The 144,179-nt window shown below is 41.5% G+C and overlaps 1 long non-coding RNA gene across 2 annotated transcripts; it reads left to right on the forward strand.

Annotated features, from left to right (window-relative positions):
• Positions 1 to 9,709: 9,709 nt before the first annotated feature.
• Positions 9,710 to 118,613, forward strand: LOC133371484 (uncharacterized). Of its 2 annotated transcripts, XR_009759330.1 has the most exons (4): positions 9,710 to 9,792; positions 25,670 to 25,762; positions 26,019 to 26,140; positions 118,312 to 118,613. It is a non-coding gene; the product is annotated as an uncharacterized LOC133371484 (long non-coding RNA). The 2 variants fall into 2 exon arrangements; XR_009759329.1 differs by lacking the exon at positions 118,312 to 118,613 and having other exon boundaries at positions 26,019 to 26,248.
• Positions 118,614 to 144,179: the final 25,566 nt, after the last annotated feature.

Here is a 144,179-nt window from a genome sequence, read left to right on the forward strand (position 1 = left end):
GGATCCTTTGGGGGAAGCCATGACCATGATCATAGTGCTTGCAATGGATGTCCCTCATCCTGTTAAATTCCCCAACCTTCCTATCTAGCATAGTGTGAGACACCTAGACCTCCCCTTGCATCACAGAAAGCTCAGTGATGGGAGGTCTATCTCCCATCATACTAAGAATAAGAGGCCAACTGTGCTGCCTCCTCTCAGCATTCTCTGGCATACAGAAGACTTGGAAGGGTACAGAAGACAAGGGGTAGGGCTGTAGCTCAGAGCTTCAAGCATCTTCTTTGCATGTAAAAGGTCCCAGGTTTGATCCTTGGTGTCTCCTTGTAGAGCTAGAAGACATCCCATGTCTGAAACCCTGGAGAGCTGCCGCCAGTCAGTGTAGACAATACTGAGACAGATACACTGATTGTCTGACTTAGGAACATAGAAGTCTGTCAGCATCTTATCCATCATTTTGCAGTAGGCAATGTGGAAAAGATGAGAAGTAGCAAGAGAGACACTCTTCAAAAGCTGATTAAAGTGTGCGGTCCCTTCTCTGATTTCTTTTCTATATGTGCCAGAAGACTTGGCAGATGGAGGGAGGTCAGCAGTGACCTTCCAGCTACTATATGCAGCCAAAAACTGTGGAGCCTTGCCTTCTGCCAGAAGATCAAAACAATCTCCAAGAGATGAACTACAGTGGGGAGAAATGGTACAAAACAAAAAACAAAAAACAAAAAACAGAGAGTTAGGAAGATCATATTCCAAAATCAGCCCTTAACCTTTCAGGTTTTAACATGGCATCTAAGTACAGTCATAGTGAGCTCATTAAAATTCCAATTGGCAAATTAAGTAGCTTCCCATTTCAGCTGTTAATTGCAGACGACATTGCAGCCTCAAGCATTTTCTGACTGATAAAATTAGTCCAGCGCATAAGTTGGCTGCCAGCTAGTTCTTGGTAATTTGAAGGCCAGTTAATATTACCCTATTTTCGATTAATATGATGTATTTGCAGTGTTACAGGTAATAATAATGCTGGAAACACACATGCAACATTTTAGATGCTTATGTAGTTAGGTCCCACTGTTGCATGCATCTTAAGGACTGATGGCTTGAGTTGTATCCAAATGGCCATTTCTGAAGGGTTAAATACACATTGACTGTCAAGACCTATGTTAGCAAGGGATGTGCTAGAATTTCACCCAATTCAGATTTGGTACTGAATTTTCCATTCATTCACTTATTCTCTATTGTAGCAGATGGGATTTTTATGTAGTTTTTTTTTTGCAGCTATTTTCAAAAATGGATTTTTTTAAAAAAAATCCGCCTCTAAAATGTTGATATGAATAACTGTATAAATATTTCCTTTCATTTATCAATATTCATATCAATATTTTTTATGAGGAAAAGAAAAACAGATAGGAAAAACCAGTGGCTATTGGACAAAGAACAAACTCAAATCTGCCCAATTCGGATTTGGTACTGAATTTCCATTAATTCACTTACTCTCTATCATTGTGGATCCTATTTTTATGGAGTGTTTTTTCACATTTTTTCGCAGCTATTTTAAAAAATGTGTTTTAATAAAACAGCCTGTAAAATATTGATATGAAGAATGATAATTTTATTGATATTTCCTTTCATTTGTAGATATTTTCATTCATTTATCAATATTCATATCAATATCTTTCTATGAGGAAAAAAACAGATTGGTAAAAGCAGCAGCTAGCAGACACGAACAAACTCAAATCAATACTGGCCTGTTAGGTTGATGGAATGCTTTTGAACCAGCACCGGCCAACGAATCTCATCCCTAATGCCAACCATATATAACCATTAGCTATGCATATTTTCACATGTCATCCTCTTTCAGTCACTAGAACGAAATGTATATCCTTCAGGTTCATGAACAAGATTTTACTTCCAAGGCTCGGAAGTCACACAACTTTTGTCTTGCTTTTTATGTCTTCCTCATGAGTTGTTTGGCTCCCTACCAGACTTTCTGGTTATTTCCCCCCTTGTTTCCTTGCACTTGTATCCTGCCTTTCTTCCCAATGGGAGCACAGGCTGGCTGACAATACAATATCACACATAAAGCCATATACAACAGTATCATATTGTTAAAGTGTCACATCAAAACCAGATATTAAAAGAGAATAAAAACAGCACTAGTAGAGCCAGCAAAAAATAGTAGAGGTAGCAAAAAAAAGTCAGCTACACCCCAAAGATCTGTGCAAATAGGTGGGTTTTTTTAAACCTGCACCTATAGTGGCCAATATAGGGGACAAGCGAATGACGTTTGGGATGGAGTTCCAAAACTGAGGGGCTGCCACCGAGAATGCCTTGTCCTGTGTTGCTGCCTGTCCCACAGAAGCTAAAGCCAAGATACCAAGCAGTTTTCAGAGTTCCCTGGGAAGAGATATTGATTGTTAAGCTGTTCTGAGAATTGCAGTTCCATGAGGGGAGTAGGACTCTCCTAATGACTCTCAGCATCCTTCACAAACTATTGTATTAAACAATCCAGTGCTCCTGCCAGTGCACCTGTCCAACCCCAGCTTCCCAGATACCTCTGCCCTCTTCATCCCAATAAGTTGCAGCAATACTGCTGCCATTGTGGCTTCTCTCCTCTGGGCAAGCCGCATCTGTCTTGGGCCAGTCCTGGTAATGGGTTTTTAAATTTTTTTTTGAAAATTAGGCAGGGCATCAGTTTTCAACATAAACAACCCACACAATTACCAATTGTCGGAAAGGTGTCTTGCCTATCTCAGGCACTGACTGAGGTAGGTGAGTGTAGAGATGGAAGACCTGCATTCTTCCACACATTATTGTCATCATGTTGTTTTTTCTTAAAAAAAAACTAGGAACTTTTCTCAGTGCTTCTTATTAAAAATATTGTCATCCATCAAGGTCCATGGCATTGGCTCTATAGCCCAAGGGGAAATGCTGAGACACTGTGAGTGGATCAGGAGCAAAACAGAGTAACACAATGGGGGTGGGGGATGAAACCCTATACTTTCTTGGCAGAGAAATACAGTGCTTGGTGTAAGAAGGAACCGTAAAAAAAAAAAACCTGACTTAAATAACCTGAGGAAATGTATCTGAATCAGAGTTTACAGTTTTTGTTACACTGCCAATCGTATAAAGCTTTCAAGGAGGCATAACAGAAAGAAGTCACACCATGAAAATTGAGCACGCACATTTTAAGGCTTGAACATAAAGGGCATCAAAGCATTACAAAGACAAATGAGGACTACAAATTAAATCTGGTGAAGAGCAACAGAATGCCTATGCATGAGCTGGAGTTAATGCCTGCTCATAAACCAGTGAATAAAATGGGAGGCCAAGACAGCCTCCAAGTATATTCTGATCTGGAGGAATCAGCAAGTTGTTAGGAAAAGGACTTCCAACAAGTACAGTGAAAATGAGAGCCCTGATGCACAGCAGGGCTAGCTAATTTTGGGGATAGAAAAGACTTTTAGGAATGATCGGGAATCCATGGCCCTCCGGATGTTGTTGGACTACAGCTCCTATAATCCCTGGTCATTAACCTTGTTGGCTGTGGCTTCTGGGAGCTGAAGTCAAATGACAACTGGAGGGTCCAGGTTCTTTATCCCTGGGTGGTCCCTTGTTCCCCTATCACATTTTAATTGAGGAATGCTAAAATGTTTGCCTTCCGTTTTGAGCGAGAACTACTTGATGGTACTGAGCTATTCAACTGTGCAAAAGAGTGCCATGGAGAGTGGTGGGGTCTCATTCAATAGTGGTCTTTAAGCAGAGATGGCTACCTATCAGGGATCTTTTATTTTTATTAGCTTTCTGCATTGGCAGGGAGGTTGGACTAAATGTATGTTGGAGATCCCAAATATTCGACTTGTAGACTCATAATGAGATTTATTTTCAGTTTGGAAGAAAGAGAGTGATTCTATATTCCAAAAGTTATATCCCTCCTTTGGATTTTTTAACATGGAAAATATGTGTTTGTATATAGAGTTGTGACTATGGGCTTATCCAAACGGAGCTGGATAATCCACGGTTTCCATATTCGGTTTGTCATCTGATAGTCCTCGCTTTGCCTTTTAGTTTGCTCTTTCCCAATTAAAAAAAACACTTTTTTGCACCCGCACCTGCAGCGGTAAGACCCCTACATTCTTTTCACTTTTTCCAAGCTCCGCCTCTAAAACCTCCCCCTATCAACCAATTGGTCAGCAAAAAAATTATGTATGCTCCTCTCCCCCTTTGCAACGAAGCACAATATGGATGTAAAGGAGTTCTCGCCTTGGAAGGAAAGGCTGCTGGTCGGTTTCACGCCTGCCTTGTTTGTATTTGCGATATTATGCTTAAATTAATGTATTCTTTTCTGCCTTTATTGATATTTAAGGAGATACACACGCTGGCAATTGCACTTATTTCTCCAAAAAAGCAAGAAATGTGTCACCCCCCCTCCTTCTCCCTTTCCTTCCCACAAAGAATGAAATTGACAAAGCTTTCCCGAGCAGGTGTGAAACCGACCAGCAGCCCTTTTCTTGTTTGTATTTGCAATATTACACTTAAACAAATGTATGCTTTTCTGATTTGTAGCAAAACCCCCAGCAAGTAGAATGAAATTGACAAAGCTTTCTGGAGGCAGGCTGAAACCGACCATCCCCCCTTTCTCCCTTGCTGTGTATTGCAGATCTCACCCAGAGCGGCCACCCAGTTTGCAGGCTGGCAAAAAATAAAATGCATCTGCGCAGTAGTTGCAGACCACCCCAACACCCCACCATTGCGATGATTGCTTCAATTTTCCCGGGCTTATTCTTGCACATGCGCAAAAGAGCAGATACATGATTGGCTGGAATGAGGAGAAGGGGCAAGGGGAACTGCCCAAGAAACGCCCATCAGCTGTAAAGTCCACGGTATTGCATCCTAACTCCTGAAGGCACAGCGGATGATTTCCGATTTTAAACAGCAAATCGCATTTTTGCAGGTATTGCAAGGAGTGGATTTAACCCACGAAAATGCGTAACAGCGCGAGACATCATTTGGACGACTGAAAAATAATGAACACACATAGCAGGCATGTCACACATTTTGCAGTCGTCTGGATGAGCCCTATGAACATATGATACTTCCCTTCTGATGAATCAGACCATAGATCCACTGGGCTCAGTCATCTCTACTCTGATGGGCAAGAAGACTTCCCAAGCCTTTTCTAGCACTGCTCCCTGCAATCTTTTACCTTGGGTATTGGGAAACTGTGACTGTCTAGATGTTGTTGGACTCCACCTACCATCACTCTGCATGGCCAATGATTAGAGATTATGGGAGTTGTAATCCAACAATATCTGAAGTGCCACAGATTCTCTGTCCCTGTTTAAATTGATGGTAGGGCAAAGCTGTGCCATACGGCCTGCCTTAAGCCTAATTTTCTCTGGTGCAGTGGGAGACACTATCCTACCCACAGTGCTGAAATAAGATTCAGTTTCCAGCCTGGTCAGATTTTATACATGAAATGGGAGGGAGTGCCATCTTGACCTCTGCCTCAGGCAGCAAAATGTCTTGCTCGTGCCCTGCAGTGATTTTTGACAACATATGTTACAGATTCTTATCCTCATTGATTATGCATTTTGGACTGCAGCCTCTTCAGGGCAGAGATCTGCCATCTTATCATTGCTCAGTAAAATGCCATGCAAGCTGATAGTGCTATGTAAACAATAATCTCATACAGAGAAAATTAGAGTTAGAGTTAACATCAACAGCTGGCCAAACCATGATTTCATTAGATAATAGTATCTAATTATTTCTAGACATTGCGGGAACTGGAAGGAAAAATAGATAAAACCTGGGCCAGGCCAATGATGTGGTGGCCAATTGCAGGAAGGTCCCCAAAGGCTTTCCAAAAGAGAATTTTCTCTAAGGAGCAAACAACATTTCACAAGTGCTGTAGATTGGTTTGGATTGAAACAAGAATCTAAATGCATTTTGCATATCATAGCAGGGAGAAAAAAAGAAAGAAAAGAAAATGTATGCTTTCCTCATCTACAAGGCTTTCCTTAGTGAATTGCTTTCCTGGGGAAAGATTAGGATCAAATTACAAGAAATTGCAGAGGCAAGCAAAAGATGGTTCTGAATTTGAGGAGAGGATGCTTCAGTGAAATGAAGAGAGAAGGGGGGAATTATGCAGATCTCAAAATGCATCTGAGATCCATGTTCCTTATCAAGTTTTTGTTCCTGTGAAAATTGAGTCCAATCTAACTATGTCCCTGAGAGAATACAGAAAAATATGAAGTGAGTTGGTAGACGATTTGGAAGCTGGAAGAGTTTTTGCATGGCGGTTCTGATCTCCCATGGACAAAATGGACTGTGGAACACAAAGGCACAGAATAATAATATTGAGCATTTATATAGACCTCTTGTGTATTATTCTCATACATTATATAGGTGCTTGATTTGCTTGCTTTTCCACTCCCCATTCATTTTTCCTTTGCTATTGTACCTATTAGATTGTAAGCTTGCAGGAAAGGACTGTCTTACCTTTTGATCTCTGTGCAGCACTTAGAACATTCTAGGTACATTATAAGCAGTAATTATTATTATTATTATTATTATTATTATTATTATTAATAATAATAATAATAATAATAATAATAATAATGAATTGGCTTTTTTCACAAAAAGTGATCCAAAGCTACTTACAAAATAGCATAAGGATTAAAACTAGTATAGAATAATAATTAAAAAAATCTAAAAACACATCCATACATATAGAAATTGTAAGTTTGATACCATTCACTAAACAAATATCTAAAGTCCTCAAATTAAGGGCCAAAAGTCTGGGGAAAAGAAATATTTTTGCCTAGTTTATAGAAGTAGATAGTGATGATGCCAGGAATGTCTCCCTGGGGAGAGCATTCCATAAGCTGGGTGTGTGTGTCGCTGGAAAGGCCTATCATGTCACCACCCTCCACTACCTCCCATGGAGGTCCTCAGATGATGAGCACAGGGTCCAGTATCACCTTTGTAAAGGCCTCTAAGGATGCTCTTCCTGTTTTCCGCTTGCCTGTCTGGCTAGTGGGTTTCTAGGAGTGGTCCAAATAGGCAAATAATGGTAGATCCCATTTTCTCAAATGCTTTTATGGTTGCCTGGCTTTTCTCTGTTCTCCAACACTCACTTGCTATGGTAGCCCTGTCAGAAAGTCCACATAATTACTCCTTCTAATAGCAAACTCAGCTGGAAACTGCCAACGGAATTGTAGACAAAACACAGCCACTGAGAAACAAATGTGTTTGGAAATCCCCAAGGTTTGTAGAAGTACAACCCCCCCCCAGACTATTAAATCTTAGGGCCCATATGCACCATACATTTAAAGCACAGTGATTCCATTTTAAGCAGGAATGACTTCCCCCGAAAAATCCTGGGACCTAAAGCACCAAGAGTTTTTGAAGATCCCTATTACCTTCACAGAGCTCCAATTCCCAGAGTGGTGTAACAACCCATCTTCCTAGGGAACTCTAGGCACTGTAGCTGAGTAAGGGGAATAATGGTCTAACAACTCTCAGCACCCTGAACAAACTACAGTCCCCAGGATTCTTTGGGGGAAGCCATGCCTGTTTAAAGAGCTATCATTATGCTTTAAATAAATGGTGAAGAGGAGGCCTTAAAAACAAAACTAAAAAAAGAGAAAAGCCCAATAAGGATCGAGCATGCTCAGCAGCTACTGAATGCAGAACATGGGATGGAATGGAATTCCTTGCTAGAAGGTGTTGGCTGACTGGAACCCTCAACCCTTTCAGGAGGGAAGATATACTGCAACATCTGGTGGTGAATCTTATATGTTTAAGTGCTAAAAAACAACAACAGTCAAGTTTGGCTTTAGGATAATCCACAAAATATTCTTACTAGCCAGTTGTAACTATGGGAAGGACCATAGCTCAGTGGTAGAGCATCTGCTTTTCATACAAATGGTCACAGCTTCAATCTCCAGGTAGAGCTGAAACCCTGGAGAACTGCTACCAATCTGTGTAGACAATGTTGAACTAGATGGCCTGACTCAGTGCAAGACAGCTTCCTATGTTGTTGACAATATTTGACATTTATGGCACACTGGTGGCATGATTAAAAACAAACCAAATGTTAAAGCTCACCTCTATAGTTTCCTAAGAAATGGAGACTACTATGCATAGGCTTTTCATAAGCCCGTATCACTGATAGTTACGGCCATATTACTCTGAACCCGCCCAATCTCCTCTGATTTCAGAAGCTAAGCAGGGTCAGGCCTTGGATGGGAGACTGCCTGGGAATACCGGGTGCCATAGGCTTAGAGGAAGGCAATGGTAAACCACCCCTTACCATGAAAACCCTATAAATATAGCCAAAAGATGCATAGGGTCGCCATAAGTCGTAACGACTTGAAGGCATATAACAACAATAAATGCCATAAATAAATAAATAAATTTGAGATGTGCCAGAAATAGATTGATTTATCCATTTCTTCTGGAATGGGGAAGCTATGGTCCTCAGGACATTGCTGAACTCCAAATCCCATGTATAGCTTTGAGTGAGCAACTTGCTCTGACAAACGTTGTGAGCAGACTGAGGCCTTTTAAGCCTTTGTCTCCAGACTACCTCCTCCAGGCTTCACCCTTCTGTAGAGAACCTCAGACCCTTAAACGGCAAACCTTCTGGCCTCCTCCATTACATAGCCTCCCACCTGAGGTGCTCCCTGAGCTTCTGGATGGATGAAGTGAGGTGGGAAGCATCTGGTTCTTCAGAGTCAGGGGAAGGCTGGATCTGGGTTCTGGCCCTACAGGCCCTGGTGGTCTGGGATGTTCCTCTGGTGGCTCCTGTCTGACAGCCTCAAATACAGCAGTCTCCTGATCTTCAGCTGCTAGCTCAGGGCACTCAACTTGATCTGGCTCCTTAGCTGGTGCCTTGGCAGCCCCCAGATCTGTCTCTGGCTTGCTGCTGGATTCAGGATGGAAGTTAGCCCCCCTGGCTTCTTGGTACATCCTTCCTTAAGGTAGTTTTCTTTTTCTTGGGTAAAGTGAGAGTGGGCTACCAGAGAGGGATGGGTGATGGTCACAGGGTGCAGAGTTTATGAGCTGCATTCTGAGTTGGGCCCAGGCTGAACAAAAGTTTGAAACAAGCCAGACTTTTTGAGCTGTGCGAATTTGGATTTTTAACTCTCCCAGTGCAGCTGAACAAGCCCAGTTTCTACTTCGTTTCTGATTGCACTAACGCTTCAGAGTCAAAAACAGCCTCAAGAAACCAACTGTGTGTCCTTGATTGATAGTCCCCAAATTAGAATTTGTCCCCTTTTAAAAGTGCCCCCACCAATTTATCAGCTAAAGCTTTAGCTGATTGATTGATTTCACCCAAATTGTTTTGCTAACCTGATAGAAAGGCAGGAGAGAAATTAAGGAACAGGAAAACATACATACATACATATGCATATCTCCTAGAGGTTGCATCTCTAGGTAAAATCTGTGTAAATAAATACATTAAAATAATCTGTAGGAAGTGGCCAATTAGTATGTGTGCTTTCTTGTTTTTGCTACAGGCCATATATCCATACATCTCTTTAAATGTGTAGATTTTCTTAACTTTGGGCTCTCTTTCCTCTGCCCAAGCTGTGTGGCTTTTTTAAAAAAATATTAATTTGTGTTTCTTTCTTCCTGGTCTCCTAGTAGTGGCAGGATACAATCCAAGTTTTTACTTTGTCACTCCTCTGTTCCCTTGATTCTCCCCACATGCCCATTTGTCGTATTAGTTATAGAGTTCCTTCTGAGCTTAGGGTGATGAGCCTTCTTCGGTTGCCTTGGTCTGTATTCTCAAAGGTAAGATAATGAAAAGAGGGGATGTTTTGGGTTTGATAAACCAGTTCCTTTTGTTGTGAAATGTTTTCTGTGTCCTGGAGCTGAGTATATTGGGGTTGGGTTGAAAAAAAAAGCTTCTTGTATCAGCTCCCACTAAGTGTTTTGGTTGTTTGTCTTGAGAGAATTTCAGAGCAACATTCCAGAGGTATTTTTTTTTTTATTAAAGTAAATCAGAAACCACTCTTGCATTCACCTCACGGCTTAGTTTCTTTACATCCTAAATCTCGCTGAAGTCTCATCTTCCATGCTTGTTGCCTTAGGCTACAAGTAAGAAGTAGAACTTTTCTGGTTCAAGAAAGGTAGCTACAAATGAAGAGAAATTTAATAACTCCATTGGCTCCTTTGGGTTTGTCATCTAGCAAGGCCAAAATCACATAGTAAAGCTCTGTTACTAGGCTTCTTGTTGGTTTTGAGTTTGTATGTGCTGTTGATTATTATTAGAAAGCAAATGTCTGATGTACTGGTGATAGGCAGGGATGTCGAGACTGAGGAATACTGTATGCCTCCTGGAGTCACTGTTGATATCATGTCCAAATACTTCAGACAGTGATTCTACTGCAGGAGCAACTCTATGAAGGCAGACCAACTGAACAGAACCCTGCTGGATCAAACAAAAGGCTCCTCCAGTCTAACATCCTGTTCTCAAAGTGGCCAGCTAGATGCCTGATGGAAGCCCACCAGCAGGACCTCTCCACACTTGTGATTCCCAGTAACTGGCATTCATAGGCATATTGCCTCCAACACTGGAGGGAGCACATAGCCACCATAGATAGTAGTGACTGATAGCATTATACTCCATGAATTTGTCTAACTCCCTTTTAAAGCCATTGAAATAGTATGTTCTCAAGCTGACTTGAGGTGCAATCTGAAGGAGAGCAGTGCCATCCAGAGGAAGAGGGTGTATCACCTACCTGATCCACATGATGCTGGGACCAGAATCCACCAAAGGACCAGAATCCATAGCTCCATCTTGTTTTCAAGGAGTGAAGTCTCCCCTGTAAGCTCCAAGCACAGAAGGCATAACCTTGTGATACTACAGTGCAGTCTCCTAGCCCAACTGACTCCTCTTTATGTTCTTGCTAAGAAAATGGCTATAAAATAATCCTTTTTCACATATCTTGTGCTGGTTTAGTTTCTCCATAGGACAGAATGTCCACAATTCCCTCCTAACGGAGAAGTAAGCATTGCAATAGAGTGGGTACTGCACCTGGTGTGATGTAATCTTACAGTGATGTACTAACATGAAAGGTTGATGTGAACTATGTTGCCAGTGCAATATGAGTGAGCTGGGGAGGGAGAGCTGTGTTTTGGTTTGATGTGATTGCACAGACAATAGTCATGGTTGTCTATATGCCATGTTATGCATTTTAGTAAGTCTGCAGTTTCATGACAAGCTTCCTGATTTGCACTTTTCAAAACAATACTGGAACTGAGAAACAATTATCCTTTGAGATTCACTCAATTTATCCTTTTCTGAATTTTGCGCTGGAGTTCTCCAACAAAACAAAGTGCACAAAAATACATAGATTGGAAGAAAGTGTGCCACAAAATGCATACATTAATGAAAATGACATGCAAAAATACATTATGCTAAGGAAAGTTGCTTGCAGAAATGTACATATTAGTCAAAACTGCATACAAAATGTGTTTATTGGTAGAAACTAGGACTAAAATGCTGATAAATTTTCATGAGATTTTTTAAAAAAAAATAAATTGCTGCAGAAATGTGCCTCTGCAGAGGTGTATAGATGTGAGTGTGTAAAGGTGTATGTGTGTGGGAAGGTCTGTGTATGAGAGCTGCCATGTAGTTTCTGAACTATATTAAATGATACCATTATTTCCCCATATATGACTGTTAAATTATTTCAGGCTGGATATAGATTGACTGAATGCCCAACAATGTGATATTACACTAACCCTTAGATCAAGAAACATTTGTGAGAGGTAATGTTGATGAAGCACAACATATCCAACTGTAGATTCATCAGAATGAATGGGCCTTGGCCAAACAGCCTACTCCTTGCCACCACAATGGTGCTCCACATGCACGCTTGATGTATCCGTGATTCATATCTGAAAATGAGCTCCTGTTTGTGTATGTTATTTAGGGATGGGCAAATCAGTCAATTGTTGCTTCTCTCAGTGTAATTTTCCCAGTCTTAAGTTCGGTTCTCTGCATTTTTGCATCACTTGGCAATTTTTTAAAAAAATCCTCATTAGTGTGCATTTCTGCTAATATACAAATTTGTATTGTATAGATGTCTTTGCAAAGCAGTGTTCCCTAATCAGATGCATTTGTCGTGCTATTTTCACAAATATATGCATTTTTAGGCACATTTTGCCCTAGTGTAGGAATGGGAGTGAAATTCAATTTGGTTCACTTTGAAAGCCAAAATATATCAAGTTCACAGTTTCCAAAACAATTTGCAAACTGAAACACAGCCATCCTTCAAAATTCGCACTTATACAAATTTGTGATGTAGTTCTCCAACCATCCAATATTTACCAAAATTAATCTATTAGGGGAAAATATACATAAAATGAATATATATATAGGTGAAAATAACATACACAAATGCATTATATTTGCTTGCAAATTGCTTGCAAATGTGACCATTAGTGAGAAGAATGTTAATGAGGATTTTTTTTAAAAAAAATGCTAATTGCTGCAGAAATATGGGGAACTGAATTTAAGATTGGAAAAATGAGAAACTGAGAGAACTGAAAATGGCAGATCTTTCTATCCCTATTCCTAGTATATGCAGTATTGTACACATTATTAGGTTGGAGAACTGTATTACAAAATTCAGACAACTGCAAATTTTGAAGGATGGCTGTGTATCAATTCATGTATTGCAAAATCAAGAAAGTGCAGATTAGTTACATTTGCCTTTAAATGCAAACTGAATCAAATTCCCCCCGTGCTGCCTTGCCCGTCACTCTCAGATTCAGAGTCGGAGGCTCTGGAAGTCTTTTTCTTTAAAGCTTTATTGCACTGCTTAATAGGACTTTGAGGCATAGAACAAATTACAGAAAGAGGTCACAGCAGTTTGCAAAGACCTGAGCAAGTATGCCTACACAAGTTCAGGCATTGCTGCAACAGTTAGTCATGCCTCCAAGACTCTCTTAAATAGTATCTGGGAGGAAAGGCTACTTGTGCGGGTAGTGTTATTCAAACTGGGAATGAGCAAGCAAATTGACACTTCTATAGCAGGAGGTGTTGAATAGGGGGTTCCATCTCATCACACCTGTGCAATTTGCAATGCATCTTTGGTGATGGAGGTGGGGTGGCCCCTTCTCTTCTAAGCACTCTAGCTGTAGTCAGCACTTATACCATCCAAATGTAGGGGCAGGTAGGGCTGGCCTGGCAGGGATGGGGAGGCCTCCCCCTCCAAGCGATTTGGCTGCAACTGGCCCTCATCTTCCTTGGTGGAAGAAGCAGGCCAAGGCTGACTTGACAAGGATGGGGAGGAGTGAGTGGTGTCTCATTAACCCCTTCGGCCGGAGTCTGCTGCTTTGAACTCAAGCTGTCATCTCAGAACTTATGGCTCTCTCCATCCAGCCCCAACCCCCCATCTTACTATCCACTGGGGCTGTCCCCTGGATCCCAATCCTCCTCCTTCTCAGAAGTCACTTGCCAAGGGCTTGCTATGGGGCTCATGACACCCATCCCTAGTGCTGATACAGGTTCTTCTTCACCAGCCAAAATATATGTACATATTTCTCTCTATGTGGTTCAGCTTCCTGGAAACTTTACATACCATACAACTGATGCTATGACCTTCGTGATGGCCATTGCTTGCATGGTTTGCAAGCACATCTGGAGGACGACACATGGGAAGAATTCTTTGCATGTGCCCAAACTGCCAACGAAGCAACTGTGGGTTAAAAGAGATTTATGCAAATGAAACGGACAGAACTATTTCTCTAAAGAACAGAATAATTTTGCAGAATCTTGCAATATTTAAATGCTAACTTTCCTCCATGGTTTTAAGTAAAATGACAAAAGCAATTTACACTACAGCATTCCTATTTGTTTGGTTCTTTGTTTTGTCACTGACACTATCCTGTGTTTGTGGGTAAAAAGTAATAGAGGCTGGTCCATTAGGGCAAGTGGAGCACTGCCCCACCAAGCTCAGTCTGCCCTCAGTCAGCCTCTACCTGCCTACCTTCTTTCTTACAACCAGTTCAAGGGGTGGCCCTGGCTGCCAGCTTCCTCCTCCTTAGTTTCAGTGTTACTGTTGTAGAACTCAGCAGGGAGAAGGATGGGGACAAGACTAGAATGAGTTGGCTCTGCCTGTAATTGACTCTGGCTCCATCTACGGTTCGGGCTCCCTGTCTTCCGCCCCTCCAGTCCCAATGGGCACCTGCCGCTACTGGTAAAAAGGTTCCTGTAGCGTTATTGTGGTCCAAGAAACTGTCAAGAAACACCAGAAAGATTAGAGGGCATTAAAAAAAAATCTGATATGCAGTAACATTGTTCCGTTTTCCTTTAGGGAGCCATTGTGACATTTATCAGGAAACGTGTTCTGTTTGGCAGAGCTGTTAGTTATACTGAAGACTTTGAAAATCCATACAAAATCAATTGTGTTTTTGGTTGCATTTGAATTTATATGGGTCTTTTAATCCACTATGAGATAAAATGTTTCACACACACACCCCAGAAAGGGATGAATTATGTTGCTCTGTAGTGGTGGCTGGTGTGTATGTCGAGGTGGCAACTGTTACATTGTCAGTTGTGTTTCTCACATGTGGGTCTTGTAAGTTCATTTGACGGCTTCAGCAGTAAGGTATCATGGTGAATTAATTGGGAGAAAGGCTGCACATCAACACAGCAGGGTTTTTCCTCTGATCTTTGAATAGCACCATCTGATCTTTTCTCTCTCTTTCAGCATCTATCCAGTTAGATAAAAGGGGGCAGCATGTACCAGATAACTTTTTTGCTTGGGGAGTGGGCAGGGAAAGGAAGAACTTGCCAGCACTAATCCAACAGAGGCTAAGTAAATCCATCTTTTCTAAAGCCCATTTAGGAACATAGGAAGCTGCCTCATACTCAGGCCAATGGCCTATCTAACTCAGTATTGTTTACACTGACTGGCAACAGCTCTCCAAGGTGTCGGACAGGGGAGTCTCTCCCAGCCCTACCTGGAGATGCTGGGGATTGAACCTGGGATTTTCTGCATGCAAAACTGGCACTCTGCCACTGAGCTACCTCCCTTCCCCAGCCATTGCTTAATCTAGCTCAGAATTGTCTACTGGCAGTACTTCTTCCAAGGTTTCAGCCATGGAAACTCTCCCAGCCCTTCCTGGAGATGCTGGGGCCTGAACCTGGTACTTTCTACCACTGAGCTACAGACTTCTCAGTTCCCCAGTTCCTTAACATATGATAGGCATTTCTTAATTACAGTTCCAGAACAAAGTCCTATCTAGGGGCCCGGATAAACTGGTAGGATAGTATATTTACATATATTAATGAGTCCTCTGAGAGCTTTCATTACCTAAGTGTGAGTGGGAAATCTGAAGCCCATGGGTCACTTACAACCCTCAACCTAAATTAATGCAGTTATCAATTCAGGCTCTCTGTAAGGGCCTAAGTGGGTACAGAACTACCTGCAGACTCTACGGCTCTTGACTGGGTGGGTGGGATACCAAACAGCAGTCTAAGTGGTCTTTTCCCCCTGTGTATTTGGAAAGATGGCAAGGAAGTGGCTGTAGGCTAGCTGCACATTGATGTGCATCCAGTTCTTCTTTCTAGTTCTTCTCTGTTCCCTGCTTTTGTATTCCAGTCCCCTATGATTATCAGAACATCTTGTTTTGGCGTGTGATCAATTTCTTCCCGTACTTCTGCCTAAAATCTCTCCAATTCCTCTTCTTCTGTGTTTGCCGTTGGAACGTAGACTTGGATGATGGTTATGTTAATAGGTTTCCCATTAAATCTCCTTGATATCACTTGCTCAGACCTTGTGTTATAGCTCCTAATTGCTTTTGCTACATCACTTCTCACTATTAAAGCAACACAGTTTCTTCTTAATTTGTCATTTCCTGCATAAATGTATTTTGTAGTTGCCTGATTGAAAATGTCCCATTCCTGTCCATTTTATTTATTTTATGTATTATTTGATTTATATCCCGCCCTTCCTCCCAACAGGAGCCCATTTTAATTCACTCATGCCAAATATTGTAATGTTGATGTGTTCCATTTCTTTCTTGACAATTTCTAACTTTCCCTGGTTCATGTTTCTCAAATTCCATGTTCCTATTGTGTACGTCATTCAACTCTGAACTATCTTTCTGCATCTGTGCACATCAGCCTCTGGGATTCCATTCAACTTTGACCCAGTGGCGTCATTAGTCACAGCGCTACTCGTACTTGTCCGTTGTTCTTCCCCAATAGCTCGCTGAGTTCCATCTGACCCGGGAGTCTCATCTTCCAGCACTATCTTGTGTTGCATTTTGGATACTCTGTTCATAGGGTTCTCATGGTAAGAGGCATTCAGAGGTGGTTTACCATTGCCTTCTTCTGAGTCTGGATGCATCTTAGTCTGGTGTCTCACCTCTGACCATTCCGCCTTGGGTGCCCCTGCTAGGAGTCTAGCCTCTTGGTCTAGAATCATGACAGCATTGCTCTCAGCTTCTTCAGCACTCTCAAACCATGTTCAGGTGTGCATCCTAGAGGAGGAGGAAAAGGTTAGGGTTCCTTTTTTTACAGCCTGGGAAAGAGGGGGTCATTCCCTGCAGCCTGGTAAGAAAGGGGGTGAGCAAACAAATAATGGAATGCAGGCAGGGGACAATGGAGAAGCTCTAGAGGGCATCTTGCCCAGGCCTCCCTCAAACCTAGCAGCACCAGTGGAATTGCCAGTAGAGGCTTTGGCTGATGCCCGACAACACTGACCCCTGATACGAGCTGTGATAGCAAGCTGAGATTCATGATCTCTTTTATCCCTCTCAAAGTCTGAATTGATGACACAATTCAGAATACTTCATATACATGGCTGAATGCTTTGCTTGGGTGTCACAGGCAGGAGGTTGTCATGGCTCAGCTAAGGATTGAGACTATACTCAGCAGTATCTGATGCAGCATCTGATGAAGACCACATCCTTGTTTGTGTTTTGTGGTGGTCTCTCACTTTGTTTCTGGAGTGTTCCTGTTTTCTAAGCCAATTTTGTCTACAAAACCATCTATCTCCCCTGTGCTATTTGTTGAGTCATTTATGGCTTTGTTGTTATTGTTGTTATGTGCCTTCAAGTGAACTACGACTTATGGCAACCCTATGAATACGTGATCTCCAACAGCATCTGTCGTGTTCAGCTCTTGTAAGTTCAGGTCTGTGGTTTCCTTTATGGAATCAATTCATCTCTTGTTGGGCCTTCCTCTTTTTCTACTCCCTTCTGTTTTTCCCAGTATTATTATCTTTTCTAGAGAATCATGTCTTCTCATTACGTATCCAAAGTATGATAACCTCAGTTTCATCATTTTAGCTTCTAATGGTAGTTCTGGTTTAATTTGTTCTAACACCCAATTATTTGCCTTTTTTGCACTCCATGGTATGCGCAAAGCTCTCCTCCACCACCACATTTCAATTGAGTTGATTTTTTTCTGTTCTCTCTCTCTTTCTCTGTGCATGTGTATGTAACATGCTGGTTGTCCTCTTATTCAGATCTCCTTTTTTAAAGTCTTGGATCTACTTATTATTGGAAAATAAATATCAACAACAACAACATACAGATCACATAGCAAACATGCAAGCACCCAAATTAACAACAGGTTATTTCACAACATCATTCTGTTAGGTTATGATGATCCATTCCTGTTCCCTACAAAGGAGCCCATGCTACGAAAAGAAAAGTAAAATTATATTTTAGCCTGTCTTATCTCAAGCAAATACGTGTTGTCTTTCTTTGTAAATCTGCAATGGATTTGTTGTGTTTAACCATGCTGTCCTTGAGCATTCATTTATTGTTTTCTGTTTAGAAGACAAGATTCTTAAGTCTGACTTTTCTTAAAACCTTAGGAACTCATGAGGCTGAAAGGTTTTATGCATGACCTCAGTGGAAGCCTTGAAGTGGCTACCTGAATAGTTATCTCATGTATGTCACAATGCAACCTAGATGCTACGGCACCAAAAAACCTCTCCTCTACTTACCTACCCACAATTTCTCTTAAAGTAAGGGCTCAAGCATTTCCTTGGTTACAGATACTAGGCAAAAGCTTAGAGCTGAAGATCATAAAAAGTGAACTTTGGAGGCTTTATAGTATTTCTCTGTGACCTTGACGTCTTGCAGATATTGCTAGAATCTGCAAGCCCCAACCAGTTCTCTTTTAAGCAGAGACAATGCGGGTGAACCCAATACAAGCACATCATTATATAAGTAAGAAAGGGAAATTTACATGGTTCTTGAAGTGTCTTTTCATAAAAACTCTCTCTTTGCTAAACATATGAAAGATGTGGCAGGGCAGAGTGGAAATGGTCATCCAAATTTGCTGCTTCATTCCCAAACACAAATCAGGGAGCATTTCATTTTTCAAGAGGAAGGGAGAGCAAAAAGTTGTATGAGATTTGAGAGTGGCTTGCTGTTGGATGCAAAATTATGGGGTGTGTGTGTTAGTGTTTATTGTGGTACCAGATCCTTGAATACTTGCTGTTCCAATTCTAACTCCACAGACAGTGTCATTCTCAGAGAGGTTTTTTTTTGGGGGGGGGGAATGGCCACTATTCTCTCCCCCCAGAATTTTCTGGAACAATGCTAGGTCTGGGGCATTCTGGGAAATGAATGGCAACTCAGTAGCTGAGAAGTTATCCCCGGCAAAAGTACCACAAATGGTGACAAAAAAGTAAAAAAAGAAAGAAAAGGAAGTGAGACCTGTATCTGTGACTGCTGCTACGTAGGTTTTAGGCTTATGTCAATGACTACACATTTTGGAAGGATTTGAAAGAAGCGACAAAAGAATGCATGTATAAAAAGGTGTGTGTAGCAATGGAAGGATCTTTCCATTTAAGTTCTCACCATTTCCAATCTTAAATTTAGTTCTCCACATTTCTGCAGCAATTTGCGGATTTTTTTTAAAAAAAAATCTCATGAAATTTCATCAGCATTTGAGTGTGAATTTCTCCTAATAAACACATTTTTGTATACGTTTTTGAATAATGTCCACATCTGATGCAATCAATTTGCTGCTTCGTTCCATCTTTGTCTCTAGAGGCCCAGGTGACCTCAGTGGCTAGGAGTGCCTTTTACCAGGTTCGACTGGTAAGACAGCTGCTGCTATTTCTGGACCGGGAAAGTGTGACCATTGTTGTCCATGCACTGGTAACCTCTAGGCTTGATTACTCTAATGAGCTCTACGTTGGGCTGGGTTGGTTCGGAAGCTGCAGCTGGTGCAAAATGCAGCAGTGAGACTGCTCACTAGAGCAGGGCATCACCAACATGTCACCCTGCTGCTGAAAGAATTGCACTGGCTGCCCATTTGCTACCAGGCCAAGTTCAAGGTTCTAGTCTTGGTGTACAAAGCCCTATACAGCTTTGGACCAGGATACCTAAAAGACTGTCTTATCCCTTATATACCCAGTTGATCACTGCGCTCTGCAGGTGAGGGCCTCCTGCAGATACCATTTTATCAGGAGGTCCATTCCGTACAACATAGGAAACAGACATTTAGTGTGGCGGCACCTACCCTGTGGAATGCCCTCCTCTTAAATATAAGACAGGTGCCATCTCTGTTATATTTTTGATGCCTATTGAAAACCTTAAAATATCAATACAATTAATATCCAGAGTGTAAGAGGTCTAGCGACAGCTCTAGTTAATTTACTGGGGCCTGGTGCATCATTGTATCCCTTGTTTCCCTTGTTACTGTAAACCGCCCAGAGAGCTTCAGCTATGGGGCGGTATATAAATACAATAAACAAACAAATAAATCATTGTAATCAATGGCCACTTTGGGGGGAAAAGTGGGGTTTGACAGCCCAAGGCTGCATGAAATCCCTCAGTACTGCAATATCTGCTATGCAGGCAAATACTGTATTTAGCAGGGTGGAGGGGGAAATTCCATTGGAAAGAGAAACAACAGCGGAAATGGCCAATGTTGCCTTATTCGTCTCATGTCTGGAATAGAAATAAATCCAGTGAATGTGATTGGTATTCATCGTTGTTTCCAGTTTGCAAATGATCCATAACTGATCGTTGCCCCCATTTGCATTGCATTTCCTTTGCACCGAAGTGAATAATGTAATTATAACATAATTATGTCAAATTCCACCACAGAAGACAGCAAAGGAAGAATGTAGTTTTTGTCAGAAGCTGAACCGCAGCGGAATGGAAACTGCATTGCATGTGATAAACATGAGTCACAATGGAAACCAATGCCTTTTTATATCCCTAGTATGTAGGTCTGTTGGGTTTTTTTTAGTTTTTTTTTTAAAAAAAACCCTAAAACCAATAGCAGTCACTTTAGGTAGTATTCAACACTAGTCTGCCTCAGATGACCCATTAAAGTTAAACTATCTTAGGTTCATTAATTAATTAATTAATGGGTCTACTCTGAGTAGGGTTTAGTTGAATACAACCCATTGTTCCTTCATCCTAACTTAAGGCTGCTGCAACTTGCAATTGAGTGATGAGCAGACAGCAGCAGTAAAACAGACACACAAGCAACGTGAACTAGAAAACAGCAATTCTGAAGCTGAAGGAATGTAAGGTATTATATTTGGGTAGCAACAGAAAGATAATTTTATCTTCTTCTAAAACAGCAGTTAGGGATGCATATATACACTCTTTGGCTAAGTATTATAAATGGCCCGCTTAGCAAGTGGGAATACAACAAATCTTTCAAATTCCTTGTATTAGTTGGGTTGAAAGGTTTCTCTAATGGCATATCTGTTCTGTGGCTCAGCACAGTGACAGGTTTAAATCTAATTATTCCAAGCCAACCCATAATAGATAGCCTAGTTCTGCAATATTTTGAGGGAATTCATAAATCCCTGATACAGCTTGATCCATTACTCTGGTTTTTTTTCTTGTTACAAGACCAACTTTCCTAAGTAATTGGGCTCCTTTCCCTCCTGCCCCCCAATGCCATACCCGAACATGAGTTTCATGACTTCTTGGGGATTTGAACCCAGATCTCCCTGGTACATAGCAGTGGCTCTCACTGAGTTCAAGACACTCAGTGGTGAAGTTTGGTCTCCCATCCAGGTGCTGGGCATGGCTGAAATTGCTATGGGGTAGGCTGCAGCTCAGAGGCAGAGCATCTGCTTTGCATGCAGAAGCCCCCAAATTCAATTCCCAGCATCTCTGGGTAGGGCTGGGAAATACTCCCACCTGGAATCATGGAGAGCTGTTGCCAGTCATTGTGGACAATACTCAGCTAGATGTACTGTTGTCATCTCCGTATCTAAGGCGGCTTCCTATGTTCCTTAGCTTCTGACATGGAACTACATTACTATATAGAAAACTTTACAGGCATGGCTGTTTCATTAAAGTGGGGCAGCGCTTCTATACCGGAGGTATGGATATGGGTAATAAACACTAGGTTTTACATCTTGTAGGAACCAAATTTGATACTGTCAGATCTTGCTGGAGGAGAGGGAAAGCTAGCTGGCTTTTTTTAAAAAAAGATGTTTTCAAAGCTTTTTTTTTTTTTTTTTAAAGATGCTTTTAAAGATGTTTTGTTTTAATACATTTTAAGGGTGTTTTGTTTTAATATATTTTAAAGTCTTCTGTTTTATGTTTTTTATGTTTTTAGAGTGTTTTTAGTGCTTTTAGATACGCCCTGGGCTCCTGCTTGGAGGAAGGGTGGGATATAAATTTAATAAATAAATAAATAAAAATAATAGGAGCAAGAGGACCTTGAGCTGAGTCATGGCCTATTGGTGGAGGGAGCAAATATATAAAGGCTGTAATGCAGGACTATGGGGCCTGTCACTCTCTAGATGTTGCTGCGCTACAATTCCTATCATCCCTGACCATTGGCTGTGCTGTATGGGGATGGGAGTCTAACAACATCTGGAGGGTCACATGTTCTCCAGCCCTGCTATAGAGTCAGCTGGCTAAGGAAACTCCAGTGTAACAACAAGGCTGCAGCTACTAGTTCTGCAAAGACAAAGTGGGACAATTTCTGCTGGCTTTCACTGAGGAGGCAACAGGAGGAGGCGGAGGCAGCTACATAGCCTAAGATCTTGGCACTGTGGATGAAAGATTTCAGAATGTTGGCTAAAAACACATTTTTGAATGGCCTTCTATTTGACATTTACCAACCAAACAGCCTTCTGAAAAGCTGCTATTTTTAACACACACACACACACACACACACACACACACACACACACACACACTTCTCCCTGGTTTTCTTGGGTTCCTTAAAAAAAAACCTTACAGGGAGCATTAAAAAATGATTCATTTTTTAAAAAAGATATCTTCTACCACAATGGGGCACAAGCTACTCCAGCACTTCTGGACTTTGATTTTACCAGCCCTGTGTTTTCCTCAGTAGAGCTTAGGGTTGCCAAGTTCAGGGCCTGAGACTGATTGTGTATCTTTAGGAGAAGGAAAAGTCAGCCAAGTGTAGGTGTTCTTGCAACACTGTAATGGGAAAAACCACAAGGTGGAATTCTCCTTTGCCCCTGTGCAACTTTTAAAGATACAGAAGACCTCTTGGAGGCTGGGCCTGGCAACCCTACTAGAGCTAATAGTGTTTGAGTGGGGGGCAGATTTCACTTGAGGAAACAACGCAAGGGTAAATGGTTGCTCCCCCCCAGTATAGCTTCTCTGATCAAATTAGCATCTACCCACACACACATTGATTTGTTGATTTGTTTTTTGTTTGTAAACAAAGACTTGAGAGACAGCACACCAAAATTGATTTTTCTGTGACTTTCCAACTTGTCCTTTATCCTATGGTCTGTGTAGTAGTGGTTGAAGAAGGAGGGCAGCAGTGGGGAATGTCCAGACCATGGGCCTAACCTGCCAGGCCTCTAAATTTGGCCCATGAGGCCATTTTGAGCAAGCCACACCCACCTGCCAGCCACCCAACATCATGTGAAGTCTAGCACAAAGACCTGTTATCTCCGATCCAAGTACTCAGTTAAAAAAGCCCATAACGAAATCCACAACCCCACCCCTTTGGCTCGCCCCATTTATTTATAGTTGTTATTGCTGATTTATGTGATTTATATATCCTGCCCCTCGTCACATGTAATCCCCACATGGATCACTCTCAATGAACAAGGCAAGCAAATAAAAACAAATACAGTTTAAAATCAAAATGCTACAGTCTCTCAGTCTGAACAAAAGGAAGGAGAAAAAGCCAAAAAGACAGTTGGCAGAGGAAAATGTGGAGGTGGGGCCAACCAAGGAAAGTATCCCACAGCCAAGGGGCTACTAGGCCTCCTGGCAAGTAATTGATTTCCAGCCAGTGATGCAACCATCAGAAGAAGCTCCCTGGTTGACCTCACAGCCCAGGCAAGATAGTATGGGGAAAGGCATTCCTCCAGGAACCTGGCTCACAAGTTGTTTAATAAAACCTTGAATTGAGTCCAGTGACTATAAGACAGCCAATGCAGGTTTTTCTGAAGTGTTGTGCAGATGCGTCTCTGGATTATGCATTAGCTTAATGATGCCTCCCGTCCCAATGTAGTATTTTAAAAACAGTTGCCTAAGGAGGAGGAGTGCAAAAGGTAAGGTGCTCAAGCCATATCTGCCTTCTCCCTCCCTAACTGAGGGAGCAATTCACTTTGCTTTGGTGGAGAAGTACAAGACAGAGGGTGCTTAGTCACCCTCACGTAGGGATGGGGGAGAAATTTGATTCAGTTTGCGTTTAAAAGCAAACCCTACCAAATCCATATTTTATGAAAAACACAATATGAGAACTATCCTCTGAAATTTGCACTTCTCCCAGTTTCGCAGTGCAGCTCTCCAGTGGAGTAATGTGTGCAACCATGCATGTACTGGAGCAAAGTGTGCATAGCAATGCATAAATTAGTGAAAATAACATACAAGAATGTGCATACTAGGCAAAATGGCATATGAAAATGTGAATATTAGGAGAAATAATTCACACTAAAATGCTGATGAATTTCCCCAAGAACTTTTTATTGTTTAAAAAAAAATCACAAACTGATGCGAAAATGTGAAGAACTGAACTCAAGACTGGGGGGGGGAGAGAAAGGTTGAGAAATTGACGGATGTGCCCACTTGTACCCTTATGCAAATGCTATAAATCATACAGTGCACACAACAGGATAAAAACACATTAAGCCTCAGCTTTCCCAAGTGATTGCTGTTTGCAAGATGCCAGATCAACTTCAGGGTGTTATCCCACACTTAACTTGATGTGGCACCTGTGGTCTAATTAACGAAGGTACTCCATGAGTGTGGAACTCGGTCATTGTTTAATGCATGCTTTGGCAGGATATGCGCTGCTTATCACTATAAATCTTTCAGCTCTGGTGTCGGCTTCTGCCTCCCCCTCCTCAGCAGCTTGAGAGAAGATGAAGTGAGGCATATGCTTTTCGAATTAGCCAGCTTCATCCGTCATGGGACTCAGCCTTGGCAGGAAGATATGATGGGACACATAAATTAGGAAAGTAACTGGGATGTCTCCTGACTTCATATCTAGCATTGGGATGTCTCTGTGGTAATCTGGGATTTAATGCTCCATTGAACCCATTCCTTCTAGAAAAGTGAAAAAAATGACATACTCCATCAAGTTGGTTGTTTTTGAAATGAGCTTTTTCCTTTCTTCCCTTGGCCCTCTTCACCACCATATCTTCAAATAAACATTGCTACTTATGACCTGCTTTGTTTAGAGCAACATCCAGTAATCAGAGGAATAATTTGTATTAAAATGGCTTGGCTAAATCTGTTTGAAAGTGCCCAGGAAGATGGGGAGGGGAAATGCTTAGCATCAAACAGTGCCCCCTTTGGACACCTGATAAAAATTTAATGCAACTTCAGAAGTTTCTGCAGCAGACTCCAGCTGCCATCTTTTTAAGAATCTCTGTGGGTTTTTTTTTTTTTTTTTTAAACCCTCTCATTCCCTTCAGACTTGCTTCTTCAGGTAGAAGGCAATTGTGCCTATGCAGGAAAGATGAAAGAAATGTAGCAGTTTCAGAAACTGTTAGATAGTGAAAGCCTGCTTGATAGGTATGAAATTATATGCTTCTCTCCAGGCATAAAGTAGTTTAGGGCAGACACATTTCTAGATGGGGTGTCAGTTTGCAAAATTTGAAACATCTGGAAATAGAATTGCCAGGATGCAACCCAGAGAAGGGTGAATTTAAAGGTGTAGTGACAATGAAGCAAGGCACTCAGAAGACTCAACTTCTCTCAAACATCCTCCACATACATTATAGATGCTTATATACAGATAGTAAAAAATAACCACATTTTCTAATCTTACAGTCAGCACAGGAGAAGATGCTTAAGAGGCACCTGAGATAGACTTAAAGCTCTGCATTTATCCTTTGTGATCTTACAAATCTATACACACACATTTGGAGAAGAACCATTAATAAAATCACGTACAAAGCCAGGTGTTTTGATTTTTCCACAGCAGCTACTTGCATTACTTAAAAAAAACATGTTTAATTACTTTTGCAGTTTCATTAACACGAAAAAAAGGAAAGGGAAAAAGAGGGGGGAGACTCCATCAGCTCACAATGACACAATATTTAAACATCTGCACATTTTATTTTACACATATAGATCATTATATGCTATCAAAATGTCCAAATATGTATTTAGACAAAGTTGATGTTTATAGAAAGTGTGCTTAAATGTAGCAAGGGTGTTTAGGTCATCAAACCATTGCATAATATTTGGTGGATATTTGTCCTTCCAGGCTTGAAGTATAAGTCTCTTAGCGACCATTGGGGCATGTAAAATCCATTCAGCTACTTGCACTGCCAAAGAAACTAGCTACAACATTACAAAGGTAAGCTGAAATGTGGGCTTGCTTCATCAGCATGGGGTGAACACATTTTTGCTCCTCAGTATTTTCTGTTTTATTCTCTATGGTGACCATCCTAAAATGAGCATAAACCCATCCCCATATGGTTCCAAGTGCAATGTGATAGGGCAACTTACACAAGATTATTATGAGAGTAAGTAAGATGAATTTTACTTTAGTGACCAAGAGATAAATGTAAAAGTAAACCAATAATAAAAATCCATGTATTTTATCATTCCAGATCAGGAAGTTTAAAAACCAGTTTCATCTGTATAAAACATCTGCAGAGTCCAGAGAAATGGTGAGGGGGAAGAGGAGTCCCTCTGCAGATTGTGGGTCTGCACCAGTGGGAAAATACGTGGGGTAAGCCCCTGTCCCTCAATTTGTAACTTGATTGTGCTTGAAAAATAGAGAACAAAATTGAGCAAATTTGTTTTGTGGCCACCTGTAGCACCTTGAATATACAATGAACTCATTAAAAACAACAAGAAAGCAATTGGCTGCACTAAGTAAAGAGTGTAATTCACTTAATCACATTTTGGCAAGCTTTAGCTCAGCTCTTTACTTTGATATGCAAATAAACAATAATAATCACAAAATTCTAGGCACCTGGACTGCAGCAAATCCCTGCCCGGAGGGGGGGAGCAGAATCAACAAAAAAGACTCTGCTGCCAATGTTTGTAGTATTGGCAATGGTAGTTCTGACATGGCAGTCTAGTCCAACCAATAATATCTCTTTCCTCAGGGCTGATCTACACATGCAAATCAATCAGGTGGTAGGATTGCATTTATTTAGGCTGCAGTCGTGGGGGTTGGCCAAGGGATGGTATGTTGCCTCACGGTTTTGCAGTCATGGCAGCAAAGCTGCCTTATACAGAGTTAGACTGTTGGCGCTTCTAGCTTTGTATTGTTGACAGAAACTGACAGAGTGCTTTCCCAGTCCTACTTGGAGATGCTGTGGATTGAACCTGGAGACTTCTGCATGCAAAGCAGATGCTCTACCACTGAGTCTTTCTGAAGCAAAGTAGGTCTGGTCTGGTTAGTGCCTGGATGGGAGATCACTTGGGAGCCTTAACTATTCCACCTTGGGAGAAAAATGGGATATAAATATAATAAGGATAGGCCACTGTCAGCAAGATGCCTCTTGTGTATCATGCATTGGTCAGAACCAATCAACATAGGTGAAAGCCAATCAATCAAGATAGGCAGTATGCTTTCATGTTCAAGAGCCCTATCACTCCTTCTGATAGAGAACTCAGGTGTTGAGCAGTGAGCATTAGCAGAAATTGAGCCAAAAGAGACCATGAAGAAACAAGAGAGAACGCTCAGGTTTGCAAAACAAAACAAAACAAAAATGTAAGTTACATAAACCAAACCCACTTCAGTTTAATGACGTTTACTAAATTTATTGCAAAACTCTCTGAATGACACCTGAAAGTAATTCCCATAATTGCTGGGTGAACAGAATATGAATTATGTTTGTTTGGGGGGGGTAGAACTTTGAATGATTTCTAGTTCATTTTCAGGTTCATTCCCTTTTTAAAAGAAACTCTTTAGAGTTTTTGGTCTTTTAGCTTAAAGATCATAAAGGATGAACATGAACTGGAATTTTTTTTAATGCATTGAACTTAAACTAGAACTAGTTCCTTTTAAAAATGGACTTTCCAAACACCAGCCCCAGTGAGTGTGCTCAGTAGCCATGGCATATGGAATATCAAGAATAAAAGAGAAAAAAGAGAGAAAATTGGAGGAGGGGGAGTGGAATGTTTTAGCCCTTTACATTTAATAGTATCCTGGAGGAGGACATTGCTGGCTGGCAGGAACCCTGAAGAGAAGCATTCTTGCTAGGAGTTGAGCGTACGCTGCAACATGTTGTTGCTGCTCCCCCTTGCACATTTCAATACTGTTTACTGGAAGGAAAAAAAGGAAGAAGCCCTGTGGGCTTCACAGAAGATCTGACTGGCACTAGTGGTTTGACTTGATAGAAGGCAGCTTTCTGTGTTGTACCTGGACTAGGGATGGGTGAGGAATTTGATTCAGTTCACATTTCAAGCCAAAGATATCAAATCCGCACTTTCTGAAACAAGATGAGAACCAAAACACAGCTACATCCTTTTGAAATCTGCACTTATTTGGATTTTGCAATGCAGTTCGCCAACCAATCAAGGTTTACAAAAAAAATGCATACGTTAGGGGAAAGTTCGCATGAAAATGAATATATGAGTGAAAATGACATACAACAAGGCATTATATGACAAGAAGGTGCTTGTAAAAATGTGTACAATAGTCAAAACTGACTCTGAAATGTGTTTATTAGGACAAATTTGCACTAAAATGCTGGAGAACTTTCATGAGGATTTTTTTTTTTAAAAAAATACAAATTGCTGCAGAAATGTGGAGAATTGCATTTAAGATTGGAAAAATTAGAAACAGGCAGAACCGAAATTGACAGACCTTTCCATCCCTGACCTGGACCCACACAAATGTTGAGACAGACACAATAGCTTGGGTTTAAAATGGGCAACCATTTTATTAAATGTAATTAAAGATCTGTGGAGAGCAAAAGCTTAATTAAATTATCAGTGTGGGGCCCTATCAATCTGAGTGTTATGAAAATGACAACAACTTCTTAGATAATTTGAATGAGCTGCCTTGGCGCAATGCCCCACAGTTGTTGACTACCGACTCTTGGCCCTTCATTGCTGGCACATTAACTGTGCCTATGGAATGCTGTCCAGATCACCCTCTGCTCTAGCCTTGAGGCACTGAATCTACAGGTTGGGCAGTCCTCAAGGAGGGCTCCTGTCCCCATGATCTAGCCTTGAGGTATTTATGGGTAGGTCTGAGGATGTCTCCTTCATCCCTTAGAAGGTGCCTCAAGGTGCTCACCAGTTTCCAACTTAACCCCTTTCCCCCTGACCCCACACTGAATCTGCAGAAACAGCTGTGAACCTGTTTAACAAACTGTCCCATCCAAGTTTATTGTGATGCAAGTGAGCAAACCTCCCAGTAATGGCAAACGTCAATTAGGATACTGAAAGGAAAAAAAATCCTATGTGGTTCAAGAATTAGCGACTGACAGAGCCCATGTGGGAAAAAAATGGAGGGAGGGATGGTGTCATCAGAACCTGAATGAGAGGCAGGGGAAGGAGCTGGAGCCAGGTTAAAAAACTGGTCTACACACCTCCCCAGGCAGACTAATATCTGCATCTGGCCCCACGGGGTCATGCCCCATCAGCAATGGGCCAGGTGCAACAGACACTCCCACCTGCCCAACAGCTGAGGTGAGGGTGAGAAAAGGGGATCACAGTTCCTACAAGAGGGGGAAAAACCTCTGCCAGACTTTCCCAACCTGGTGCCCTCCAGATCTTTTGGACCACCTCTGCCATCAGCCTTAGTCATGGTCAATGGTGAAAGGTGATGGGAGATGTGGCCCCAGATATCTGGATGGTTCCAGTTTGGAGAAAGCTGATCTTCTCTTTCCAGAGTCTGCTATGGAGTGTGAGGCAATCATGTGGCATCCATGCAGTCATTTTTAAGTGTCTACTGTGAAGTTCCTTGTTTGTTTCCACTTGTTCAAAACACAGATATTGCAAGAAAAACAGTTCCATTTGTAAAATGGCTCTTTTAACATCTTTATGTTTGTTCTTCTGCAGCAAATGCTAAGGTGACTTTAACCTATATTTTGTAGGTGGTCACTCACTTCAAAATCTAATGGTTGCTTTTTAAGTCATTGTTGTGTGCTGTGTTAAGTTAGGCAGTTAGGAAAATTGTTTGTTTGAGCCTCATTGAGTTTGATTGTATGTTGGAGATGAAGAATTAATGGCAAATGTGAGTGAAATACAGATTCTTTCTCTCTCCCCCCCCCCATTAATATAGGTGTATTGCTTGAGATTTCAATGGAAACAAAGTCTGGGTTGACTTGAAATGCTTTTTTCTTTCTTTCTTGGATATAGTACTGATGCAGGTAATCAATAATGTAGTTTTAGAGGGGGCAAAAAATCCCCTTTGACAAAAGGTGTAAGATGGATTACCCAGATCAATACTATTTTTAGAACTAATTCATCAAAATTGTACTTAAACAGAGACCATGATGCATTTAACTGTTAATAATACAAATTCCTTTTTGTCCCTTGTGGATTATCTTTTATTTTGGAACACACAAACAGTAATTTTTCCCTCTTAAATTTTTTTTTGTTTTCCCCTTGACATAAAATCTGCTGGGTTAAGGAGGAGGTTACAACCAGGTTCTGTAAAAATGAAAATGGTCCCAACAACCCTCTTTTGAATCACGGTAAAGTCTTTCTGAGCTGTGGTGGGCAACCTTTTTTCTGTTAAGGATCACACTCCTTTGGGGGTAATTTGACAGGGGTCAACTGCAGGAAGGATCAAAGCAAAAAGTGGGCAGGCCACCCCTCTTCTGTCTCCGGCCCTTCTGCACTGTACATCTAATGCAGTGTCATACCGTTTTAAATAGTCATGGCTGGCACTGGGTGACCTTGGGCCAGACACCTCCTCTCAGCCTCAGAGGGAGGCAATGGTAAACCCCCTCTAAATACCGCTTACCATGAAAACCCTATTCATAGGGTCGCCATAAGTCGGAATTGACTTGAAGGCAGACCATTTCCATTTTCTGTCCCCAAAGAATCCTGGGAACTATAGTTTCTTAAGGATGCTGAAAGTGATTGAAAGACCCCAGTTTCACCCTCATAGACCTACAGTTCCCAGAGTGGTTTAACAATCAATTCCTCTTCCCAGGGAACTCTGGGAAATGTAGCTTTGTGAGGTGAATCCTTATCTCAACCTCTTAACCTGATCTTCTCGTTCCGGGGTGTGGTATGGAATGAGAAGCAATCATGTGGCATCCATACAGTGACTTTTAAGCATCTCCTGTGAAATTCTAATCCTCCTTTAAAGCTATCCAAGTTGGAGGCCATCACTGCCTCTTGTGGGAGCAAATTCCATACTTTCACTACAAGTGATGTGTGCAGAAGTACTTTCTTTCGTCTCTCCTGAATTTTCCAACAACATTGGTTGTCCTGGTCATAGTCTTGTGTTGGTTTTATGTGACAGTTGCCACCTTTTCATCAGAAGGCAAGGTAGAATATAAACCTCTTAATAAATATTAAGATTTAAATGGACTGCCTTCAAGTCGATTCCGACTTATGGCGACCCTATGAATAGGGTGTTCAGGGTAAGCGGTATTCAGAGGGGGTTTACCATTGCCTTCCTCTGAGGCTAAGAGGCAGTGACTGGCCCAAGGTCACCCAGTGAGCTTCATGGCTGTGTGGGGATTCGAACCCTGGTCTCCCAGGTCATAGTCCAACACTTTAAGCACTACACCACACTGGCTCTCCTTAATAAATATAGGTGTACATAAACATTTTAAAAGTGCAAGACACAAAGCAATTAGGATAACACAGGGACATAGGAAGCTCCCTTACACTGAATCAGACCATTGATCTATCTCGCTCACATACACTGACTGGCAGCAGCTGTCTAGGGTTTCAGACAGGGAGACTTCAGTCCTACCAGGAGATGCCAGGGATTGAACCTGCGACCTTCTGCATTCAAGACGGATGCCCTACCACTGAGCTATGGCCCTTCCCAAATGACCCTGCAATTACATTGGTGAACCAGCCCTAACCCTTGATTTCTTTTAATATACCTGAAATTCAGATAGCATACTTTATCCAGCTGTTTCCTAGCGTGCACCTGAGACAAACCAAAGGTTTAAGCATTAACCTGGCAAAGTGATACGTTGTGGATTTCAGAATTAAGATAGGATTATGTTGCAGAGCTTCCTCCTCCCCTTCTGGAATTATGAATCTAAAATACTAAAAAAAAAAAAAACCCTAATGTGAAATCCCATGCTGCAGAAAGCGAGGCTAGTTGGCGTTGATTGCTAGTCCCTGCACATCCTAGTCATCTTTCGAGCAATGAAGAAAAGCTTCTTTTTGTTGTTGCTCTGCTTGCCATACAAAGCAGAAGAAATGGAGCAATGGTGAGAAGGCCCCTTGTTTGTGTCAGTATATGTAATTTTATTTCAAACACATCACCAGCTGTGGGCTTTGCAGAAAGGAGCTTGCAGCAGCCAAAAGATTTGAAAGGAGAATGATAACAGGCTGCAATCTTATCACCATGGTCTTTAATGGAGACTAGAGCAGTTATTCCCACATGGCACTGTCGTTTTTAAAATGGATGTGCACCCAGAATGCCAAGCATCTCTTATTTTGTGCTCCTAGTGTTTCTACAATGAAGTTATTATTTTCCATGGTAGATGCAATGGCAAATGTCACAGATGGTGTGAATGGCACACTGCAAATTGTTCTGACAAGCTCTTTCAGCTATTCCATTAAACCAAGATTCCAGGATTAACAGCACAATCCTAACTACGTCTATTCAGAATGGGCCTGAAGCCCATTGCTCTACATTCACATTCACCTAAACCATGTTTTTGGTGAGAAATTGAACTGGGCCCATATCTTAAGTCCTATTAAATTCAGTGGGTCTTATTCCTGGTAAATGGGGTTAGGATTAGCATTAGCATTCACTAATAGGCAAAAAATAAATAAATAGAACCTCCTTGCAGTTTGAGAATATACCTATAGCCAACAGATAGTTCTATCAAACTTTAAAAAGCAGAGAAATTGGACAGCTATAGTGAATGCACCAGAGGAGCAGGAGACCTGACCTCCTCTCTGAGATATTGTACTGCTAAACAAATGTGTCAAAATGCAAACACAATTTGGCTTGATCTTTCACAGCCCAATCCACTTCCTGTGTAGCTTGGAAGAATTTGGTTAGAAAGGAGGAGGAGAGGGAAGGAGAGGATGGGAGGGGAAGGGAGGGGTGAAGGAAGGGGGAGGGAAGGTGCAAGAGGGAGGGGATAGGAGGGAGGAGGAGGGGAGGGCAGGTTTGATCATTTGCATGCTTTTTGAGTTCAGTGGGATTTACCCCTGTACAATGATGCTTAGGATAGGTGAAACTGACCGGGGGGGCCAGGGAGGGGAGGAAGAGGGAGGAAGGGGGAGGGAAGGGGACTGGGCAGAGCAGAATTCCCTTTCCTTTCCAAAAGGAAAACATTGTGAGCAGTATCATTCTTTTTCAGGGTTTCCCCCACCTTTGTATTCTACAGCAGGCACATGTAGCCTCCCACCCAGATTTAAACCAAAGCTGTCCATGGCCACATCCACACCAGAACTTTATTTCACTTTAGACAGTCATGGCTTCTCCCAAAGAATCCTGAGAAGTGTAGTTAGTGAAGGGTGCTGAGAGTTGCTAGGAGATGCCCTCACAGAGCTTCAGTCTGAGCGGCTGACGGTTAAACCACTCTGGCCACTGGAACTCTGTCAGGGGGACAGGAGTCTCCTCTCAGCACCCTTCACAAACTACACTTCCCAGGATTCTTTGGGGGAAGCCATGACTGTCTTATGTGAAATCAAAGTCTGGTGTGGGTGTGGCCCCCTGATTAGGCAAGCCAAGCAGCTGTGAGTCTGGCTTTTAGAACACTGACAGTTGGTTCTTATCGAGCATGCCCGACATTATCATTGAGTTCAATGCTAAATTTCTTAAATTAATTAAAAATCAGCCAGGCATTTTTTTTAACTTTTCAACTTTTAAACTGCAGATGATGAAGGTCAGAGTATGGGGAAAAGTCAGTAATAGGATTACAAATACTCTGTGAACATGTCTGATTTTTAATTGATTTCATCAAATTATGAGACCACTAACAGAAAAAAGTCCAGCAGGGGTCTGGATTTTTCCCCTCTTGTTTTATACTTTGAACTGTAGATTCTCTCTGAGTGTTTAATGTATCTTAGAGGTTTGTTAAGTAAGCATTTCTGAGTTTAGGACTATAAATTTGTAAGGTTTTATTTTGAAATGAGCTTATGGGAAGCAGCAGAATGGCATAGGGGTATCTTCAATTTAACATTGCGGAATGTGAAAAATCCATATATTCTCATGGTTTTATAATCTACTTTTTTAATGCAGATGGTGCAGGTAAGAGGAAGAATTTGGATGGGACCATAAAATTTAGAGTGTTGTATTGATATGGTGGTGTATGCAGTGGGGGACATAATTCAATTAGCTGTGGGTGCATAAGCTCCTGGCATTTCCAGTAAAAGAGCCTCAAGTTCCAGTTCTGACAATAGGTGAATACAGATGTGAGTCTTAAATTCACATATTTTGCATTCCATAACTCAGGTGGCTGATAGACAATGCTGGAGTATGCTTCACATGGGAGAATGAAAGCTTTCACTTTCACTTCAGAACAAATCTGAGTTCCACATTACATCCAAACTCAACCTATGGTTTGTTCTAACCACAGTTTGTTTAAACAAACCAGGGTGTCAAATCATGGTTTTATCCTAGTTTAGTTAAACTAGAGTTAGAATAAACCATATATCCTCAAGTTCATACATAGCAAAGAATTGCTTTCATACTCCTGCTCTGTGGAGGAGGAGTATAAGAGAAGAGGTGGACCACTTGAGCCTGAATCCCTTTGCTTCTCAGTTGCATTGACATAAACCATGTTTTTGGTGATAAATTGAACTGGGCCCACATCTTAAGGCTGAGAAAGATTTGTAACTGTAGGTCCTTGCTAGTTGGAGCAGATGAAGCAGTAGCCTAACTTACTGTGGAATGAACAAATGACCTAGCTCACTATAAGCATTTAGTTTCATGCTATGTTAACTCATTCATAAATGATTTGGAGTCAGGGGTTAGCCATAAGAAATACAAGTTTGCAAATGGCAGCAAATTATTAAAAATGGTGAAAACCCAAGCATACTGAAAAAAACTCCAAAAGGAATATCTCCTGGGAAGATAGGCAACAAAATATGAAATTACATTGAGTGTCAGGAAGTATAAGATTATTTATTATTTATTTTATTATTTTATTCAGCTTATATCCCGCCCGACTAGCAAACAGCTCTCTGGGCGGCAAACATAGAAACATATACAATAATAAAATTACAAGATCAATATAACAAATATAAAAGTACATCATCTAAAATACCAATTACAACATTTACATAAATAACTTAGATTAAAATGCCTCAGAGAAGAGAAAGGTTTTAACCTGGCGCCGAAAAGATAATAGTGTCGGCGCCAGGCGTACCTCCTCGGGGAGACTATTCCACAATTCGGGGGCCACCACTGAGAAGGCCCTAGATCTTGTTACTACCCTCCAGGCCTCCCTATGGGTCGGGACCCGGAGGAGGGCCTTCGTAGTAGACCGTAGTGTACGAGCCGGTTCATAATGGGAGAGGCGTTCCTGCAGGTATCGTGGTCCCGCGCCGTATAAGGCTTTATAGGTTAATACCAACACTTTGAATCTGGCCCGGTAGCATATTGGAAGCCAGTGCAGGCTTATGTACATTAGTGCAAAAAGTCTTAACCTCACATGCATTGATGGGGTCAAAATAAGAGATGAATAATCAGGAGGCAGATCTTGTGGTTATGGTGGATAGCTCAATGAAAATGTCAACTCATTGTAAGACAATGCCAGAAAAGGCCAATTCTATACTAGAAAATTATTAAGAGAGACTGAAAATAAACCATCCAGTATCATGAAGTCTTCATATACATCTATGGGCTGATTCCAGAATGGGTCTTCTCTACTTTAAGCCTGATTAATCTAGATCCAGTCCTATGGGTTCAGTTAAATCATAAATACTATAAGTTGTATTTAATTAAGTCCTACTCAGAATAGACCCATTGAAATTATAGAAATGAAGTTAGTCATGTCTATTAACTTCAGTGGGTCTACCCTGAGTAAGACTAGCACTGAATACCACCCTATGTACAGTTCAGAAAGGATATTACCAAGCTACAAAAGGTGCAGGAAAGGGCAACCAATGGGTTGCAATCAATCAGTTGTTGGAGCACCTTTCCAAGGAAGAAAGACTGGGCGGGGGGCTTTTTCCTTTTAGAAGAAAGATGACAAGGTTTTGGAGATCAAGGTTTATTAAAACCTTGCAGAGAAGGATGTGAATGAATTGGATAAAGCATGTTCTTAGTTTTTCATAATACTAGAACTTGGGCTCATCTACTGAAGCGGATTGACAGCTGATTCAGGACATCCAACTAATAACGAAGTTATGGAATTCACAGGGATAAGATGTGATGGTGGCCAGTGGTTTAGATGGCTTTTAAAAGGGGGAGGGGTGAAACAAATTTATGGATGATAGATCAAGAAATGTCTCTACTAGCCATGAAAGCAGGAAAAATATTTGTACAGGTACACCTTTAAAAAGCAACATATTTTTAAGACTCAAAGCCTCTTTATAATGTTACAAATATATATGCAAGCCCTTTGGGAACTGTGCTTGCAGAAATACTGTTTACCAGGGGTATTTACTTTTCATGCTAAGAAAACAGGAGCAAGTTGTAGAAAAATCAAGCATAGCTTTGAATTCTTCTTTTTTTACCTTTTAGTTCCAACAGCACAAATCCTGCTAAGCTTTAGGAGCTGTTGTTCTACCATACACAGGGTTCTCAAACATAACCTACCAACTCTAGAAATAATGAGACCTGTTGCTAAAGGTTAAGGCTTCCTTTCATTATTTTAATGAGCAAACAAAACATTTTTTTTAAAAAAAACCCACATGCACAGATTTGATTGCTCTTTGCAGAACCCTACGAGAATATCTAAGTTTGTTGTTTACTGCTCTTTCTCCCCTCTCTCCCTTATGGAATGGGCATGACTGGCAAAATAACCTTCTTACCTTTAGTAAAGTTTGTCAGAATGAAAGAGTATAGAAAACACAGTACAACAATAAATCTTTAAAAAGAATCCCCTTAAGTACAGGAACAAACGTCCTTCTGTTAATGCATAAAGGTATTGGAAGGAAAAGAAGACGAGACCAGAGTTATCATTGTTTTACAAGGCAAGGAGAAAACCAACAAAACTGACAGGTGGAAACACATACAACAATGAAAGCTGTTGAATCAGTATCTCAAAGATTAAGGGTGACTCCAGGAGAGGCGTCACAAGCTCTACCTACTTGGCTTGGTAGGTGAAAGGTAGCCCATTTCCAAAGGTGGCTGAGCTTATCTGAGGAAGTGTTATGTCGCTGGAGGCATAGCTGAAGGGCTTAGCTTTCAGAGTTCATGTTCTCCAGGCATGGAGAAGGGGGGCTTTTGATCTCACTTTAAAAGAAGAGAACTTTAGAACTTCTGGCAAAGGATGAAATTGTACAGTTCTGAAAGAGGGCATCAAAGCTAGCAGATACAGCTGGCAGGTTAGCCACAAGATGGATTCCATTTTCTGCTGTTGATGGTGTATCCCCATACTCACACCTATCCAAGAAAGACAACAGAGAGTTGTGAGATCTGTGTGCTGGTAATACTGAAGTTCTTCAGAAGGGCAGAATAAAGGGCAACTCAGAAAGGCAGTTTCTGTCAGATTGTATTGGAGATGAGCATTTCATAGTACAGTTTCTAGACATGCTGACTCAAAAGTAAATCCCATTGAGTGCAATGGGGGTCAGTGGGTGGCTGGTGCCCATTGAGGCAGGTAGGGCAGAAGACACAGAAGCCAACAGTAGGTGGAGCCAGAGCCAATGGCAGGCAGAGTCATTGTCCCCATCTCCTTCCCTGCTTTCTACAAGGGCACACTGAAAATAAAGAGGTGGAAGCTGACAGTTAGGGCCACCCCCTGGACTGGTAATAAGTAAGAAGGCAGGTGAGGGCTGGATCAGGGAAAACTGAGGTTGGAGGGACAGTGCCCCATTAGTCCCAATGGACCAGCCTCCACTGATGGGGGAGTGTCACTCATAGGAAATTGGGTTTAGACTTGCAGCCACAGGCTTTTTCTATATAAAGTAGTATTACAACCAGGGGCTCCAAGGCTTTTATCTGGAATCTTATGGACTGCCTGGATCTGAATGTGCTCAGGTTTCAGGGTGTGGAAAAGAATTATGGGTATACAATAGCCCTTGTGATTGTCAGGGAGTATTAAGACTCTGTGTTGGCCAGAGATACTTATATGAGGAGTTTAGCCTTCTGCCCTTGCCTAGTCAATGGAGAAGAACCTGTGGAGATCCTGGGGTTACAGGTATGTTTCAGGTAGGGATGGATGTGACAATGTTGACTTTGACTGATTCTCTGTACTTGACCTTGGTTTATTTGGACTGCACTGCATCTGCAACCTCATTGGTGAGTACTTTGGTGAAGTCTTATATCTTCTGCAATTGGGAACCTAGTTCCTGAGGGCATCCCCTGGAGCATGACAGTATGCAATTTTGCCTAGTATACACATTTTTGCAAGCAGTGTCCCCTGATATAATGCCATTTTGTATGCTATTTTCAGCATTTTTATGTACACTTTCTCCTAATATGCATCTATTGGTACACCTTTTTTAAAAAATTGGAAAACTGATTGCAGAATTCAGAGAATTCACATAGTACCTGTAAATATATATGCACATTTGAGTGAGCGGTTGCTTTGAAAGAAGGCTTTTGAGCCTTCCAAAATGGAATATTTTAATGCAAACTATTAAATATACAACTTGGATTCTCCACCATGCTGACAGCTGCCCTTCAGACCCTAGGCCCAGCCTCTAACTTTTGTGACTGATGTCAGGGACAATGGGTTGAGAGAACATGCCTTTGGTCGCCTTTGATGGCATGTGATAGCCATCACCAGTGGATCTAGCTTGGCCCTAGGGATGGGGGATAAATTAAGTTCATTCCACATTTAAAAGGAAACCTACCTAATCTGCAGTTTCTGAAACAATGTGTGAGTCAGAACACAGCCATCCTTCAAAATTCACAGTTTTCTGAATTTTGCAGTGCCGTTATCCAGCTATGTTATATGTACAAAAATGTATATACTAGCATAAAGTGAGCATAAAAAAGGAATATATTCATGAAAACAGCATACAAAATGCATTATGATTGCCTTTTATCAGCTGTGCCTGGTAAGGCAACTACAACCATTCCTGGACTGGAAGAGCTTGACTACAATAGTTCAGACATTGGTAACTTTGAGACTGGAGTACTGTTGACTTTGAGACTGGATTACCGACATACACTCTTTGTGGAGCTTCCCTTGTCCTTGACCTGGAAGCTGCAGTTAAGTGCAGAATACTGCAGCCAGATTGCTGACAGGAGTGAGACTCTGTCATCATATGATACCTCTGCTCAGCGATCTGCACTGGTTGCCAAATTATTACCAGGCCAAGTTCAAGGTGTTGCTATTTGTATATAAAAAGCTTTGGACCAGTTTACTTGTGGGACCACCTTACCCAATATGCACCCACTTGAGCACTTCAATGTGCAGACAAGGCATTGCTACAGCTGCTGCATAATACTTGTTTGGCACTTGTAAGAAATCGTTCATAGATGTGGCAGCACCTACTCTTTGGATCTCCCTGCCGATTAAGATCAGGCAGGTGTCTTCTCTGTATTCTTTTCAGCACCTGCTTAAAACTTTGTTGTTTAGGCAAGCCTATCCAAGCCCATAATGTTGATGTCTTTTAATCTTTTTAGTCTGTTGTTTTTCAAATTGTTTTAAAAATGTTTTATTTGTTTTTAACTGTTTTATTGATAATGTTAATGTTTCTTGCAAACTGCTTAGAGTTATTTTTTAAAATCAAGTAGTATATAAATGTTGTTAACTACATAAAATAAAATTATATTAGAGGAAACGGCTTGGCAAAAATGAGTATATTATGCAAAATTGCATACAGATATGTTTATATAACAAGAAATTCACACAAAAATGCTGATGAATTTCCTCATGATTTTTTGTAACCTAATTTACAAATTGATGTGGAGAAGAAAAATATGAGGTGGAAAAACTTAGTTATTTATTTTATTTATTAAATCTATCTCCTGCACTTCCTACCAGAAGGAGCCCAGGGTGGTAAACAAAAACGCTAAAAACACTCTAAAGCATCTTGAAAACAGAACACTTTAAGACATATTTAAACAAAATATCTTTAAAAACATGTTAAAACAGCTTTAAAAACTTTTTTTAAAAAAACAGCTTTAAAAACATCTTAAAAAGCAATTCCAACACAGACACAGACTCAGATAAATGAGAAACTGTGAGAAAGTGACAGATTCACCCATCTCTACTTGGTCCTGAAAGCACCCAGATAACCTCATCATAAAAAATAAACCAATAATTCACTTAGGCTGCAATGCCTACCTAGGAGCAGATATGGAAATATCTGTCAATATCAGGGTTTTTTTTCCAATCCTAAATTCAGTTCTCCACATTTCTGCAGCAATTTGTATTTACTTTATTATTTTTTAAAAAAACAAATCCTCATGAAAAATTTTCAGCATTTTAGTGTGAATTTGTCCTACTAAACACATTTGAATGCAAGTTTAAAGAATGTAAATAGTTTTGCAAGGAATTGTTTTGAAAGAGTGAGTTTGACAAATCCAGCTTTAAATGTAAACCAAATCCAATTTCTCCCCCATTTCTACCTGGGAGTAAGTCTTGTTGAAATCAACAGGATTTTTGACATGCATAGGCTTCTCTTAGATACTTAAATAAAGACCAAAATACCCCACAGCTTGAAAAAGTTTCTTTTTTGAACTACAACTCCCATCAGCCTCAGCCAGCATGGCCACTGGATTGGACTGATGGGAGTTGCAGTTCAAAAAAGTAACTTTTCCAAGCTCTGGGAACAACCTTCTAGCTGTATAGGAAACACATGGATCACTTGTTTAAAACACCACCACAAATGCATTTCTCATCCCTGTTACTCGAGTCCTGGTGTAACTGATTTTCAGTGAATAATTAACATATAGTGAACAACTTCTCATTGGTTGAGAGATGTTGCAACAAAGATGTGGCAATGACATTAATGCCAGTTGACTTGGGTTTAACACACTTTTCTAAAGATAAAGTGCAGATTTTTAAAATTATTTTGTTTTTAAAAAAGCAGCTTCCTGAGTTTTGCTCAGGAATTGCAGCTATGAAGTTACATGTGCTGTTAAGTGGGAGGCCTGTTGTTCAACTGAATTGCTTTTTCCTGAGCTATGACTTTGCAGATGCTTTTTATGAACAATTCTTCCATGAACCAGAGTTCCCCGCTCCTCCATGAACTCTTTCCCCTCTCCCTCCTTCCTTCCTCCTGCCCTCCCCTCTTCCTCTTTCCTCCTCCCCTGCCCACTCCAGGCTTCCCTCCCCATGGTCAGTTTGACCCATCCTAAGTATGATTGCTTAAATCCCACTGAACTCAATAAACATGCAAATGATCAAACCTGCCCTCCTGCTCCCCCTCCTGCCTGCTCCCATCCCCCTACTCCCATCCCCCTACTCCCATCCCCCTACTCCCATCCCCATCCCCTGTGGTCAGTTTAACCTATCCTAAGCATGATTTCAGGGGAGTAAATCCCATTGAACAAGCATGCGAATGATCAATCCATTCTCAGCAAACTTGCACAGGATCCCATTTCTTATCTCCTGGATTTAAAAGTCGAGGAATTCACTAATAGGCAAAATCTCTGTGGTTTAAGAATCCCTGTGGTTTAATTCACCAAATTCTTCCAAGCTACACAGGAAGTGGATTGGACTGTGCAAGACCAACCCAAATTCTGTTCGCATTTTGACAAATTTGTAGGGCAGTACAATATCTCAGAGAGGAGGTCAGGTCTCCTGCTTCCCTGGTGCATTCACTATAGCTGCCCAATTTCTCTGCTTTTTAAAGTTTTATAGAAATATCTGTTGGCAATAGGTACATTCTTAAACCACAAGGTTTTTTGACTATTAGAGAATCTATTGTACCAATAGTGATCAACCAGATGCTCTTGAGAAACTCAATAAATGAGCTAAGTAGTGATATGATGTATTCCCTTTTCTTAATCCCCCAGCAGCTGAAGGTCAAGATTCATTCATGGGAAGAAGAAAAATCACAGGGAGCCTTTACCTCTTGGCCACATCAACACACAGTTTGAGCATTTTAGCAGCCAGCACATCTGTCACTACAATGTAACTCTTGCAGGTGCTGAAAATGGTTTCAAAATGTAGAGTTGACAACCCTGGTGAAAGGGATAAGCTCATAGCTACAATGAATATGCCACATACAGGGCGTTTCAGTAACTTAAAGCACAATCCAAAACCACTAGGATGAGTGAATTTGGTCTCTCCTGGGGCTTTGCTGACATAAATCCTTTAAGCTGGATCAGCTAGGCATATGCTGGCTCAGCTGATGGAAAATAAAGTAGAGGAATTTACACTGGTATAAGTTCCTTGAAATGGGCATTCCAGAGATGCAACAGGATGATGCAAGGAGCGACGTGCACCCAGTAGTGTCGTGGCAAATTCAGAAGAGCAGGGTCCCTTCATGTCACAGCCACACCCCTCCCCCCTTTTTCCTACTGGGCTGAGGAGATCTTTGTTACTGTCTTCTCCCACAACAACAGACATCCCTAGGAGCTAATCAGCATGAAAGAGGGAGTCTTCTTGGTGGCTGATTCATCTCCTTTCACTCTGATTGGCTCCAGTCACTAGGAAAGAACAATGAAGCACGTTAGAAGACTCTTCTCAGTGTCTAACATGCTCCCCTTTCATGCTGATTGCCTCACAGGATGCTGGAGACATAGGGACAGTGCTGGGACCCCGCTCCCAAATATGTAAGACCCCCTGAAACCCTGGATAACTACATCTATTGGCTTACATCTATTCGAGACTTCTTTCAGTCATGTGAGCTGGGAACCCTGTGTAACTTACACCAGCAAAAAGGGTGATGCAAGTTAAATTCTGTTTTAAAGGCTTGATAAGCCAGCAATAGCTCCATTCATGAACAAAGTATGGAATAGGAGTAATTTATGCCGTCTTAATTCAAATCTGGGACCTTATGCGTCCAAATCAAACACTGCCTTTCTACCACTGAGCTAAGTTCTGAGTTCCTCTCAGAGCTTACTGCTTTTTTTATTGCCTTTGCTTATTGAAGACAGCTGGGGAAAAAAGGGTTCAGACAATCATACTTAGAGAACACCCATTGAAATCCATCCTTAATTTGTGGTTATTTCTAATAAGCAAGTAAGGGAGGGGGAAGAAGATTGTAAAGGTGAAAAGACAATATACTGAATATATTGAGACAGATGACTTTAACAATGAGTAAAATATTTAGGAAGGATACACCGAGTGCAGCATCTCCTAGACTCAATGGTGGTTCATCCGGTTGTTCAGGTAAGACTTTCCTGCTAATCTCTATATGCATTGAGACTGAGAGAAGGTCCAAACAGGACATTGCAGTTTTGGGCATTATCTCGTATGTGCTGTGAGGAAGGTGCCTTATACCTGATCAAATTATTTGATCATCTAGCTTTCAATCAGGGATGGGGAATCCTGTTTAGCCTGAAAATTCATTCCTCATTCCCTTGTGCACAATCTTCCAGGTATCACATATCAATGGTGGACAGGGCCATAGGCAAATGTAAGTGAAGCAATGAATGTGAATCCTACCTAAAGATGACTGGATCTGTCAGTTTTGGTTTCTAATTTTTCCAATCTTAAATTCAGTTCTCCAGGTTTCTGCAGAATTTTTTTTTAAATCATAAAAATTCTTCAGCATTTTAGTATGAATAAACTCATTTTTGTGTGCAGTTTTGACTAATATACACATTTTTGCAAGCAATCTCTCCTAACATAATGCATTTTGTATTTTATTTTTGCTCGTATATTAATTTTATGCACATTTTCCCATAATATATGTATTTATGTAAATGGTTGGTTGGAGAACTGCATTGCAAAAATTGGGTAAGTGCTAATTTCGAAGGATGACTGATTTCAGTTCTCATATTGTTTCAGAAAGTGTGGATCTGATAGATTTGGTTTCAAATGTGAACTGAATTCAATTTCTCCCCCATCCTTTACAGAAGAAAGTAAGTTTCTTCTGTATTGCCAGCTTCCATACTGTAACTGTCCATCCACCAGAGGTAAAGCCCCAAAACTTGAGCCACTTCTCTGGCCACTGCCATTTTCTTACATTTTTATCCCACCTTTCTTCTATAATGGAATCCAAGGTGGTATGTGTCATGAACCTGTATATGTTCATGAGTTATTAAAATCCATAAAGGGAATATCTTGGTTCAAGCAAAGAATTCTGGGAGTTTAAAAGTTAAGAAAGACAGGCCTCTGATAGAATCCCACTTAGGTTTCGGTTTCCAGCTGAGGACGGTCAAGAAGAAGCCTAAACAGAAACACCTGGCTATCTGTGCTGATTAACAAGTGCCTGGCACCCAAGGTCATTCTTGGCCTGTACAGTGAAACACCGGTTGGGAGGGGGGCCTGGAAGGCGCGAAAGAGTGAGAAACATCTAGAAGGGGTTACATCAGACATTTTCTGATTGGTTCCTGAATCCTGGACCGTTAGGATTCTTTCCCTTAAGTATAGGGCTGGGGACCCATAGCCTTTGTTCTCTGCTGCCTTGGTTCCAGAGTTCCATAGCTTTCTACCTTTTATGGTTCCATGGTGTTGCCTATGGGAGGTAACCTATGCCTGGTTCCATTGCTTTGTGGTTAACATCATTCTCTCTTAGGAGAGATGCCACTTCAACCATCTACCTCATATGTAAGTATTAGGTTAGAAAAGGTTGTTATTTTCCTGTTGTGTATATGAACTCTCTTGTATGTACCTAAACCCGTTTGGGTGTATGGTCTTAAAGGATTACTTGCTGCTATATTTTGATGTGCACTTATCTATTTTAATAAAGCTACTTCTATTTAACCTGGTGTGTTTATTGAGAGAAAGGGTGGTTCTGAATTCAGCACCTTGGCCATTCTCAGTCACATAACTACCAAAGAGGGAAAAAGAAGTTAAAAGCTTAATTCTATTTTGTGGGTTTTACCAGAGGTTTCCTGACAAGGAGTGTAAGTTTGGCTCTTGTCTTTTTGGACCTTGGTTTACCTAGTGTCTGGGCTCAGAGATCCCCTGACTCTGAATGGTACCAGTAAAAGGGGTGGTGGCAGCCTACTATTCTACCTTGCAGGGTTGGCATTGGACACACAGCCTTGGCAAGGGTGAATTGGTATATTTTGGTTCCAGATCAATTGCCCTAAGGGTGGAAATTGGGTCTGATGCATGATCCTAGTGCCTTGACGGCAGGGATTCATGACAGTATGTTGTTCCCAGGAAGTCATCCATGCAAGCACTGACCAGACTGAATGATGGTCCAATGCACCTTCAGACCAAACCCTTTGAATACTTTAAGCAGATTCATGGTATCAAGTAATCATGTAAACTGTAATAATGTAAACTGAAAGTACATGTATTTCCATATCTGATTGCAACAATCCCTACAATTATGACATAATGTTTAGAGCAACTGTGATGCAGAATTCCCTGTATTCAGAGGTTTTGGTGAACACATGTGCTTCCAGTTCATACCATGTGTTATCACATTATTATAGGTATATGTGACCCTGAGCACAGGTGTGCAAAGCGCTTAATTGATGGAGGAAATATCAGATTAGTGCTATATATGATAATTACTAAGATTTACTTTCTGCAACTCTGTTCCTCATTAAAAAAATTGAAACACCACAAACACCACAAAATTTGACAAAGGACAATAGGTTCTGCATTAGCATCTCTAAGGAGATCACAGAATGTTCAGAGCTTTCTCTTACTCCCATAGTAGTGTTGGTATGGTATCCCTATCAGTACAAATCTGAGTTGTTCTATGTAGCAATCTTGGTTAAACCTCAAAGCTGTGTTCCTCCTGGAGGTACAGAGAGAAAATTCCTAATTACATAGTTACTGTGAAAATAACACATCATTTCCCCAGGAAAGTGCATGGCAACGTGATTCAAGCAATGGTAATTACATGGTAACGTGTACCACAGATCCTGCATCTTGTCTTTGATAACAGTAAATAACATGTACTTTAACTATGTGGAAGGGTTTGAGATAAATGTCAGACACTATGATGAAGACAGGAGTCATTTATAGTGAAATAGAAGAGATAGTTTTGATGATGACTCTCAAAATATCAGCCACCAGGATTCATTTCTGGCTCACTTAAATGCCTTTGGTCCAAGGTTTTGTGCTGCCCTGTGTGCAGTGTGTTTCACAATATTCTACACTGGCAGTATTTTGTTATCAGTCAAGTGTCCTGCAGAAATTTGGTAATGAAGAGATTTGCTATTAAGTGGAATTGACCTTTCAGGGAAGGCAAGGTTTTAACCGCACAAGCTTGTATTATTAGCAGACCTGGGGATGATGTATCAGGCTTCTTCTCTGCATATTGCCCAATAGGCAATGACAGTGGGGTCAGAGGGAATGCAGCAGGAAGCGCTTCATTAGAAGCTTACTTCCTGTTGGGGGTGTGTGAGAGCTGTTTGGGAAAGACAGTAACATTATCTCCCATGGGTATTGGTACCCCTATTTTTCAGACAGCCTTCGGTCTGAGTTAATTAGAACTAGGGATGGGGGGAAATTTCAATTCAGTTCGCATTTCAAGCAGAATTTATCATATTCGCAATTTCTGAAACAATATGAGAACCAAAATACAGCCATCCTTCAAAATCCGCATTTATTAAAATTTTGGCAGTTCGCCAGCTGACCAACATTTACAAAAATGCATATATTAGGGGAAAGTATGCATAAATATGAATACATGAGCGAAAATAACACGCAAGAAGGCATGAAATAATGAGAAATGGCTTGCAACAATGTGTACCTTTGTCAACACTGCCTACAAAAATGTGTTTATTTGGAGAAATTCACACTAAAATGGTGGAGAATTTTCATGAGAATTTTTTTTTTTTAAAAAATTGCAGATTGCTGTAGAAATGTAGATAACTGAATTTAACATTAGAAACATGAGAAACTGAGAGAACCAAAACAGACAGATCTTTCCATCCCTAATCAGAACCACATAGGGCTTATGACAGCTTTCTCCCATAAAAGTTCCACCTACAAACCCCCTACCTCCAAAAGCTAAAGAGCCCTGGCATGAATGAATGGAAAGTCTTGGTGGGCCACAGTTCCTACAGGAGACATAGCTCGTGTGCTGTGTCCGTCACATGTTGCACTCAAACACCATCATCCTGACATTTGGCCTTGCTGCTTGAGACTAATGGGAAATGGAGTCCAGCAGCACCTGCAGGGCTCTACATTGGCTGCTCCTGTTCTAAAGTAACCTGTCTCTAGAACTTGTTTAGTATATTGAATAATCTAAATGTGAAGGTCATGTAAAAACCATGGGAGTTTTAAACCAAGTAAATATTAATATGTGTGTGTGTGTGTGTGTGTGTGTGTGTGTGTGTGTGTGAGAGAGAGAGAGAGAGAGAGAGAGAGAGAGAGAGAGAAATGTGAGCTGAGAAGACTCAATTTGGGTATAAGTCTACTTCTGTGAATACTGTCAATGCATCATTCTTTGTATTTGTTGTGGAAGCAGAAGTTATTTAAAGTCGATCTGGCAGTTTTGTGTATTTGTGAGCTATTGGATTTGAGTTTGCAGTGTTTGGTTTCTTTTTTTGTAAAAATCTTAATAAAGTCAAGGTTTAGAGGAGAGGAGGGAGAGGTACATATGCATGAGAGCTGTTTATCTGAGAAAAAAGAAATGGGAACTGCAGTTCTGTTTCATGAACAAAAGACTGAATCTGTATAGAACTCGTGCTAGGATCAGTGGGAAACCCAGCTTCTGATTATAAGAATGTCGAACTCTTATGTTGCTATGGAAACTCTATCTGCATTTCATAACTCCTGACTTCTTCTGCCTGGCCATAAGACTCTTATGTTCTGTTATGGCCTGAATGCTGCCTTGCAGTGGCCTTGAAACTTAGGTTAGGTCAAGACATTCTTTGAAAGGGTTTCAGGCTAACTCCAAACCAATCTGAAATGTGTGATCGGCAACTTTCAAAAATAAAAGAGCAAATATGGGCTCCAAAGGGTTTTCCCTTTTGAGTGTTGCAATCTCATATGTGTATTATCTTCTCCTTGGTTTCTCCTTCAAAATGCTCCCACGCCTTATTGGCTTTCTAGATCCTAGACTATAATTCTGTATTCCGAGACCGAATTTCTACATGCTATTCTTGCTACCAGAACACTTGTAAGACTTTCTGGATTTGTTGTTGTTGTTGCTGGAAATAAATATTACTTTGAAAACAAGAAATGCTATAAAATTTAGTAAAATAAATTGTGCTTTTAGTATTCTTTTCAATCTAGTTTTCAGTGCTATTAGAATTTTAATTTTCACATCTTTCTTTCATAATTTTTAAAACATATAACAAGGAAGAACTTCCTTTTTCCAGCAGGGATTTGAAGGTGGTGTTTGGTTTTATGATGATCGTATTGTTGTTTTTTTATGTATGGCTTTTTTCTATGTACACTGCTTCGAAATGCAAAAGATTAAGTGGTATATAAATGTTTTAAATAAAGGAGTTAGTGTTAATTGAAAGGTCTATCTACAATCAGTTATTATCTTGTACAATTTCTTCAGCCTCTATTTTTGTTCATACCAGGTTGGGGAAACTTGTGGCCCTCCAGATGTTGTTGGACTCCAACCCCCATCTTCCCTGACAATTGGCCATGCTGGCTGGAGCTGATGGATCCAGCAACATTTGGATGGCCATAGCTAAGCCATCCCTGATTTATACCTTGAAAGGATAGAGCAGACTAAATGGGAACGCTCTGTTTTAATGAACATAATGCTGAATTTGTGTTGAGGTCATCTACTTTCAAATCCTCCCTTAACTATTAAGCTTATTGGGTGACCATGGGCAAACACCAACTTGCCGCTTACGACACCTTCAGTGGGATACAAATTGTGCTGCTGCTGAGTTAAACATGATTATTGATTCAGAAACATAGAAAGCTGCCTTATACTGAGTCAGACACCAGTTTATCTAACTCACTATTGTTATATGCACCCCAGTCTCCAAGCAGTGAGACTTCAGGAATTCCAGTGTTTACTCAGGGATAGGTTTCCTTGGAATGAAGGTCATTGGAGACTGTGGTGTTTTTCAGATATATGGTTTATTTACACATTTATACAACCTGAGAGTAACATAGAAAGGGCTCACAGCATCAACAGTCCAACAGATCTTGCTTCTTTATTAGACTTCTAGGGGAGGCTTCCCAAAACCCTAGCTCTGGATTCAGTGCAGAGAGCAAGCCACTCTCTGTCTTTCCAGCTTCCAGCTCCAAATCAGTCTAACTCAAAATCTACCTCCTGGAAATGGCTCACAGTATGAACACTCAAACAGATCTCGCTCCCAGGTTTCATGGAAGGCTCTCCAAAGCCATAGCTTACGTCTCGGCCAGCCTCTTTTGTCTTCCCAGCTCCCAACTCCAGATCAAAATAAAAGGCTAGTTCCTTGGCTATTGTTCTCCTACCTACAAGATGACATGACCTCTAGCCAGGTGTGTGGGGGCACCCCCTCCAGAAAGAGTATCACCAGCCAGCTCTTCCTATGGCAACATGACCAACTCTTTAGTAGTGAAGATAGGATGCTTAATGGACTTGGCTGGTGCCATTATCTTAACAAAGGGTTTGGTTTCACCAGTTTAGTGGTTCCTTCTGCTACAGATTCCAAACTTTCATATACAGAATTACAGCAGCAACTCACAGACATCATCCAAACCAACTCCCCAATCCTATAACAGTATTGTGTACACTGACTGGCAGTGGGTCTCTGGGATTTCAAGTGGGAGATTCTCTCATCCTACATGGTGATGGCAGGGCTTGGACCTGGGACTCCCAGCATACAAAACAGATGCACTACCTCTAAGCTACAGCTCTTCTCCATTTGTCACTGATACTTTAGTAATCATGTAAACAATAGGATGAGTTACCTCTGGTGGATGAACTTTACAGTTCTGTAAAGAAATAAACTTTGGAGACAACTGCATGTTGATGCTTGGAGGGATAACAGACCCCTCATGGTGACAGGCTTGACCACAACTTCTACATCTGCATTAGGAACAGAAGAAGCTGCCTTGTGCAGAGTCAGACCATTGGTCCATCTTAGCTCAGTATTGTCTACAGTCACTGACAGCAGTTCTCCAGAGATATGAGCATAGATTTGATGTGCATGAAGTTGTACATACATAGAATCGCTCCATGTAATCTGGGACCCTGATTGCCATCGGCGGCACAAGGCTGCAGTAATCAATCAGTGACCCAAGGTACTCAGCATGGTGGGAACACTTGTCACAAGAGGGAGGAAGGGGTGTTGTCCTAAGATTTACAATCCTCTGACTTAATGTATGTACTTAGTTATCCATCAGATTTCTACACTGCCCTCTTTTAAAGCCATCCAAGTTGGTGGCTGCCACGGCCTCCTTTGGGAGTGAGTTCTATAGTTTAACTATGTGCTGGGTGAAGAGGTACATTCTTTTGTCTGTTCTGAATCTTCCAACATTCAGCTTCATTGGATGGCCCCATTGGGTTCTAGTATTATGAGAGGAGAAAAATTTCTCTCCATCCACTTTCTCCATGCCACACATAATTTTATACACTTCTAATGAGAATTTCCTCCCATCACCTATCAGACAGGTCTGTTGTCCTTCTGGCACCTATTGAAGATCTACATAAAAAGATCTTCTAGATCAGCCCAATGGTCTGTCTAATCCAGCATCATGTTCTCACAATGGCCCACTAGTTGGCCATAGGAAGCCCCCAAACAGGACCTGAGTGCAAGAGCACTCTCTCCTCCTGCAGGTTCCAACAACTGGTATTTGGAAGCATGTTGCCTCCAACTATGGAGACAGAACATAGCCATCATGGCTCGTAGCTATTGATAGCCTTAGCTTCTATGAATTTGTCTCATCCTCTTTTAAAGCCATCCAAGTTGGTGGCTGCCACTGCTTCCTGTGGGAGCGAGTTCTATAGTTTAACTATGTGCTGGGTGAAGAGGTACTTTCTTTTGTCTGTTCTGAATCTTCCAACATTTTTCAGGAAGCCTTGTCAGTGGAAATCTTTATCCCAGTCTGTCTAAATTCTTTTAAATTGTTGTTGATGTTTTACTGAGAAATTGGTTCAAGATATTTTATGGGAAGTGATTCATAAATGTAATGCAATGAATTAATTAAATCATGTTCCTTCTTACTTGCATTTTCCCTGAACTGACATCCCAAACGTTGTAACCTTTCATTGTAGGTAAGGATGTCAGAGAATTCTGTCATGGAAGCAGGAGCAGAAATTGCTGATATTCATGTATCTGTTTCAAGACCACAATGGAAATCAACCCAGCAAATACAATTGGTATTTGCTGCTGCTGTTGCTTTCAGTCCACAAATTATATGTAATTGATTACGTTTTGCATTGTGTTTCCTTTGCATTGAAATGAATTGGGTGGAATAACATAATGACAGTATAATTTACATATATTACATAATGAATTACATCAATCACATAATTTGCCACAGACAGACAGCAAGACAAATAACATAGTTTTTGGCAGAAAATGAACTGCAGTGGAATGGAAACAGTGCTGCATGTGACACATACAAGGTGGAATGAGAAATGATGCTTGTCTACATCCCTTACTATAGGGAATTTGCTTCAGTTCTGTGATCAATTTGCTTGCCTTTCTGAACCTTTTCATTTGACAATATCCTTTTTGAGGTGAGGTGACCAAAAATGTACTTTTGGCTTGATATAGAGAAAAATCCTGCAAATAATTGCCCCAGATGGTCAGATGGGCAAGTGTCTACCTTGTGTTCCTATAACTCTTTCCCTTCTGCAGATGTCTGTTGCTCGTGGCAGGGGGAAAAAACAGGTAGGAAATTGTTCTAACTGGGAGAGGGAGTCATTTTCTGTTATGCCTAGGGCAGCAGGCATTCTTCCCAAAGCGGGAGAGATGTTACGCTCTATTGCATCGTTGCATATCAGGGAAACGTAATTATGGTGGGTGTATTGATATTGACGGGATGGTAACAGCATGTTACAAACTGCTGGAGTCTATTAACTCAGCAGGGGGTTGGTGCTTGTTCAATGGGCATGCTGCATAATCTATGTATTTTCTTGTGAGTATGCTGTGTACACAAGACTAAAAGGGCCTTATGAGTAACACAATTACAATGCGTGCATGTATTTTATTAGGAGAGGTTATATTGTAGGAGTTTTTTTAAAAAAATATATCAGCCTTATAGTATGGATACATGCATGGTGTATTTTACTTTGCATATTGCATTTTCATCCTGTTCTTTCCTCACAGAGTTCACTCAGGTATATGTGGAATTATCCCTGTTAGGTAGGTTAGGCTGAGAGGTAGTTGTCCCTATGATGTACAATACCTAGAAGCTGCCAGTGAAGTTCACCCAAGCCGATAAGAACGCAAATAAGAGATGATGGTGAGGGTGATGATTTAATGTATATGCCACTTAATGCCAAAATAGGTTTTGAAGTGGTTGATGAGCTTTTGTAGCCCCAAATTCTTCTCTAGCTGCTACCATCCTTTCCCTGTTCCCCAAAGTTCTTGTTGCCAGTCTCTAGACCTCCAAAATGTGCCCCTCTTCCTTTCCTTTAACTCACAAGTTCCATCAGGAGCTACAGCATAGAGGTCAAGAAAGGAAAGAGGATTGTCACTCCCTTCCTTCTTCTTTCTTCAGCGGCACACTGAGGCAAAAAAGTCAAGGGGACCATGGAACATGTAGTGGTCCCAAGGAAGGGACTAAAAACCTGTGGTCCTCCAGGTGTTGTTGGATTACAGCTTCCACCATCCCCGGTCATTTGCCATGCTGGTTGTGGCTCATGGGAGTTAGGGCTCAAGAACATCTGAAGTTCCACATGTTTTCCCACACCTGTTCTAAAAGTTACTACAAATGCAGAGTCCTGGCCTGGATTCAAAGTTCTCTTGGTTTTTTTTGTTTTGTTTTAGAACTCAGATCATTTGCAAGTGGATCTGTTTCTAGATTGGGAGAGTTCTCCATCTCTGCTAATCATTGCCCATTTAACAGGTGCACAGAGTCCTGATCAAGAAGAGTGTAAGTCATACAGACACTTGTAGCACTACCGAGGTTGATCTGAAAAGAGGTTCCTATGTTGAAGCCTCTTTCCATTTATGGGTTTTGCCCTTGGTGGATTGGAATGTGTGAACTTCTGCCTTTCAGAAACAAATACAGTTCTGACATGAAAAATATGTGTCGTCATGAAACATACTGCTAAGTAAAAAATAATAATCATGGTTTAACAAGTTAAAAAAAAAGTTAGATGAAAACATGCAAGGTTTATGGATCATCGTGCAAAAAGTTAAACCTAAGGAAAGAGATGGTGAAAACTGATGGCAGTACACACACAATGGGCAATAAAAAAATGTAATGATAGTGAATGAGTCAAGTAGTTACTGCTTTCATTTTCAGGAGTAATGAATGGTAAAACGTTTCAGGCCTAAATACATTTTTTACTGCCTTATGATGGTACCATGTGTTAACACACAAAGCACAATAATGGTCACTGGTTTAACAGGGAATCAGCAAGCTAGATATATATCTATGGTTATTATAGTTCGCTGAGTTCTTGATTGCACCGCCAGCGTGCATCGGCAGCTTGAAGAAAATACCAGTTCATGCATTATGTATTTATAACTTTCACTTTATAAAATCTACATATGGTGTAATTAAGTGAGTTTTGATTTAAAAAAATAAAAAAAATAAAAGGAGGCTGGCATTACAAGCCAAGAAATACTAACCTAGAGGGCTATATATCTCACAACGCAGAAAAGGTTTAATTGCAAGTGGATTTTTCTCTGAGGAGTCATGGGCTGTGAGCTGATTTCTACTCTCTCTTTTTCTTTTTTTCCTTCTTGACCTCTAAAGAAAATTCTCTGCAGATAACACTTGGAATAGGAAATATCCTATCAAATCTTAAATTGGAAATTTAGGTGAAGTTCTTTTTTTAAGTTTCTGAACAGCTCTAAACGCATATTAAGGGCAAAGAAAGTTGCTGGCGCTTCCCTCCAGCTATATTCCATATGAACTCGCCATGTGCTCATGAGACATGAGAACAGCCCATCTGGTCCAGCATCCTGTTCTCAAAGTGGCCAGCCAAACATCTATGGGAAGCCTGCCAATAGGACCCAGCTGCAACAGTGTGGTCCCCTCTTGTCAAGAATGCTTCTCCATGATCTGCTCATTTTCAATCTGGGGAAGTTTTTTTTCCCTATGGGTGTGAATGCCCACTACATCAGAATCTGAAATCTCAGTCTGAAGCTAGTTTGCAAATCAGAGTCTATGCAAGTGATGGTTGAAGGCATGGGTGGGGAACTTTTTTCAGCTCAAGGGCCACATTCCCTTGTGGACAACCTTTCAGGGTTGCATGGTGCCAGGGCAGAGCAATAAATGTGACATAATTTTCCATTCTAGTCTTGCGAACTCAAGAGGTGTCTATACACATGCACGGATGCACACAACTCACATGCATTTCTTTCTCCTACATCCACAGAAGCAAGAGGCATTATCTTAGTTCAAGGACACATTACAGTCAGTAAGAAGACTCAAGGAAAGAGTGTGGCCGGAGTAGTGGGCATGGCCTTGAGAGAGTCCTGAAGGCCTAATGGAGAGGGCTGGAGGGCCTTAGTTGGCCCCTAAGCCAGAGGTTCTCCACCTAGGGACATATCTGAAGAAATAATAAGCTATGGTTTGAGAGCTTTCTCTTCCTCCTGAGGCTGTTGTGTGATATAACATCTGGAGATGCTCAGGAAAGATGTGGAGGGGAGAGCCAAAAACCACACAAATCATGGTTTGCCTACACAAGTCTGCAGGCAAATCATAGCTTGCAGTAGAATCTGTCACCACAAACTGTGTTTTGGCATTATGCCTTAACCAAGCTAGAGTATATATTGTTAGAAGATGCCAGTGATGATCCTGAACATGAACATTTCAGAACTGCGAAAGCAGATTGGATTTTTGAAGTGATGCTCTCCTTCCATATACTGTCTATGCTATTGTACATTTTGTGTGTGGGCATCTTGGAGTCTAAATATTTGCCATTTCATTTGTACAGAAGTGTGCAAACATGGAGCAAGACAATGAGGCAATATGCCTAAATGCCTGGAAATCCTCTATTCATGAAATCACAAGTAGTTTCATGATCGTAGTTTAAACTAGGTATTTTTTCTTGATTACATGTTTCTCTCTTTACCTTCACCCTTTCATGGCTTTATTGCATAATTGTTTTATTTTGAAGTTGTTACAGGCCATGATTTTATGGGAAGATAAACCAAATATTGCTCAGATATTGGATATCCTGAATTATGACTCGTGTTTGGCAGCTTGCCCCTTGCATATGCCTGTCCAATATGCATTTGATTGCAACCATGCAGCTGCAACAGGAAAGGGTTGCTGTTTATTGTGGTGGTTATTGGGGGAGTTTAATGAAAACAGGCTCCTCAAATGTTTGATTAGAGATTGTAAAGCAATTGTAGCTTTGTTTTCAAAATGATAACAATCTGTAAAAGAGAGGTGAAATGGAAGGAAGGCTTCAAAAGGTGGCACAGTGAAATGTAGCCAGAGCCAGACACAGATTTTTTCCATATGGGTTTGCTGTAACTGAGCACAGCAAACAAACCTGTGTCATTTATTTATCACATTTATATGCCACCCCATAACACAGGGGTTGACAATGCCCATGGGTGCAATGACATCTCTGAGGTTATTTCCCCAGTGCCCATGCAGCCCCTGAGCTCCCCCCCCTCCACTCATTACTCACCTTGGGCATATGGTGGTGAGGGTGGTTCATTTTTCTTCCTTGAAAAGTTCATGGAGCTAAATGAGGAAGTTGGAAGTTTGACAGTCTATCCTACTTCCTCTTTCAGCTCTATGTACTTTTCAAAATTCAGATTAATTCTGCTGGATTCAGCCTTTACCAGATCTGTTGGAAAAATAAAGTGTGCGCACACTCTGTCTCTCTTTCTTTTGAGATGGTTGCTTACTTATGTATTTTCTTACATTTATATCCCACCGTTCTTTTATCATGGAACCCAAGCCAGTGTATGCAGGCTTGCCAGGCAGTCATCAATCCAGGAACAGACCTGCTTAGCTCCAGTAAGGTGATGATCTTCGGTGACCATTGCATTTAGGTCTTGCAGTGTTCTTTGAATTGAGCCTAGAAACCATTAGCCAATGAAAATGGATTAACATACGAATAATGCAATCAAAATTGCTGGTCTAAGTTAATACTCTGTCGGCCACAACTGAAGTTTTGAAAGCTAACCTGTAATTGTCTAGGTGTTTCTGAACTTTAGCTCTCATCATCCCTGATAATTAGCTGTGCTGTCTGGGCCTGATGGAGGTTGCAGTCTAACAACATCTAAAGGACCACAAATTCTCCATACTAGAGCTATTTCTTAGAAAATTAACAAACTTGGACTGAAAACCTTTTGACCTGGCCCTGACTTGTTGACCTGCCATGGTACAAATTCTTCCAAGCTACACAGGAAGGGGATTGGACTGTGAAAGACCAAGCCAAATTGTGTTTGCATTTTGACAAATTTGTAGAGCAGTACAATATCTCAGAGAGGAGGTCAGGTCTCCTGCTCCCCTGGTGCATTCACTATAGCTGCCCAAATTCCTTGCTTTTTAAAGTTTGATAGAAATATCTGTGGGCTATAGGTACATTCTTAAACCACAAGGGTTTTTGCCTATTTTTGAATTTCTCTGCTTTTTAATCTGGGAGATAAGAAATGGGATCCTGTGCAAGTTTGCTGAGAATGGATTGATCATCTGCATGCTTATTGAGTTTACTCCTCTGAAATCATGCTTAGGATAGGTGAAACTGACCACAGGGGGAGCAGGAGGAGGAAGGAGGGGAGGAAGGGCAGAGGGGAGGAGGGGCATGGGAGCAGGCAGGAGGAGGAGGGGAGGAGAAGGGCACATTGGTTTTTTAAAAGTTTAAAAACATATTAAAAGCAATTCCAACACAGATACATACATAAACATATGATTAAATTAAACTGCCTTTGGCCAGGTAAAAATAAGAGAAATTATTCCTTTCTGGGCAAGGTTCTGAAACTTTTTTAGGAGAGATGTCCCTGAGTTAATGGAGTCAAAATATTCCTGGCATTTCTCTGTCAGCGTTTTGTTACTGCCTATTATTCCTTTCCAAATGCAGCAATAGCTTTCCTGTGAAATGAAGTTCTGGCTGTGTGTACGGTGTCACCACAGTAGTACACCTGTCACTCCATCGGAAATGCAAGCAGCGATTCTACATAACACCTGTTTCCTCACAAAGCCAGAGAAAAAGAATGCCTAGCCTGAGGGGTACTAGCGGTCATTTCAAGTCCTACTTGGCAAAGGGCAATTACCTGCTTTCCTAGAGCAGCTCTCCACCTTGATTTGGTTTTGGTGTAAGCCTTATTTTGGTGGCTGTCAACTTCTTTCTTGAATCTGCAATTATGTTGCAATGCACAGAGGTATTTGAATATCACAGGACTCCCTCGGAAAAGGTTACGCCACATACAGCAGGCTATGAAGTAAATGGTTGAGTTTTCCATGTGTATAGATAACCTGCTTACAGTCTAGTCCCATTCACCCCAAACATGAGGAGAAAAGTAGGGCCTTGCTTGCTTACTAGCTGCACCCCGCTGTGTGCTTGTCACTGGTGCTGGGGGGGCGGGCAGCGTAGCTCAGTGGTACAGCATCTGTTTTGGATGCAGAAGGTCCCAGGATCAATCCTCAACATATCCAGGTATGACTGAGAGAGACTCCTTCCTGAAACCCTGGAATGCTGCTTTCAGTCAGTGTAGATAATACTGAGCTAGATAGGCAAGTGATCTGTCTTGGTGTAAGGCAGCTTCCTGTCTTCCTGTGTTTTAGTGAAGGGGCATAAGTTAGAGGTAAAGCATTTGTTTTGTATGCAGATGGTTCAGTCCCTAGCATCTCTAAGTAGGACTGCTACGAATGTCTGCTGTCTAGGCTCTCCACTTGGGGGTGCAAACCTGCTCTTTCCCTCACATGATGGTAATTGCAAGGGGTGTGTGTGCAGTGCTTTTATTTATTTATTTATTTATTTATTGCACTTTTAAACCGCCCTTTAGCAACAGGCTCTCAGGGCGGTGTACAACAGAATAAAACCACATTTAAAAACCAACGAATGTGGATTACAATATATAGGTATAAAAACACATTAAAAACAGATTAAGATAAAATTAATAGAGATTACAATTAATAAACTATAAAAGTAAAATTAAAACTAATATTAAAATGCCTGGGCAAAGAGGTAGGTCATGCTACAAATTTGTCATGCTACAAATAATAACTCCCTTTTTTGTCCAGTGAAGACCACCATAGTTGTCTCCCGGGCCAGTGCATTCCTGTTGAATTTGCATCCTTGCAAATTTTTTCAATTAGGCTTTTGCTGTCAGTTGCTCTGTGGACCCGTGATGCTATAACGCAGCAGAAAGAGCACGGCTTCAATTCGAACTCCCAGGTTGAGATGTTAAAGCTGACTGGTAGAACAACTGTTTCTCAAGTTAAGCAAATGACTGGAAGTTGCTGAGAGTGTGAAAGTTTTGGTGTTTCTGCAGTTCTTTTCCTGGCTTTACAATTACACTTAACACAGCACAGCATTGCCAAAATCAACTTATTAGATACATAACAACAGATGCGAACACACAAGTTCCAAAGAATGAGAACTGTGTTAGGAGTGATTCAAGAACTGGGGTTGGGTGGGAGGGTGAAGAGAGAGAAAGAGAGAGGAGGTAATCCAGGTATAAAATCTGTTCTGCAAAGCTGGGAAGGACAGAGAAGATTTAAATGAAAACCCTGAGGATTTTCAGAAGTCAAAGGTGCTTATGGGCAGGAACTGTTAGATAATTTCACAAGGTGCAGGATGTGTAACCAACCATGACCATTGTCCTCAAGGAACTTACTTCAGAAGGGGCTACAGGTTTAAAGCTTGTAATATAATTCACTTGATGGGTGTCTCTTTCACTGCTAACCCAGAAGGAGAAAAGAGAGAGGTTAAAAAGAACCTCTCTGAAGCTTCCCAGATCTTGAAGGCAATTCATCCTTCATTTGGCACAGTTTCCTCAACTCTCAAAGTATTGTGGGACCGAATAGAATGAAAAGGACCTGTCTTGTGAGGCAAGAGTTAGAAAACTAGGACAAGCTGAGTAAGGAACAGACAAATTGCATTCCTTCATGAAAGCTGCTGTTGTAGGGGTTCATGAAACATGCATACAGTTCAGGGCTAGCCATTGTGATGATGCCCTCCAGATGTTTATTTATAAAAATATTTGTCTACTGCTCTTTCATTTAAAAAATCAAAGTGGTTTACAACACATTAACAACAGCAACAACAATTATAGAATAAAAAACATTAAAATGCAATAAAAACAAAGGTCAACTGCTGTGAAAAAAGCATCTTCTTAATTGCCTGCATAAGCCTGGCGGAACAGAAAAGTTTTAAGCAGGCGCTTAACAGTTAAAACAGAAGGCGCCTGCTCCATGTTCTTGGACTGCAATTCCAGTCATCCCCAGCCAGGATGGCTAATGGTCAGTGATGATGGAAATTGTAGTCTGGCAACATCTGGAGGGTACCACTTGGCTAGCCCTGAATAAATCATGATGGCAATGTATTTATTTAGACTATTTAGACTAGACTGTCTAATGTAACCCTTCATTAGGAAGCTGTAGATATTGTAATGTCTTTTAATTTATAATTGTTTCTTTATCTTTACGTGTTGGCAATATTTTTTTGCATTGTTTATTCCATATTCTGTTAAATAAAGTTTCTTTTTTGGGGGTGGGGGCCTCCTAAAGAAGATGTATACTTGGGATGCATTAGGAATATTATATTTAATTTCTCATTTTTAGGCATTTTATGCAATATATTTGTTTATTTATTTATCCAAATACTGGTATACCATAATTTCATTTTAAAAAACCAAAGTGGTTTACAACAATTGTATAAAACACATAAAGTTTTATAATTACAAGTTGCCAGCCGTTACAGAAAATGTAATTAAAATCATGCAACTGTGTGGCTCTCCACATTTTTCTTTTTTTCCCATAATTGTAATTCATAACGAGCATCGTGTCTGATTTGGCCACTTTCTCTTAAGCCCTTTTCAGGCATTATTGAGCTGAGGGTGCTGCAGTGATGCACTTTTAGCCCTTCCCAGTGTGTTTCTTTTCTTTTCTTTTTTTGGATTGGGTAAAAATGAGGCACACCTATGAACAGGTTGGAAAGCTGGCACTATTGTGAGCACCTGTGCATCTGCTGGAACATCCTTACTGATGGTGGCAGTGGCACTTCATCCAGATCCTCTTCTGACACTGCCTCTGGTTAAGCATCCAATTCCTCCTCCTCGGGAGAGGCTCAAGTGGCAGCTTGGGCTGAGAGGTGGGACGAGGACTGCCTTATTGTTAGGCAGTGCTTCTTCTGTTGAAACTAAGGGGGGGAGCTGTCACTGTGTAAACTGCTGAAGCCTTCTCCCGTTTCATCCACCTCCCTCTGCAGTCCACTGGGCCCCTCCCCAGGATCCCATTCTTCTTCCTCCTCCTGATCACTCCACCAGGAGGCCTCCACAGGGCCCATGACAGAATGAAAGAGAGCACTCTAGACAAGTAATTCCCAGCATCATGGAACATCTTTATCCTGACTTGATGCAACTCCGCACTAATTCTGCATCAACTTCCATCTTTCCCATTTGTTGTACCGCATAACGTTATTGGTCAGGACCACATCTGTTTATAGTGACACACTTCCCTACATTTGATGTGGTGTCCTAGGTCAGCAAGCCGCACAAAAATATGGGGCTTTTCACCTTACTTTCATGAGATGGTTATTGGCATGCTTTTTTGTGGTTGGTTACACCCTGTCATTGGACACTCATACACGCTTGATCCACATACACTCTTGATCCAGGCAAGCACAAGGCATTGTCATACTTCAAGGGTGCAATTCATCCAGGCAAAACACTCATGGGTGGCATAGCTGGTAAGGAGTGTGACCTTAGTCCTGAGAAGGGATGGACAGATCTGTCTATTTGCATTCTCTCAGTTTCTCATTTTTCCAATTTTAAATCCGGTTCTCTTTATTTTCATAGCAATTTCTGTTTTTTGTTTTTATCTTCATGAAATTTCATAGCATTTTAGTATAAATTTATCCTAGTAAACACATATTGGTATTCAATTTTAACTACATGTTTAATGTGTTTTCGTATGTTATTTTCACTTATTGTAAGCATTGGAGGTCACTGATTCATAGGGTCACCATAAGTCATAATCGACTTGAAGGCACATAACAACAATAATTGATATGCACATTTTCCCTGAACATATGCATTCTTGCAAGTGTTGTTTTGGTTGGAGAACTGCATTGCAAGATTTGGAGAAGGGTGAATTTCCAAGGATGGCTGTTTAAGTTCTTCTTTGTTTTGCAAAATGCAAATGAGGTAGTTTTGCCTTTCAATGTGAATGGAATATCCCTAATCCAGAAGGCCAGACAGAGATGTTTGAAGGGCTGCATTCAGCCCCCAGTCTGAGGTTCCCTGCCCCTGGGTTAAAAGCTCATTAAGCTTTTAAGAAAGCATGGTTGTTTTGGGATGGGCTATCAAAGCCATGTGGAATCTACCACCATATTATTTCATATATATATGCTGGACTACAATTCCCATCATTCCTGACCATTGGCCGTGCTGGCTGGGGCTGATAGGAGTTATAGTCCAGCAACATCTGGGGACCCAAAGATTAGGAAAGACTGCTTTAAGTTGTTAAGTTAGCAGCTGCTCTGGCATCTGTCTTCCTGATTTTCTTAATCTACATTATATCTGCTAAAGAACAAGGCTGAGTCAGCTCATTGTGTAATGAGATTGTTCTAATAAAAATGAATAACCTTTGTCTACTGAGCAAAATAACTTTAAAGGAACTTCTAAACTCTTCATTCCTCTGAGCCCTAACTTGAAAGTGAAGATTTTAGAAGTTTCTTTCATTTGGCTGTGGGAATGAGGATAATTACATTCTGGAGTGGTTGTGTTATTAGCAATCCCCAGAGAACTGCAAGGGCCAGCTTTAAGTCATTTAGAATCTCTGTAATGAGGAGAAGTGGTGCAGGCCTGTAAAATCAGTACCATTTATTAAAACAAAACAAAAACATGGCTTACAAACAAGGTTAATGAATAGAGATGTAAATCCTGCCCACACAAGGGGCAGGGAGTGCTGGAGTATTATAGATGCAGCTCAGCTTTGGTGCCATTTTAAATCTGTCCTGAGATAATCCGATTCCCCAAGTGCAATCTGTTTTAAAAACAGCAACAACAGTTGGAGAGCTTGCTGGGCAAAATGTTTATTGTTTTCTTCCTCTTTTCCTCTGTGCTAGCATTCAGTGATAACTGAGAATGAACTTCTTCACCTTTTGGCACATTAAATACAACATGGCAGCAAAATCACACGTCTTACATTAGTTTCTTGGCAATTTCCCCTCCCTCACTTTCCCAGAGGTGAAGGTCTGTTTTTTTCCCCTTACAGCAGGGATGTGGGACCTTTCCCAGCCCAAGTACCACATTCCCTCATGGGTAACATTCAAGGGCAGGGGGAAGGATGCCTGTACCATTTAGAAAATTTTGATTTAATAATAGCTTGTCAAAAGGCACAGTGTCAAAAATGCCTTCATGAAGCCTCTCTTTTGAATTCACAGCAGAACATGCATCAACTGAAGTAAAATAGATCTGAAGCAAATTATGATATCTTGCAGTCCAAGATTTACATTTCAACAACTGGTCATAACACAAATTGGGGGAAAACCCTATTGGAGGTTCTTTTAAAGTTCTCCAGTGGTTAATCAAGGAACAACAGATGTGGGCTCTAATAGAGGGAAGCCCTACTTGCATGCCAGTGGCTGGTGGGTAGGGCCAAAGGCAAAAGTAGTCAGAAGAATGGATGAGAGACTCTTACCTATGTACAATAGACTACACGCCAGGCATGCAAAGGCCAGAGGTTTCTATACCCACCTATAACCCACATGTTTGTCCATTCTCTATCAGGGCAAACAAGAAGCAGTACCAGAGTTTGAGGATACATTCTAACAAGGCAAAAGCACTCGAGGGTGTGAAGTGTGGTCTGGGAAAAGAAGGTGTGTCCCTAGGACAGTGCTAAGGCCCAGATAAACAGGCTTGGAGGCCTGGAGTGCTGCATCTGGCCCTAGGCCTGAGGTTCCCCACTCCTGCCTTATAGGAAAAGCGGTTGGACTACAGCCACATCCACATCAGACATTTATTCTACTTTCAACAGTCATGGCGTCCCCCAAATAATCCTGGGAAGTGTAGTTAGTGAAGGGTGCTGAGAGTTACTAGGAGACTCCTATTCCCCTGACAGAGCTCCAGTATCCAGAGTGATTTAACAGTCAGCCCCTTTTCCTAGAGTTCCAGGAGTTGGAGCTCTGTGAGGTGAATAATGTTCTCCTCTCAGCACCCTTCACAAACTACCCTTTCTAGGATTCTTTGGGGGAAGCCACGACTGTGGAATAAATGTCTGGTGTGGATGTGGCTTTAATTGTGTTTATTTTGGTGCAATCCTTAGGCTTCCTGATTCCAGAGGCTCAAGGCATAACAGAACACATATTTGAGTGCCACGATGTTGGCCACCAGTAATATATGGCTTTAAGAAAGGTTTAGGATGGAGAACCTGTGCACGCCCTGCCCCGTTGCTGTGCTACAGTTCCCATCATCTTGGACCATTGGCCATGCTGGCTAGGACTGACAGGAGTCCAACAACATTTGGAGGATTGGAGGATCTGTTGTTCAGCAATTTCATTGGAAAATGGCTAATAGCCATCATAGCTAAGCATGGCATCTCCATGTTAAGAGGCAGCATACCTCTGATTTTCAGATATGGTGGGCAAAGGATGGATAGCTACTACCAACGTCCTATTAGGAGACCCCCTTTCCCCTCACAGGACCTCAATTCTCAGAGGTCCCTGGAAAGAGGAACTGATGGTTAAATCTCTTGGAATCGTAGCTCTGTGAGGGGAATAGGGGCCTCCCAACAACTTTCAGGATCCTTAACAAACTACAGTTGCCAGGATTCATAGGGGGAAGCCAAGGGATATATAATAATGCTTTGAACATATGGTGCAGATGTGGCCATTATGAAACATTTTTCATGATCTTATTAATTCTAGACCAACTTTCTCCATGCTAGTGCCCTCCAGATATTTTGGACTACAACTCCCATCAGCCCAGTCACCACAAGTTGTCATCCAAAACATCTGGAGGGCTACCAGTTAGGTTACATCTGTATTGTTTCATCTCTCTGAGGGCAGAGAAGAATCCTGTTCAGAAAATCCTGTTCAGAAAATGGCTGATATTTGGCTCATTTCTGCAAATTGATTTTATCTAACAGGAGCCCTGTCTCTTTCCATCAATTACAAACAAGTCAAAGAGGATTCACTTATGAATCACCCACTCAAGTCAGTTTTGTTATCTTTGTAGTGGCATGGTAAATGTGTGTTAAGTACAAAACTGGGTGCAAAGTGAATCTCATGGGCAGAATCACAAGGTTTTCAAGCAAGTTAAAACTCATGCCATTTCCTTAAGCTGTCTTGGACCACATTCACGCCATACATTTATTCCACTGTTATTCCACTTTAAACAGCCATGGCTTCCCCCAAAGAGTCCTGGGAAGTGTAGTTTGTGAAGGGTGCTGAGTGTTGTTGGGAGACTCCTGTTCTCCTCATCGACCTGCAGTTCCCAGAGTTCCTGGGAAGAGGGACTGATTGTGAAACCACTTTGAGAATTGTAGCTCTGTGAGGTGAATAGAGGGTCTCTATTCCTTGAAGACAATGAACTTAATTCAAATGAACTCCACCAGAATCAGAGGCAGCACTATCCTTTTTTTTTTTTTGGTAGAACAGGTGATAATTAAAGAGGTGAGTTTTCTCAGATATTTGAAAATGGCCAATATTTCAAAGCAAAGCTCAAAAGCATTATTGCTGATTTAGCCTTTTCTCTTTGTTTGGGAATTCTGGATCCTTTTTCAATTTAAATTCAATTACCTGTTTGAGCTAAATGTACACCTTGAACCTCCAGTATGAAATTATCAAGGCTTAGAAATACAGAGGAAAGGTGCACAGCTCTGTTTTTCAAAAGACATGTGCCTCATTCTTCATATCTAATCCCTTATCTATTCAAAATTCAGAAATATCCGCCCTCCCACAGCCTCTCTCCCACTTTTTAAAAAACAACAGTAATTTTGACCTGAATAATCAATGTCATCTAATTAGAGATCCACACTGAATTTAACAAAAGACATTTCTTGGCTCTGAAATGTTTTCCCAAATTACTCAAGGCTGGTATAAGGGGAAAAAATCATTTCTCTATCCTTTTAAACATTTTATTACCTTCGCTGTATTTATTCATCTGCCTACTGACTTACCACCCAGAAGTCAAAATGGAATTACTGGCTCTTTATTATTGCAGCTGATATATATTTTCATTGTGCGGCATGTCAACTTGGTCTCTGGTTTCTAAATTATGTCCTGTGCCTTAGATAATGATCACATAGCTGGGTGTTTAAAGAGAGAGCTAGCTTTTGCCAGGACTTAGCAAGTATGGTGGTGTCTTATCTATACAAACTTGCTCCAGCTATTTAATTACAGAGGGACTGAGAGTTTCTAATAATCCATGCTATCTAATCTTCCTCCCTTCAGTTGGGGAGCCACATGGTCCTTAACATAAACTTCTTTCCCTTTGCTCCCCCTCTCCCAGCAATTATAGATCTTTATCTATAAACCAAAAATGGAGATTGGTCAAACTGACAGCATTTGGGAGTCAGGATCCTTACTTCCTGCAATATTCAGCACTTTACTGGAGATCAAGGCATTACAAGACTTTATACCTATCTCTTATCTGTGCTTTTTAAAAAACACACTTTCCCCTACTTTTAATCTATTACCTGTGCTTGGGTATAAACATTTCCTGCCTCCCTACTTAAGTGTAGGTATTGCAAAAGGAGATTTCTATAGCAGGAAAAGGAGCTTTGAGAGTCCTTCGGACTTCCCAGGAGGGTCCCTCCGCCTGTGCAGCCTCTGAGACGGGCTCCCGTCTTGGATGAAACTTTTTCAGTTTTAAATCCAGTCAGAAGGGTTTTTTTTGACTGGGGATAATTTCTTCCGGATAAGGAAGAAACGTGAGATTTCCCACACAGCTTTGTTGTGTTTGTTGGAGACTGGAATTTGTCAGAATTGTCTGTGAAAGAAGGTCTTCCAGCAGCTCGGACGGAGCTAGGATTTCTAGCTAGCTCAGCTGAATAAGTGAGCCGTTTTTTTTTTCTTCAAAGAAAAACGGTCTAACAGGCAAGCATTCTCCTGTCTACGCTCATTATTTTGTTATCTATACAGCTAAAGAGATTTCTCAAAGAACCAGCAATTAAGAAAACCTGGGTGAGTCAAAACTTTCTCTTTTACTCACGGAACTAAGGGGGAAGAAAATAAAAATAGCCTATCTTTTTTTTATTGCAAAAAGCTGACATGGAAATTAGCATTATAAAGATTACAACGGATGAGGGGTTTCTGATTGGAAGAGAAAAGAAAAATATTTTTGATTTATAAGACTTTTGTGTAATATATGTCTGGGACTATTTTTTCTGGTCTACTTTTTTTTTTGACGAATCTGCTCATTCCTTCTGCTACTAGTTATTTGGACGCTGTGAACTAAAGCTGTTTTTGCACTTCTGGGCATATAAGAGATAAGGGCTGTCTAGAGTGTGACGTCAGTTGGTTTGAAAGATTAACTCCTTTGTAACTGGATAAAAAAATAAATTGCTCTTTGCTTGGGACATTGAAAATTGAAGGAGTTTTGTTCCTTTGGTTTTAAGAATGACAATTAAGAAGATCATGGATGTACAAGAAGGGACTTTATCTTTAGATATGTTTCAGAAAATAATGAATGGGATTAAGTCAATAAAACAAGAACTGAGAAATAATAGTCAAGCGTTGAGAATTGAATTTGACGAAATGAGACAGGAGCTGAAAGAAATTCAGGATTCTATGAGAAAGGAGAATAAAGATAGATCTGGAAAACCAAAAAAGGATGAAAGAAAAATTAAAGGCAAGGTTCAAACTATGGAGATTGGATTAAATATGGACCTGGAAAAAGATTTGGATTTCCTGGCTGTGATGGATCCTGGAGACAAATATTACGGTTTGGAACTCAACGCTGTCCCTGAAGGAATTGATGAAGAGATTGGAGATAAAGATATTATCGGTTCAAAAAAATTCCTGGACTGGAAGGATTTGATGGAACTTGAAATGGAGAAAGTTAACAGAATTAATCCCTGTTTTGTGTCAATGGAAAAATCTTCAAGAGATGTGCTAGTGTATTCTGTAAAAAAGAGGAACAGAGATGCGGCTTTGCAACAATACTTCAGTGATACGTTCGGAATTGATGGCAAGGAAATATCTGTGATAAAGGAAATTCCTATCAGACTCTTATTATATGACTATGACAGCAAAATTATTGGGTGCGTAAAGATGGAAGATGGAAGATGGAACCAACAAGGATAATGGAAGAAGAGCGATTTGAAATTACTGGACTTAGTAGACTTGATGAGTTGGATTAATTGACATGTTTATCTAGAAAAAAAATTGATGGACATATATCTCAAGGATTGGAAACTTCTCTTTGACTTTTTGTGGAAGAATAAAATGATATGATGTTAATGAAATTTGATACCAATTAAGATAACCGCTGGAGGAAGGTGATTTTATAATCTATTAAGAGACAGGCTTGTTATATATGTTGGATGTTGGATCGGGCACAAGCAGATGCCCAGAATGCAGAACAGGATAGTGACAGGCTAGATCCCAGTTGAATCACTCAGCCAGACAAGACATAGGTTTTAAGAGTCACTTTTACTGACATGAAAAGTTTCAGGATACATTTACAAGCTCTTTCTCTCTACTAACAAACTCCTCGACCCCCACACCCTGCCAGTTTGAGTTTCCAGCTATCTACTGATAAGACAGCTGGTTGTCCTGGCAACGTGTCCTTGAGGAGTGCACGTCCACTCCAGCCTTGTGAGCTACTTGGCCTTGTAACTCTGCCATGGAAAAATACTCTTAGGAACTTTTTACTTGCCAACACCTCCCACCTATTTTTCCATAAGCAGCACCTTTTACATTTGTTCACATTTTTGCTTCCATTTGTCATTACATTTACATTTCTTGCATGATATATTATCCTGTTTACATTAACATCAGTTCTGTTTCATTATTTTTATTACATTCATTTCTGCATTTACTTATATCATTTTCTTCCACATGATACATCATCTTTTTTTTAGTTTACATGTTCAGTTCAGTTTCTTTGTTCCTTTATTTTTCAGAGGTTTTACAAACATCATCAGTTTATCTCTTTGGGTTTTACACACTCCAAGTATAATGTGTCAGCATCCATTACCCTGTGTGTTTGTGCTTCAATCCCCTTTACTGTGGCAATCCTAAATCTGTCAGGCAGCACACTCACATTTGCCCTTCCAGAACGTCTCAACATTTGCTTGTCACTTTTACCAAGGTATTCTTTTACCCCTGTTTCTCTGTCATGTACTGTGGGTGCATTTGTACTAGACTTGGCTTCAGTGTTTCTTGCTGACACAATTGCTTTGGTTTGCTGACACACGTTACAGGCTACATATTTACCACAATTTCTTAATGTCACATCTTTACTATTTTCAGTTGCTTTCACCACATTTTGATATCCTATATGTCCCAATTTTCTGTGCCATAAATGTACACAATTATTGTGGGGTTTCTCATTGGCACACATAAGCACATGATTTGTTTGTTTCAAGTGTAGGTAGAACAATGAGTTCTTTACTATCCCTTTCATGAATATTTTGTTCCCTTTCATGACTTGACATGAGCCCCTTTGAAACAACACATTGAACCCCATTCCATTAAGTTTAGAAACACAGCCATAATGTTACATTCGATATCAGGAACAAACAGCACACCTGTCATAATGGTATTGAAACCTGCTAATTTCACTGTACCCCTACTTTTGATCTGTTTCTTAGATCCATCAGCCATTATTACATGATCCTCTACGTCACAAAATGTATGAAACATAGATTTATCTTTGATTATACTATTTGTTGCCCCACTGTCAATTGCCCATAAATCTTTACAGTTATTTCCCTGCTCATTGTTAATACATTGCTTATTCTTACTAGCATAGATCACCTGTACACATGGTTTTCTTCCTCTTCCTCTTCTTCTTGCTTCACAATTCCTTTGAAGATGTTGCCTGGAACCACAAAAATAACACGCCTTTTGTCCATACAGTCTCTCTTGTGCAGCTTTGTTGTTCTGTTTTTCCACGTTGTGTTTAGACTCAGTCTTTTCCTGCTTTGCCATTTCCTGCCTTCTTTGAAATTCTTGTAATAGTTTTCCTTCAATATAATCCATGGTTAGGTTTGCGTCATTCATTGCTTCCATAGAACTCACCAGAGCATCATAACTGGAATCCAGACTTGATAACACAATATAAACTTTTTGTATTTGGGAATGTTCAATGTCACGTTCTGTCAATTCATCAAATAGTCTATTCATCTCCAATAAGTGCTCTGACATGGTTGTATCTCCAGATAAGCGCATCTGATATAATCTTCTGGCAAGATATATTTTAGAACTAGCAGTCTTTTTCACATGAATATTTTTCAAAGTTTCCCAGGTTTCCTTTGCTGTTACTGCGTCACGCACGTGCAGTAATTGAGAATCATCAATAGCAAGAACAATTAACGCCTTTGCCCTCTCATCCAGCCTTCTCCAATCTGCTGGAATTGGCACTACGGCGGGTGGGTCTTCTGCGATTACATTCCAAACTCCTTCTTTCACTAGAAAAGCCTGCATTCTCTGTTTCCAACTGCCATAATTTTTCCCTGTCAGCCTTTCCAAGAGAATCCCGGCCGATAACGTAACAGACATACTTTCACTTTTCACAGTTTACTGCCTTTGTAATTAGAGCTTCTCACCTCCGTCCTTCAGTCAGTTATTCCCACGGCTCTCTCACAGCTTTCAACTCAGCTTTCGATTTCTCTGTCTCTCTGCTGTTTTACTCACTGGTCTGCAGTTCTGGCTTTTCTCTGCCGCTTTTCTGCAATCCTCAGCACCAGGTAACCATCAGCACCAGGTAACCATTCTCTGCTACCACTTGTTGGATGTTGGATCAGGCACAAGCAGATGCCCAGAATGCAGAACAGAATAGTGACAGGCTAGATCCCAGTTGAATCACTCAGCCAGACAAGACATAGGTTTTAAGAGTCACTTTTACTGACATGAAAAGTTTCAGGATACATTTACAAGCTCTTTCTCTCTACTAACAAACTCCTCGACCCCCACACCCTGCCAGTTTGAGTTTCCAGCTATCTACTGATAAGACAGCTGGTTGTCCTGGCAACGTGTCCTTGAGGAGTGCACGTCCACTCCAGCCTTGTGAGCTACTTGGCCTTGTAACTCTGCCATGGAAAAATACTCTTAGGTGGACTTCCGGGAAGGGTGACTTAGCCTGTGCCTGCTTTTGAGACGGGCTCCTGCCTCAAAAGAAGCTTATTCAGATATATCAGTCAGTTTTTTCTTTTTTTTTTGACTGATTAAACTTCTCCCGGGTAGGGAGAAACGAAGAGATTAACCTCAAAGCCTATTTTTGTTGGGACGACCAGATCTCATTAATTTATGGGACGAGGTCCAGCCGACGAAGGTGGGACGGATTTTTAACAGCAAGCTCTATCTGATAAAGCGAACGTTCACCTTATCTTCTAAGAGAGAACGCACTAACAGGCAAGCACCCTTCTTTCTATATTTTTCTTTTACTTGACTTAAATTGTTGCTGTTTAAAAGAGATTTGCCAGATTGATCAGTTTTTGACATCTCACTGGGGAGCCATAACTTCTCTCTGCTACGCACTAATTAATAGCTTATCTCTGTTTTTGTTGCAAAAAGCTGTCCTGGATTTGCATTCTAAAGATATACACAGAAGAGGGATTTCTATTCCAGATTTTTATTTTGAAAAATATTATACTGTTTTGAGACTACTCTCTTTTTGGTCTATTTTATTTTGACGAATCTGTTTCTTGACGATTGCCATTAATTGTTTCGATCCTGGGAACTGCATTTTGTTTACTTAACTATTGGAGAGATAAGGCTGTCTGCTCTGTTTATACTGTGATGTCACCAAGTTTGGAGTATTAACCCAATTGTTGCTGAAATAAGAAGTGGTTTTCCTATATTTTTCTTTTAAAATGGCAATTAAGAAAGTGGCTGAAAATCTGGAAATAACTATGTTTCAGAAAATAATGGATGAGATTGAGATAATGAAAATTGAATTGAGTAAAATGAAGCAGGAGATTAAAGATATAAGGGTCCCTGTGAGAGAGGTGACCCTGGAAGGGGTCCCTGTGAGAGAGGAGACCCCAGAGATTGGAACAGGGGTCCCTGTGAGAGAGGTGACCCTGGAGACTGGAATAGGGGTCCCTGTGAGAGAGGAGATCCCGGAGATTGGAACCAACGTGGAACAGGAACAAGATTTGGAGTCTATGGACTTTAGAAATAAAATCTATTGTTTGGAACTCAATGTTATCTCTGAAGAAATGAATGAAGATTCTAGAGATAAAGTTATCAATGGCATGGATAATCTTCTGGACTGGAATGATGTGATGGAGCCCAATATAGAGAAAATCTATGGAATTAACTGCAGCCATGTGACAATGGAAAAACTTTTAAGAGATGACCCAGTGTATTTTGAAAAAAAGAACAGAGATATGATTTTACAGCAGTATTTCAGCAACCTATTCAGAATGGATGGCAAGAAAATATGTGGGATAGAGGTAATCCCCATCAGACTCTTACTATATGACTATGGCTTTGACAGCAAGATTATTATGGAATACTGATAATGGAAGATTGGATATTGAAATTACTGGACTTAACAAGACTACTGAAGATGGAAGATGGAAAATGGAACTAATAGAGATAATAGAACAATGGCTACTGAAATTATTGAACCTAACAGATTCTGATGTGATGGATTAATTGAAATGTTTATTTTGACTATGGTTATGACAATAAGATTATCATAATTAGTAATGAGATGGATTAATCGATATGCTTATCTGGAAAAAAAAATTGATAGATATATTTCTTAAAGAATTGAAACCTCTCTTTGACTTTTTGTGGAAAGAATAAAGTAATGTTTATGAGATTTGATGATTAAGTAAGATAACTACTGGAGGAAAGTGATTTTATAATATGACTTAAGAGACAGGATTGTTATATATTATAGACTTATAACTGATTTGATCTTTGACAAATGGGAAGTCAATATTTTACTCTTTATTTTTTATTTTTGTTTTTTTTTTTTCTTTTTTTCTTTTTGTTTAACTATTTTTGATTTTGTTTTTTGTCTTTGAATGTTTTATGATTTTGTCTTGTATGTTTTATGAAAATCTGAATAAAAATTATTGAAAAAAAGAAAAGAAAAATACTCTTAGGAACTTTTTACTTGCCAACAATATATTATAGACTTATAGCTGAACTACGACAAATCGGAAGTCAATATTTTAATATTTTTTTCTTTTTTTATTGTATTAGTTATTGATTTGTGTTTTTTCTTTTTGTATTGTTTTGGTTTGGAAAATTTGAATAAAAATTAATTGAAAAAAAAAAGAGAGTCCTTGAAGTCCTTTGAAGAGACTGAATGTTCTTAGCAAGCACAGGACAAAGTTCTCCAGCCACTAGATCAGGAATGTTGAAGCTGTGCCCCCCCTTCAACCCCATCCAACATGGCCAGGGATGATGGGTGTTGTAGTTCAGAAGTATCTCAGAAACCAAATGTTCCCGATCCCTGTGTTGTATAATACCAGAGCTGTGTAGTCCTCACTCTGTCCTCTGTTTGTTTTCCCTCTTTTTCTTTATTGCCCTCACTTTATTTTATTTGGATTGTACAACTTTTTGGCAAGGACTGTTTTTTATTTTTTTATTTTATGTACAGTGCCAAGTGAATTTGATGGCTCTACATAAATAGATGATGATGATGATGTGCATTTGTGGTGCTAAACCCTGTTTTTCACCCAGGTAACCTCAAAATCTGCTTCAAGATTTCCTGCCTGAAACCTTGGAGAGCTGCTGCCAATCAGTATTGACAATACTGACCAAAATGGACCAATGGTCTGACTCAGTATAAGGCAGCTTTCTATGTTTCTAAGTAGACACTGGTGCTGTAATTTATTTTTAATGTGTTTTAGTTAGCCTACCTTTTAAAACGATAGGTTGTATTGCTGTCACTGTTGTTTTTAGGGATTTTTTTGTCAATAGTCATTGATTATATTATGAGCTACCTTGATAGGCTATGCCACAAAAGCTGGCATGTAGATAATTAATTAATTGATTGATTAATATTGATGATTACATATTTGGCTAATTTGAATATAAAAACAAAACAATGATTTAGTTGGATGTACCCGTTAACTTGTTTTTAAATTGTTATTGATTATATATTGACCTACCTTGGTCATGCCCCAAAAGATGGTATCTAAATGCTTTAATTAATTAATATTGATTGACTGGTATTGAAAAATATATAATAGACTTAATCATGTTTAAAGAGATTTCAACGTATTTTCTTCCTTTAAGACTTAAACAGTGCTTTAGTTGAATGAACAGGTTAACACAGGTGTGGGGAACTTTTGGCCCTCTGGGTATTGTTGAACTATAACTCCCATCAGCCCCAGAAAGTATCATTTATGACCAGGGATGATAGGGCTTGTAGGTCAGCAACATCTGAAAGGCCAAAGGCTCTCCACATCTGGGTTAACAGATTGTGGCCAACAGAAATACATCTTGACATAACTTAGATTTGTGAGAGATGGCTCCATGGGGGGGGGGAGAGAAGAACAACCCTTCCCAAGCATGTTACAAAAGTGTATTTCCTCGAAATAGTTCTCAGGTGGAGATGAGCCAACAGAAAAATGTATTCCATAACAGGCAATGTGTTTGATACATGCTCTAAGTATCTATGAAAATGGCATTGCTACATTTCTAATTGAGCCATTTGTAATGCACAGGAAGGAAAGGTAGACTTCATTCTTCCACTTTAAATAGCCATTTGGTTCTCATTGTTAAATTTATCTGCCTAATTGCATTTCCTTGTCACATGTACATGTGGGTTAAGTCTCTGATTTTTTCAATAAAAGATGCACCATTTAGAAATAAACTAACTTAACTTGCAAGCCAAGGCCTGCCATCTGCTAGACTGGGGGTGGGAAATCAATGTAGAACTTAGATTAACACAAACAGACTAAGAAGTGTAAGAATTCCCCATGTTTCCTCCTTAATTTAGAGCTGTTTTTTTTCTCTTTGGGAGAGAGAGAAACCATTAAAATCTGTCTTTATACAGAACATTTTGTGAGGTAGCTTTTGTGCTACTTGCCACACAATGGAAACAGGAGCCCTTATACTCCACCACAGGCCCACCTGACATAGGGATGGTTCATATCTGCAGTCAATGAAACCTCACAGGTGTGATCTATGTGAATTGTAGTTTTTGTTTGTGAACACATATGGAAATAAAGAGACAAGACACAAGACATTGGATGACATTTTTAACTGAACTATTAATTCAACCCCAAACCAGATCTGCATAGAGGAATCAAGGTGCAGAATCAAACTAACAACCAAACTGTGAGTGAGCCAACCCTGCCAAGGGCCAGGGGGAGACCTTCCTCGACCCCCTTACTTTAGCCTTGCCCTCATTTTACCCCCAGGTGAGTAGAGAGGCCTTCCTGAACCCCCTTCCCTGTGGAAGGAAAAGGGGAAGCTCTGGTGTCCACTGAGGGGGAAGGGGGAGGGCTATGGTGAGCCCTGGAGGGGGAGATTTGGTGACCTATGGGGGGAAAAGAGCCACACAACTCTAGGCAGGTGTTACAAGTTTTCCCCAAAGGTGCTCCCTAACTATGCCAGCAAGTCCCACAGCCCTTGAAGGCAAGACTCGGGTCTACATCCTTCCCCTTTAAAGGTGTCTAAGGGTGCTCACCAAACTTTAACAATCTCATAACTTTGGGTCATGCTTTGGAGAGTGTGGAATCTGAATAATGCTGATGCTTCTGGAATTCTCTCTCAAGCATTGGGAACCTTTCTCAGCCTCAGAACTGCTTCGTCTCATGGGGAAACGTATCAGCGGCCACATGCCAATAGTAGATGGGGCCAGAGGAATAGAGCAATGGATACGACTGTTACCTTTGTACAGTTGGCCACATTCCAGCCATGCAAAAGTCAGAAGTTTCTACACTCACACAAACCCATCCCCATCTAGGCAAACAAAATGCACTATGGCCACTAACTTCAATGGCTTTTTAAAATATATATATAATTTAAAAATATTTGCATTTCTTCATATATTTCTTCATATATGTTTGTGTGTATGTGTATGTCACACTTACAAAAGGGGAAACTGGCAACACGTGGGGGGAGGGGTGCTCTGGTGACCCATGAGAAGAAGGGGGAGTGCTCTGGCAAGCCATGGGGGATGAAGGGGAATCTTTGTTGACCCCTGGGGGGGAAGGGGGCAACTTTGATGACCTGTGGTTGGAAGGGGCAGCTTTAGTTAATAACATAGGTGTCAATAACATTAGTTAGAACAAAGAATAATATAAGCAATTTAACAAGACCATAATACTTTAACAAAGACAATCATACTAGAGAGAGGGATAAAGAAAAAGAAATCAAAAAAGAAAGCAAGGAAAAATATGGAGGGGAGGAGAAGCCAAGAAAAAGAAAATTACATATTGATAGATTGTTATATTAATGTAAAACATTTTTGGGGGGATTTCTCAATATTGTTTGGGCTGTCACTTCTTGTAATAAATAAAAAAGTGTTCCAAAACAGTTTTATTTTAATACAGTCCCACCAACTTTGATGGCTTTAAAAGAGGATTAGACAAATTATGAATTTGTGGCTACTAATCCTGATGGCTATGTTCAACCTCCACTTTCGGAAATGCAGTATGCTTCTGAATACCAGTTGCTAGAAATCCTTCAATTGTCTTATTATATAAACAGCTCTGCCCTTGAGAGACTTGACTGCAAAATTAACTTGTTAACTAGTCTTGTCACTCTGGCTGTCAAAGCTGGTTCCTATGAGAGCAATGGCTTTTGAAGGAGGGGGACCCTGAAGCTTATTACATGGCTGGTAGCCTCTCACACAGATATGTCTTTATTTCTGTTAATGTGAAAGAAATGTTGACTATTTTTAAAAGGGGGTCATGTATGAGATCATGTATCATGACAAGGGTCATGTATGAGATGGTTCTTGAGGCCTAGCTCTGTGCATACTTGAGGGATTTGGCCAGATCAGCTCATGTTCCAACCAATGCAGGCTAGTTGGCATCCTATGCAAAACAAACCAGACAGTTATCCATGATCCCATTGCTAGAAAGGGACTATGCTATCGCCTAATCATCTTAGATGTTTTTCTTTCTTTTGTAGGTTTAGTTCTCTCATGGAATCAGTAAACCTGCATCTGGCTGTACTATTTTAGACTACATGTAGGAACTTATATGTGACCCAGTGAACCCAAGCAGGCTTATTTTTCTGATGAAAACAAAAAATTTTTTTTCGGGGGGGGGGCTAAAACACTGTAGTGCAATATCATTTTTCATCCAGATAGGCCCATCTTTAATTTCCCCCCACTTTAAACAGTGATAAAAGAGAGAGTTGAACACAAGGTTGCCTCATGGCATCAACACAATGCTCAAACTCTATTTTAAGCATTTGGAATTGCAGGGATTTATTTGCGTGTGTGTTTTTAATTATAAACCTGGCAGCTTAACATGGCCTTGGGGACTTTCCTTTATTAAATGAACATTCTCTCAAACAGACATAGCTGACTTCCTTTTCCCATGCTCAGTCCTTCAAAAATTTGAAATCCAAGGTTGAACTTTCCTTATTCTTTGTTCCATCATCTTGTATTGAAAAATCATGTCACAATTTAGCCAATGGTACAATTGAAGCAAATGCCTCCCTTGTAAACATGTGAAGATTTTTTTTAAAAAAAAAATGCAAAGATTTACATTTTAAAAATGCAGTTCCTACTTTCTGTGGGGGCGCCTTTGCCTCCATCCAACCCCAAGCTTAAGAAAGATGCAGGTGGTTTAATGCAATGGCTGAGGGAGGTCGCGTGACCTCTGATCCATTGGGGGACAGGTGGCGAGCAAGGTATTTAAGCTTGCTACACCCTCTGGTCTCCCTCTTCATTCATTTGTGGCTCCAGCCTCCCACCCTTTCAGTATGAGTTTTGCTAGTCGCCGTTTAGGGGCTAAGAAGGAATTTTGGGGGGAGGCATACTTAGCCTCCCCTTTGGTTTGCCTACTCCATACTGCAGGGTTTAATTCAATTGTCTTCTTGAGTGGTGGGGCTGATACCAGTTGGGGTGGAGTTCAGGCAGGTGATGAGGTTGGAGGGTTAGTAAGAGGTATACTGAGGTAGTTATGGGATTAGAAGCACCCTTTGGGGAACTCCCAGTGTTTAGGCCTGGGGTGTACCGGGGGGCTCTGGGGGCCTCTCTTGTGCATTCTGGTAAATGCTGGTACGGCGGGCCCGGATGCACAGGGTGGGTCACCACCCAGGGCTCACGCTAGCAAGGTGGGATGTATTTATCCACATCCTTGGCTGGGGGGCTGCAGCCTACAGCTGTTGACATGCCCAGGAGTCTGGGGAGGAAGGATGTTCCCCCGCCAGAGGTAGTTTGAGCCTCAGCGCCTGAACAGCTTTAATTTGGTTAATTTGGTTGATCTGGTTCAAGGGTTTTCCAAACATTTTATTGTTATATTTTAATAAATATAACATCTTCCCAATCTTGTGTTTCGAGTCTTTCTTGGCGGTGTGGGGGCAAAGAATTCACATTATTATTTTAATTCAAAGTATCTTGGGTTTCTTGTTTTACAGTCAATGAACCGTTTAATCCAGTGCAATGCATAATTTTCATCAAATTCAGTCAGTCAGATTTTTTTATTGTTGGTAGCCAATGGCTATTACAATTTAACTCACAAGCAAACAAATAAAACAATCTAAAAATGAATTGTAAACATATATATTTTCAGAAATGCTAGCTGTCAAAACTTATATTTGCAAAGTTCACCAGATCATTTACATTTAAAAAAAATCCCCTTGTCAGTCAACATAAATATCAGCACAAAAATGTGTATTTAATATGCATGTTATCTCAACATACACATTTCTAAACATCTTTTATCCAAAAACAGCATTTTGTTAGGGTTTTTGTTTAGCTGAGAAATATATCACAAACTTCAGAGAAGTGCAAAATCCAGAGAATAAGTGTATGGTGATTGGTACATTAGCCTGGGAGGTGCTGTTCAGATCAGTTCACCATGAGATTCACTGAAATTTAATTTCTCAAGCATTCCCAGCTGGGGAACATTAGCCAGCTGACACAGTCTTTTCCCCCAATAACATCTCTGAAATGAATCAACATCATGACATACTGTCCGTGGTGGCTGCTGCCCATTGGGATCGGTAGGACGGAAGACAGGAAGACCAATAGTAGGTGGAGCCAGAGCCAAGAGCAGGCAATCAACTAATTCTACTTCTGTCCCCATCCTCCTCCCTGCTGAATTGTAAAAGGGCAACATAGGAAGAGGAAGCTGACAGGCAGTGCCCCCCGACTGGTTATAAAAAGGAAGGCAGGCAGGAGGGCAAACTGAAGTTAGTGGGGCAGGGTCCCATTTGCCCCAGTGGACTACCCTCCACTGTATGATAGTGTCATTCCAAATGAAGCATTGTGGGAAGCTACCGCAACCTGTTGATGAACTATTGAGCAGCTTTGTTGCCATTTGCAGCAGCAGAGCATTTAAGTTTAAATACATTTTATATATATATATATAATATATATATATATATATATAATATCCCATTTTTTACTCCAAAAGTGCCCCTGTGGTGGCTCACAACCATAAAATAGCTACAAATTACAACACAACAGTAAAAGTCAACAAAACTAAAAGTATCAATAGGATCAAGTAAAAATCTAATCCAACAGAGGAATAGAAAAGGTGTGGGTGGGGCAAAACACCGCCCTAGGCTGAGAGGAAGGGTGGGATATAAATCAAATAATAAATAAATAAAAATGTGTTCTACCATTAGAATTAGGAAGCAATCCAAACTCAAGATCCACCAGGATGAGCACAGTTTGAAATAGGTGGATCTCTGGCTGAGTCGGATGAAGCTCAGCCCAGCTCAGCCAGAGACATGCCAGTGCAAGTCTGTTTGGGCTCAGACAAAGCTGAGGTAGGTCCTGACAAAGGGGCATGGCTGTGTGGGGATTCGAACCCTGGTCTCCCAGGTCGTAGTCCAACACCTTAACCACTACACCACACTGGCTCTCATAATAGCCTGGTAAATGATAGTAATTCAGGTCTTCTTCATATCAAGTTTTTCTGGTGAGTGAGTTGATGAGATATTAACTGGTATGAAGCTAATAGCGTGACTTATGGTCTTTTTTGTGGAGACGGATAAATGCATAGTGAGTGTACATGCATATATCAAAAAGGTCTTAGAATAATAGTGTAATACAAACCTGCACAGATTAAAAGAGGCTTTCACTTACTTTCTATTTTTTAGTTCCAGTTATATATTTAATCTGGTCCTGAATAATTTTATTGGGGAAAGCCTCTTTATGTATTAGAAATATTTGCTCAGAAAGAATAACTATATGGGTAGCTTCAGTGTGATTATAGGGATTCCCAAAGATGGTCTTTATTTGTAGATTGGAGGAAAATGCTTGTATCAGGTTAGACAATCTCCCCATCAAGCAATGTTCAACCCGTCAGTAATTCCTGAATAAGTAGGAGGACCATAAAGCTATCCAGTCCACCACTCTAATCTGAAAAAAATTCCAGACCATCTTCTAGGACTGCAACTTTAATCAACTCATTGACTGTGGCTGGAATCTTATACATGCTTACATGGGATCAAGCCCCCCTGAACTCAATGGGACTTATTTCTGAGCAAACAGAACTCTACACACTTGATATATATGTATTTTTAGGCCCCACCCTATTCTTGTGACTGCAGATTGTTTTAAATTGCTTTGCTCCAGCAAAGGAACAATCTTGATTATTCCTTTGAAGCCCCACCTTTAGCAACTCCACACCTGATGTTCTCTTTTTGCAGGTGAATCTTTGTTCTCTTGGGCTTGATATTGGATGTTCTGGATTTTGGTATTGAGTCTTGGTTTTTAGGTCAATATAGGTGATTTTAATGGAGAGTGATGCATTTTATTATTTTTTTGATCCCTGAGGTTCTTTTAAAGCTAGGTGGGTTGTCTATGTCTATACCTCTGTCTATATTTATATATATTTCAAATAAAGGTTGAATAAACAAATGGACCTCATCCCCTCCACTAATAAATTCATTTTTATTGAGAAAAACAACCTCCTGATTTAAGGACATCACTTTCCCTTTACATTTTTTTTAAAAAAAACTCAAATCCTATGGATGGACAATTTGAAGATGTTGAATTTCCCAAAAATTGGTAAGGACAGCTGCCTCAAAATTCAAAAACAATTTTTAAACTGTTCACCAAAATGTGCACTGTATTATTTCAATGGCATAAATTCCAATTTGGCAGAAGAGTGCACTCCTCTGCAACAATCGTAGGCACTTCACCTTTAAAACCCAGAACCACATTTTCAGAGGACAAGAGAAATATTTTTTCTCCGAAGGAAGACAACGAGACGGCTGTGATATACATATACACCTGCTTATACATAGAAATATATCTCTTAGCTTTCTATTTCCCAAGCCAAATAGCTGCACTTCCTCTCCTTTATTGTAAAAAATAACTTGGGTAGAGATTTCTTTCCCAGACCATAAATATATATTGTGTGTATTGCTCAGTTTTATAAATGACTAACAAGTGTGGCTGAAAAATAATTTCATTCCTGCACAGTGACCAGTTTGTTTTGGCCAGATGTGATGAATAGCTTTCTTATAGCACACTTGTTTCCCCACCCAACCCTCCTACCCTCCACCTCCCAGTTGCAGGTACGATTTAGAAGAATGTGGATTGAAGATGGTAGTGTAGCCTAGCTGGTATTTTGATGCAGAAAACGGAAGCAAGCATTGTATAAAAATCTAATAGGGGAGGAAATCTTAAAGGACTGTTGTGGGAATTGAGGGTTATATGATTACTCTTATGCCACATAAAAACTCATCTGAGAATTTATTTCTGACTGACCGCTGGGACTTTAAAGTTTCTGAAAAATGTTATTTTATACATTGGGCGAATAAATGCCCTTGAAGTGAAAATAAATCACTTCTTTGAACAGAACAATCATACATATATTTGGCTACAAGCGCTTTGTTTCCTGAGTAATTTTAAACAGTCTGGCAAGTGTTGAAACTTTCCTTAGGCAGAGTCAAAGTAAAATAAGTCTCGTGCCACTGTTGTTGCTGTTTGGTAGTTCTAAGGCACATTTAGGCACTCATTGGAGTGTCAAGTCTCTGCTTTCTGTCATCATCATCATCATATCGTGAATGTGCATGGTTCGTACAATAGGACAGGTCTCTGCCCGGAGGAGTTTACAATACAAAATTCAGCATGGAGAAACAACAGTCCAAGGGTGAGGTGAGGGAAAGGGAGGTAGGGGTAAATGGGAAAAGACTAGGCTTTCTCATACATTAGAGGTACAAAGTGTTTCTACTCATGTACAAGTGTTTGCATGAAAGACCATACGCTTCTTGATTTGTACAGTTCAAGTGCTGTGTACACAGATGGTACACTCATTTGAATGTTACACTGGGCTTGTTCACGTATTTCACTGAACAGTGGTACAAACTATTGCTATCCATGTACAAATGTTTGCATGACAGAGTGTACACTTGTTGATTTGTACAGCTCCGCTGTTGTGTATACAGACTGTACAATTTTTCATGAGTCTCTTGGGCTGAGACCTTGGGATGGCAGACTCTGGAGAGAGATGAGGAGGAATAAGAGGGGAAGGCTGAGACATTGGAATAGAGATGGGGGTTCTCCCTGAACCCAGCTGGCTTTGATGGTGAAGCAAGAGACCCAACTCCTCCCTCACCTTCAGTAGTGGAGAGAGCATAGTTGGAGTCTGGGGATGGAGAGGATCCGCAGCTTGAGGTGGCTGAACAGGATTTGGAGAGGGAGGGAGGCTCAGCCAATGCCTCTGAAGAAGGGAAGAGATGCACCCACCTAGATGCAGCACATGTGTGCAGATGAGACATTGCAGGGCTAGAGATTCTCATGAGTAAGCATGACCTGCTTCAGCTTTAAAGCTTGGTGGGTAAGCATGGGGGTTTGTTGGAACATCTTAGCAGTTCCTTGATCTTGGACTCCTGAACCTTGGCTCATGTTCCTAGGCTGGGCCTCCCCCACCATCCTGTCACCTTGTAAGAGCTCTGAAACTGGGATAGCTCTTTGCCTGTTGCTTAGTCTGCCTCATTACTCTACTTTAAAAAAGATCCCTTCTCTTTACTTCCATTGAAGAGCCTTTGCCATCAGATTTTGGGTGGGAGCCAGGACAAACTTGTGTATTTCCACAGCTCAGCTATTATTTACACAGTCTGTACAGTTGTTGAATGGTACATATGAATAACTGTTATGAGCGGACCGCTCAACTGCTTGTGTCCACAAAGTGTACACTCAATGAATGTGATTGTCTCAGTTAGTTATACTTACAGACTAAATGCAGCTGGAGGAATAGAGGTGTCCAGAGGTCAGACAAAGGTCTTCTCCCACTCTCAGTTCTGTTCACCATTAGCATCCCCCCCAGCCATAGCCTGGAACTGAGTGTGTGAAGTGCAGCTGCCATTGCAAAAAAAGACACAGCTGTGGGCAGCCTAATAAAAGTTACATCTGTCCTCAGTTCCTGCCTGAAAAAGCAAGCCCTGCCATGGGTAGCTTCACTGCCAATGGGTGTTGTCCCTTTGATGAATGATGGGGTTGGGGAGCAACCCCCCCTGTAATTCCAACTACTGTGTTGGGTGAGGTCTGAATCCTAGAGTGTGAGGCTAGAGTGGGGTCATCAGGTTCAAGGCCTTTAAAGAAGTATTCCTTACAGAACATGCCTAAACTTTGCATAGGATTGCAGCCTGAACCTCTCTTACAGAAGAAAATGCCTCTCCTGTGATTATGCTTATCATCTGAAGGTGTTTTTTTAAAAAACAATATAGCAAAAAGTCTATTTCAGTTGATTATTTGGGGAAGCCTTTTGTTTAATGAGAATGTTCTTAATTGTTCACTGTCTAATCATATTTAATTCATATTTAAGAGACATTTAATTTAATCCTGCAGCTTCCTTTTTATTTCTACAAAGATATAAATATGTATAAATATATATATGTCTCAGGTAACAACACAGCTACTGAAAGGATTTCTCTGTACATTGACTTACATTTGCAAAACCTCCCATCATATATCAAAGACACCAATGACTCCTTACTTAAAATCGAGTCTTTAAACAAGCAGTATCAATTCCACAACAATGTTATACTAGCTACTTTAGATGTTACATCTCTTTACACTAATATACCACATAATGATGGAATTCAGGCTTTAAATGAGTTTCTTAACACCAGAGATATGAACAATCCTCCAACAGAGGTTCTCACAACTTTAGCTACACTAGTCCTGACTTGCAACAACTTTATATTTAATGGAGAACACTATCTGCAACTAGAAACCACAGCTATGGGGACTCGCATGGCTCCATCATATGCAAATCTATTTATGGGTAAACTGGAACAAGAGATCTTCAAAAAGGCAATTAACAAACCACTTATATGGTGGTGATACATTGATGACATCTTTATGGTCTGGAATAAAGGTAAAGAGAGTTTAGAACAATTTACATATTACATCAACTCTATCCATCTATTAAGTTTACATTTAATAGTACAAATGATAATCCACACATCCCTTTTCTTGATGTCCTTTTCACCATTGAAAACAACAAAATAGCCACTGATCTCTACAGCGAACCCACTGATGACCAGACCTATTTAAACTGGAAATCCTGCCATCCTAAGCATATAAAGAAAAACACTGTGTTTAGCTTAGCTTTGAGAATCAAACTTATTTGCAACAATGAGGATAAATACCAGAGAAGGATCAGTGAACTTAAAGAACACCTTCTTCTGAGAGGATATCCTCTACATATTATTGATTGCAACATCCACGGATCCTCCATTCTGTCCAGAGAAAGCTTCCTCCATCATAATGAGGTGTCAAAGAGCAAAGAACAACAGATTCCATCTGTGGTAGATTTCCATCCAGCATATCCTAACTATCACCGAGCAATCAGGGAGAGCTACCCATTGCTAGCAAACTCTGAACATCTGGCTAGAGCCATCAACAAGCCTCCTGTTGTAACTTTTTGCCAGCCTCCTAATTTACACAGACTGTTCTATCACAGCTATCTACATCTATTGGCAATCCTGGGTCTCATCTTTGTCACTCCAAACACTGTATCACCTGTGTGTACCTCAGGGTGACAGCTACTTTCAAAAACACTAGGACAGGCAGAACATATTACATCAAATGGAACATCACCTGCAGGTCTTGCAATATAATTTATGTCATCGAATGCAAAAGACCAGGATGTGATATCTAATACATAGGAAAAACTACAAGTGACCTACACACACTCTTCAGAAACCACAAATTGGCAATCTTGACCAAAAACGTGGAGCAACTACTTGTACAACATTTCAGCAATGAGGGTCACAGCCTGTTGGACTTTTCCATAACAGCTATAGAGATGCCAACAGATCCAGCAGCACTGACTAAAAGGGAGAACTTTTGGATATACTCTCTGGACACATTGGCACCACATGGCCTGAACCTGGAGGACAGTACCAGTGTTACTTAGCTTCTGCAAATGAAGCCCCTCTGAGCATTCCATCCTCAAAGCTCTATAACGGCCACCTTGGTATCAGCACTTGTATGTTACCAGCTGATGAAGGCGGAAGCTGAAAAGTTTTGGTAGAACAATAAAAACCTCTGTTTTGTTAATCACAATTACATACACATATTTTTAGGTGATTATCGGAATCCTTATAGGGATCCAGAGCAAGCTTGAGTGAAGTTCTGTTTGTTGCTTTCAAAACTCTCTCTCTCTCTTATATATACATACATACACACACATATATGTATATACTGTATATGTGTGTGTTGTGTGCCTTCAAGTCAATTACGACTTTTGGTGACCCTATGAATCAGCAACCTCCAGTTGCATTTGTTATAAACCACCCTGTTCAGATCTTGTAAGTTCAGGTCTGTGGCTTCCTTTATGGAATCAATCCCTCTCTTGTTTGGTCTTCCTCTTTTTCTACTCCCTTCTGTTTTTCCCAGCATTATTGTCTTTTCTAGTGAGTCATGTCTTCTCATTATGTGTCTCAAGTATGATAACCTCAGTTTCATCATTTTAGCTTCTAGTGATAGTTCTGGTTTAGTTTGTTCAACACTCAATTATTTGTCTTTTTCACAGTCCATGGTATCCGCAAAGCTCCCCTCCACCATTTATATGTATATATATATATAAACACATATGTGTAAATGTATAAATTTTATACATTTTGCAAAAGCTTACAGGTCTTAAGTAATACACAATCCCTATATAAGAGATATGTTTCTCGAGAGTTACAATTTTATAGATTTCACTAAGTGCAGGGGGGAAAGTGCAAGGAAATGAACAGAACATTAGGTATAATACTGTCAGAGGCGTCACTAGGCGGGTGCAGGAGGTGCGGACTGCACCTGGGTGACACCATGAGACAGGTGACACCCAGAGCCGCCGCGAGGGCTCCCATCTGGTTGGCGCAGAACCCAGGAGTGCGCAAAACCCGTGCAAAGGCGCCCGGAGCCCAGACCGGAAAGGAAGTGAGGGACATGTGAAGGGGAAGCAGTCCCAGGAGGAGGAAGAGATCTGTCGGGAGGAGGCTCCATCCCCGGCAGATGGCTGCCCACTGGCTCCCTCAGCGCCCCAACATGGCGGGCCAAAGGCAGGCTCCGGTTGAGTGGGTGGGCGAGCCCCTCCCCGCGGTGGGCTGGGGCTGGGCAGGGCTCGGGGGAACATCCTTGTCGGCCTGCCACCAGCTCGGAGCCACCGATCGGGGCATCCCGGCAGCTAGTCAGTGCAGCCGTCAGGCCCCGCACTGGGTGACACCAACCTTAGTGATGCCACTGTGGAGCCCATTAGTGAGCTAAGGGCAATGAAGCAGGCTGGATGATGTCTAGAGCACAAGTGGCAAAAGACATGCTGTTGAGGCACGAGTGAAACAATAACTGTGCCTACTGTGTGGCAGTGAGGGCAGCGAAGAAAGCCCACCTCTGCCACCATTGCATCCTCAAGTAGCCATCTAGTGGAACTTTTCCATATTGTCAGGGGTCTGTTGATTTCAACTCCAGGAAACTGAGTTTTAGACCGTTTGAAGGCCCACTGTGAATTGTTTGCAAGGCACTTTGAGGGTAAAGTTGCTTGCCTCCATAGCAATCTTGATGCCCCATCCACATCTACTGTAGTCCCCAGTGAGGTGTCCAGTGCAACGTCTGCTGCCACTTCTTGGGGACAGTTCCAGTTAATGTGGCCTGATGATGTGGACAAGGTGCTTCTGCAATGTGGCCAGCAACGTGTCCTCTCGACCCTTGCCCTTCTTGGCTTATTAAAGCTTGCCAAGGGGGTTTGACTGAGTGGATCCAGGGTGTGGTTAATGCATCATTGCAGGAGGGAGTGGTTCCAGCCACCCTGAAAGAGGTGGTGATTCGACCGCTCCTGAAAAAGCCCATCCTGGACCCATTGGTTTGTGACAACTAGTGATCGGTTACAAATACTCCCTTTTTAGGAAAGTGATTCAGAGTGTTGTGGCACAGCAATTGCAAGTACTCTTGGTTGAAACAGATTAGCTTGACCCATGACAATCTGGGTTCAGGCCTGGTTATGGGACTGAATCGGCCTTGGTTGCCATGATGGATGAGCTTTACTGGGAGAAGGACAGGGAGAGTGTGACCCTGTTGTTCTTACTTGATCACTCAGCAGCTTTTGATACTATTGACCATGATATCCTTCTGAGCTGACTTAGTGAGATGGGTATTGGAGGCACTGTTTTATAATGGTTCCAATCTTATCTCCAGAGTCATTTTCATAGAATAGCATTGGGTGATTGTCTTTTGGCTCCCTGGCAGTTGTACTGTGGGGTGCTGTAGGGTCTTGTCTCCCATGCTATTTAACATCTATATGAAGCCCTTAGGAGCTATCATTGGAGGTTGGGGGCAAGGTCAGCAATATGTTGACAATATACAGCTCTATTTCTCTGTAACCTCTGAATCGGGAGAGGCTGTGAAGCTCTGGACCAGTGCCTGGACTTGGTGGTGGGCTGCATGAAGGCCAATAAACTGAGTCTCAGTCCTAGCAAGATGGAAGCACTGTAGATTGGTGGTTCCTGAGTTCAGATAATTGGTCATTTGCCTGTTTCTGGACTGGGATAGACTGACAACTGTTACACATGCACTGGTAACCTCCAGGCTAGATTACTGTAATGCGTTCTAGGTGGGGCTGCCCTTAAGGTTGGTCCGGAAGCTGCAGCTGGTGCAAACTGTTGAGCTCTAGTGCCTGCCCAGACAAGGCAGAATTAGCTTGCTGCACAGGACACAGAGGTTCACAGCCAAAACAGGTCCAGTAAGGCGGCAAACAGGAATGAAGAACTCCGACACAGTCCAGCTTCGTGCCAGTAACATAAACTTTATCAAAGTGCATTCAACAAATACAATCACCAACATAAGACGCTCCTACTTTCCCCCCACACAGCCTGGCTCTCTTAGCTTCTAATTTATAGCCAGCCTCTTAGATCAGTTGCAGCTGTGTGTCCTTGACTTAATTGTGCTTCAGTTAACCCATTCCCAACATGGGGAATGACTCAGCTTAACATGAGCTAACAGCCCCCACCTCATTCCACATTGTTGGGAGTTACTGTTGCTCCGCTGTTACATTTTGTCCTTTTCATATTACAGTGTACATACATTTACACATATTATTTACAGCAATCTTTTACATATACATAAGACATACAGTGTACATACATTCTTAGTCCCATTTGAGTTACATTTCACATTTACATTAAACATTAACGTCTGTTTATTACATGTCTAGGTCAGCATTTCTAAACAATGTTATGTAACTTATCTCGCCAATCTCTACCCCCATCCAGCATTGCATACCATTCTTGAAAATCCTGCTCGGTCCAGTCATCTTCCTCATTTTGACACTTTGCTGATGTTTTGTGTTCCTGTTTTACTTTTACAGTCGTCACTTTAAATCTCTCTGGAGGTTGTCCCAGATTAGCTCTTTTTGATCTCCTTGGTATGGGTGTAGGTTCTACTATTGGTACTTCTGGACTCTCTGTCTGTGCAATGTTTTGTTTTATCTCTTTAATATTCTGACATTCCTCTGTTCTTTCCTCTGCCTCTTGTTTAACTTCAGTTTCTGCAGTTTCTACAATTCCCCCTCCCCTCTCTTCCTGGGGATCAGGTTTAACGTTTATTTCCTGTTGCTCATCTTGTGTGCTACCTATGTTTATTTCTACATGTTGTGTATTGTCTTCCCAGTCTTGCTCCTGTATTTTAACACTTCTACACACATGTAAACGTTTTTCTTTCATTAACCAGACTCTGTGATATGCTCCCTCAAAGCTGAGATAGTAACCCTTTAACGCTCTCGGACCTTGTTTGCCTTTACGTTGAGGCTTGGGAATATGTGCCCAACATATTGCTCCAAATTTCTTTACATGATTGAGATAAGGCTTTCTGTTAAACATCTTTTCATAAGGTGTACAATCCACAGTACTTTTATATACCCTGTTCAACAGAAAATTAGCATAAATTGCACATTCACCCCAGAAATCCCTGGTAAATTTAGAGTCTGCTAACATTGCTCTCACAGTGTCCTGTAAAAATCTATGATATCTCTCTGCAACACCGTCCTGATGTGGTGCAAAAGGAGCTGTTAATTCGTGTTTTACTCCTTTTCTGTACAGATAATTTTGCAGAGTTGAGGAGAGAAATTCCCCTCCTCTATCCGACCTGAGCGTAGCTATCCTGGTTTTGAATCTCGCCTCTACCCATTCCACAAAATGCTGTAACTTTCCAGCGGCTTGTGCTTTGTTATTCAATAGGTAAACAAAAGCATATCGTGAGTAATCATCGACCAACACATAATAAAACTTTGAATTCCCTTTTGACTGTTTAAAGGGACCGGCCACATCCATGTGGATTAACTGAATTAGCCTTTGAGTGCTAATTAGCCTTTCTTTGTGTATGGGAGCTGCAGTTGCTTTCCATTCACTGCAAACGTCACAGTCCTCATACTGCTTACAAGGTTTAAACTGTAAGTCTGCACTGTGCTTCATTGTTTTTAGTAGAGTAGCATAACTTACATGTCCCAATCTTCTATGATACAAATGTATACATTTTTCATGCTTTTGTTTGTTTCTTACTGTGTTTACACATTGTGGGGCTTCATCATTTACTATGAAGAAGGCTTCTTTGAACTTTCCTATCACACAAATCTTATTCCCTTTAGAAATTGTGCATTTCCCTTTGTCAAAGTGAACAACATAATTCATAGCATTTAACTTTGCTACTGACATAATATTTCTGTCCATACTGGGAACGTAAAGCACATTTGTAATTAGCGTTTTTAAACATTTTATATATATCACTCCTACCCCTTTAACTTCGCGACAGCTTCCATCCGCCAAGTAAACGTTCTGGTTCTTTGTTGGGGTCAGGATTTTAAACTGTTTCTCATTATTTACTAGAAAATGACTTGCTCCCGAGTCGACAGCCCAGGATGTGTTAAGCAGTTCATTGTCCTTGTCTTTAGTGCCAACGACATGCACTTTAAACGGGTCTTTCTCGCTTTGTTGCAATCTTCTTTTCGTCTCTGCCTGGCATTGTCTGCGCAGATGAGTTGTGGAGCCGCATCTGTAGCAACGTTTCACTCCATACGCCTTTGGTCCTTGCGCATTCCGCTCCGGGTTTTCTTTGTTGCTCTGTTTACTTTTCTCTTCTGCTTCTTGAAGTAGTTTGTTTGTGATGTACGGCATACTGAGGTCCGCGTCCGGGAGACTTTCTAACGCACTTATCACTCCTTCCCAGGAATCATTTAGAGTAGACAGCGTAATATATGCCATCTGTTCCTGTGTATGCTGCATGTCCATTTCATGCAGGTCGGCAGACAAACGTTGTAAGTTCTGTAAATGCCTCTACATAGACTCACCCTCTTTGTATCGGGTCTGGTACAGTCTTTTAGCAAGTAAAACTTTAGAGCCTGCAGTTTATCTCACATGTACAGCACGTAAAACATTCCAAACTTCCTTTGCTGTGTTTAAGCCTCTGACATGTATTAACTGTTCATTCTCCAGAGCTAGGATAAGCAGAGCTTTAGCTTTCTCTGCTGCTCTTATCCACTCTGCCAGTGGGGCTGTTGGGGGGTCTTCTGCAACAGTGTGCCAGACGCCCTCCTTCACCAGCAGCATTTCAGTCTTTGCCTTCCAGTAGGAGTAGTTGGTGCTCCCCAGCCTCTCCAAGGGAAAAGACGCGCTTCCAAACGCTGCCATTCTTCTCACCCTTCTCGGCTGTTCTGTTCTGTTGCACTTTCTCTTTGCCTGTTGCACAACCTCACAAGAGCATTGTTTCAGCTGCAATGACTGGGCCCATAACCCTTTGTTGAGCTCTAGTGCCTGCCCAGACAAGGCAGAATTAGCTTGCTGCACAGGACACAGAGGTTCACAGCCAAAACAGGTCCAGTAAGGCAGCAAACAGGAATGAAGAACTCCGACACAGTCCAGCTTCGTGCCAGTAACATAAACTTTATCAAAGTGCATTCAACAAATACAATCACCAACATAAGACACTCCTACTCTCCCCCCACACAGCCTGGCTTTCTTAGCTTCTAATTTATAGCCAGCCTCTTAGATCAGTTGCAGCTGTGTGTCCTTGACTTAATTGTGCTTCAGTTAACCCATTCCCAACATGCGGAATGACTCAGCTTAACATGAGCTAACATGGATGGGGTTATACTCCTTTTGAAAGAGCAGGCCTGTAGTCTGGGGTGCTCCTGGATCCATCTTTGCCACTAGAGGCCCAGGTGAGCTCAGTGGCTAGGAGTGCCTTTTACCAGCTTTTGTTGGTAAGACAGCTGCAGCCGTTTCTGGACTGGGATAGACTGACTACTGTTACACATGCACTGGTAACCTCCAGGCTAGATTACTGTAATGCGTTCTAGGTGGGGCTGCCCTTAAGGTTGGTCCGGAAGCTGCAGCTGGTGCAAACTGCCGTGGCATGACTGCTCACTTGGGGCAGGGTATCACCAGCATGTCATCCCACTACTGAAAGAATTGCACTGGCTGCCTATTAGCTACCGGACTAAGTTCAAGGTGTTAGTTTTGGTGTACAAAACCCTACACAGCTTGGGACCAGGATACCAGAAAGATTGTCTTCAGTTTCAGTTTATTATTACTGCTTGGGCCAAAGGCCATTGCAGATACACACAGAAGTATTAAAACATAGAGCTATTTACAATAGATATAACATATAAAATGCGAAATCTAAATACTTAAATATAATTAACAAGGTATTTAATCTTACCCTTTATATACCCAGTTGATCACTATGCTCTGCAGGTGAGGGTGTCCCTGTGGTGTCAGGATAATTCAGATGGTATCTTCTGACCTCATCCTTTATCTTGCATGGTGCTGCCCTTTGACCTTTGCCTGCTAGGCAGCACAGCCCATTGAGACAAGGGGTTGAGCAGCTCAAAGTCCTTCGGCCCATGATGGAGAGAAACAAATGTGCAGATCTGGGATGTTCTTGCATTCAAGTGTTATTTCTTGGGCCATTGGGCCAATATAAATGACAAAAAAGTCCCCTTCAGAGCTCTTGTTGCTATCCCAACACTGAGAAGGGATCTTTCATTTAGCCACAAGAATAAAGGTCAAATCACTTGGAAAACAGCTAAGTGGCCAATTTTCCCGGAAATATAGATGTAGGACAGGGTTGATGAGCTAAAAAGAAATGAGTTAATCATGAAAATTATCTTTCTTTTAATTTAAAGGAAGTTGAAAATTATAATGGACAGTGTGGTAATTTTATCCATCACTTCAAGGCTATTATAACTTTTTCATGCATTTGCAATTTACCCCCCCCAAAAAAGCACAATTTTTTCTGTAGCTTTCTTTCCTTCACATGAAACTTTCAGAAAGTATATAAGAGTTATGAAATGAAGCTTTCAGCTAATTTTCTTTCTTAAATGAAGATCCAAACAGTTTTGTTTATTACACCATTCTTTGAATTCAAGGGAGTTTGCACAGAGTTCCTGTGCCAGGGGTTGCCAACCCTTTTGGCCCCATGGGCACATTTACAAAGCCAGAGAAACCATTGAGGACACCTCATACCTACACTGCAATTGAGCCCAACCCACAAACTATTACACTGGCTACAATAGAAAGCTTCTTTCAGGCCCTTCAGTGGAGGAGGGGACTTTGTGGGCTCCTGGGAAGGCCTCTGTGGGTACATGGGTGGCAGGTGCCTGTGATCACCATGTTGTTGACCTATGGGCTCCCACACTGATCGAACTGTCTGCATCCCTGAGGACTGGGGCCTTGCCACTATTATTCCAATCTTCAAAAAGGGTAGCCGTGCAGACCCAGCCAATTATAGACCGATTAGCCTGCTAAATATTCTCAGCAAGCTTTACGCAAGTCACCTACTTACAAAACTGCAAATTTGGATGGAGCGGGAAAATATTTTGGAGGAGGACCAAGCCGGCTTCAGGGTGAGTCGCTCCCCCTTGGACCATGCCTTTGTCCTACAACATCTTGTTGAAAAAATATACCTCCAAGCCAGGGGGTGCTCTTTATGCTGCCTTCATTGATTTTAAGGCAGCATTTGATCTTATTCCAAGAGATAAGCTTTGGTCAATACTTGAATCTACGAACATTGACAGACGCTTATTAGCTTTGATTTGTGGCCTATACCAGAACACTCAGGTTTGTATATGATGTAATAGCGCTGGCAACTTGTCTAAACTCATTTCCACCTTCAAAGGAGTTAAGCAGGGCTGTATTTTAGCCCCCACATTGTTCAATCTATATATTAACTCCCTAATCAAAACCCTGACGCTATGCCTCACGCACCACCCTACTTTGTCGAATAGGCCTCTTTCTATTCTTCTATATGCAGACGATGCACTACTTTTGTCTCTCACAAGTACTGGCCTTCGTCGCCTGCTCAGAGCCCTCGCCAGTTATTGTAACAACGAACTGCTGGTCATTAATCACAGCAAATCTAAGGTATTTACAACGAAGAGGGTGAAACATCAGTGGCGAGTAAACGGTATCCCCTTAGAACAAGTACTATCATACAGATACCTGGGAATAACCCTTCACTCCTCCGGATTATGGCACCTGCAGGCAAAAAATGCTAGGGCAAATGCTATGAGGAGCACTAAGGCACTCCTCTCCTTCTTCTACACGAAGGGTGGGCAATTTGTTCCATCCGTGCTGCAGGTATTCTCTGCTAAAGTCATCTCCCAATTACTATATGGTGCCCAGATAAGTGTCTATGGTGGTTATAGTTCCTTTGAAACTATTCAAACTAAGTTTCTAAGGAACATATTGGGCACTCCCCCATGTGTCCCGAATGCCAACCTACGCCTTGAAGCTGGGCTGCCTACCATTGAGGCTCGTATATGGGTGCTTAAATTCAGGTATTGGCTAAAACTGATCTTTGCACCAGTCGGTTTGGCCCCTCTCGTGTTATCTGATATGTACCAGTCAAAATGGAAAAAATCTCTAATTACTAAACTTTCTTTTCTGGGTTTCTCTTCCACTACTATCCTAGCACTAGGGTTCTCCCAAGTGAAGTCGGCTATCACGCAGAGAATATTCGATATGGAATTCCAAAACCACCTGTCCCATACTAGTCTTAACTCTGACCCTAGCCTTTATTCAAAAGCTTTTACCTCGGCACACTACCTGGCCCTCTTCTATATACCTAGACTCAAGAAAGCATTCACACAGGCCAAATATAACGTCCTACCTTCTGCACTCCTAGAGGGTAGGTACCAGAAAATCCCACTCACTGAACGTCATTGTCCATGTGATACTGGTGCTGTAGAGACTGTGAGTCATGTTTTACTAGAATGTTCCCTTTATCACACCCTCCGCATCCTGTTTATTACTCCTTTCCTTCAGAAATTTCCGGGTAGGGACCCTGCTTTTTATGTACATTATCTTTTAGCTGATAAAAATCCCCTAGTAACATCCAAGGTCGCAAGTTTTTGTGATGCGGCAATTAAATATCGAAAAGCGCTGACAAAGCAATGACCGCTGGAGTTTGAAGAACATTTTTTCGACTGAGTTTATAGTCTTATCAGTATACAGTTATTGTACTGTTAACTTTTATGATGCTTTTTATAGTTTGTACTGTGATTTCTGCTGGTCACTGACCATAATAAATACTCATTCATTCATTCATCCATGGGTTCCCACACCAGCACTGACTAGGCCCAGACCTGTTTAGCTTCAGCAAGATGGCTGAATCATGTGCATTCAGAATATAGCCCTATGGGCGACCCTATGAATAGGGTTTTCATGGTAAGTGGCATTCAGAGGGGGTTTACCATTGCCTCCCTCTGAGGCTAAGAGGCAGTGACTTGCCCAAGGTCACCCAGTGAGCTTCATGGCTGTGTGGGGATTCGAACCCTGGTCTCCCAGGTCATAGTCCAACACCTTAACCACTACACCACACTGGCTCTCTAAGAATACTAGCTAATATAAGAACAGTGTGAACTCTGGGCTCAGAGAGGAATGACAAGGTATAAATGTAATAAACTCTGCACCAAAACAACAACAGAACTTTGCATGAAGATTGCCCCAGTTCTGCACCCAAAAAAGGAGAATTCTAAAACCCACAAGCAGGACACAAGGACAATAATCTTCTCCTGCAGTTGCTTCTAACAGCAATAACAACAGCTTCCAATATTAACCTCCTTAAAACAGATTCGTCTGCCTCCAACTCATCAGTGATTGAAACCCCTTTGTTTTCTCTCATAAAGTTTAATGAGAGAGAAATTTGTGAGATAAAGCAGAGTGGTTGTTAACAGGTTGCCATTTCTTTCTTCATTGACTTTCTTCAATGGAAGTGGGGACAAGACCTGGCTCCTAGCCAAGACAGAGCTTGGCTGCATTCAGACAGCAGTTTATTCTGTTTTCCTGATGTTTCCTTACCCGATAATTTGCATTTTATTTGATCTTTCACACTATGTAAAAGTCACTTCTGAAAATGTAGCAGAATATAGTGGAGGTTTGCCCCATGTCTGAATGTAGCACATGTCTGTTGCAATTCTTTCATTTCTTTGCAGAGTAGTTAAAGGAAGTGTTTATTGTAGCCTCCCAATTAGTATGGATATAAGAAGGCATAAATTTTCATACTAACCCAGCCTTTCCCAACCAGTGTGCCTCCAGATGTTGTTGGACCACAACTCCCATCAGCCTCAGCCAGCATTGCCAATGGTCAGGAAAGATGGGAATTGTGGTCCAACAACACCTGGAGGCACAGTGGTTGGGAAAGGCTGTTCTAACCCATATTGGTAGCATGCAGTACTGTTTCCATTACACTGCAATTTGGTTTCTGATAAAAACAATCTATCTACTGTGGCAGAATTTTACATAATTAATTACATAATTATGATAATTCATTGTAAAGAAAACACAGTGCAAATGGGGAAGGGGAAACATAATCAGTTATGTATTGTTAGTGGGGTGAAAACAATAGCAACAGCAAATACCAAACATTTTTTTAAAAAAATGTTTTTCACGCTGTTTTGTTTTAATGTATTTTAAGATCTGTTTTTATGATGTTTTAAAGTGTTTTAGTGCTTTGTTTGCCACCCTGGGCTCCTGCTGGGAGGAAGGGCAGGATACAAATTAAATAATAAATAAATAAAATAAAGATATGCTGAATTGATTTCTATTCTGGACATGGGATGAATAAGTGAACACTGGCAATTTTTGCTTCTGTTTCCATCAAAATTATCTGCCATTCCTACCTATTACACAGAATTATTTGCTTAATGTAATTCATTGAACATCTTTCTGAGCTTCAAGAGAAGGAGCAAAAGCTTAGTGGCAAAGCTTGTGCTTTGGACGGATCATTTCTGAGGTTCAGTTTCTGGTGTTCCTGGTATATCCAATTAAAGGGTTCTGGGTAGCAGGGCTAGGAAAGACCTCAGATGAATAACTCAGAGAATGACTTTAATTTGACTCTGTTTATGTCCATATGTGCGTATTTAAGAGAAGGGCCTTGGCTCAGTGGTGGAGCATCTGGTTTGCATGCAGAAGGTTCCAGGTTCAATCCCCAGCATCTCCAGGAAGGGCCAGGAGACCCTGTCTCAAATTCTGGAGTGCCACTGCCAGTCAGTGTAGACAATACTGAACTCAGGATAAAGTAGCTTCCTATGTTTCAAGAAAACCCCTAAAAACACTTGGGCATGTGTGCCGAAGAGCAGTGACTGGCTGCTACTTCCTGGATATGACCACAGCATGCTACTCTGCATTCTGTATCCAATGTTCTCTGCCTGCTAGTGCAAGAGTTCTTTCATTAGCCCAGGGATAAGTTTTAATGTTTTGCAACCGAGGAATCCAGTGCAACAATTGCCCTAGTGGAAGCTCATTGCACAACAGATTGTGCAATCTCTTCCACAACAAAGTTGCCACCAGCCTGTTCTTGTGTAACAACATTTTGCTAGCACAAAACATTTCACCAGTGGGACAAGTATGCCACTAAGTGACATCAGTTTAGCAATACATTGGACACAACCCAGATGGCCTATATTTGGTCAGGCCATATTTTCTGGAACTTATCTCTGGTAAAACACTGTCCTGATTTTGTTCTTAAATTTTGCTTTCAGAATGTATTGTTGAAATTATTCATGTGAGCTACTGGTGTTTTTCTTCAGGGCTCAGCTTCCTCCACAAGATCTCAAGAAGTTAACTCTCTGGGTGGCTCTTGCCTGTAGGCCATATATGCATGCAAATATATGGACATGAACCCTAAGGCTTCCAAACTCTACCTGCTTACCTGGAAATAAGCCCTTTTGAACTCACTGGGACTTACATCTAGGTGGAGATGTGTACTAGTGCCTTATCAGGCTGCAGTCTTATGCACATCTTCCTCACCTGGAAAGAAACCCCACTGAACTTTATTTCTTTATTTTATTATATTTGTATCCCACCTTTTCTCCAAGGAGCTCAAGGTGGCATACATGCCCCCCATTTAATCCCCACAACAACCCTGTGAGGGTAGGTTAAGCCGAGGGACAGTGACTGGCCCAAGGTCACCCAGTGCACTTTGTGGATGAGTTGGGATTTGAACTCTGGTCTTGCAGGTCAGAGTCCAACGCTCTGGCCATTATACCAGACTGGCTTTCATGACAGCACACTAATTCTTCTGAGTAGACCGCCACAGGATTGCACTGGAAGGCACTATGTCATTCATAGTCTGCCATTTCAAGCACTGCAATTGTGTGTCATTTCACACACTGCTATTTTAAGTCAATTCTGTTTTTCAAGAATATCTATAACCAAAAGAGCAAAGGATGTTGCAAAGTAAGCAATGCATACATCTTATAGAGCAGACCAGTCAGCTGTGGGTATAATAGTATGATGGACAGGCTGTGATCTCTGGGGATGTAGGTTTTAAAAGTGTTTCCCCATTCTAGTCTGCAGTCCTATACCTGCTTACTTGAGCATAAGTCCCAACAAACTCAAAAGGGCTTACTTCTGAGCAGATTGCTCTTTTACTCTGTGAAATGTTGAAAGGTAAGTTTCTTAGAGATGTCCATTTCCCTTTTCACGCTTTATAGGTTTTCCTTACCAAACACCAGAATAATACCACAGCAAACAGCTGACATAGTTGCTGGATAAAGCAAGACTCATTTGTTCAAGACATTTGCCCCCCACTCCTGTCCACAAGAACAGGTCTGGAACAAATAAATTATCCTTCCTATTCAAGCCTCACCACACTGTTTGTGTTTTCTGAAGCTTATTCTTATCTAATATCTGATTACCTGCTATCTCTGGCTAGTTGTCTGAAGCCACAGCAGTGTCAGCCAAAGGAGCAGTAATCACTGGAATGCTTTGAGGACAGCACATATTAAGTGAAGAAAAAGCTAAAATAAGGCAGTGTACAAGACAGAGTTAATTCTCTGCAGCCATCAAGAAATCTTTGCCCGACAGTATGATAACGGTTTTGGTACAGGAAATTGAAACCTTAGAGCAAGAAATAAAATAAAATAAAACAAATAATGATCAGATTCCCTCCCTTGTATTGTCTACATTCTGCATACTGTGAGTTAAACCTGAAAACGTGCCTTGTTAAAGGCTGAGATCGTTAATGTTTGGGGGGCATATTGGAAGTTTATTAACATAGGAATAATGGGTGCAGTTAGAATGGCAGACAGCCTAGCAGTTGGCCAATAATAAATAAGGCTATTAAAACATGAGAGCACCAGGCAGCAGTGACACCAAAGGAAAATCAATGGGTAGTTTTTCTGCATTCAGTAACAAAAATGCACACTGCCAGATGCTAAGAGATAACGGTGTGGGTCATGCTTTTTCACACACACCCCACCAGTTCCCAACTAAGATGAAGAATAGAGAGTGAACCAGGCTTGGAAAAAAAAAAGGATATTTCACAGGAAATGGATGAGATATTTTTTAGTCCCCAAAGAGGAAAAGATTCAAATGATACACTAAAAGAGAATTTATTTCTAAGATGGAAAGATGCATAAATCACAGCATGGTTAAATGCATGCAGCATAACCTTCAAGGGTCTAGAGGCTCACACTCTGTCCTTATCCTGCAAAGCATCAAGTGACAGCATCAGCCCATCTTTATAGTAAACCGGTGAAGGGTGTGGAGGAGAGGACCTGTATATTATGTGAACTTAGGGGTAGGGTGTTTACTGTGAATTTGCCATTTAGAAGAGGGCCTGGAGGTCAGTGGTAGAGCATCTGATGTACATGTAGAAGGTCCCAGTTTCAATCCCTGACATCTTCAGCTAGTGCTGGGAGAGACTCCCTGTCTTAATCCCTAGAGAGCCACTGCCTGTCAGTGTAGACAGTGCTGAGCTAGATGAGCCAATGGGTCTGACTCATTAAAGGTGGCTTCCTGTGTTCTAAAAGGGACTGTGGTTCTGCACCATTATCCCAGCTCCCATTGTCATGTGGCTCCTTTTGGCTTCCCACACAGTTCAAGGTTCTCATATCAATTGGCAAGGCCTTTAACAATGTATTATTATTATTATTATTATTATTATTATTATTATTATTATTATTATTATTATTATTATTAATTTCCATTTATAGACCTCTTACTATCTAAAAGATTTTAAAGCGGTTTACAATAGAATACACAAGTTACAATAGAAAACATATCAAATTAATTTACAAAGCAAAATACATAAACAATATCCATGTACATAAAAATATACATAAACACACTATAAAAGTTAGAATTCACCAAGGGAAGCCCATAAGCCTATTAAAGGCTCTATTAAAGTGTCAGAAAACTGAAATTATGTTGACCATGGAGGAGGGCGACAAGCAGGTAAAAGGTTATTGCTCCCCTGCTGCAGCTTGCCGCCATTTCTCTTGCCTCTCCTTCCTCTGGGGGGGGGGCAGGTGGAGCACCCACCGGCTGTGAGGCTCCAAGCCAAAAGCCTCGGCAGGCCTGTGTGTCAATTGTTCTGAAGGCGGAGCATCTCTCCGGGATGCAGGTTGTGGCCTTGGGCTGTTAATGTCATGAACCCCATGGAAAGAGCATGGAGCAATGAGGATGATGATGAGGAGACAGACTTGGACTGGGGGGAAGGTTCTTGTGACGTCCATTTAGCTGCGGTTGAGGCTGAAGGCTCCTGTGCCGCTGACAGTGACTGCTCCACCCCATAGATCCAATTACCACTGATGAGGCTCTGCCTGATCAGGAAGTTGTCTCTCCACCTTCCCTTCACCCTTCTTCCTCATTCACACCACCGTCACCACAGTGCAATCCTCCTCCTGAGGGACCTTGCTGAAGTGTCCAGCTGTCCTCACCTCAAAGATGTAGGCTGTGATTAACCAAACAGAGGTTTTTATTATATTAACAAAATGTTTCAGCTTCCACCTTCATCAGCTGCTAACATACAAATGCTGTTACCAAGGTGGCAATTATAGAGCTTTGAGGATGGAATGCTCAGAGGGGATCCTTATAGGGATCCAGAGCAAGTTTGAGTGAAGTTCTGTTTGTTGCTTTCAAAACTGTCTTTTATATATATATATATATATATAAATGGAGGGAATCAGATTTCAGCTAAACATTATAAGGAATTTTCTAATGGAAAGAGCTGTTCAAGGTGGTGGACCTGCTCACTTGCTGGCAGTATTTCATCAGATGTTGGATAGCCATGATGTGTCAGGAATGTTGTAGCTGTATCCTGCATGGCAGATCCTGCATTGAGCAGTGAGTTGGACTACATGTTCTCAAAGACCTTTTCCAACTCTTGCTATGATTCAGTGTGTGCACCTTCCACTGGAGTAGGTGTGAGGAACCTTTGGTCTTCCAGATGTTGCTGAACTACAGTTTCCATCATGAGCCATGCTTGCTAGAGCTGATGGGAGTTGTAGTTTAGCAACATCTGGAAGGTTCCTCACTCCTCTACTAAAGGAAGGCTCCTTTTGTTACAGGAGACACTATCTGTGAGCAGAATGGGACTATAACTCCCATTAGCCTTGACTGTTGGCTGGAACTGATGGGGTCTGGAGTCCAGCAAGAGCAAAAGAGCTTCTGCATCAGGAGAAAGGATATCCCTGGATGCTACTCAATGTGTGAAATGATTGCGAGAATGTTTCTGTAGGATATTTCTATGGGATTTTACATAGTTAGTTCAAATTTAAAACATTGTAGCTGTACACCTGAATAACGTACAGCTGCATTAAGTAAATAAGGATAAGTAAATGTTACCTGGAGAGTTCTACAGGTTTTTTGAAAAAAGTTTTTTTCTGTTCTGTCTCAGAATAACAGGACCATAGGATTAGAATCTCAGTTCTAAATTTTAGTACTGAGGTTACTATGGTTACACTGACATTCCCTTTATTTTGTGTTTGTAGGTTCTGCAGTTCAGGAAGGTGGGATGTTCACTTGCATGATTGTCACTAAATAATCAGTGTAGTGAATACCACCCCACCCCAATACATTAAATTGAGCATGTTACCATTTTATAGGTTCTTCTTTTCTATGTGAAGTCCCCCAAATCACCATGACCGACTTGAGAAGTATTTCCCTTCAGAAGAATGCTCTAGGCTGCTTCTTTAGATTTCATCCCTTTGCAGAGTTCACTTGGCAGACTCCTTGCTAGATTACAATCACTGGAGGCTGGTGCCCATTTTGGAAATGGTAACATGCAAGGCAAGTAAGTGCCGGCAGATCCAACCATGGGCAAAGCCAACTGATTTTAATTTTGTCTCCATCTTATTCCCTGCTGAGTTCTACAAGGGCAACACTGAGACTAAAGAGAAGAAAGGTGACAGGCAGTGCTACCGCCTGGTTTGCATTTTCTTAGATTACTGCAATGCATTATATGTGGGGCTGCCTTTGAAGAAGGTTCAGAATCAGCAGCTGGTGCAGAATTCAGTGACCAGATTGTTGACCGGGTTAAGTCAGTCTCAGCATATAACACCATTACACTGGCTACCAAGTAGTTTCTGGGCTCAATTCAAAGTGCTGGGTTTGACCTATATAGCCATATGTAGCCTAGGACCTCTGTACGTCAAGGGCCTGTCATCATTTGAGACCCTTCTTTGTTTGCCTTCTCCACAGGAGGTTCAGAGGTGACAACATGAGAAAGAGCCTTTTCAGCCTTTCCCCCTCCCTGGCTGTGGAATGCTCTTCCCAGGGAGGCACATTTAGTGTCATCTTTATCCATTTTTACATGCCAGGCAAAGATCTTCCTCTACACCCAAGTCTTTGGCCCTTGATGATGTCTTTTAGTGGGGGAGGATTTGTATACCTGCTCTTTATTATACAGCCATGAGAGTGGCTGTATACTATAGGAAGTATGGATTTTTCACATCCTGCCATGTTAAATTGAAAATACCTCCCATGCCACTCTGTTGTTTCCCATAAGCTCATTTCAAAACAAAATCTTACAAAACTTCTAGACCTGAACTCTGAAATGCTTGCTAAACAACCCTCTAAGTGTTCATGGTGATAGACAAAACACTCAGAGAGAATCTAGAGTGTAAACCAAGAGGAAAAATATCCAGGCCCCTGTTGGATTTTTTTCTATCAGTGGTCTCATAATTTGTTGAAAATTAAAAATCAGCCATGTTCACAGAGAACCCGTAATCCTATTACTTCCATCTTCTGCAGTTTAAAAGTTTAAAGAATGCATGGCTGATTTTTAATTAATTTAAGAAATTTAACATTGGAGTCTATGATAGTGCAGGCCAACTGTCATTGTTCTAAAAGCCAGACTAACAGCTGTTTAGCTTGGCTAATCAGGGGCCACATACACACTAGACATTTATTCCACAGTCATGGCTTCGCTCAAAGAATCCTGGGAAGTATAGTTTGTGAAGTGTGTTGAGAGTTGTTAGGAGGTCATATTTCCCTGACAGTGCTCCAGTGGCCAGAGGGGTTTAAGAGACAGCCCCTCTTCTGGTGATTGTAGCTCTGTGAGGGGAATAGAGCTTCTCCTAAGAATTATCAGCACTCTTCACAAGCTACACTTCCCAGGATTCTTTGGGGGAAGCCATGACTGTGGAATAAATGTTTGGTGTGGGTGTGGCCAGTGACAGCTTTGGTTTAAATTTGAGTGGAAAACTACATGTCTGCTGCAGAATTAAAAGGTGGGGGAAACCCAGAAAAATCATGATACTGTTCACAATGTTTTCCTTTTGGAAAGGAAAGGAGCTTTTCCTCTGCCCAGTGCTAACCTACCCATCTCCTCCCTTCCCTCCTCTCCTCTCCTTCCTTCCTCCCTATCCCTCCTCTAATTCCCCTTCACCCTCCTGCCTGCCCCTCTCCCAGGTCGGTTTTACCTATCCTAAGTATGATTGCACAGGAGTAAATCCCACTGAACTCAATAAGCATACAAATGATCAAACCTACCGCTCCTCCTCCTCCCTCCTATCCCCACCCTCCTTTCCTCCTCTCCTCCTCTCCTTCTTCCTTCCCCTCCTCCCCTACACCTCCATTTCCAATCCCTTCCCCTTCCTTCCAACTCCCCCTCTCCCATCCCTTCCTTCCTCCTCCCATCCCTTCTTCCCTCCTCCCTCCCTCCCTCTTCTTCTCCTCCCCCATGGTCAGCTTCACCTATCCTAAGCATGAGTGCATTGGAGTAAATCCCACTGAACTCAGTAAGCAAGCAAATGATCAGAGCTGTCTTTCCCATTCCTCTCCCCCTCTTCTCTCCCCTCCCCTCCCCCACTCTTCCCTCCTTCCACTCTTCCCTCCTTCCCCTCCCCTCTCTCCCCTCCCCTCCTCCTCTCTCCCCTCCCCTCCTCCTCTCTCCCCTCCCCTCCTCCTCTCTCCCCTCCCCTCCTCCTCTCTTCTTCCTCTCCTTTCCCTTTTCCTTCTCCTCCTCCTTGGCCTACAAATTTGTAAAAATGAAAACACAATGTGGGTTGGTCTTTCACAGTCCAATCCACTTCCTGTGTAGCTTGGAAGAATTTGATAATATATGCCTTTGAGCATATGGTGAGTGGTGTAGGGCAGTACAATATCTCAAAGAGGAGTTCAAGTCTCCTGCACCCCTGGTACATTCACTACAGCTACCCAATTTCTCTGCTTTTTAAAGTTTGATAGAAATATATGTTGGCTATAAGTGCATTCTTAAACAGCAATAATTTTTTGAATATTAGTGAATTTGTATTGAATGTTTGTTCTAATTTTGTTCTTTATTGTCAGAGGTGTTTTTAGGCTTTATGGATTCTGTGTTTTTAATTGGTTATGTATGTTGCTTTGGGTTACCTGGTGAGAAAAAAACTATCTATTATTATTATTATTAATAAAAAGGCATTCCTACCTAATTCACAATTCGCAAAACAACATGCAAACTGATACACACATATCCATGGACATTCACACTTCTCCAAATGTTTATGATGTAGTTCTTCAACAAAATAATTTGTAGAAACATGCATATTTTGGGGAAGTATGCACAATAACATATATAAGTGAAAATAATATAAACATGTGCACATTAAGCAAAATTGCTTGCAAAAATGTGTATATTAGAAGAAATTCATACTAAAATGCTGATGAATTTTCATGAGGACCTTTTTGCAAACAGATGCAAAAATTGGCAAACTGAATTTAAGATTGGAAAATTATATATGCATATGATGTGCTGTTACTAGGGATGGAAAGATCTGTCGATATTGGTTCTCTTAGTTTCTCATTTTTCCAATCTTATAGTCAGTTATCCACATTTCTACAGCAAGTTACATTTTAAAAAAAAAAAAAAATCCTCATGAGTATTATCCAGCATTTCAGTGCAAATTTCTCCTAATGGACACATTTTTGTAGGCAGCTTTGACTAAGGTATACATTTTTGCAAGCCATTTCTTGTCATATAATACATTTTTGTATGTTTTTTATTCATATATTCATTTGTATGCACACTTTCCCCTAACATATGCATTTTTGTAAACATTTGTAAATGTGAATTTTGAAAGATGGCCGTGTGTTGGTTCTCATATTGTTTTGGAAAGTATAAATTCAATATATTCAGCTTGAAATGTGACCTGAATCAAATTTTTTACTCATCCTTATTTGTTACCCACCTGGGGACCTTATGGTGAAGGGTGGATAAAACAATCATCTCTCTCTCTCTCTCTCTCTCTCTCTCTCTCTCTCTCTCTCTCTCTCTCTCTCTCTCTCTCTCTCTCTCAGACAGACAGACAGACAGGTTGGTTGGTTGGTTGGTTGGTTTGTGGTGCCTGCCAAGGTATTTCCATCACTGATGTCTTCCCAAAGTCAAGACATAAGCATTTTCCAGAAATATTTATAAACATTTTTAATTTGATGTGGTAGTATATATTTTACATTTTTGCTGTTTTCAAATGTTAATGTTAGTACCTGCTGTCAATCTGTTTATTGAGAAATGATGATATCAGTTTTTAAAGTCCTTATGGAAATTTGGAAAACATTGGAAATCTTAGAAATAGTAGATATAAACTCTGTCTAGACCAGATGAAGATATTGTTAGGTGATGGTTCTATCTGTTTGAGAGGTGGTATTCAGCCTATTCCAGATGGATTTGCACTTGCTCTGAAAAAGCAGGTTTGCATCTTGGCGGTGGTGCTTTGGTCTTTTCATTGGATGTTCAGATTGCATTCATGACAAAAGGTGCCTTTCACTAGTTTAAGCATGCATGCCAAATCTCCCCCCCTTGCTTCAGTTATCAATGCTCTTGTAATATCTAGGTTAGATTATTGCAGTACATTATATGTGGAGCTGTCCTCTGATTGCCCTTGTCAACAGAACTTAAGTGGTGCTGTTTGGGGCTGATGGGAATTGTATTCCAAACTATCTGGAGGCCACTATGCTTGGCTTAATTTCTCCAAGGCTTAGATATGGATGATTTATATCCCTGCTAGCTTTATCTTCTTTAACCTGCAACTTTTTACCTCCCTTTATTGTTTCCATTGTTTTTACTGTTTGGTATTGCTTTAATTGGACTGTTTGTTTTGTGATTGGCTATAGTTATATTTTTCAAACTGGAAATGTGGAATATTAGTGTTGTAAATTATTACAGAGTTCAAGGTGCTAGTTCTGGTATACAAAGCCTTATACTGTTCAGCACCAGAATACCTAAAAGATCATCTCACCTCTTATATACCCAATTGCTTGCTGTGCTCTGCTGGAGAGGGCCTCCTGCAGATACCATCTCATCAAGAAGTCTCTTCCGAGTGATGTAGGAAATTTACTTCTAGGGACCTCCCATTTGAAACTCCCTCCCGTTATATTGTTACGTGCACCCCAGTCTGGGAGTGGTGAAAGATTTCCAGGGGTTCCAATACTTATCCAATGTTTGGTTCCCTTTTAATGAAGGTCAGCAGAGAATGCGGTGTATTTAGGATATATGTTTTTATTTACACATATATACAACCTGAGTGTAAGAAAGAAGGGGCTCACAGCATCAGCAGTCCAACAGATCTTGCTTCCCTGTTAGTCTTCTAGAGGAGGCTTCCCAAAGCCCTAGCTTTGAGTTCAACAAAAAGAACAAGCCTCTCTCTCTGTCTTTCCAGCTTCCAGCTCTAAATCAGATTAACTCAAAATCTACCTCCTGCCCCAGTCAAGTGAGAGGAGAAGGTTACCCTCATTCCTATGGCAACACATCTTCTCTTGGCCAGACCTTTACACATGTTAATGGGCACTTGGAAGACTTGACTAGACCCATTACTTTATGAAAGGAGTTGGCTCAACCAGTTCAGCAGTCCTTTCCACTGCCAACTTCATCTATACAGATATAAAATCAGAGGCTGGAAAGGGGATGCAAAGACATCATCAATATCAATCCTTCATCCTATAACAATTAGGGCTGCCAGGTTCCTGGCCTGAGACTGATCCTGTAACTTTAGGAGAAGAGAAAGTCAGCCAAGTGCAGGTGTTCTTGCAATACTGTAATAGGAAAAACCACAAGGTGGAATTCTCTTCTCCTAAAGATACAGGATCAGTCTCAGGCCATGAATCTGGCAACCCTAACAACAATATATTAGACACACACTTTCTTTTTGGCACTTGTTGGAGACTTCTTCCATCTAGTGATGACTGGACTCATTCTACATTCATAAGCTGACCACACTGGCTATTGGCAATAGGATGTCTTCTTCCATCATGTCTGAGGGCATCAGGATACCTTAGGGGTCAACGGGCAGGCTGTGGGGCACACAGCTCTGTTCTTCAAGAGAAAGGTACAGCCAGGGAGCTCAAGCAGGGGTGGGTTGCTGCTTCTGTCCTCCTCACACACCCTAGCACCTGATATCCGAGGCATCAACTGCAACCTGCTTAGTCCCTGGCCTGGCAAAATCCAAGGCAAAGAAGCCCAGCAGCAAAAAACCAAATGAAACTGCAAGGGACAACTCAGTCTGAGAACTAGCCTCTTCCAAAGAGGTCTTGCAAGCCAGGTCAGGGCAGTGGGAGGCAGGAAGCTTCCTTATTCTCAGTCGGACCGTTGGTCCATCTAGTTTAGCATTGTCTACATTGATCAGCAGCAGCTCGCCAGGGTTTCAGATGGAGTTCTGTCCCGGCCCTACCTGGAGATGCCAGGGATTGAACCAGAGACCTTCTGCATACAAAGCAGATGCTCTATCACTGAGCTAGGGCCCTTCCCTAAAGGTGTCAGAACTTTAGCACTTGGAAGCACTGCATAAGCAAGATGGGCTGCTGGTTCCTGTAAGTGGTTCCACAAATATGTCTCTCTGGTTCCACTCCACAAACATTTCTCAGGCCCATCGTGTACACTATAAGTGTTCTCATCTTCCCACCTCCTCTTGTCTACCCCTCTGTCAAGATATGTATTGTAAGCCCCTTGATGGCAGGGACCTGCCCATTTGCTTATCTTTACTCTGCAAAGCATTCTGCACGTTGATGGCACTGCAGAAATGACAACAACTAGTTTAATGGTAGTAAAAAGGACACCCTGTTTCTCTAGCCATTTACTAGATGCATTTGGATCGGATAAAATAGGGCTTAGGAGGAAATGTCTTAAATTGCAAGATTTGCTCTATTAGGTTATCACCATCCTTTCCCTATGCTTCCAATTCTTTTAGCATCTGTCGCTTTCCCTCCTTTGAAACTAATAGAAAAATGTCAATATTCTTTGCTGAGATATCCCAACCCCACTCTTTCTTTTAACAGCATGACAGAGTGCTTTCCAACAGGCATATAGTTAAATGTCTTTGTATGGGGTGTGTGTCTATGTGTATGTATGTGCATCAATACACACACACACACACACACACAATATTATCAGTTTCTTCTTCCTGATGAGAATGCAGAGTACAATAGCTGGGCTCTGGGTAATGAAGGCAAAATGTTCTCTTGAGGATAATAAGGAGCCCTCTTTTCTTGTAACAATAATATGAGATAAATGTATCCTCCCAGGACAATATAACTGATACATTTCCCTGTGGGTCGTTATGATTCTGTTACAGACATTTTGAGCATGAAAAGATAATGCGAAAGTGTGTTTGGAAGGAGAGAGGGAAGTGGTTCTCTCTCTTCTGTTTCCATGACAAAGAAAAAAAGGAGGAAAAAAGATTAAATTATTAGATATGTATTTTTTCCTCTCCCTTTTCTTTGTCTCTTCTCAGAACTCACAGTGGAATTGTAACATGCGCTCTGATATATATTAAAAGCACAGACCAGCTTGCACAAGTTTATTAGGGTTTGGGATGTTCTAAGAGAGTTATCAGAAGAGATGGGATAAACTTATGTTGAAAAGAGGCAAGCGGCTGAGAGTGCGACAAAGAAAAGAGATGCATGTCAGCAGCCTTAATCTGAGAAGAAGCATTCTAGAAAATATCACGGGCTAGCCTGGTGTCAAAAAACAGTCTTGTGGTACCTCCAGTAAAGTAATGGCAAATTCAAAAGTGCAGGGTCTCTTCATGATAGTCATGGCCATGCCCCCTCCCCTCCCCCTCCTTTTTTGTTGCTGGGTTGAGAATAAGATCTTCAATGCTTTGCCTATCACAATAGATGTTCCTAGGAGCTAATGAGCATGAAAGAGAAGTGTGCTAGCTACTGAGAATAAATACATAAACAAACAAGCAAGTAAATAAATAAATAAGAGTGCAGTGCTACACATGTTGTAGACCAACAGTATCTGGATAGGTACAAATTACCCACCCCTAGCATGTTTTATCATTAGGTTAAACAAACATGTAGTGTATTATTTAAGTGAAACATCTTCTCAGCACCCTACTGCTCTATATCCTGTGAAAAGAAGATGAAAGAGACTCACCAATTTCTCAAATGCATATTCCCCCTTTTAGCATCTGAAGTCTCTAGTCTGAGAAATTTTAGATCATTCTCTATGTAGGAAGGTCTCTGCAGATGTTGCATTAGCAGAGAAGATACTCCTGTTCTGGAAAAATATCTTATCAGGAAATATTAGGAACTAAACAACATTCCTCCCCCCTTCCTTAATGCGTTCATTAAAAGGAAAATTCTACCCATTTGGCTTGCTCAGTTAAATAAAGTTTTCAAAGTTAGAAAACCCCTGCCTTGAAAATCCTTTAAAAAAAATAATCAGAAATGATAATTGCCACTTCGGCATCACAGTTAGGGATTGTCACCAAGTCATCAACTCACTCTTTGTTATCAAAGTATGAATTTAGCATGGGGTGAAAGGTTGGGAAGGAGGTGAGGAGAAACAAAGATGGAAATGGTATATTTTATCTACATGACAGACTTAGCAAAGTCACCTGCACCTCACTACTGATCTGGGCTAGGAGGTTCTAACTGAAGTTCTGGTTCCATTTTTTGGCAAAAAAAAATGTGTGGGGGCTACTCAGTACTTCAGGATGAAAACCAGGCATATAATGCATCACTGATACAGAAAGATTCTATCTAGAGGTACCAGTTGTCTCTGATTTGGGAATCTAAGAACACAAGAAAGCTCTGCTAGATCACATAAGGGCAATAGCCCTCTCATGCATTTGTTTCCCAGCAATTGATAATTCAGAGGCATATTGCTTATGATCCCAGATACTTTTTTTCTCTTGTTCTTGATTGGCCATGTAGCCAACCCAGGAAAAATTGACTTCAGTCTAAATTAGCTATGTTAACCCTAGAGACATAAAACCTGATTGGCCAGCCACCTAGAGTTGTCATGTCATGTTTGCTATGGGATTCCTAAGATCTCTATGAAGTAGAAAGGATTCCGTAACAAGTGTTACCATTTGCCAATTGGGGTATTATTTTATATAGGTAAGCGTGCTTGACCAACCTATAAATAGGATCTTTTACAGCTGCCAATTCCACCTAACACCCTATTTTGATGTGCTCAGTGGACCACAGAAACATAGGATAGGCCCCAATGCTTGATTCACATTTTATTATAAATCCAGTTCCAATAAGCAATATTCCACACTCACACTTAACCTTTATACATGCAAACTATCAATATGAATATGCAGGTGAAATGTTAGCTTACCATTTTCACACAGATAGCATCCACTTTTTATCCAGGTGATCAGTCTGGATAAATCGGTAAAGAATCTTACCAAGCCAGGGACATACTATAGTCATGGTGTAACCCCTTTCCTAACTGTGATGTGATGTTCTTCTCTTCTGTCTTCATTATTATTACTGGTCACTTCAGGGCCAGAGTTTGTAAATGCGGGGCCTGATTGGGAACCTGCGGGGCCCCTGCGCTCCTCTTCCACAATTCGCGGCAGGATTCCTGCCATGGATAGCAGGGCAGGAGCTTCAGAGCTGCCTGCCATTCCCCTGCTCTACTTACCTGTCTCTCTGCTGTTGTTTGCGGCTGTGTGCTTTGCGCGCGCAGGTTTGCCATCAATCAAGATGGCGGCTGAGGTTTTCCTAAGGGGCTGAAGCTTCTGCCACCATCTTGGTTGATGGCAGCAATGCATGTGTGTAGCATTTGTGTATGTGTGTAGCATGTGTGTAGCACTGTTAAAACTACTGGTGTGGGAGGGTCAGGAGGTGGAAATGTCCCCTTAGGAAAACCGCAGCCACCATCTTGACTGATGACAAACCGGCACGTGCAGTGCACGCGGCCAAAAAAACAGCACAGAGAAAGGTAAGCAGAGCAGGGGAATGACAGGCAGCTTGGGATTTCCCGCCGTGCAATCTGCAATACCAATCCTGCAGCGAATCGCAGAAGGGGAGTGCCGGGGCCCGGGGCAGGCTGGTGTCCAAGGGCCCTGGCATGCCTGGAGCCAGCCCTGCTCCCCGCTAAGCCTTTAAGGCACAATTTCCCCATGAGCATGGGGCCCCCACTAAGCGCGGGGCCCGATTGAGCCCAATTGGTCCAATCGGTATTTTGCCAGCCCTGGGTCACTTACAACTGTATAGATCTTGCTCCACCTACTTTGCTCCAGGCATCCCCCTGGGGCCTTTTCAACTTATTCTGGCCACCTGATCTGTAAAGCTTATACAACTCACTTATTTATTCTAAATCCGGTATGTGTCCTAATGACCTGATGTATTTTGACTATTCCTGCATGTTATTTAACACTTCTTTAAAAACATGTTTACCACTATTCTTGATCAAGCATTCTACCTCGTGTCTAAGATTCCTATCAGCTATTCTTAAATGCTTTAGCCAGCCTATTTCATCATCCTAATTTAATGGGATTTAATTTAATTTAATGCCTTTCCCCAAGCTGGTATCCCCCCTCCCCAATAGCCTTGTATTTAGAGGTCTCATCAAAGAGCATATTCTGGAGTTCCAGGCTCTCCCCAATTCCATATATATGAAATATCAGACATTAACACGGGGGTGAAATAGATGAGGCTGAAGAGGTGAATGACATAAAATAGGTAGAAGAGAAATGGGAATATTCCCCATGCAGGAAAGGGACTTGTGAAGCAGCACCCCTCGGGATTGAATCCGCTGGTGAGTGGAGGAATTGAACCTGGAAAGTGCGGAGTGCTCCTTTGCAAATGCCATTCCTACATTGCAAGGAAGATGCTTGTGAGGCAGTACCCTGTAGGATCAAATCCTCCTGCTCTCTGCAGTTGGGAAGCAGGGACCCCTCCAATCACATGTTTCATCAGGGTTTAAAAAATGTGATGAAACGTGATCAGGAGGGGGTGGGGCAAGAGGGAATGGCAGCCTTTCCCTCCACCGCATCCTCACATATGCTTAATTAGGTTTTTTTAAGGAAGGCTCCTGAAACAGCACCCTCCAGGATTGATGCCTCTGTGGGCTTCATGTGAAGATATGCCTTCCTCCCTTCTGAGTGAGACCAGGGGGGTTGATCCTCTTTAAAAGCAGCACCCCAGACTAGAAGTGAAAAACAGCACCCCAGAGCTTCAAAGCCCTCCTGGGCTGTATTTGGAGATGGTATTCACCCTCCCATTTGACCAAGAACAGAGGGGATTGAACCTTTGGGAAGGCTCTTGACAAACAGCACCCTGCTGGACTCTGTGCAGGCTCTGGATGCTGCTTGCCAAGAGCCTACAGAGGAGGTTTTTGCTAAGCAGCACCCGGAGGATTGATTCCCCCTTGCTTCTGTTGGGAGAGAAGGGATGAAGAAGACATTGTATCTCTCCCCTACCCCGACTATTTGATTAGGGTTTTTAAAACCCTAATTAAACATTAGCCCAATTCCCCAAATTGTTTCAGGGATGGATCCGGCATGAGTGGTCCTCATATTGGCACGGGGCAGGTCAGCCCAATCTGGTGGCAGGTGTCTGTGCACAGTGTACTTGTATCTCCTACTACAGTGTTGTTGGACAGTTCTCCTACTGATCTGGGCTGCCTTTCTCCTGGTGTGTGAACCCAGTAAAACTCATGTCCTGCTGGTAAAGAGAACATTGTGCTGGACCAGCACTCCAAGTCCTCCATTTGTCCACAAGTATGCCTGATCGTGAAGCCAGTGTCACAGTGAGCTATCCATGGTCCTGAACATTTGCTGTTATTTGTGTGTAAGCCCAAACACAGCTGCATAGACTGGGAGCATTGGTTGCACAGGATTGTATCCAGCTAGGTTCTACTCAGAGAAGACCCTGTGAACTGAATTGATCTAAGTTAGTCATTAATTTTAGTGGGTCTCAGAGTATGACCAAAGTTGGATACACACAGGACCAGCTACAGGATAATACATTCCTCATGCCCTACTGGCCTTGATAATATAGATGTGTTTGTGTGTCCTTTTGAAACTTAAGCAACAATTTGTTAATTTAAAAGAAATACAGTGAAGATGGAAGCTGCAGAGGTCAAACCCATATTTAAAGTCCACAGACTTCAAACTGAGTGTGCATTTATTTTTATGCCGCTTCAAAAATTTTCAAGAATTCTGACTGCTGAATTGGGATATTTCCCTGTTCAGTGAGCCGAGCTGTGTCTTGTCTTGACTGATGCAAGACAATGTTGTTGGTGATGTCAATACCTGGTGTTGAGAGGGAGGTTTGGATACTAGGTGACTAGGACAAACATCCATTTGTATTCAAATATTGTTGCCGAAGCTCAGTTGGTATCTAGTTTTAAAATGTTGGTTCTCCTTCCCCTTATAGAACAAAGCTTCAAAAGAGGAAATTGGCACTTCCTGACAGCTCTGCCCTTCCCCTTGGGGGGCTGACCAGTTAAATGGATGTTGTGTACATTCCTGCCTATAAATTGCAGTGCTTAATGAAATGACTCTTGTTGCAGAAGTGCTCAAAAGCTAGTCAGAAATTAAAGTTTCCAGGAGGCAATAAGTATAAGAACTCAGAACCCTGTTTGTTGTGTTTCACATTTGTCAAATATCTTGTTACTTACAGATGCTTGGAAAGGAAAGAGGATTTTGTAATTGGGATTTGTTCTAGGGAAAATACACTGGGAATGCAGTTGGGGTGGGGAGGGAATCACCCAGAAATGCAAATCTTTAATGTCTTTGCTTATTCTACAATACACACAGAGAGATACTCACCTGTTTCTGCACTTTTGGCAATAGAGCTAATACAGATGCGCTAATGAAGTCATTATGAAAGGACAGTAGATGTGTGGAAGGGGACCTTGTATATTGCAGGAATGATGGAGAAGCACAGATATATTATCCCTCATTATTGTTCTGTGCAAAGTTCTACAACATACAGAAAAAGGTGTTACTTCTTCGTGCAGTGCATTGTTAAACTATGGACGTTGCTCCCACAAGAGACAGTGATGGCCACCAACTTTGAAGGCTTTACAAGTATTCATGGGGGATAAGGCTATCAGTGGCTACTAGCCATGATGGCTATGCTTTGCCTCCATAATCGGAGACAATATGCTTCCAAATACCATTTGTTGGAAACTGCAGGTGAGGAGAGTGCTCTTTGCACTCAGGTCCTGCTTGCAGGCTTCCCATGAGCAACTGGTTGGTTACTGTGAGAACAGACTATTGGACTAAATGGGCCATTGGCCTGATCCAACAGGCTCTTCTTATGTTCTTATCTTCTTATGTGTGCATCCATCAGAAATGGACATCAGTAAAATAAACAATTGAATATAGTGAGTGTGAAGAAAGTGATGCACATGATCATCATCCCCCTCCCATACACACACTGCTATTGGATCAACTGCAGATGTGGAGGCTGCTTCATTAGGGCAAATGAGGCACCAACTTCAGTTTGTCTTTAGGTAGCCCATGCCACACCCCACCTGCCTTCAGTTTGTTTGTTTGTCCATTTATTTATTTATTTAATGAATGTCTTAGCCGCCCATCTGGCTGGCTATCCAGCCACTCTGGGCGACATACAAAATAAACATACAGATAGAATAAACATTAAACATCTGGACACAAGATAATAAAATCTAGCCCACCCCAAAAGCCTCCCTGAAGAGTTTCCTCCTCTTTGAACCCTATACAACTAGAATTAGTTGGCTGTACCTGACTCTGGCTCCATCCTCTATTGCTCTCCCTGCCTTCTGCTTTACTAGTCCCAATGGACACCAGCCACCACTAAATTGGAAACCTCTCAAGCAATGCAGATGTTCTGTGGCAGGTTGTTAATTGCTAAATGGAGAGCAAAATGTACAGATATTTGTCATTACTTGTAGTTTGAAGGGCTAAGTTGTTGTTGTTATTATTGCTGTTGTTGATAGTATTAGTATGAATATTAGTATTAGTATTAATTACCTGCCCTTCACCAGCAAATCACAGGGTTTGTTACAACAATTTAAAATTCAATATATACAAACAGTTAAATTACAGTCACTGGAACAGGATGGGTCTCATGCATAAAAGGCAAGAGTAAAGAGGTGCATCTTCAGCATATGGCAGAAACTATACAATGAAAGTGCCAGACACACCTCTGTGTGGAGGGAATTCCACAACCTATGAATCACTACCAAAAATGCTGTCTCCCGGGCCACCACCCCCTGAACCTCTCAGGTCCATGGAACTACCAAGAGGGTCCTCTCTGTTGACCTTAACACCTGAGAAGGTCTCTAGTGAATGAGGTGGTCTTTCAGATATATGGACCCTAAGTCTTAGAGCTTTAAACATGAATGAAAGCAAGGTGAATTGGGACCTGAAATGAACTGGTAAGCAATTTAGTACTTCAGTCAGTTCCTACCTAGATGCTTGATGAATCACAAACATCTCCAGCACTTCAGATGTATCTCCAATAATCTGTTTACCACTCAGAGCTTACAGATTAATGCAATAACACAAACCTAGCACAAGAATTTTGGTGCGAGGCAATCTGATGAAGGCCTCATGTGTTCTTCCTACTTTGTGTTTTTACCTTTTAATTTTCTCATGCATTTTTCATTTCTGTAGCAGTACTTGCTTCAGGACTATAACAAAAATACATTTCTTTCTTTCTTTCATTCTTTCTTTCAAGAATGAATAGCCAGGTCTCGATTGTGTGGTAAATTAATTCTAGTAATGAGCATCCTCCCCAAATCTTTGCAGGTAATTAGCAGATTGGATTAATACCCAGGAACTGTAGTCAATTTCCTGCCAAAGCTTCAAGCTGATCACATGAGGAGGCATTGTGTTATATTTTTAAAGAATGCTTTCTCTATCTGTTTCCCACCCTTAAAAAAAACATGTTGCATATGTATAACATGATGAAATCTTTTGCAAAATATAAAGCTTTGAAACACAGCTTCAAATTTTCATACCTCCTGGGGAGTCATTCTTCTGAATTGATGATAAGCTGCTGGGTTGGTCATCTGTGACTGCAGTCCAGCAAAGCTTTATGCATGAATGTGGAGGACCATGCAAAGAAACTTCTAGGGACTCTGTGTCATGGCCCCCCCAGACAGACTCTAATGACACAAAGACTGTAGGAGGGGCAGGAAACACACCCAGAGAAAACCATAGCAATAGCTGCCTTGTTCAGAATTTTCATGGAAGAGAATCACTAGGAGTAATCACTGCTAGCATCTACTGCACCCGAGGTGGTAACCCTGCTCTCATCCTTTGAGAAACTCTTTAAGATGCAGGAGGTATCCCACTGCTATAATCTTACATTCAGGGGCAATAAGAGGCTGTATGGCCACATGGCATCTGAGGAACAGGGTACACTTCTTTATTTTACAATGACATTCCTTAAAGAGACAGGACTATAGACAACACCCTAAATGGCAACAAAACTATCAGAGCTGAGGGTGGGCTTCACAGGATTGTTGAAACGCCATTATTACCTTGTTGCATCCAGCCTCCAGAAGGTGCTGACTGATTTCTTACATTTGGCATACCTTCTTCCTAGTCTTGCCGGTACTCCTAGGGTTCTAGACATGATACCTTTGATGTACAGCTGGGCCTGAGTTTGGCAATCCATCTGAGATTGTGTATGATCAAGCCTCAGTTCCCTCTTTGTGTGAAGAGAATGGGGTTGTGCAACATTAGCATCTGCAATTAGTAGGAAGTATAAAGATTCTGGATTGGCCAGGCCTGGTATAAATAATAGGAATCTGGCCCTCTGCTCTTGTTTTGATAATAGGACAGTGCATTCTGCCTTGCACTGCCTGCTTCCTTTGGAATCTGACCATCATTCTGTTTTTGGCTATCATCTATTCCTGGGTCTGTGGATCATTGTTTCCTAGCAATTTAGTCTTTCCCCTCCAGCCATAGTCTGCTGAGCAGCATGGACCGCTGTGGTCTATGAACCACAATATAAGAAGTACTGGTTTCTAATGATATAGTGAAGATGGTGAGAAATAGAAATGCTTTAGCCTTGACCTAGCACATTTGTTACATGAGTAAAGTCCAGTGCAAAAGCTTGCATATGGCACATGGATAGAGCAAAAGCTACTGCATAGCACAACCACCTTCCCACTGATCCAGAAACAATATATGGCTTGATTTGCCAACCTGACCACAATTATTGCCTGGCAGCCATTGATGGCTTTTAAAGAGATATTTTAACTTGTATGGTCTAAGATCCAAAGGAAGTTGGAGGCAGCTTTGGGATGATGTGCATTAACATATTTTAACACAGTCGTGTAGGCCTCACCAATCTTGCTATGCTACAGGCAGAGTAGAAACCAGACAGTATATATTTGATACATTGGAAATAACATCTTGAACACCTACAGGCTAGTGAAAGTAATTTGAGCTTGAGAAGGTCTTGGGAAGAAGGAAAAATGAAACTGGTAGTTCTGAAACACTGAAATTATTCTTGTTCAACTTAATCTAATTCAGAATGGATACTGCTTCAGGGCTGAACAGCAACCAGAAAACACAACTGGGATATTCTTTATTTGAATCGTACATTATAATGAAAAAAATAAAACTTGGACTGTTTTAATCAAATAAAATAACTGTGGTGGTTAACGTCTTCAGGGTGGTGGGGAAATGTCTACCTAGACATCACTTACAATAGAGAGAAAATGCAATTTAGACAGCCTGCCGAACAGGTGGTGTTTAGACCAGAGACTTTCCTTTAGTTGCAAATTTCTTGAGATTCCTACTGGTACTTGGTTAATGATCCACCAAGGTGTCTTTCAAGAGTTTCAGTACAAAAGATTGTTATTTTGACTGATGGCATTTTCTGTGAACCAGGAGGAATCATTTCAGAGAGTTCCAGTACAACTTTCTACATGTCAACAAGACTGTTTTGATAGAAAACCAGTCTATGCCTCTAAAAGAAACAGAGTCTCTTTCTCCAGTGAAAAGAGATACTAATTACTTTGTTATGCCAAGACGATGTTTATTGGAGATGACCAAGTCTAGTTGCCAAAGATCCTCCTTGAATGGATTATATCTCACTGCTCTGGCATCCCATTCCTCTGTATTCCAAATTGTTGACTAATTTAGAATGATGGTTGGAAATGTTTTTTCTGAACCCTGAAAGAATCCTCACTCTACAGCTGTGAATGTGGTTAACACAAAAGAAGAAGGCAAGATTCAGAGGGAAGGAAAAGATGCAATTTTGGACTGCTGCATTTGATTATCAGTTTGGCTACAGGGCAATTCTGGGGGAATCTATGCATAATTGTCATGGCCTAGATCAGGAATCATTGGATGCAGAGTTTTCCTACAACAATATCCCTGAGGAGAAGATGGATTCATTCCCCCAGTCCATTTCCATGTGGACCCACTGGCACCAAAGGCTACATCTCCAACCTGTGCTGTCCATTTCTGCAAACTGGCCTTTTTTGAGGATGAGTGAGAAAAAAGTAAAAAATAACAGAAAAAAATGTGTTCTACTAAATTTTAGCAGAGTTCTAAATGGAACTAGTTATTAAGAGGAGTAGTAAACTCTCTCTCAGAGGGAGGTAATGGGTTTCATTTAGAGCTCAGCTAAAAATTTTCAGACAATTTTTCCCTGAATTTTTTAACACTTTTTTTCTTTCTCCTGCCCTCCACTTTGCAGAACTGGACAGCACAAGTTGGACAGCCATCTGTTGGTGATGCTCTGGAATCAACCAATCAATCTGGAATCAAGCAAGCAAGGTGTTAGATTAGATGGCCTACAACACCCCATTCTGCTCTATGGCTTAAAAATCTAATGGAATAATCTTATCTGGGCTGCAGCAGGGTATGACAAAGTGACATAGCTGCCACCATATCTGCAGCCTTATCTCTCATGCTGACTGGGAAGGAAGGTGAGGGGGGCAGACAAAAGGCTGCTCTGGGCTACACCAGCCTGGAGTTTGCATAGTGATCAGGTCTGGTCTGGACTGGGACCGATGCCATCAAGTGACAGTAGTGGTGTTGGTACTGGATCCTGAGCTAGCTCACCATCCGCAGAATGCCCAGTTGTAGAGCTTTCCATGGGCTACCACCAGCAGGAAGCCCATTGGTGGTGCTTCTGCCCATCTGGACTTTCAGTGGGCAGTATGGAGAGCATCACCCCATGGACAGAGGATGGAGAAGCTGTTCTGGGCTTGGTGGAGGTAGAGCTCTACTTCATCCCTCTTCCCCTTCCCCCCATCCCTGGGTAAATAGAAAATGTCTTCCCCTGCTTCTGAGAAGACAGAAGATCCAGAACCTGGTGATCTTCCCTGGAAAAAGTACCACCAAAAAAACCCTATCCTTGGTTACAACACATATCGCCAAAAGGGAGGGAGGCATTCTTAGAAGGGTCTCAAAAAGATTATCTTAGCAGTAAGAAAGTTCATATTGGTGAGAATTAAATGAGGCAAATGTGTAGCAATTAAAGAAGATTAGAAAGTTCTTTTTTTAAAAGAAGTTCACTCAGTTTCCAGATAGCATTTTTTCACTTGCTATTTTTAAAGACGTTTTCTTAAATGTGCCTGAGCTCTAGGTAGTGGAGCATGTAAAAATCAGTCTTATATACAATGTCTGTTCTTTTTATGCCTATGCTGAAATAGCTTGAATATAATTCTCAGTCTTATAAATTGCTGTAAATCTGTTATGCTGCTCATCCTTGACAGTTTTCATCTGTGCATAAATCAGTTACAATACTCATGCAGTTTTTATCTTCCTTTGACTCCCCAACATAGCCATTAGTGAACAATGCATTTGCAAGGGTCCCCCTATGATGCTCACAGCATCCCTAGTCAATTAATCAAGGATGGCTTCTATCAGGGTTCATTTACAGCATTTTTGCTTAAAATAGGAAGTTAGAGAAACCCGAGACACCATTCCTGCTTAAATCTGTGTACCAATAGCCTGCGGTTATTATTGTAATACTAAAATGTTTCAGCTTCCACCTTCATCAGCTGCTAACATACAAATGCTGATACCAAGGTGGCAGTTATAGAGTTTTGAGGATGGAATGCTCAGAGGGGTTTCATTTGCAGAAGCTAAGTGATGTTTGTACTGCCCTCCAAGTTCAAGCCATGTGGTGGCAATGTGTCCAGAGCAGCCTTTCCCAACCAGTGTGCCTCCAGATGCTGTTGGACCACAACTCCCATCAGCCTAAGCCAGCATTGCCAATGGTCAGGAAAGATGAGAATTGTGGTCCAACAACATCTGGAGGCACACTGGTTGGGAAAGGCTGGTCCGGAGAGTATATCCAAAAGTTCTCCCTTTTAGTCAATGCTGCTGGATCTGTTGGTATCTCTATAGCTGTTATAAAAAAGTCCAACGGGCTGTGACCCTCAATGTTGAAATGTTTTGCAACTGGTTGCTCCACTTTTTTTTGTTAAGATTGCCAATTTGTGGTTTCTGAAGCATGTGCGTAGGACAGCTGTGGCTTTTCCTACATATTGGAGATGACATCCTCTCTGTTCTCTCTGACTGTTTTGTGTATCGCCATGAAAATTTACAGGGTTGTTAAGTTTCTGAGTTCAGGACTATAAGTTTTGTAAGGTTTTGTTTTGAAGTGAGATTATGGGAACATGAGAATGGCATTGGGGTATTTTCAATTTAACATTGTGGAATGTGAAAAATGTGAAAAATCCACGCTGGCTATAGTATACAGCCACTCTTGTGGCTGTATAATAACGGGTGAGGGATGAAAACAAGGTGCTATTCATTGCAGCTGTGTGAAAAAACAGTTCCACAAAATGCCAGTATATTGACCGAAAGAGCCACTGTTCTGTAATGCAATAGGTATTGCAGTGTGAAAGGAATTTCAGCAATCAGGACAGAAGTGCTACCATTTTAATCCATGATTAAACTAATGCAATAACCCACATGTCTGAATGCAGCCTTGGTTGCCTGGAAAGATAGAGAGAGATGTGAAAGTGTATGTAGAAGCTAGCTGACTGTACAAAGGTAAACATTTACATTTATTGTTCTGCTCATTTTTGCCTTTGGTCCCGCCCACCACTAGTATGTGATCCCTGGAAGGGATGCCCAAAAAGGGAATGTGGCTCTTGGGCTTTAAAATTTCCCTAACCCTGCCCAACAACAATGTGAGTAATAGAGGATGAACATGCTACCTCTGTTCCCTTGTTGCTGTCACCCTCAACCTTCATGATTTGAAGGAATAACATCTGAAGTAGGAGGCCTTTTCTGCTGGTGATTTTATGACTGCTTAATTTATGACTACTTAATTTTGTCGGGTTGTATACTGTCATGGGCCCCAAAGAGAACTCCTGGCAAAGTGAGCAGGAGGAGGATGAAGACAGGGATCTGGGGGAAGGTCTCAGTGGTCTACAGAGGGCGGGGGTTGAAACAGGGAAGATGTTCAGTAGTATGACCAGTGAGAGCCCCATCCCTGAGGTGCTGGTTGCTGCTGAAGAGATGGGGTTGACCATGGAGCCTCCCACAGCCACACCTCCTGACTCTGCCCACCCACATGAGCTGCCTCTGGCAAAGCCTCCAGGCATGACTAGAGGAGGAGACAGGGGAAGAGCTGTCTGAGCTGTCTCCATGTCCATCGCCAAGGATGCGCCGGCAGATGCACAAGTTCACAGGCACAAGCTCACAGGTGCAAGCAGACTGAGCCATCCCCCCAGCCCCTGTGAAAGAGTACCCATTTGTTTACCCAGTCCTGATCTGGGAGACAGTTCCCATGCAAGTAGAAAGCCCATCCTGAGCCTACTTAATTCAAGTTGCTGCAACCACATCTTCACTTGAGTTGCCATGCCTAGCTAAGCCTTGTAGAGTTGTGGAGACTTGTGTTGTCTGTAAGCTGATCTATGAAATGCTCTAAACTTAGATTTCACATTAAACATAATGGAGAAAAACATACCAGTCAGTCTGCATCTGAATCGAATGGGGTTGGCCAGGATATAGACCGCACGGGGAACCCTACACAAGTAGAGTAAGCTCTTCACTGCAGCTGTTAGCCTCTTGTGGTGGGTGACATGGTTGTGGTAAGGGATGGGGTTAGCATGTTTATCCTCACACTTCCTCACATGATTCCAAAGTGCTCATGTGCCCATTATGTTTCAGATAGATAAATCTATTTCCAGTCAATGGGTTGTATTCAACTAAGTCCTATTCAGAGTAGACCTATTGAAATTAAATACCCTAAGTTAGCCATATTTATTAACTTCAGTGGATCTACTCTGACTGTGACTAGCACTGAATACCATCCAATGCCAATTTTGCATGATTTAACCATAATTCTATTCCATTTCTGCCTTTTTTTAAAAAAAAAAGCCTTCTCAGTTTTTTCTCATCATCCCCATTTAATGCATATTTTGATACATTTGCATTGCTAAGAGCTTTAAGAAAAGTGGGAAATCTGAAGGATAGATAACTCCCAATCCATGCATTAGTCTGAAAGGTGTGGATCATGCCATTAGTGACTAGGAATTCAGCACAATTTAATTCCTCAAGCATTCCTACATTCAGTGCGTTTTTGGTGGAAGAAGAAGAGATGGTGGTACTCATATCTTGGTAAAAGTACTGTGGGTGCCAGCACAAAATGGCTGGCATAAGCCTCAAAAAAAGAGGTGCTGGTACTCTGTACTGGTGAGTACTATCACAAAAAAAGCCCTGCCTACATTACATTAAGTTTTAGAAAAAATGCATCCATCCCTCTTTCAGATGGAAGGGTTACAGAATTTGGTCTGTGATCATTTGTCCTAGCACACTTGATCAAGAATGGAAATGGATGCTCTTTAGTCTAATCTGGTGTTTAACAACAGTTGCCTGCTTACAATCACCAAACTGACATGCCCGGAAAGCTTCCTATTATCACATATTTCTGTCTTTCAAACCAGAAGACCCCCTACAGCTCTGGAATCCACACAAGCATCTATTTTCCCTCCACAAGGACGTAGCCTAAAGGTTTTCTGCTTTAAGCCTTTTGGATGGTCAGATTATGTGCCCTTTAAAGCGGAAATCTAGATGGTTTGGTATGTTGATCCTTCGACAGCTTTCATATCTGCCATTCTTTCAGAGGCCCTCTTTAGAAGGACAGCTTCCTTCACTTCTTTCAAAGGAGATGATGAGGGAAACATTTACCTTGCTGCGCACCAGCAAGGCCAGTGTAATGCTTCACCTGCCTGGTGTAATTATGACATATGTAGGGACTGCTATTAGAGGTTTTGCATATAAATAGGTCCAATTAGTATGTGACAAACTGATGTTAATTTATCCTTACAAAAGCTGTTTACATAAAAGCAGATGCTTCAAAAGGTACAGACAATGTCCTTGAAGTGCATTTGAACTGGCAAACAGCAGAGGTATCTCCACATTCTTTCAGAACTTCTCCCACCTTCCTTTTAACCACATGAAGCAGTTGCATGTTTTCCTCTGAAAATATAGATATCATAAGAAAAATTAAATAAGAGGAAAATCTATAGCTGAATCTATTACCTGCCTCTTGACTAAAACAAGTGAATTGCTCGTTGCTGTGATGGTCTGATGAGCACCCTCCTTTCTCTCTCTGTGTTGGCTCCACTTTTTTATGACCACTTTCTTAATGGAATAGCAGAGAGTGCCATCCATAGTCACAAATCTATTCTTTTTATACTGTGACACAGAAACAATGGATTTTACTCTGGCTTCTAAAGAAACTTTGGTGTAAAAAGAAGAAGAAAGGAGAGCTTGTTTAACAAAAACAAATGATAAAATGAAAGCTTGCAGGTGGAGAGAGAAAAAACGGGGACAATTATCATTCATCCTTTCCACTAAGAATAGGAAATGGGGGCAGGCCATAGCTCACTGGTGGAAGGCCTGTTTTGGATGATTTAATGTTTCAGCCTCGGTCCTTGGAATTTCCAGTTAAGGGAATGATGGGGAACCTGTGGCCCTCATGATGTTGTTGGACTACAACTCCCATCTTCACTGGCCACTGGCCATGGTGTCTAGGGCTGATAGGGGTTGGAGTCCAACAACACCTGGAAGGCTAGAGGTTCCCCATCTCTTGAGTTAAAGAGTCTCAGGTGGTGGAGCTAGAAAAGACTTTTGCATGAGACCTGGGAGAGTTGTATATCTTTGCACTTTTAGCCCAAACAGCTTTGTTTTGGATCAGGGGTGGAGAACATCTGGCTGTCTAGATGTTGTTGGACTACATGCCCTATCAGCCCCAGTCAGCATGGCCAGTGGTCAGGGATGATGAGACCAGTAGTCTGCCAACAGTAGTCGGCCAGATATTCCTCACTCCTGCTTTAGATACTGAGTTCTCATATGTGAGTACTAATTGCACAGGGATAAAGGTGCTGTTGCTATACCAGCCTTCCCATGACTTAAGAATGAAAGATGTCCATTATGCAGTGATGAAGAAGATGGCCTTCTCACGTCAGTGGTGGTGCTCTATTTGCATAATGCCTTCCCCTTTCGGGTACAGTTTGGCACCAGCTAAAAAATTGTTTGTTTGCCTAGCCATTCATAGGATATCAGTTTTATTGCTGAAGAAGGGTGGGTTAGAAATTGCTTCAAGAAATGGGAGGTGGTGTTGCTAACTGGCTGTGTTTCAATGCGAGAAAGGGGCTTCAGTGCTAAGACCAAAAAATCTGTGGTCCTTCATGGAACAGAAAGCCTTACTATATGATACCTGATCTGGTAATCTCCCAATTAGACTACTGTAATGCACTGTATGTGGGATTGCCCTAGGAGATGCCCCAACAGTCTCAAGTACTGCAAAATGCTGCCACCAGATGTGTCGTGGCAAATTCAGAAGTGCAGGGTCCCTTCATGATAGTGACACCATGCCCCCTCATAGCCATGCCTCCTTTTCCACTTTCCTTTGTCTCTCTTGCTCTCCTTATCTTGCGAGCCCACACTCCACTACAGCAGACATCCCTTGGAGCCAATCAGCATAAAATTAGAGGGCTGTGTTAGCTGCTGAGAAGAGTCTTCTCAGCGGCTGGCTCACCTCCTTTCACTCTGATTGGTTCCAATTAGCATGAAAGAACAAGGGCTTTTCCCAGTGGCTAACATGCTCTCTTTTCATGCTGATTGGCTCTTACATAGGGACCTGGCTGGGACCCTGCTCCCACAAAAGTAATGGGCCTATGACACCAGGCACCCCTGAATGACTACACCCCTGGCTGCCACCAGAGCAGAACAAGGTTTGATCATGTGAGACCACTTCTAAAAGAATTGCACTGGCTGCCAGTTAGTTACAGGGCCCAATTTAAGGTGCTCACTTAGCTGTATAAAGCCCTATTTACAATGTGTGCCCTGGTACTTGAAGGAACAACTTTCCCCATATGTACTGAAAGTTCTGTGAAGGAAACCCTATTGATAGTGCCATCCTTACCTGTGTCAGGTGTAGCAGTGACATCTGCAAAATTCCCTACTATTAATACACCTATCCTCTTCACTGACATCTTTTCTGAAAACTGAAAGCATATCTGTTTAATTCAGCATATAAAGATTAGCAAGATGATTGGGTATCATGAGGTCACCTGCCTAATGTCAACAGGCAGGGAGTTCCAAAGCACACCAAAAGATCAACTTCTCACAAATGGTTTTATTGCTGATGTTTTATTTGCATTTGATTGTTGATCGTTCACCAACTTGAGATCTTTTGTTGAAGGGTAGTCTAAAAATATACAACAAATTTACATACATACCATACATAATCTAGTACACTTTGCCAGTGTGGAAAGTGGTTAGAGTATCAGACTAGGACCTGGGAGACCAGGGTTTAAATCCCACTTGGCCATGAAGCGTATTGGGTGACCTTGGGCCAATCACTGCCTCTCAACACAGGGTTGTTGTGAGGATAAAATTGAGAGTGTGAGTAGAAAAATGTACACCACCTTGAGCTCCTTGGAGGAAAGATGGGATATCAAAGCAATAATAAAATTAATAAATAATGAACTATAACTGCAAGAGATTTTACCCCTACTTAAACCACTCTTCCGCTGCAGTTCCTTTCCCTGGAATCCTGTACCCCAGGAGGGTAGGAGGGAGGGAGACAGAGAGAGCCTTGAAATGTGGCCTTTACTTTCTTGGACTGAGGGTTGGAGAAGATGGTTCATTGGACTCTGCCCACATCTTTGATTCCACAAGAACTCTATGAATTCCTCCAAGTCAGGAGACCCCACTATCTCCAAAGTAAGCCCCTTCCATTGCTCTACTGATCTGCTAGTTTGGATGCATTTCCTCATGCCTGAGTCCTTATAAAGGGAGGTTTTGCTCCTTTTGCTAAACTTGGGGGGATAGGGTGAACAAAGAGAGAACCATCTAGAAAGGGTCTTCTCTGAAAGCAAAGGATGTCAGGATGCAGTGTGCCTGAGGAACCTTTTATATCAAAACATGCTAGGCTTATTAGATTTCTCCTGTTTTCATCTGGTACCAGCTTGTGGCTCACCCCCCCCCCCCCGTGTGTGTGTGTGTGTGTTCACCTTCTGGCGTTGCCCACATTTTGTAACTTCAGAGTGGATGAACATTTCCTTGTGATGTGATTTATAACTGTTTATTACCATTGTTGGAATGCCATTGCACTTTGCAGAGTAACATTAGGGACACAGGAGGCTGCCTTGTAATGAATCAGACCATTGGTTCATCTAGCTCAGTACTGTCTGCACTGACTAGCAGCAGCTCTCCAGGATTCCAGGTAGGAGTCTCTCCCAGGCCTACTTTGAGGCACCAGGCATTGAAATTGGGACATTCTGCATGCAAGGCAGATGCATTAAAAGAAGCCCCCAGCTCAAGGCATTTACCATCTAAGATATGTATTATAATCAGAGCTGTCACCTAATTAAAGAAATCAAACACAAAGTTTTAACAACCTCAGGAATGCAGGAAGCAGCTTCGGACTGTTTGTTCATCTAGTTCCGTATTGTCTACTCTGAATGGCAGCAGCACTCTAGGGTTTCAGGCAGAGTACTCATTTGCTACCTTATCCTTTTAAAGGGAGATTCCAGGGATTGAATCTGAGACCTTTTGAATCCTCCGTATATGTTCTGTCACTGAGGGGAAGAGTCACAGCTCAGTGGTCAAGCACTTCTTTGGCATACCAAAGATCCCAGGTTTGATCTCTGGCATCTCCAGGTAAGGATGGAAAATGCTCTGTTCTGAAACCCGGTAGATCCGTTGCCACTCAGTATCGACAGTGCTGGGAAAGATGGACCTGAGTTGGTATAAGGCAGCTTTCTATGTCCTTACGAAGTTCTAAAGGAAGGGAATACTATCTTTGTTTTTAGATAATGCATGCGTGTGTTGCAGCAGGCATTCCCTTAGCAGAGGGATTCCTTCTTCTCTCACACCGTTGATTAGATGCGGCTCGCCCAATGGGATGGAACTGTGATGCTAGTTTCCCTGCAATGGGATTGCTGTCACTTACCGGGAGGAAGAGAGGGAGAGGTGAAAAAGTGGGAAGGTGGGTGTAGTGCGGGTGCAGTGGTGGAGCCAATTTGGAGCTCCATTGTGACCAAGCCGTGGCCCACTGTTTGACCCATACAGGAAGGGTCATAGCTCAGTGGCAGAGCATCTGATTTGCATGCAGGAAGGTTCCAGGTCCAATGCACTTACCGTTGGCAATACCATCCACCCTTGAACTTAGTATCTTGACTTGATAGTCAGTTCCCTATGCTGAACTAATGGTGTGGCTTGTAGGACTGTATATTAAGAGGAATGTCTAGTGAGGAGTAACAAGGAAAGGCTGTAGCCCAGTACTGGAGCACCTGCTTTGCATGCAGAAGGTCCCTGTTTTCAATCCAGGCAGGGCTGGAGAGAAGAGCTTCTGTCAGTCAGTGTGGACAATACTGAGCTAGATGGATCAATGGTCTGTCTCAGTATAGAGCAATTTCTTATGTTCCTAACACTGGAGTCATTACGGATACCAGACACTATACCCATACCCATATAGTTGTATCCTGTGCAGTAAACATCGATCCTTCTCACAGTCATATATCCTTGGATTACATTGAAGTCATTCTCAAATACATTTCATATTTAGAACAGAAACAAACTATGACTTACTTAATTGTGATCCATTTGACACCAGTGTCTGATTTATAAAGTGCTTTTTTTACAAGGGTGAGCAGGTTAAAGATTCCCTCCTATTACGAGAGATATTGACACTCATGTGTATTCTTGACCAGATTTTCTTTATATAGATAAGGTAACAACTGTATATGTTTTGGGCTTGCTGACAATAACAAAAAAGTGCAACAATGAACATTATAGACAACAATTTCTTCAATAATGTGCTGAGCTGGATGTCTCTGGAGTGACAGATAAATTATTAACTTTTGTGAGGATACAATCCTAATCTTTGTGCATTTGAAATTTATTCTTATGGATATCAAATTTATCTTGCAGATCTAAGAAGGCAATGAAATGTCACTTAGGAATTCAATCACCTATGGATATTCACACCTTTCCCCTTTGCTCTTCCCTCCGTACTAAGCACTCTCTCCCAATTTTATGGCTGGCATTATACCATAAAGAATTCTTGCCATTGGAATTTTGTAATCCAATAACGAAGGCAAGAAAGTTTTTGCACAGGTCTGCTAATTCCCTTTTATTACAGCGTGAGCTCATCTTCATTATGGATTGATGAAACCTCATCAAATAGAATCATGCCACCATCTATTCTAATCCAATTATTAGCTTAATTTACAGTGCCACAAGTCACAAGTTGCTGACCTGAGAATTTGCTACATAAAACAAACTGTAGAATACAGCAGTGTAAATAAATTATATTTGCAGGGAGGTCGGGGGGGGGGAGAGAAGGACAGGATGTTAATCTCAAATCACCTAGGTAAATTTGAAGGGGAAAAACCCAAATCTTTAAAAGCAACTAGAAAACAATTGGTTAAGGCTCTCAAAATCCCATCAGTGGCCACAATCCAGCTCCCCTGTGCATGGAGAACAAGGGACAGAGGCTCTGTCTAACACATGAGAAGCTGGCCAGATCCTGCTAGCAGACTTCCTACAGGTATCTGGTTGGCCACCGAGAGAACAGGGCTAGATAGACTATGTGGGCTGTTGCCCTGACCCTGCAGGCAGACTCTTGGGTTTGTATGTTCTTTTCTTTAAAAAAATCATGCTGGCCCAGAAAGCACCTCCTGAAACATCACCTGGTCTGTGGGTGTATGTGTCTCTCTTCCAAGGTCAGATTATCTTCGTATAAACTGGTCAGTCCTTGCCAATACACACACATTTCTCAATAGCATCAATGACTAAAGCAAGACAATGTCATGGAAGATCATGCTGTCAATGGCTACTAGCCATACTAGCCATGGCTACTAGCTATGTTTTACCTCCATTGTTGGAGGCAGTATGCCTTTGAATACCAGTTGCTGGAAATCACATGGGTGGGGGAGGGAGTGTCATTCTGCTCAGATCCTGATTGCAAACTTCCCACATTGGCCCCTGTGAGAAGAGGATGCTGGATTAAATGGGACTTCCAGCAGAGCTGTTATGAGATCGAGACAGAGCAGAATGAGAAAGTGGATTGGCTAGGCAACCTTATTTTCCACACCTCCACATCCTTGTCCATCACTAAGACAGACCTGTGGCATTTGTGCGGAGGGAGAGGGGAGACTATCCCTTGACATCCACCCTGTACTCTGTGATTATAGCAGAAGAACAGGGTATGATCCCCCCCTTTTCAAAAAAAGGATATAACACCTGACTTTTAGTGACCTTTAGGTTCTAGATTTCACTCAGTGGAAACATTTGAGGTTCCCATCTGTTTTGGGACCCTACACATGGGTACATACAGGTTTGCCTTTCTGATGGTCTGCTGAGTATACAAATGTTGGGGGGAAAGATATGTGGGCACGAGGACAGGGGCTGGTGGACATGGTCCCAAGAGACCTCATGTCCTCAAGCATCACATCCAGTGTTCTGGGTCCACAAATGCAGCAAGTTCTGAGGACTGAGAAGAAATGGCCAGCCTTCCTCTTTTGCCTAGGCCTGTATCCATGTTATATACTAACTTCTGCACACCTCTACTTATAAACCAGATCTGATATTCATGGTGTGGAGAAGTGTTTCTGGCTAATCTTTCATGTTTTCCCCCCCTGCAAATTAGGACATTTCAAAGGTTTGGTGACTTCTGGTTGAACAATGGATGCCGCATGGCTAACCAACAGAGATGGGTCCTAGCAAGCCACAGCACAATGTGATGGCAGCTGTTCTGTGTCCAGGCTACCCAAAGGGAGGGAGGGTCCAATTTGAAAAGCAAAGGGGGCACATGGGTGAGGGGTGCAGAACCTTCTCCCCTCTTGTGGCTGACTTCCCTGAAATCCTCTGTCTACTTTCCCACATGGCGTCTGACTGAAAGTGACATTGAGAAGGAAGTGCCTGGAGAGAGGTTTCATTTCCACATAGCAGTTCTTTCTTTTTTCATTTTAAAAGCAGACCATCCCACCAGGATTGGACAAATCTGTCAATTTCAGTTTCTCTCTGTTTCTCATTTTTCCAATGTTAAATTCAGTTCTCCACATTTCCACAGCAATTTGTGGGTTTTTACTTTTTAAAAAGATCCTATGAAAAGTTGTCAGCCTTTCAGTGGGAATTTCTCTTAAGACTCACATGTTGTTTTGTATGCGGATTTGTTTGTTTATTGCATTTATATACCACCTTTCCTTCATGAGCTCAAGGTAGCATACAAATATGGTTCTGTCCATCCTGATTTTATCCTCACAACAACCCTGTGAGGGAGGTCAGGCTGAGAGACTGTTCCAAAGTTACCCAATGAACTCCATGGCTGAGCAGGGATTTGAACCCTGGTCTCCCAGGTCCCAGTCCAGTACTCTAACCACTATACCACACTAATATACACATTTTTGCAAACAATTTTCCCAATATAATATCATTTTATATGTTATTTTGAATTTTTATGCACACTTTCTCTTAAAATATGCATTTTTAACACATTGGTTGGTTGGAGAACTGCATTGCAACATTTGGAGAAGTGAGAATTTCAAAGGACAATTGTGTCTCGCTTTATATATTGATTCACTAATAGGCAAAAAACCTTGCGGTTTAAGAACGTACCTATAGCCCACAGATATTTCTATCCAATGTTAAAAAGCAGGGAAATTGGGCAGCTATAGTGAATGCACCAGGGGAGCAGGAGATCTGACCTCCTCTCTGAGATATTGTACTGCCCTACAAATTTGTCAAAATGCAAACACAATTTGGGTTGGTCTTTCACAGTCCAATCCATTTGCTGTGTAGCTTCCCAAATTGAGAGGGTTGTTAAGTAAGCATTTCTGAGTTCAGGACTCTAGGTTTTGTAAGGTTTTGTTTTGAAATGAGCTTATGGAAAGCATCAGAATGACATGGGGGTATTTTCAATTTAACATTGCGGAATGTAAAAAATCCACGCTGGCTACAGTATACAGCCACTCTCATGACTATATAATACTAGAAGTACAACTTAGGTAGTTTCTCATAAAAACAGAATCATTTTTTTTTCTGCCATCCCCACATCTCTCTCTTACACACCACCTTTCATGTACTTTGGGGCTATTACCCCCATATACCCCCAAGAAAAACTCATGAGACATTGCATTGAAATAAATGTAATATTTATTAAATTACAACACTTTGGAGGAGTTGCAAGGAAAAAACTTCAGCAATTAACCAAATTATAAAGTAATGTGAGGCATGTGAGGATGTCCACTAATTCTGGTAGGGAAGCATCCTTCAAGACCCCAGGGCATGTATTCCTGCCTGTGGCTGTGGATCCCCACAGGTAAGCCTTCAGTGTGGTTCCTGCCTGTGAACCATGGCCCTGCTGTATTTGCATTCATCCTGACGTGCATGACAGCCCACAAAGGGCACCACCCCAGTACCTTCCAGACGTGAAAGGTGTTCTAAGCCAATAATAAACTTTCCCCCCAAGTTCCTCACTTGCCTGGATCCCATGCCTTAAAGGCATGTGCTGCACTTCTCCCTAAAGCCAAACAAATCAAACCCAGCAGTATGAAATAGACAAAAAAGGCAAATGCCCAAACATAAGACCCTCCCTATTTCTACTTGCCCCCTTGACAGACGACCAGCAAAGCCCACAGAGAATGTAGGGAGAGAGGGAGGGCAGGCACTGGGAGGAAAAAGGAGGAAGATGAAGGGGGTGGAGCAAGCTTTTAAGCACTGCTCCAACCCCCTCCCATTGGCCAGTGGTGGCCTTGTGTCACACCCCTCATGCCCCTACCTTTGTGTGGTGCTCTCCTGGCTCTTCCCTGTTGAGGGCAGGGTGAGAGCAAACCCGCCCCCACATTAAAGGGGGAATGTTATTCTGTGTTCACATATTTGGAAGTGTCACCCTGACATCCAGTCTGGTCCTAAACTTCCTGCTTAAAAGAAAAATAAATAAATGGATTAGCCTGTTGGACAAGAGATATGGAATGAATGGGTGTCTTGACTGTTGTATTGAGGAATGTCTTTTTTTCATTATGCAGCCTAAATAGGCAACTGACATGCCAGAGATGTAGGAAATCAACTGAGAATTTATATGTGGAATTGAATTCATGGGCTTTCTTACCTCATTGCTGACTTCTGAACTGTCTTTTTATTGAGAGACTGGTGGCTTCTCAGACTTGGAGGCAGGGGCACAACCCCAAAGCCTAGAGGCCACAAAGTTCTACATTCTTATCACAAATGCTCTTATTTGTAATAGCTATTTTAGGCAAAGAAAGAAAAAGGAAATCGTTATCATGATTTTGTCCCCAGGACTGAATACATGAGACACTGCACAGAGTAAATGGGCAACAACTTTATGGGTTTGGCAAGCCTTGGTCTGCAACGAGCACAAACATGTTAGCAACAAGAGGAGGTTGTCCCTGAACATCAGGGGAGAGGTGGGCAAATGCCTCTGTCACTGTATACCAGGGATGGGTAATTCCACCCAGCGTCAGACCAGTCTGCCACAAGGGTGTAGTCGTCCAGGGTCTTGGGAGGGCTTAGACCCCTTATGCTCTTGGGAGTAGGATCCCAACAGTGTCCCTACCCCTCCAGCATCCCACAAGCAAATCAGCATGTGTTAGCCACGGAGAAGAGTCTTCTAACCTGCTTCCTTGTCCTTTCCCACTGATTGGAGCCAATCAGAGTGAAAGGAGATGAGTCAGCCACTGAGAAGACTCTTTTCAGTAGCTAACACTTTCCTCTTTCATGATTATTGGCTCCTAGGGACATCTGTTGTGGGAGAAGGCATTAGCAATGATCTCATCATCAGCTGAGCAGCAAAAATGAGGGGCGTGGCGTGGCTATGACTATCACAAAAGGAACCCTGCACTTCTGAATTTGCCAGTACACTACTGGTCTGCCGACAAGTCTGAGCTGCTGCCTGCTCACCTTAAGGCAGCAGTTGTATAAGTGTGTCTTCACCATGAAAATGACTCAGAATGTCCCCCAGGGTAGCCTTGGTTTAACTCCCTCCCACCCTTCCTGCAGGACACCCAACAGCTGTGCCAAATGAGTATTTTTCATTCCTTAGGAACATAGGAAGCTGACTTATACTAAGTCAAGCCATTGGTCCACCTGGCTCAGTATTTTATACACATTGACAGTGGCCCTCCTGGGTTTCAGAAAGGGATCTCTCCCGGCCCTACACTGAGATGCTGGGCATCAGGTCTCAGGTTCAATCCCCAACATCTCTAGGTAGGGCTTGGAAATAATCCTGTTGGAAATCCTAGAGAGCAGCTGCCGGTCAGCGTAGGCAATGCTGAGTCAGATGGGACAATGGTTTGACTCAGCATAAGACAGTTTCTTAGATTCCTATGTTATGTCCAGACCTTGGTGTGGTTGTGACTTCTAAACCAGAGCATGGGGCCCATTCAGTATTACATCACACTATTATGGGATATCTTCATAAAAGGAGATATCTTTGAAGCTCCATCGCTTCTTGTCCTCTTCTCTCTCTCCCCCCCCCCATTTTTAGGCCTAAATGTATTGAGTATGGCTAATTTGTTTTTTGTTTCTTTACTTCCTCCCTATACCTGCCAACCATTTTGGAAATTCAGAGCAGAATAGTTAAGTGAGTAAAAGCAATATCTGAATATAGATTGTGTTCATTAGTTCACACTTGCATGGAATAAATCTTCCTGAACATATTAACAAAAGAAGCTGCTTCTTTTGCCAATAACACCACCTAACGATAAATTACAGTTACCGTCAGAAATGCAGTATTAATTTTTTCTGTAACTGTTTAAACAATGCACATATTTTCAATACAGTCCATTAATTTTAATTACCAACATGTAGACGAGGAGAAAATATTCTGGTTGTTTGACTGTGTGTGTGTATACTCAATCAAGATGCACTTCTATCATTTATCTGAAAAGCAAAGGAAATGATCTCACTACACCAGACCTGATTCATACATTTTTATGCAGTGATATCAACATGTTGACTTTGTGGGTGATTATTACTTTGTTCATCTGTTCTTGGAAGTCAGGATAACTCTTATAGCTTTGTACTTTTGCCATGTGCTGCCTTGTGTACTTTTTTTTTAAAATGAGATCTTGGTGAATCAGTGGCATCCCATGGTTCATATTAAGGTGCGTTATAAATCATTGAATCGTGTTAGATCATATCTTTTCACATCCATTAGATACACCCACACCCACGCACTATCTTTGAAAGAAGGACAGAACAACACACAATGGCTGGTGCAGAGGTGACATTTCCGTTTCTTAATCCTAGTTAAGAAACGAGGAGTACCCCTCAAGATTTCATATTTCCCTCCTTAGCCATACGAAGAAGTTGGGATTCAAATTTGAATTAGAAGCTAACTGTGAATAGTATTCAACTCTGGGGTTGGGCGAATCTGTTTCAGTTTCTCTCTGTTTCTCATTTTTCCTATCTTAAGTTCAGTTCTTATGCTATTTGTATGCACACTTTGCCTAAGTATATGCATTTGTGTAGACATTACCTGGCTGGAGACCTGTGTTGCAAAATTCAGAGAAGTCCAAATTGTGAAGAAGCTCAGAGAAGAGACATGGTTCTCCCCATCAATTCTTCCCTAAAATGCCCTGTGAAGTAGGTTAATTTGAGGTTAGGCTGAGAAATTGTGGCCAAGGTGACCTGGTGAACTTCATAGTGGGGAGACGGACCTAAGTTTCCTCATTTGTAGCCTGACACTCTAACCCAGCCTTCCCTTACTTTAGATCGCCAGATGTTGTTGTACTACACTCCCCATCATCTCCAGCCAGCATGGTCACTGGTCACCAGAAATGATGAGTGCTATATTTGGGGACCCAATATTGGTAGAGGATGCTCTAACCACTACACCACACTGAGGAAATCTCTTTCTCTAACCTTCCAGCTTCTTCTTCCGCTTCTCCTCTTCCTCCTCCCTCTTCCTCTTCCTCTCTTTCACCCTCTCCCTCACCTTCGCCCTCTTTCTAATACAGCATTGACCCCCTACTTGCCTTCTGGCTCCAGTATTTCTGTTGCTATTCTGCCTGGATCTGGAATCTGTAGAGGTAGTCAATGTCATGCCCTCTCAATCCTGTTGGACTACAACTCCCATCAGCCCAACTAGCATGGCCAACGGCTAGGGGTAAAAGGAGTTGTGGTCCAACAAATACTCGGAAGGCTCCATGTTGACTGCCCCAATCAATGTGATGTTGCCCACCCAGGATTCTTCTTCCTGTCCTGGCTATGCAGACTTCACCCAAAGGGGTTTTCGCCACCTGAACCTGTTAGTACCCCAAACCTCATCACATTGCACAGTGGTGATGTGAAAATGCGTCTTCAGATGCTGAAATTCACTTTTTTTTTTTTTGCTCAAAGGCCTGGACAGGAATAAATGAAGTGGAATCTCACTAGGAAGATAATTTAGCACTGCTGGTCAGGTTGAAGTGCTTGAGGGGTCAAATTGTGCTGTTTGGGGGAATCCAAGATTAGTCTGAGGCTTTAAAAAAACTATTCGTTAATTTGTTGTTTTTATATTTAGCCTGGTTCAGCCGGGACATTTCTTTCCAGTTTGGCAGCTAGTACTGCCAGGTTTGCAGAGAAATATATAAATCTCATGTTTGCGAATGCTCATGTGAAACACGCAAGACCTTAACTGTGCAGTTCTGCCCTTCAATGCACGGTTTCCCCCACAATTTGTCGTGTGTGTGTGCCCCCAGTGTGGTGTCTGTGGGCACTATAATGCTCTCAGATACTCCCCTTGCTGCCTGTCAAGGCTTTTTACCCCTCCCAATTTTTGTATTTTTATATTTTTATTAAAAAAATTAACTGCAGGGGTGTGCCTACTATTTTTTTGTCTATGTTTTTGTTTGTTCTTGGATGCATGCTTTGCCTGTTGTTCAGGGAGAGGTGAGGATTTCCAGTTTTTCTTCTATGAAATTGTTATTTTGTTGTGCCTATGCCAAATGTGCTCCATGCCACAAAGATTAGGGACCGCTGTATGTATATATGTGATGTAATTGGGGGTGGAGGGGGATCTCTCATTTCTATTCTGAGTCTGTCCTATACAGAAAATATGATCAATATTTATTTATTTTTAAAAAAGTTTTTACAAATTAATGTTTTTGGATAAATTGTTTTATTTCAAGGTAGCACCATTGCATCCCATTTTTATTGTAACTTTCATGATAATGTAACGTTGTTTAGGGTTTTTTAAAAACTGTTTTAATTACGTGTTTTAAAATTGTTATAGCCCGGCCTGCGACCTCTGGGTGAAGGGTGGGTAATAAATTCTAATTCTAATTTTAATAATCACAATCACAATCATGACTGTGCTTTAGAGGGTCTTCTGGCAGCAGTATTTCTGATAATGAATGGCTCCATCACAGATTGTTGTTGCTGATTGTACAGTTAACTCCATTGCTATTTTTTTTTCATTGGTGATCACTCATGGCCTAGTAAGATTGCCTTCCAAGATAAGGTCTTTAACAGTGGGTCTGTAAGTGACTGTAGAGGCCAATTCTAGATCCACACAACCTCCCACAGTGAGGACATAGGTTTGCAGATGGAAGACAGTCACAATGAGGATTTGCTTGACATGACTTCCATTTAGCTCATTTGTCCCTTTCACCCTGTACCCATGCTTCTTCAAAGTCCATAGCACCTTTGATAATAGCCAATCTCCAATTGGGACACTCATGGGCCAAAGAGTCCCAGGTCTCGATGTTCATGTTACATTTTTTGTAGATTAGCTTTAAGAACATCTTTAAACCTCTTTTGCTGTCCACTGATATTCTGTTTTCCACCCTTAAGTTGGGAGTAACTTTGGAAGATGGTGATCACGCATTCGAACAACATAGCCAGTCCAGTGAAGCTGATATTGAAGGATCATTGTTTCAACACAGGTAGGCTTTGCTTCTTCCAAAACACTAACATTAATCTGTCTGTCTTCCCAGGTAATTTGTAGAATTTTCTGGAGGCAGCGTTGGAGTCTTTCAAGAAGTTGGGAGTGGTGTTTATAAATGGTCCATGTTTCACAGGTGTACAGTAAGGTCGGTAGTACAATGGCTTTGTAAATAAGCATTTGGTCTCCCTGCGAATATCCCAATCCTCAAACACTCTACACATTATTCAGGATAACGTGGCACTCGCAGAGCTCAGACAATGTTGAATTTCAGCATCAATGTCAGCTTTTACAGAGAGATGGCTGCCAAGATAGGAAAAGTGATCAACGTTCTCCAGCGTTGCACCATTAAGCTGGATTGATAGTGCTTCAGAGGGACTATTTCGCACCAGTTGATGAAGCACTTTGAATAAATGTGTTTATATTCCCTTAGACATCCTCCTCCTCCTCCACTTCCTCTTCCTCCTCCTCCTCCTTCTGACATTTTGTGCAATAAATAATTTAATCCCCATTTTATAATTTGAGTTTTCCTGGAGAAATGTAGAATCAACTCTTTTCTGATGATAAGCATGTAGGACATTTCATGTACACAGACCTGGCACATTAATTTTCCACATTGGTGGGGTTTGGGGGTTCATGCATCCCCCATGCAATGAGCCTGCAATGAGAACTGTCATGCCAGCTTGCCAGCCTTACCCTGGCCTGTAGTTAAAATGGCTAATTCCCAAAGCCTTATGGGGAATTCTTCCCCTTGACATCTTCCTTGTTAGCTTGCTAGCAAGCAGTTAAATTTTTGATGTTCTTTCATCACTGTGACTTGGTGATTTTTACACCACAGCTGTACCAGCTTACAGTAATTTTGCACCTTCTTATCAGTGGAAGGGGCCTGGTTCCGTCAAGGCCGTAAAACTCCTTGCTTTGTTATGGGAAACCAAGAGGAGGCGCCAGGTGCTGTGAGAACATCGTTTTTTTCATCCCTTTGATGAAAATGTTGATTGGTTAATTGTCTCCAGCTGGGAGGGAATTTTCCTCCATAAGAGGAGGCTCAGAACTCTGGGTTGGGGTCCCACTTCAGAGCACCACTTTGCCTATGGTGATGTTCTGTTGTGGCTCCATTTACATCTTGACTTGCAACTCCCTGAGGGGAAGAAGGCTATCCACTGACAGATCCTATGCTCTTGTAAGTACAGCTAAGGTAGATAGCTTTGTTATTTTGATTTGTGCCAAGAAAGTTTCCTGTACCTTTGTTACTAAACACCTTACCTGTTTGGGTCTATGGTTTTAGGATTCAATTTGCTGCTACAAATTATTTGTGTGTACCTTTTTGCTTTTTGTAACCTTTTTTACGCTTTTCTTATTTTCTTTTTAATAAACTTTAATTACTTTAAACCAACGTGTGTTTATTCTAGAGAAAGGGGTCAGTTCCTAAATTCAGTCCTTGCCATTTGACCTCAACTACCATGTAACAGAGAAACGTTTTTACCTAAGACTTCAGAAGGGGCCAGGAGGGTATCTAGCCTCTGGCCCTGAGAGGCTCAGGTGTTTAAGTGGGCTCTGGGGTTCCCTTTGCTCCAGAGTAGCTAACCAGCTGAAGGGTGGTGGCAGTACTACCTTGCAGGGTTGGTGTTGGCGTTCACAACCTTGGCAAACCAGGATTTGCTGGGATCAATTGCCCAAGACTGGGATTTGACTCCTAGGACAGTGAGAGCAGATGGGGAAGAGCTCCCCGCTTTCACTACAAGAACCAGATGCTATATGTAAGTATCCATAGGTGAAGGCTACAGTTCTCATGGCAGAGGATGTACAAGCCCAATGATCATCCCTATTTCCCATCACATAGATGTTATTTTCCAGGACTGTATTTGAACAGGCTTACAGTATGTCCTATCTTTATTTTATCTTCATTTTGATTTTTACGTTGTTTTATTTATATGCTGTAATTTGTTTTAGTATGCTGTAATTTGTATTTCGATATGTATTTTATTTTTGTTGTACGTCGCCTAGAGTGACAGGTTTCACCTGCCAGATAGGCGTCTAATAAATTTTAGATAATAATAATAATAATAATCTGAGTTTGGGTTGAATAATGCATCTCCTACTGTACGTTATGCATTCACAAGCTTTGTTAGTATCCTGTCATGTGTGCCCAGGCTCTGATATTGCTTCTTTCCTTATAAGAAAGAGCAAGGGATGGAGTTTGAAAGTTATTGAACAGAAGATCTTCTCCTGTTTTATTAGGTGTTATAAGGCAAACAGAGAAAACAAAGGTAAGCCTCTGCAGGCAAGTAAGCCTACTCCAGTTGCTTCACTGGAGAAAGGAGAAGAAAAGACCACGTTATCCTCAGAACAACCCTGGGATGTAGGTTAGGCTGAGATATGATGACTAGCAAAAGGTTATCCAGTGAGCTTCATGGCTGATAGTGTCTTGAACCCTGGTCTCCCAGGTCTTACTCCAACAGTTGAACCACTGTGTTCATCTGAAAGGCTTAGAAACTACCTTCAGACCTGTGGACCCATCTGCAAAGGTATGAAGCTTTCTCCCAACCCCCCACTAAACAATCATCTTGGTTCTTTTGAATAGGGGCCACTTACATACAAGGGGCTTATTGTGTTAGTTTTGTGGATTAAGATCATAGTGCTTCTGTCCCAATTTCTAAAATTCCTTTCACACTGCAGTACCTGTTGTGTTAAGGAACTGTGGCTTCTTCAACCGATATATGCCATTTCACGCAAAAGTCTTTCACACTGCAGCAGTGCACAATGTCTTGCTTTTGTCCCTTACTCATTATACACATGTGCACGTTAGTTCCCTCACAATTCACTGCATGAGTTAACAGAGGCTTCCCCGCCCCTCCATTTCTGCTGGTGTATGTTGATATACCAGTAGTTCCTCAGCTACAGAGTGTGGCTGAGCTTCATTCAGCTCCATCTTCAAGCTTTGATTATTGTTTTAAAAAACAATAGTCCAGAACATATTAATCCACCTGAGGAGGCAGAGGCAGAAACGGAGAATAAGGAAGCTGCTATCCATGCCTACGCCAGAATGTCGGTACAATTTTCAACAGGAAAAATAGGGCAACTTAAAGGGCAGGAATGCATTGCATTCCTAGATGCCTGTATTGTGAGCGACTGCAGCTAGCACAAAACTTCCACAATTTTCTGGGTTCCCAAGCTTGTGAACGGATTGTTTCTGGAATAATTTATCACAGAAACGAGTGTTAAACTTCCACTATATTCCACTAGATGTCCGGAACCAGCTTTTATATCATGTGAAAGATCAAATCAAATGTGCAAATTGCCAGGTAAGAAATCGTTGGAATAATAGAATAAAGTGCAGTGTGAAAGCAGCCTAAGATAGATTGTTTGTGTTTACTACTGAAAATGCATGAATAAAAACTATTTAAAAGAAACAAACTGAGGTGGAAATGTGGAGAACTGAACATAAGACTGGAACAAGAAGAAACTGAAAAAACCAGCCTTGACAGATTGGCACATCTCTGGTGGTTACCTAAATCTACTCCTTCCCTATCATTAGCCCACCATTGTGTGTATAGGATTGCCAGTGGTATAGGATTTCAGCCTTATTGCTGAGTCCAGTGTGAAGCATTTTCAGCCCCAGGACAGAAAAGAAACCAGACACAATGAAGTTGCTAACCCCCCCCCCGCCCCAGTAAATGTGTCCAATTCTGCTGCTCAAAACACTCTATAGCAGCCTTTCCCAACTAGTGGGCCACCAGATGTTGTTGGACCACAATTCCCATCTTTCCTGACCATTGGCAGTGCTGGCTGAGGCTGATGGGAGTTGTGGTCCAACAACATCTGGTGGCCCACTAGTTGGGAAAGGCTGCTCTATAGTCATGATGACTGCACTCATCACGAATGGAGAAGAGAGTTTATTGGTGGAGTGGGAGAGACCTCCACTTTCACACCCTCCTGGCTTTTACATTTGAACTTTAAATACAGTGTTGCTTTTCAACAAATGATCTATATGATGAAGTGTTTATTGACCTAGATGGTGATGGTGATGGTGATGATGACGACGATACAGGTTGCTGTGTCTCATCCTGAATAATCTTTTTCCATAATTTTGGATTAGTGTGTATATGTGATTGCCCCTGACCTCCCCCTTTACAAATTCCCCATAAAGACATGACAAGGATGTGGTTTACGTGAGGCATTGCCTGAATGGAATAGTGGCAAACATGGAGCCCTTAATAGGCTTCTGAAAATACTAGTGATTTATGACTTTATACAGCTCTCATTAGGTACCCACCTCAATGTGTAACATCCCATAAATTATAGTGTGCTGTAAAAAGCCATGAATTGTCATTCTCTCCATGAATTACTACCATTAAAGACTTTTCTACCCCATTGCCACTGCGAGTTTCAACAGTTCTCTCCCCCTCTTTGACCACCCACCAGTCGGTTTCCTTGCTAATGATTTCAGTGTTTCCAGGCCGAGGGCCCAGGTGAGATGGGGCAGCTGATTGCATAGCACAATTGCCTTAAAGCCACAAAGTCAGAGGTTAAACTATCTCCCAGAGGAAAATATGAGTGACTCACCTGTCAACGTTTCTCATTATGGAGCTTTTCTGAGGATCACTTTAAGCTCTGGACTTGTCCTCACCCTTGCTTCATTTGGAACTCGCATAGGAGGAATCGGTGGTAACCTGGTTAAGCTAATGGTATTAAAGGTGCAGCTGCAAGAGGAGAAAAGGAATAAATACGGGGACATTTAATACCAACGTGAAAAGCAAATCTGTTTTTTTTTTCCAGTGGTGCAGGTTCCAACCTATAAGATATGTTCATGCAAAGTGGAAATCCTTGTGTGTTTCTTCCTGTCAGTGTCAGTTTTTTTTGTGGGGGGGGGACTGGACAAAACCTCCTCATTGTGATCTCCTTCCATCAGTAGGCCCTCAACCTCGTCACCACTATTTCTCCTGGTTGTGTGTTTGTCAGCCAGACAGCTGGCATGCTTGCAGGTGGTACCAACCGCAGCTCCTGCCATTGATGTTCACTCCTTCAACACCTGTGGGCCAGACTGTAGGTGAATAGAATGGCAGCAATGGTGAGGTGGAGGAGTAGAGTTAAAAGTGGTCTCAGTGGTGGACCCCTGCCAGGACATGGCCATCAGGAGGTGCCTGACCATGTTGACCACTGATTCTGATGTGGGAAGAAAGTTGTCTGCGCTTAGTGACATTCTTTGTGCCGCACCATACAGAAAAGCATGGGAGTGTCCCACAGCACCAGCCTCTTAAAAAGAGAAGAGCGACAAGAAGGAAGTTGCCCATCGACAGTTAGCATCTCAGCAGCTGATTGAGCAGACACCCAGGCCAGATAGTCTTTCCGACTATGGTGAGAAATACTGTACTTCTATATAAATTATAGTAATTATTTGTAAATTTGCATATAGACAAACAAATTAGCATATGTAAACTACATGAAAATATTGTATCCTTTTTTGTCCTCTTTTTGGGTTATGCTTATTCCTCTTCTTTGCCAGTGCATAAGTGTCCACCCTACTTAGTCTAGTGGATGGCGTGAGATGGACTCAACTTTGACTAGCCCAGGGCATTCCGAAATCCTGACTTTGACCAAAGAATGGACTGACCACAAACAATGCAGTCTCTACAGGATACTACTGACAATAATGCTTTTTTGCTTTGGCCCGAAGCAAACTATTATGAGCCTGAGTGGGAGTGCTGCTCAATGGTTGATCTCTAGAGAGGTCTTACAGATCTTGAGATCACTTAAGGACAGTCATTGCAATCTTCTGCATTTGACCAGCTTTATTGGCTTCGTTATATATCTATGTATGCTAGAAGGCTTGGCTTTGGGTGCAACACACACACAGACACAGAGAGAGAGAGAGAGAGCTGCCTTATACCATATCAGACTATTGATCTATCTAGCTCAGTATTGTCTACACTGACTGGCAATGGCTCTCCAAGGTTCCAGACAGGGGTCTTTTCCAGCCCTAACTGGAGATGTTGGGAACTGAATTTAGGACCTGCATCTGAGCTACTGCCCCTTCCATATTGACTGTGGGTGCTGTGTAGTAGAGAGAGGTCTCAAAGTGGATCCTGTACTGGCAAGAGATGGAGGGCCACAGCTCTTTTTGCTGCCTGCTCAATTACTCTGATGTCACAAAATGAGAGGGCCACCTTGGATTATGCTGCTTCACCTTAAGGGAATTTTGGGAAACACCACAACTGGTACAAAGTCAATGAGCAGCATCTGATCATTGAATTGTGTAGTAGTTGCTTTCATGTCATAACTTATTCATGTGTTTGGGCTGATCCCAAAGTTCTCAAACAAGAACTTCTAGCTCACAATGGGTGAGGTGAAATTGGGTGGGAGAGTCCCACATTTTCTGATTTTTGGGGTTTGGGTTTGGAGATTTTCATCAGTAGTGCTTGGCCTCCTTTCTTTAAACTGTATGTTAGGTCCACTGCCTGCATCTAGGGCACTCTGGGGAAAGAGGAATGGTGGCAACCAGCAGTTGGCTAGCAACAGTTGCTCTGCTATTGAATGAGGAGGCAAATGGTGGTGGTGGCAGTGGCTTTTTGATCATTCCTAGTTGGGAGGTATTTGGGAGAAAGCCATTCGGCCAGACAGATGATGTGGTGTTTGTAGAAGCACAGAGCTGGAAGAGATGATGGAGGGTATCTAGTCCAGCTCTTTGTTCAATGGAAGCTCTGCAATGCAGGATGCCTTTACAGCATCTTGACAGATGGTCATCCAGCCTCTGCTTAAACACCTCCACTGAAGGCAAATCCACTGTCTACCAAGACAATCTGTTCCACTGTAGGATAGCTCAAATATGTTAGCATATTTCTCCTAATAGTATGCCATATATCAAGGATGGGGAACCATCCAGATGTTGTTGGACTCCAACATCCATTAGCTCCAGCTGGCATGGCAAATGGTCAGGAATGATGGGAGTTCTAGCCTAACAATACTTGAAGAGCCACTGATTCTGCATCTTTGCCATAGAATCACAGAATAGTAGAGTTGGAATGGGTCTATAAGGCCATCAGGTCCAATCCCCTGCTCAGTGCTGGAATCCATATCTGACAGATGGCTGTACAGCTGCCTCTTGAAGGACTCCAGTGTTGGAGAGCCCACCACCTCCCTAGGTATATGGTTCCATTGTCGTACTGCTATAACAGTTAGCAAGTTTTTCCTGATGTTCACCC

The sequence above is a fragment of the Rhineura floridana genome, chromosome 16, assembly GCF_030035675.1.
Source record: "Rhineura floridana isolate rRhiFlo1 chromosome 16, rRhiFlo1.hap2, whole genome shotgun sequence".
Taxonomy (NCBI): Eukaryota; Metazoa; Chordata; class Lepidosauria; order Squamata; family Rhineuridae; genus Rhineura; species Rhineura floridana.